The sequence below is a fragment of the Metopolophium dirhodum genome, chromosome 9 (assembly GCF_019925205.1).
Source record: "Metopolophium dirhodum isolate CAU chromosome 9, ASM1992520v1, whole genome shotgun sequence".
NCBI classification, from domain to species: Eukaryota; Metazoa; Arthropoda; class Insecta; order Hemiptera; family Aphididae; genus Metopolophium; species Metopolophium dirhodum.
In genome coordinates, this window is record NC_083568.1 from 25,269,428 (window position 1) to 25,398,653 (window position 129,226).

General features: G+C 30.3%; 12 protein-coding genes and 1 long non-coding RNA gene across 13 annotated transcripts; 5 read left to right on the forward strand and 8 right to left on the reverse strand.

Moving 5' to 3' along the window:
- The first annotated feature begins 7,510 nt into the window (after window positions 1–7,510).
- LOC132953040 (uncharacterized) lies at window positions 7,511–8,887 on the forward strand. Its single transcript, XM_061025589.1, has one exon. It carries the CDS (start codon window positions 7,511–7,513, stop codon window positions 8,885–8,887), a length of 1,377 nt encoding a protein of 458 aa, XP_060881572.1.
- A 3,614-nt stretch (window positions 8,888–12,501) lies between these two features.
- On the reverse strand, window positions 12,502–12,894 carry LOC132953012 (uncharacterized). Its single transcript, XM_061025551.1, has one exon. The coding sequence runs from the start codon at window positions 12,892–12,894 to the stop codon at window positions 12,502–12,504; it is 393 nt and encodes a 130-aa protein (XP_060881534.1).
- Window positions 12,895–18,320: 5,426 nt separating this feature from the next.
- Window positions 18,321–18,713, reverse strand: LOC132951623 (uncharacterized). The gene has a single exon (XM_061023440.1). It carries the CDS (start codon window positions 18,711–18,713, stop codon window positions 18,321–18,323), a length of 393 nt encoding a protein of 130 aa, XP_060879423.1.
- Window positions 18,714–23,531: 4,818 nt separating this feature from the next.
- On the reverse strand, window positions 23,532–24,027 carry LOC132953041 (uncharacterized). The gene has a single exon (XM_061025590.1). The coding sequence runs from the start codon at window positions 23,919–23,921 to the stop codon at window positions 23,532–23,534; it is 390 nt and encodes a 129-aa protein (XP_060881573.1). The 5' UTR covers window positions 23,922–24,027.
- Window positions 24,028–27,544: 3,517 nt separating this feature from the next.
- LOC132953017 (uncharacterized) lies at window positions 27,545–27,962 on the reverse strand. Its single transcript, XM_061025557.1, has 2 exons — window positions 27,913–27,962; window positions 27,545–27,881 (listed from the first exon to the last, which is right to left on the reverse strand). Exons 1-2 carry the CDS (start codon window positions 27,960–27,962, stop codon window positions 27,545–27,547), a joined length of 387 nt encoding a protein of 128 aa, XP_060881540.1.
- Window positions 27,963–31,597: 3,635 nt separating this feature from the next.
- On the forward strand, window positions 31,598–31,984 carry LOC132953042 (uncharacterized). The gene has a single exon (XM_061025591.1). The coding sequence runs from the start codon at window positions 31,598–31,600 to the stop codon at window positions 31,982–31,984; it is 387 nt and encodes a 128-aa protein (XP_060881574.1).
- Window positions 31,985–32,963: 979 nt separating this feature from the next.
- LOC132952928 (uncharacterized) lies at window positions 32,964–33,988 on the reverse strand. Its single transcript, XM_061025447.1, has one exon. The coding sequence runs from the start codon at window positions 33,802–33,804 to the stop codon at window positions 33,412–33,414; it is 393 nt and encodes a 130-aa protein (XP_060881430.1). The 5' UTR covers window positions 33,805–33,988; the 3' UTR covers window positions 32,964–33,411.
- A 3,258-nt stretch (window positions 33,989–37,246) lies between these two features.
- LOC132953043 (protein FAM200A-like) lies at window positions 37,247–37,669 on the forward strand. Its single transcript, XM_061025592.1, has one exon. The coding sequence runs from the start codon at window positions 37,247–37,249 to the stop codon at window positions 37,667–37,669; it is 423 nt and encodes a 140-aa protein (XP_060881575.1).
- Window positions 37,670–50,470: 12,801 nt separating this feature from the next.
- Window positions 50,471–50,863, reverse strand: LOC132951624 (uncharacterized). Its single transcript, XM_061023441.1, has one exon. It carries the CDS (start codon window positions 50,861–50,863, stop codon window positions 50,471–50,473), a length of 393 nt encoding a protein of 130 aa, XP_060879424.1.
- Window positions 50,864–54,296: 3,433 nt separating this feature from the next.
- LOC132953044 (protein FAM200A-like) lies at window positions 54,297–54,719 on the forward strand. Its single transcript, XM_061025593.1, has one exon. The coding sequence runs from the start codon at window positions 54,297–54,299 to the stop codon at window positions 54,717–54,719; it is 423 nt and encodes a 140-aa protein (XP_060881576.1).
- Window positions 54,720–65,222: 10,503 nt separating this feature from the next.
- LOC132952930 (lateral signaling target protein 2 homolog) lies at window positions 65,223–86,840 on the reverse strand. Its single transcript, XM_061025448.1, has 11 exons — window positions 86,303–86,840; window positions 73,314–73,460; window positions 73,020–73,151; window positions 71,895–72,193; window positions 71,036–71,210; window positions 70,623–70,756; window positions 69,518–70,525; window positions 67,695–67,841; window positions 67,477–67,631; window positions 67,189–67,409; window positions 65,223–67,116 (listed from the first exon to the last, which is right to left on the reverse strand). Exons 1-11 carry the CDS (start codon window positions 86,336–86,338, stop codon window positions 66,961–66,963), a joined length of 2,610 nt encoding a protein of 869 aa, XP_060881431.1. The 5' UTR covers window positions 86,339–86,840; the 3' UTR covers window positions 65,223–66,960.
- A 153-nt stretch (window positions 86,841–86,993) lies between these two features.
- Window positions 86,994–106,285, forward strand: LOC132952936 (uncharacterized). The gene is made up of 6 exons (XR_009665537.1): window positions 86,994–87,380; window positions 91,074–91,311; window positions 93,069–93,152; window positions 96,956–97,070; window positions 98,096–98,258; window positions 102,402–106,285. It is a non-coding gene; the product is annotated as an uncharacterized LOC132952936 (long non-coding RNA).
- LOC132952496 (uncharacterized) lies at window positions 99,027–101,457 on the reverse strand. Its single transcript, XM_061024799.1, has 4 exons — window positions 101,288–101,457; window positions 101,090–101,173; window positions 100,896–100,988; window positions 99,027–100,462 (listed from the first exon to the last, which is right to left on the reverse strand). Exons 1-4 carry the CDS (start codon window positions 101,330–101,332, stop codon window positions 99,617–99,619), a joined length of 1,068 nt encoding a protein of 355 aa, XP_060880782.1. The 5' UTR covers window positions 101,333–101,457; the 3' UTR covers window positions 99,027–99,616.
- Window positions 106,286–129,226: the final 22,941 nt, after the last annotated feature.

Genomic DNA, 129,226 nt, shown 5'->3' on the forward strand with positions numbered 1-129,226 from the left:
AATAATCTAAAACATAGTGATATTCATTTACTAAGAAATTCTATGTACGCCGCCAGAAAAAAACAGTTTCCAGCGCTTCCAAAAAATGTAAATGAAGCAATTAATCAGATTAGGGAAATGCAAGAAAATTTGTTATTTAAAGGTGAACAGTTTATTTATTAATTAAGTAATGACAAAAATGTAGTACTTTTAACTTGTCCGAAAAATGTAAGTGTTTTATGTTATGCTCAACACATTTTTGGAGATGGTACATTTGATAACTGTCCAAAAATTGTTTAACCAGTTATACACGATCCATATTTATCAAAATCATTTTTATGTGCCTGTAATTTTTTGTTTTTTGAAGAGTACGTCAATTTCAACGTATAATACAATGTGGATAACAATTCAGGATCTTTGTGTTCATACGCTTAACCAAGAACTAAATATTAAAGAGTTCCATGTGGATTATGAGATTTCCGCACACAATGCTTTACTAAATCTTTATCCCGACTGTAAAATTGTGGCTTGTACTTTTAATTTAGCTCAAAGTTGGTTCCGGCACATTCAAAGTAACAAACAACTATTACTTGAATATAATAACAAAAATTCCAATATTGGGAATTGGCTTAAAAGTTTTTTTGGTTTGCCGTATTTACCCCCAGAAGAAGTAGAAGATGCCTTTACACAATTAATATCAGATTGCCCGACGTCAGATTTCTCATTTTCCGACTACGTTCTTGAAACATATATACTTCCCGATTCAAAATTTAATCCTGTGTTATTGCCCGGACATTCAAAAGACGAACCTCGAACTACAAACGGTGCAGAAGCATTTCATAGACATTTTAACCAACAAACATACACCAAGTAATTGACGTAATTCTTAAAATACAAACGGAATCAGATTTAAAAATAACATCAATCAACAAAAATATAAATAATTATCGCCGTAAGAAGTCAATAGAATCAGTCGAACATCGCATAATCTTATGGACAAAATATAGATCTGGCAAAATAGACCGAATGAAATACTTACAAATAATGGGAAACTGTTATTACGGAAAATAATAGACACGTTTCCCAATCATATCGACTATAGGTCTATATCACTATATTAAAATTAACACATTGTACACAAACATTATATTATATGCATTTTTAACATAATTTATTAACAATTATTATTAATAATAAGCAAGTATTAACATGCATTTTTAACCACACCTATGAATATATTCATAGACAGTCCTAAGTCTGTTAAGTGAGAAGGAAAATGTATGTAGATACTTTAATAATTTACTTATTAAGAGGGTATTAAAAGGTCAGGCCAAAAGGTAACTGTGCACAAACCATGTGCATGTTTACGGCTCAACTGTTCCCAAACGAGTGGTAGTTTTGTGCCCAAAAAAGTTGTCTTTTTGGTATTTGTGCGCAAACCAGTACCGCCCGTCGTCCGTGGATAGTTTGTCGGACCTGAGTAAATTTATGTCGGTGTTTCGTGAAGGTATTTCAGTCCTTACCGCATTACAGGTTCCGGACTTAGGCGATTTAATTTTATTTTCACTGGCGTCACGGTGCTTTTCGTCGTCGTGTCGCACGTTGTTTGAGTCACGAACGACAGGTGACTTTCCCACGGTGGATGACTTGTTCACATTTATTAAAAATCGTAATGCTATTCTCGAGCGCGTACAGGGCGTCGCCGGTACACAGGCCGTGCTCGCGTCCCGTCCTAAGGACCGACCGTCTGCGCCGTCGAAGTGGTCACATAAAGTGGACCGACCATCGCCGACATCCGGCGGTTCCGAGTTGCGTGCGAAAATCGTTTTCTGGGTCGAATTGCGTGCGTGGTTTTTTCATAACAGGGTTGAGTTGCGTGCGCGGTTTTTTTGTGACAGAGCAGAGTTGCGTGCGATATAGAGATTTATTTACACTAAATAATTAAAGAATACATTTACTCTTCGAATACAAATTATTAAAACAATATTAATTCAAGTGATAATACAATGAAAATGTAATTTAAAATTACAGTAAAAATATTATAAAAATAAGAAAAAATAAAAAATAAAAATAAATAGGTTTGTTTACCCAACTGGCAAATTTTTGTATGCCAACTTTTCAATAAATTTCAAACGAGTTAACATTTTATTTTGAAATTGATGCATAATGTCATTAATATAATCTTCTTTTTCTAATACCTCCCGTCGTTTTTTTGTTACATTTGAGCTACGAATTTTGACATAAACATCGGTTTGTACATTTTTCAAGATTTCTACAAATTTAAATATATTTGGATACGCAGAGTAAAACATACTGTTTAGTTTCGAATGGAATGACTCGCATGAATTAGTAGTGCGCTGCAATGAGTTAGAAAATTCAGCCCATAATGACGGTGGAAATTTAGAATTTGGTAAAACATAATTTCTTTCGAAATAATTACAAAAATCATGCAATTGCTGATTATTTGGTTTTATGGCCATGAGGTCTTCAGCAAAACATTTATGAACATCCTCAGGTTTTAAAAAAGATAATCCAAAGAATAATTTTAAAAATTTTCCCACTTCTGATTTATTTTTAAAATTCTTACAAAGACCAAGTGATTGAATTTTTCTCCACATAGACTGGCCAAAGTGAAAACGACAGCCTTTGCGAATTACTTCGGGGAAAATTTCTGAAATTGCTGTGTGTATTGCTTGTTCAAAATCAGCGTAAATTATACCTGGTGTAAAATTTAAATTCAATTCAACCATTTTTTCTATTAACTCGGAAAAAGCATCTTTATATATTTCTTTAGTTTTTCCCGTTAATAAAAAAAAATACTAACGGTGTATAATTTGCATTTTTAGCTCCATGAATTATGAATAATTGGTAAAATGGTCTGGGACAGCAAATGTTTTAAGTTGGATTGTGTTGAAAATTCTACAATATTTTTTTACTGAATTATTTATGAATAAAAATATTTTACCTCGATTTGTTTTAATTTCACCTAAATTTGTAAGAGCCAAATGTAGTTCTTCTAAATTTGTAGGCAACTTTGGAATAATGCTTGACCGCACATAATGAAAATTTTTTCTTATCAGCGTCGTATCTGCAGTAGTCAAACTGGATATGTCTCCTTGGCGTAATTCTTTATGTAAAATTTTTACACGGTTTTTCATACGGATCATCCAGAGCTTTACGTTTTAATTTGTTGCTGACTTTTTGTCGAGTTAAAATATTTATATCATCCTTGTCATGATCGTGATTTAAAACACTAAAAACAATATCACCATTTTCACTTAACTTAAAAAAAGATTTACATAAACGTTTAGTACATGCCCATCTCTGTATGTTGTTATTTCAAAATTTTTGAAAATGAAATTTATACCCGTTAATTATATATAATTTTTTATTTTTTTCGCTTAACATTTGATTCACTTCCATTTTGGTCGCGATTGAGTGTTGACTATCAACTGATATTCAATTCCAATTTCATATAGAATATAGATCGTTTAATATTATTTATCAAATTATCAGCTTATATCTTATTACCGAAAAGTCCCATTCCCTACATAGTACTACTAGTACATACTAGTATTTATAATCAATGATAATACCCATATATAGCTATCATATTAAATACAGATAAATGATTCTCCGGCCGACACATCCAGCTCGGTGAAAACCAGTTGTCTTTAAATAAAATATGCGCACGCAATTCAGCTCTGTCATGAAGAAACCACGCACGCAATTCGGCTGTGTCTCGAAAAAACCACGCACGCAATTCGGTTGTTGTCAAACATAGTTCTTTTTTTCTGCACGCAATTCGGATGCAGCCCCGACATCATTAGTCTCAGCTGTGCAAGTACCGCCGCCGTCGCCGCATACATTGTCGTGTCAATATTGCAATAATTCACACGCGCTCGATGTATGCCGAAAATTTAGTTCGCTTCTCGCGGATGAACGCACGAAATGGGCGTGTGCTCAACGTATTTGTTTTTCGTGCCTCAGTCCCGATCATTGGTCGCCTAGCTGTAAGGCGCCCGCCAAATGTGCAGTTTGTTCACGCCGTCATCATAGTTTGTTACATCCGACAGTTAAGGACGTTGCGCCGTTATCGAAGGCGAAATCAGCTGTTGTCCCTACATCGCTATTATCCGAGATTGGCACGGCGTTGGTACATATACGTGATCGTTCTGGAAGTTTCCAAGTGGCCCGCGCGTTGATTGATTCGGCGTTAGGTCCTTCGGGTGGATTCTTATTGGTTCAGTTTCGCCGTTGGATGTATCGATCCCGCAAACAACCGCCGTGTCTCTACTCACTTCCGTGGAACAATTAATCGACCGTTTTTGGCACATTGAGGAGCCCGACCTAGCCCCGTTGAAGTTACCGACGCCGGCAAATGCGAAGCCGTTTCCGTGATAACGTTGTCCGTGACGAGTCCGGCCGTTTTTTCGGTTCCATTGCCGTTTCGCGTGCTGTTGCATGATGATATTTTATTTCCTGGGTCTAGGGCGGTCGTGACGAAACCGTTCGAGCATCTCGAGCGGAAGCTAAGCTCGAACGATGGAATGCGCACTTAAGTATAACGATTTTATGTCGAAATACTTGTCACTCGGTACATGTCAGTGACGACCACTCCTGGCCGGTATTTTATTCCGCATCATGCCGTGTGTGGCGCCGATGAAAAATTCCGCGTAGTGTTCGACGCATCCGCTTCGGTCACTGATGGCTCGTCATTAAACACATCGTTCTTCCCGGGACCAAAGTTACAACTGGACATCGTAGATGTGCTCACGCGCTTTCGTTTGTTCCGTCACGCATTTACCACCGATATTTGCAAAATGTACCGACAGATTACGGTCCTTCCGCAATATCGTGCGTATCAGCATATTTTATGGCGATCGTCCCCGCACATGGAGCTCGTCGAATACGAGTTAAATACCGTGACTTATGGCATAAATTGTGCGCTGTTTCTCGCGCTACGTGTAACCGCGGCTGTCGCTGAAGTCGACTGCCGTGGTTCCGCCCACACATGCGACGCGTTGCGTCACCAGACGTATGTAGACGACATTTGTTACGGCGCCGACACTGTGGACGACGCGCTCAGTATTCAAGTAGAATTAACGGCTGTCCTTAACGGCACGGGGTTTGAATTGCGAAAATGGGCTAGCAATACCGCAGTTGTTGTGCATGCTGTTCCGGAAGAATTCCGGGTGATCAAATCTACGACGTATGCCGGTGATGAGGGTGGTGACACGAAGGTCCTCGGATTGTCTTGGCATACCGGTGGCGATTATTTCGGATGCGAAGCTCACCTCGACTCAGCCACGGTGTTTACCAAACGTGCAGTGGCGCCGAACACGGGTATGAACTGGGGAAAATTCCCCAGAACTATTTTTGGGTGGGTCAGGTGGGTGGGTGGGTGGGTAATAATAAGTGATCAGTGATCAGTGATATTTATAGGAGCTATTTATATCTGGTGTTGGGCACATCGTTTAAATTTAATTGTTGAACAAGGTGTTAAAAGCTGTCTTGAAGCTGTTGATTTTTTTGGGATTTTGGCCAAAGTATATGATTTTATATGTAGTAGCAAAAATCGTGTATTTGTTTTTGAACAAAATCAAAAAGAACGTAATCCTACATGGCCAGTTCGTAGTTTGAAGCGTGTTACTACTACACGATGGAGAGTCACTCTACAGCATTAAATACAATTTTAATCACATGGGAAGCTTTAATTGATACACTTAAAGATCTTCATAAATCTGAATCTTCATCTGACGCATCAACATTATGTCTGAATATTTTCAGACTGAACGATTTTTGTACACTTGTTTTGTATTTAAAAGAATATTTGGTTTATTAGATCCATTAAGTAAAATACTTCAAGCTATAGATACAGATCTTATCATAGCGTCAGAAATGATTATATCTAAGAAAAATCAGTTGTTGAAACTGCGAGATGAATTTGATTCAATTATTTTTGAGGTAAACAAATTTATTGAGGTTCACAGTGAAGAAAATTTCACTTTTACTCCTTTACCCCAAAAACGTCATAGGAAGAGAAAACGTATGCCGGGGTGAACAAGCATCGGATGAGCCAACAACTGATCCTCTTAATAATTTTAAGTATCACACATTTTATATTGTAATTGACATTATAAGTAATGAGATTGACAAGAAATTTAGTGAATCATCATTATCAGTTTTTAAAGATTTATCACTTATAACAAAAAAAAAGAATTTTAGAAATAAAAACTGATAATCATAAAATGCCAAATGATGCATTTGAAAGTATATCTTTAATTTATCCAAACTTTTTAAATGCTGAATTATTAAAAACTGAATTCATGTGGCTTGTAAATTGTTTTTCTGATTTAGAAAAAACTTATCATTTACCTGAAAGCCTTCATAAGACTTATCTAATATCTGATGATGGCGACAATAATGATGTTGAATCTAGTTCTGAAGATGAAGAAGAATCTATAATATTACCTAGAAACTCCATGAATATTAGCTCACTATTATATATATTTCAGTTGTTTACTGATTCAAGTATAAAAGATGTATTACCAAATATTTATATGTTAATTAAAATTGGAGTCACATTGCCAGTTTCAAGTGCTTCTACAGAACGAAGTTTTTCAAAATTAAAACTAATTAAAACAAGATTACGTTCGACAATGGCAGAGCCAAGATTAGAAGGATTGATGCGCATAGCATGTGAACAAGATATACCAATAGACAAAGAAAATGTAATAAATACATTCGCAAATAACAGTAATCAATTAATGAATTTGTTAATTTAGAATATGAATATATGATATAATATTTAGTAAACCTAATACATATTATATTATTATTACTATTGTTATTTTTATTTATTGATCTATTTTAGTATATTAAGTATACATTTATGTTTGTACATTATATTTTTATTTCGAAAATTATATTATGTAATTCAAGTTGAATTTATTCAGATAGATATTCTAGTATAACATATTATTTTTATAGTTTAAGAAACTAATTATTATAATATAATGTTATCGTTTATTTTTCTGATGCTTGTGTATTATTGATAAAACAGTACTAGTATGTATTAATTACGTTTAAAAAAATATAGTTTGTATATAATTAGAAATAAATAAAGTACTATTTGAGAGTAACTAACTATTTATATTTTAGTAGGTCGTAGGTGGGTGGGTGGGTCTAACACTAGTATTTTTTTCCCCATAACATGAAATATAGATCGGCGCCACTGCAAACGTGGTATATTGTCACTCATTGCACGTTTCTTTGATCCGTTAGGTTTATTTGCGCCGTCAATCTTCCTTGCCAAGCACATCATGCAACGCACCTGGCAGTCCAATTGTACGTGGGATCAGCGTTTGCCTACCGAGAATTATTCAGATTGGTCGCGGTTCGTCGACGAATATCCCGAGCTAGCCTCCGTGCGTGTTCCGCGTTATTTCAATACAACCGCTAGAGCTCAGTGTTCGTGGTGTGGATTTTGCAACGCGGTTATGCCGCGGTAGTATGTTATGACGCGGTTATGCGCGTCCATGATGCCCCTCGAGCGTCGTCAGTCATGTTGGTCGGTTCCAAGACCAAGTTAGCACCGCTTAAACCGTTATCGATTCCGAGGCTCGAGCTGAATGCTGCAGTGTTATTGTCACGCTGGATGAGCCGAATATTTTTATTATTAAATACGCACATCGATATCGTTGACATGTGTGCCTGGACGGATTCGTTGATTGTGTTGTCATGGTTAACAGTGCCCCACGACACGTTCAAGCAATATGTATCAAACCGTGTTCACCAGGTACGGGCATTGTTGCCGAGTTGTCAATGCCACCACGTCAGTTCGGGGATGAACCCAGCTGATTGTAAGTCCCGTGGGCTGATGCCGTCTGAGTTGCCGCACCATCAGTTATATTGGCAGGGCACCGCCTTTCTCCGTGACCCTCCACAGGAATGGGGGAGTGACATCGCGCGTTTGCCCATTGCGGAACTATCAGAAGTTAAATCCATGTCACCTGCAGTTTGTTTAGCTGCCCCCACGGTCGAATGGTTCACGCGTGTCTCGTCTTACGACGCACTTATACGTGTGGTCGCGTGTGTGCGCCGGTTTATCGACATTTTTCGCCGACGTCCTGCCGAGAGATCGAATGCGCTTACTCGAGCAGAGCTCGACGGTGCAACTCGTGTGGTAATCGCTGCGTCTCAACGTGTCACATTTCCGACATTAATCAGCGACCTGCGAAAATTACATCGCTTAGCATCCAAGCCGTTGGCATGGCTGTGCCCTTTTGTCGATTCCGAAGGTATAATCCGCGTCGGTGGACGCTTACGTCATTCAGAGTTACCGTACGATTGTCGTCATCCAATTTTGTTAGCAAAAGGTTCGTATCTCGCGCTGCTGGTGTGTCGTCACTGGCACAAAATCACTGGGCACTCGGGACCACGGGTAATGACCTTCTTGATACATCGGCAGTATTGGATTGTGTCGCTGCGTTCCGTTGTCCATTCCGTCATTAGTCAATGCACACGGTGCGTGCGTCTCCGCGCGTCCATCCCCACGCCCGTCATGGTGGACTTGCCGGAATCGTGGGTGTCGCAATGTCGCCCGTTTTCTTGTGTCGGTGTTGATTACGCCGGGCCTATACCTATACGTGAAAATAAATTACGGAAATCTCGGACGTACAAGGCATATATAGCCGTGTTCGTATGTATGAGCGTCAAAGCCGTCCATTTGGAACTCGTATCAGATTTGTCCACTCCGGCCTTTCTCGCCGCCTTTGACCGGTTCGTCGCTCGGCGTGGCTTGCCTACGACGGTTTATTCCGACTGTGGGACAAATTTTGTTGGTGCCGACAGACAATTGCGTCAGCTGATTAATAGCATTTTAAACCATTTTCTCGTCACTTAAGTAGCTGCTCTGCCAAATGCTAGTGAATAGCCGGCAGCCCAAACACCATCAGTCTTCATTCAACTTTCTACCCAGTAACATTACAACATTTAGAAGAAACGAAGACTTGACCATCCGACGAAACCCGCCACCAGTCGACGACGAGCAGACCATCAGCCAGACGTGAGTCGGCCGTAATTCGCTTCCAGATCGAAGATCTCGAAATCCAGAGTCAACGGACCTCGGATTATATATATATATAATATAGGCTATAGCCTTTATAATGCAATTACTAATTGTTCTTTATCCTTTCTTTTATTGTCTTTCTTGTGCATACTCTACCTATTTATTTTGTTCTATTTTTTGCTTTATTAATTGTCAATAACGATCATAATCAATAATATCTAAATCTGTATCACAACTTCCTCTTTTCAGCACTAGCTCAGCTTTTGAAAAGAGAACCAATATATTTTAATGTAATTTTTTTTTTTTGTTTTGTTTTGTTACTCATAAATTGTTTGTAATTGTTATAATTTGGTGACAATAAATATTATTATTATTAAAAAAAAAAAAAAAAAAAAAAAAAAAAAAAAAAAGATAGTATGGTTGCCCACACGGACTAAGATATACAGGACGGGACACGACAAGGTTGAAGGGTGTGGGGGGTTGACCACGAAATGTTATACAACGAGCAGTGTGCAGGGGGTATTTTCCTTTTAGCATTACTAGCGCTGTCTAAGTGGATACTTATATGGAACTAGAAATTTGTGATGATGTGTTCTAGTTCCATAAGTATCCACAAAGACGGCGCTAGTAATTCTAAAAGGAAAATACCCACTGGCCACTGCTCGTTGTCAACAATGGCACCCACTGGCCCCTCTCTGCGGGCGCCCTTGTCTGTGGAGAGAGAGTCATAACGGTTATAAGTGGGAAAAAGTCCTGGAACTTTTTTGAGGTGGGAATTGTTGGTGTTGTTAGTGACGTAGGTAAAGATCTTTTAAATTGATTGTTTGAGGTCTGAATGTTTTTTCTTATATACTGTTCATTAATAATAGGCGATACGGTTTTATTCGTGTTTAAAGGCGAGGGCTTGTTGCGCGGCATAGTGCTAGCAGATTACTTACTTAATCGCGGAGTCCAAAGGTCACCGAGTACGACCGCGACGGTGCCTTGGAAACGGATAATTAGGTATTCTAGTAATCTAGTATAAATATAAGTAGTTCAGAGCTTCTAAAAATAAATTAGTAAAAGACTGTAACAATTATAAATATAAATATGTTACATGACACATATGTATATAATACGAACTCTACCGTATGTACGATTAACTGCTGACTGATATATTATTAATATTAAAACACACACATAATTGTAAGGCCTATGGCCAATACACACAATGTATTAGTAAGTTAGTTCGGTGTGCACCTTAGACCTCAATACACACTACGATTACCGGACTCCGTATGACTGCAATACAGTTACATAGTATAATAGAACATAGTTGATATATTTGTGAGTATTAATATTTGTAAGTGTTTAGTAGAAAATAAAACATAATTATAACTGAAAAGGAATCCTAGTAATTTAAATATATTTAAGATTCTGATATCTACATATCTGCCCCTGGCTACGGTATTTATATCTATAGGATCCTACGATTCTCCCTGGATATCTTATATTTAACTGGTCGTTCCCCCGACCACGTTACATATTGGTGGAGGCACCGAAGCCTGTAATAATTACAGTTATATTTGGTTCCTAGGATTTTGTTTCAGCTTTAATAAATTTATAATTTAAAGTAGTTTAAAAAATATTTATTTTTTTCTTTAGTAAAAATTTAATTATAAGCAAGATAACGTTTTTGAATAAGGAATTTGTAAGTGATTAATTCGGACTGTAAGGTTTAGAAAAAATTTAAGTTATAAGAGAGATAAACGAATTTGAAAGGATAAAATTATTATAAGTGAAATAAAGTTTTGAATGAAGGAAGTTTAAGTGATTAATACTGACTATAGGTATTCAGTGGAATCGTAAGTTTTAAGAAATACAATTGAATTTAAAGAAAAAATTTAATTTTTAAGTGAGATAAAGTTTTGAACGAAAGAATTTTAAGCGATTAATACTGACTCTAGGTTCTAAGAGAAATTTTAAGTTTTAAGAGAGATAAACGAATTTGAAAGGATAAAATTATTATAAGTGAAATAAAGTTTTGAATGAAGGAAGTGTAAGTTTTGGTGTAAGTTTCATAAGTTTTAATTCATTTTTAAATTAACGACAGCTCGTCCCGTCTACAATTTGGACTATATTTCAGCACCCGTGGCATCCGTCCCGTTTCTGCAATAATTTATATTTTTTTGTAATTCTTTTTAACAAAAGATAGCATATATTATACTCAAATTTTGGTGTACGTTTCATAAGTCTTAAAATATTTTTGAATTCACTACAGCTCGTCCCGTCCACAATTTAGACTATATTTCAACACCCGTGGCGGTGGAATCCCGTCCCGTTTCTGCAATAATTTATATTTTTCCGTAATTTTTTTACCAAAAGATTGGGTATAATAAACTTAAATTTTGGTGTAGTTTCATAAGTCTTAAAATATTTTTGAGTACCTGTGGATGTGGAATCCCGTCCCGTTTCTGCATTATTGAACATTTTTCGCTGATTTTTATATTAGTTGATAGATTTTAATTTACTTTAAATTTTGATATACCTTTTATAAGTTTTAAATCATTTAGGACTTAATTGCAGATCGTCCTGTTCGATATTTTGCCGTAACCTGTAATTCTGTACTTTTTTCACAAGAATATTTTTTGTTAATATATTTTGTTTAATCTATGTATTTAATTTATGTGATATATTTAATAATATAATAGTTTTATATTTAAATATATTAAAAATAATATTAGTCGTAATTAGAAAGTATTTTTTTCGCTGAGCGTGTTCAGGCAACACTGTTTTTGTTATCACATGTGAAATGGAATCGGTCCCGTCCCGGTCTTTAGTATTACCCGGTTCCTACGATTCTCCATGGATATCTAACTGATCGTTCCCCCGACCACGTTACAAGACAAAATATAGGTATACGTTATGAAGTAATTGTTTAATATTGATTAAATAATACATAGAACAATATAGGTACAATATAGGTACACCAATTACATTATAAAATATTACAAGCGTTTAATAATGATACAATAGATATAATTGTAAATAATATGGAATAAAAATAGTATATAGTTTAAAGAATTTTTGTATTTTCATCGTTTCTTTTATTCACAAGTGAACACATTTTCGAGAAACGGATGACAGTCATGCCAATATAAAATTTATAATATTACCAATTGGGAGAGTAGTTTTAAAAATAGTTTACACACCACTGCCATAGTGCCACAGAATAATAATAATATTATGCACGAAGACGGGGCACTAACGGGGACACTTCGTTAGTGCGTTAATAGCTGATTGACTGACATTTCGATCAGTATACAATATACATCACGTCGGTGATCAAAATCGTAATTATATATTATAATATTATATTATATTATATTATTGTGTAATAATTGTTAATATATTATCATAAATTTTAATTATAATCTCAAGGTGGGCTTGTTGGCGTTGCCATATGGAACTTACACGCACGTTGGTTGCTCCTCCTTGTCTGGTACGGCGCAATCCATAAAATTAAACAAGTCGGCGCCCTCTTTTACGACGCACATGTAACACGATCCGTCACAAACGCAGAACTTCGACGGGTCCGTGCAACCGTGCAAGCATTCCAATTTGGAATAGAACTGTGGGTTAAGATTTTCAGGATCACACGTGTAACATGTGAATTTGTATTGAGGGTGGTCTATGGTTAAGCACGGCCTTTTCCTATTGACGTGGCACTCCGACTTCAGACATTCCTCGCACAACTCGTACATAAATCCGTTTGCGGCTGATTCGACGGGCGAGTACAAGTAGAAGATATTCAACAAAATCGCGAAAGTGAACACGGCCACGGCGGCGTACGATAGAAACATATTGTTGTTGTTGTTGTTGTTGTCGTTGTTGGTAGTGTTATTAACCTAGCCTAAATTACACTGTATGCAGTGCGATATATCTGTTATTTTGGAATCTGCTTCTCGGTGGCAACTCGAAATTGATTCGTCAAATGAGTTTATGTATATACGTGTGTGGTGTGTGTGTGGTGTGTGTGTGTATATATATTTCCTCTGCGATTATAGTTTATTATATATAGATTATAGATACAAAGTGTTACACAGCTGATTGACTAACATTTCGAACGGTGTGTATATCGTTTTTATATCCAAACGTCTGCCGGTTACGCAATCGTGGAATCGTGTAATTGGCCGGGTTATGCAATGGGCTGTCGAATGATCTCAACAAGCTGATTTATTATTTAATTTCTGTCGTACAGTGTGTGTCAAAAGTCCGTATCGCTCTAATATCATCTAAATGTCAAATCCCAGAGTAGATAGCCTTTACAACAGATATGATTTTTTCATCAGCAATTTATTTGAAATGAATTACAAAAAATTGCAATTTTCTTATTAATTTCCGATGATAACTTTAAATAAATTGCACTTATCCACTTGTATAATTAGTATCAAACCAACTTTTTATGTTATTTAGCAATAAAGTATATTATATCATAATAAATCTTCTTACAAAAACCGTCCATACTATACTATTCTATATTGTTTTATGAACAACGTATATTTTTTATAAATTAAACATACCTATTTTTATATATTATTTAACCTTACTATTTATTTTTGCACGAAGATTTATTATGACATCAACTGTTACATAGCATATTCTTTTCTAAACATGCACACCTACACAAATATTATGTTTGGTGGCAGGGCCGGCGCAAGGCTAAATAACGCCCCAGCCAAAATGCTAACTGGTGCCTTTTTCATACAAAAACTTATAATGCCATAATACTCAGAAAAAAATTTTGTTCATGGACAATATCTCCGTGATTTTCTAATAAATTTTCGCCTAGTTTATCCCTTTAAGTGCCCTTAAAATATTTGAACAGAATTCATCTTTTGCTTGTCGTATTTCTAAAACCTCTATATTTATATCTTCATTTGTTTTTTTTTCTTTATTTCAGTTAAATTTACAGGAAACCTAGATAGACTGTCTGCTGCTAGATTTACTGAACCTGCTTTATGTTTTATTATAAAATCATATTCAATTAACTTAAATATACTCTTAGTTATTCTAGAAGAGGGATATTTCATAGTTATAAAATATTACAAACTCGAGCGATCACTATACACTATAAACTCCCTTCATAACAGATATTCTCTAAAATAATTTATTACAAAAACTACTGCAGCCATTTCTAATTCTGTGTTTGATGTTATGATGTTTTTTTCCCATTTTTGTCCTCTTTTTCTAATATTTCTCCTAATCCTTCCAATGAAGCATCCGTTGTAATAAAAATTGCTCTACCTTCCTTAAAATGTACTAATACTGGGGCTATACTTATTGCCTGTTTTAAAAATTCAAAAGCTACTTCTTGTTCCTTCTTCCATTTAAATCCGATATCCTTTTTTGTAATTTCTATAAATGGGTTTGCTATTTTTGAAAATTTGTTTATGTATTTCCTATAGTATGAACATAATCCAATAAAGGCTCTAACATCTTTGATTTTTGTTGGCTTAGGAAATTTTTTTAGAGCTTCTATATTTCTTTCTAATGGTTTTAAATCGTATTCTGATATTTTATGACCTAGCAACTCTATTTCTGACATTTATTTCTTTTCAATTTTAACCCCGTTTCGTCTAATAAACTTTTTTTCTAAATTACATAGTGCCTTTTCAAATTTTCTGCGAAATAACATCTGTCGTCTAAATAAGCTACTATTGATCTACATAAATAATCACTAAACATTGTATTGATTGTTCTTTGGAAAATAGGTGCCGAATTTTGTTTATTGTATTTTGTTTAAATTTATTGTTTGTTCATTGAGTTTCCTAAAATCCACTAAGAAACGGTATTCTCCTTTTTGTTTTTTAGGTATAAGAAATACTGGCGCTGCATAACTGCTTTTACTGGGTTCTATAATATCTGCTTTGGTCATTACTTCAATTATATTTTTTAATTTTTCTCTTTGTTTCGGAAAAACTCTATATGGTGCTTGGAAAACCGGGTCTTTTGAGTCTAAATTAACCTCGCAATCCTCCACTTTGGCACAATTTAACTCTAATTGTTCAGAAGTAAACAAATGTTGATATTCACTTATTAAGAGTGTTGCCATTTTTCTCTGTTCATTAGTTAAATCGTTTGAAATTTTAATAACCGTACCCTGTCCGTCGGTGATGTCTTTACTTGTTTTATTAACTATTAATACATTATCTTTTTTATATATTCTATTGTTCCTCATGTGGTGCCTTCATATATTCTTGTATATAAATTTGAAAAATTGTACACCTGAATTTCTTCAGCGTTTTTGTCTAGAAATTTGTTTCCAATTTTAAATATTGGTTTTGGCATAAATGGTCCACTGGGTGTATAGTTAATTGTTCATTTATTGCCCCTATATTAGTTTTAAATTTAATGTTAGCTATTGTTTTCGGTGCTATTATGGTATTCTCTTGCTATTATTTTGTCTATAATGTATTCCCTTGAGATATTTCTTTCAATCGCAGTGTTATATATGGATTTAAGTGTTCCATTATGTTCTGCCTAAATGTTATTTATTTTTTTACAAAATCAATGACTGACCATATTTAAAAAAAAAAGTTGTTACCCAATAAAATTTCACAAGTTAAATGTTTAATTACATAAGCTGTAATTTCATATTCGCAACCTTGAATTTTTATTTTTAATTGTATTGTTCCCAAGTTTTCCAACTCAGAATTATTTGCTCCAGTGATAATCGTTTGTTCTTCTGGAATAATTTTCTCTTTATCTTTAACTAATTTAACTATTCAATACATGATATATTTGCTCTTGTGTCTATTATTGCCTGTTTTTACATACTAACATTTCTTATTACTACATCCTTTAAAAGCTTAATACAACATAACCTATCAATAGGCCAGTTGCGGCTACTAAGTTGCCAGTATAGTAAGTCGATAAGATATAATAAAAATAATAAAATCAAATTCTTTAATACGTATTTATGCAAAATTTAGTTTTTTAAGTAGTAGGTTAGTTTTATAACTCTTGATTAATATTTAAATATTTAATAGTTAATACTGTCAAAGGCTTTTTTGACATAAATCGATTAATCTGATCAGGAAATTTTAGAACCTTACATTCAGATATGACTCAAGACTTAATACAATTTCACTGTTTACTCATTAATAAAAAATTACTTACTTCTTGATTAAATTATAAGCTGATTGTTTCAATAATTAATCGATTAATCTAGTTTTGATTAATCGGTTAATCGCCATTCCGATTAATCAACCGATTAATCATTTTTCAATTAATCAATTTTTTTTAATTAATTGTGCATAATAATAATTGATTCCCCCCAAAAATAATCGAACAGCCCTAGCCGTGATCATACTCTGTGCTGGCATATATTGGAACAATGATGTTAAGCATCTATAAGTTCAATATTATCTTGCTTGTATATAATTCCACTGGAAATCATTGTGTCCTGGAGCCTTGTATATTATAATTAATTTATATGAGATGACAATATCAATCATTACAACTTAAAATACGAATGTATGTTTTGTTTAGTAAACATATGCAGATTGTCTAAATCAAATAAAGTATTTAAAATAAATAAAAAAAACTATTAAATAGCATGTTATTTTTAAAACTTGCACACCTACAAAAATATTATGTTTGGTGGATCAGTTCTGTAGGTCCCATATAATTCACTTTTGGTACTCTGAATATATAATGCATTGAATAATTAATAATTTCAAAATCGCCTGATATATTTTTGTTTAAATACATTTTATTTAAGATCTAAAAGTACGTTATAAGAATACGCAAGTAAGTTGACGTATTGGGTGAGATGACCAATAATTTACATCAAAATAACGATTAAGTCGATAATCAACAGTTTGAGAAAACAAACATCATAGATTCGGAAACATTAAATTCCTCAAAGTTTCAAATTTTATTGATCATTGATAACAAATTTATTTACAAGAAACGATAATTAAGGTTAGCCAATGTAATATTATAAACAGTTTTCATAACCAGATTTATTAACAATAAACAGTAGATTAAATCAAATATTTTAACTCATAAATTGAATGACACTAATTCTTATAATTGCTAGTGATTGCTAGTATATCTATACAAGTTGAACACTCAATATTTCGTTAAATATTGACTTTTTTTTTAAATTTTAGTTTCATGTTTTCAATATTTATATAAATGTCAAATATTTTTTACCTTTATGTTTATAAGGGATACCACTATCAACTATTAATATTCAAATGACAAACTTTACTAAAAGTTTTATAAACGAATAAGAATATTTCTTTTATGAATTTTCACATTCAAAATTTTCTTTTTTTCCGTGAATCCATTGATGTTGGGTGGTTTTGGGAGATGTGTATATGTAAATGTGTAATACCGTAGGTATAGGATCAAAGATATTACAGTTTTCAAATCATTTCAAGTACAGTAAGCTTACATTGCGCCCCTAAATGTGTTGCAAAATGCCCATTTGTCAGGGTGTTGCGCAGTTCGCCCAAGATTAAAACTGCACGCCCAGCACTTCAACCGTCATCAAAAACTAAACTTTCGATGCAGGCGTGATAAAAAATAATTTACAGTATTGAACGTTGAATAGAAAGAGCGAAACATCTCAACAGTTTGAAAATATGGTCTTAAAGTATATTTGACAATGCTTGGTTAATCAAACTGTAAATATTACAAGCAAATAATATCTTTTAATAATCAACTTTTATATAGACCAGATGCAGGTTTAAAACATTCGAATACGACGAAATATTCGTTATTCGAATATAACTTAATTATATGGTATATAAAATATAATAGGTAATAAAAATGATACAGTAGATAAAATCTTAAAGAATATAGAATTTAAGTTTACAGCATTTTTGTATTTTCGTTGTTTTTTATCACACAGGCGAACACATTTTCTTTAAACGTTTAACAGTCATACCTATATAAATTTATAATATTACCAATCGGGAACATAGTTTTAAAAATAGTTTACGAACCACTGCTGCGGCAAAATAATAAGATAATGCAAGACGACGGTTCGCTGCGGTCCAGCGGGAGAGTATTGTACAAAAATATTATGGGAAGTAAAACAGTTAAAACAATATTAAATTCTTCACGGTGGTGACTGGATGCGTCTATTAAAACTATATAATATTATTATATAATGGAGTATTGTTTTTTTAAGAACGATAATCATATTTGAAAATATATTAAGTATTTTAATAGCTAATTTCTCGGCGGACGTGTTGGTGGTACCGTACGGAACTTACTTGCACGTTATGTTCAGTTCCTGCTCGGTTGGCAAATCGCAATCCTCTAAATATCCTCCATTTTCAAGGACTAATTTTCTGATGCACACGAAACACATACTAGTACAAATGCACACCCTTTTCGGGTCCGTGCAACCCGTCTTGCATTCATCTAAGGTGTAGTACTGCTGGTCACCTAATTCGATATCACAAGTGAAACATAAGTAGGAACCGTCGTGTAGGGTCATGCACGGTCTGTTTCTATCATTATGGCACTTGCCAGCCAGACAATCCTGGCACGTAGTGTAGAGTACGCCGATCTCCACCGATTCGATGGGCGAGTTCAAGAAGAAGAAATTCAACAGTATCACGAAAGCGAACACGGGCACGGTGGCGTATGACGGAAACATAATATTGTTGTTATTATCTTAACCTATATATTCGATACGATATATTATTTCGGAATCTGCTCCTTGGTCGATCGCTTCAGTGGCCACTCGAAATTGTTCGGTGAATGAGTGTACCTATCTATAATATTTATGCGTGTATATATCAACTACTGGAGTGATAATTATATTATATTTTAGGTGCAGAGTGTACGGTAAATGATATTATAATGATGATTATAACATTCGTTTGTGCGTTAATATAACTAAATGAATGGCATTTCGATCGGTGTGCATATCGATTTTATATTCTGAAATTGGCTGCCGGTTACGTGGTCGTGACGTCGTGTAATTGGTGGGGTGTATAATAACTTACTACAATATTTATCTTCCGTCGTACAGTATGTGCCAAAGCCTAAAAGTGCCGTATCGCTCTAAACTGCGATATAATAGTTGGGTATGATCAAATATTTAATTAAATTACGAATCTGCTTGCCAGATTTCTGGTATAGTTTCTGGTTTTAATATTATTTATGACTGCAATCTTTGTACATTTCTACAGCATGGCAGTCGACAAGTATCACATTTATACCTACATATTTCGTACAAAATAATTATTATAATAATTGAACAGTTATTAGTAAAATAATGGCAAGGCAAAAATTATTGCATAAAACATTCGAATACGACGGCGAATACAGCGAATACAGCGAATACGACGAATACGAATAATAATAAGCTTTTAAAAATCCACCTTTATATAACATGAAATCGAGGGCGCCCTATGTCTACTTTTCGTACCGCTATAGTAAATATTGGAGGGAAAACGGACGACGATCCAATGGGAAGGTCTCCCGGCGGCGGCGGAGCCGTCGCTGCGTCATCACCACTCCTTATCACTCTTCCCGATTTTTTTCAAAATTCGAGTTTAACTCCTTTAGGGGGCCCCGGGCGGCCCCGTTCGGACCTTATTCGCGTTCCCTGTCAGATTTTGAGGCCGCGCGCGGCCGTACTTTTTTCCCGGCGGCCCGCCACGGCCGAGACGACGCGCTTTACGTCCGCCGCCGTCGCGCGCGTTTCTTGCCGTTTTTTTTCGAAAATTCGTGTTTTAGCCCTTTTTGACACGTCTCGGGCCCCGTTAGCCACTCAATCGCCTTCCCCGCTAAATTTATAGGCGGCGCGCGGCCGCACCCCGTTTGCGGAGAGCGCCTCCGAAGAGAAATCGATTGCGGTGTGAGCGGCGTCGTCACGTTTTTGACGATTTTTCGAAAATTTTCGCCGCGAGTAGCTTCCGACCACCCTTGAGACGTCCGACCTCCGGGCCGAAGACGTATTCGCGTTCCCCGTTAAATTTGTAGGCCACGCGTGGCCGTACTTACTCCGGGACGAGTCCCGGGGCTGCGGGACGACGCCGAGAGCCGAGTGCGGATATCGCCGCCGTCGAGTGGGTATTACTATATACAGGCATAAATACGTGCGTCGGAAGGTTCGATTTTTTTCGCAAATCTCGCCGTTTCAACGTCCGACGACGGCGGAGCAAAAGGACGTCGACACCGCGTTCGTAATTCGCCGAAACGGCTTAAGAGTCATAGATTCGACACCAGTTTTGAACTCGGTAGGTAGGTAGGCAAGGCGTAGGTGTCGTGGTTTCGATGCCGGCCGCCGGGATTGAAGTTAATTTGCGGCGGCCGTGTGATTTCGGATTTTTTTTTTGATATTACTATTTGATATTATTTATATAGGTAGGTTTTATCGTTTGACATGGGCTCGATTATGTGGTTAAATATTAAATATATAATATACTATGTAGTAGGTACTTAAAATATTACAGTTTTTAGGTGGGCCAAATGATGTTTATTAATAGACAAAATATAACTTATTATGTATTTAGTTAAATTCTGGCGGTTAAATTGTATAATGATATGACTATACTATTAAACATTTTAATAATTAATATTTAATTAATACTATTTTATTATTTACACATTTATTGAGCAGCCCACCTATATTATTTAACAAGAGCTGGGTTATATAGTTCATTTATACTTGAATAGACAATAGTACAATATAACTAACCTACATGTATACTATGTAGTACCCACTTAATTCATTACAGTTTTTAGGTGACTTGATTGGTCGAGGAAATTATAAATTATAATGCTGCAGATACCATATAATACAATATTAATAAACAAATAGATCTTCATATATTTCAGTAAAAGCTGGTAGTTAAATTGTATAATGATATGCCTATACTGTTTGATATTGTTTATGTAGGTACGTGTAGTAAATATAGTTTTTAAATAAATAATCGATAAACAACAATAATTAATTTAGAGGCGTCGCGTCGTTATTACTATATACAGGCTTGAATATATACGTTGGAGAGTTAGATTTTTTTCGCGTACCTATTATAGTTTAAGAGCCAAAAATTTGACTCCAGATTTCAACTCGATAGGTAGGTAGGTAGGTTTAGACTTGCGGGTCGTGGTTTCGATGCCGGCCGCCGGGATTGCCGTTAATTTGCGGCGGCCATGAATGAAGATTTTTTATAGTGACTGATGGGGTTATATAGACTACTTCTTTTAAGAAACCCCAAAGAAAAAAAATCTAGGGGAGTGATGTCTGGACTACAAGCTAGCCATGTTACTATTGTATGCTGGGGCTCCATCTTGATGATAGTACATTTTTAGGTGTTGTTCTAGTGATATATTTCCCAAGAGTTTTGGAACTTCGTTTTTTAAAAGTTTCTATATTTATAAGTGTACGATCAAAAAAATAAGGACCTATTATTAAGTGTCTCCCAAAATTCCGCACCATTCATTAACTCGCATTAACTCGTTAACTTGAAAGTTGACATCTTTAGTCCAATGAGGGTTCGAATCGGACAATCAGACCAATCGTCCAATCGGACAATGATTATTATGTTTATTGATCATCCCGTTATTTATAAGCTGTGATTCATCTGTCTATAATAGATATTTGTAAAGAAATTCGGTTCTTCGTTAATTTTTGTTTAGAATTGAATTACCATGTATATCTTCTTTCAAAATCAGTTGGATGTAAATGGTGAATTAATTGAATTTTGAAGTCATGAAATTTGTTTAATTTTGATATTTTTTGACAAGAACAGAATATTATCCCTTTCAGCTCACAAAAAATAAATATAAATAAATTGTCAGTTTCAACTTTCATTTAAGTTATTTTAATTTCAAAGTACATGCATACAATTTTTATTGATTGCTATGAATAACTATGACCTTAGCCATGAAATCATCATAAATAATAATCATAACTAACCAGATATGGTACGTAATGATGTATGTGGATTCTTATATAAATGTGCAAAAACCATAACAGTATTTACTCATTTATTACTCGCTTATATCTTAAACTTTTTATATTTTTTTTAGTATAAGAACCATGTAAAAGTAAATTATTTTGTATCCTTGAAAAATTAAAACGGCTTGGTATTGTAGAGTCACCATGAAGTTCAGTATACAACTTTACTTCTGCTGTAACATTATTATTACACTGTGTGTAACAATTAAGCATATCCATTTTTTCAACATTAGAATAGACTGTGTTATAACAACATAACAAGTTTATAAATTATATTATATTACCTAACCATACGTATATTTTTTATAAATAAATCATACCTATTTTCCTGTACCTATATATTGTTTTACCTTACTATTTATTTTTGCACGAAGATTTATTATGATATATTATGTTATTTTTAAAACACCTACACAAATATTATGTACGGTGGATCTGTTCTGTAGGTCCCATATAAGTAATTAACTTTCAGTACTCTGAATATAACGCATTAAATAATTAATAATTTCAAAATCGTCTGCTTTATTTTTGTTTGAAAACATTTTATTTAAGATCTGAAAGTACGTTGTAGGAACTCGCAGGTTAGTTGACGTGTTGGGTGATATGACTAATTAATGACATCAAAATAACGATTAAGCCGATATTCAAAAGTTTGAAAAAACAAGCATTATAAATTTGGAAACATTAAATTCCTCAAGTTTCAAATTATTTTGATCAGTGATAACAAATTTATTTACAAGAAATGAAATTAAAGTTAGCCAATGTAATATCATAAGCTGTTTTCATAACCAGATTTGTTAACTGAAAACGATCTTATAATTGGCAATTGCTCGTGATCGCTAGTACCTATACAAGTTGATTCTTTTATCGTCGAACGCTCATTATTTTGTAAAATATTGACTTTTTTTTACTTGATGAAATAATACATAGAATGATTTAGGTGAACCAATTACATAATATAATATTACAAACATTTATCACCTTAACTTTATGTCATGTATAATAAAATAGGAAATACAAATGATACATTAGATAAATACCTAACCTCGTAAGGAATATAGAATAACAATAATATACCTAGTTTAGAGTATTCTTGTATTTTTGTATTTTTATTGTATTTTTCTGGTTTTCAAATTTTCTGGAAATGGTTGACAGTCATACCTATATAAATTAGTTAGGAGCAGTTTTACAAATAGTTTACGCACCACTGCTGCGGAAAAATAATTAAATTATGCAAGAAGACGGTTCGCTGTGGCGCTGAGGGGGATTCTATTCCTATGTTGTACGAAAATATTGTAGGAAGTAAAACCGTTAAAACAATATTTAATTCTATACGGTGGCGATGGGATGCGTATATTAAAACTATATAATATTATTATGTAATGGGGTTTTATTTTTCTTATGAACAAAAATCATAACTGAAAAATTATTTAGTATCATAATATAATATTATTTTAATTATTATCTCACGGCGGGCGTGCAGGTGGTGCAGTACGGAACTTACACGCATGTTACGTTCAATTCCTCCTTGGTTAGCAAATTGCATTCCTCTAAATTAGCACTTTTGATGCGCTCATTTGCGATGCACACGAAACACGCGTCGGTACAAACGCAGGTTCTCTTCTGGTCCGTGCAGCCCTTCTTGCATTCGTCTTCGGAATAGAACTGTTGGTCGCCATTTTCGGGATCACACGTGAAACAAAAGTACCCGCCGTCGGACCTGGAAATGCACGGCCTGTTCGAATCTTTGTGGCATGTGTCAGCCAAACACTTCTGGCACGTATCGTAGATCTTGCCGTTTATCGCCGATTCGATGGGCGAATTCAAGAAGAAGAAATTCAAAAGTATCACGAAAGCGAACATGGGCGCGGTGGCGTACGGCTGAAACATAATATTTTTGTTGTTTTTGTTGTTATTATCTTAACGTATATAATGTCGGTACGATATCTGTTATTTTGGAATCTGCTTCTATTGGTCGATCGCTTTCAGTGGCGACTCGAAATTTTTCGGTGAATGAGTATGTATATATAAACTACTGCAGCGATAAGTATATATTATAGGTGCAGAGTGTACGGTAAACGATATTGTAATGAAGATTATGACATTTGTTTGTGCGTTAATGTAATTGAATGACTGGCATATCGATCGGTGTGCATATCGTTTTTATACCCCGCAAACAGCTGCCGGTTAATTGGTCGTGGCGTCGTGTAATTGGTGGGGTCTAATGCATAGACATATTAATAAATGACTACGCTTTCCTCACCCCCCATCTATCCAAATCTGAAATGTAAATTGTGTGAGTGAGAAAGAAACTGTTGGGGGCAATCATGAAAGAAATAATAATTATATTTCATTCATGCCATGAAATTATTGTAATTTATAGATTATAAGACTGATAAGTAGTGATAACCATCATTGATATTTGATAATGTCATAAATAATATCATGGAATAATTTGAGTATTCAAATATTTTCTCCATGCTTGCCCCCAACTGTTTTTTCCTCTCTCATCAATGTCGGTTTCATGATTTCTCTCTATAAGCGCAGTCCATTTATTTTCATGTCTATTGTCTAATGTGGTAGGGTTGCGCAATAGGCGGTCGAATGATCACGACTAACTTACTACAATATTTAACTTCCGTCGTACAGTATGAACCAAAAGTATGCGCTGTAAATATTACGATAGAACACGGCCACGGCGGCGTACAGCAACAACATACTGTTATTGTTGGTGTTATTATTCTAACCGATACTCCTTTTCAAAAGAGAATGTACGGCTTTCGCGCATGTCGAATGATTCGATTTGTGCGCTGAGAACCACGTGTTCACGTTAACAATGGGAAAATGGTGGGGGGGTATATATTTATATGACATTGTACGCGGTATGCGATATCTGTTATTTTGGAATCTGCTTCTCGGTGGATCGCTTGCAGTGTCGACTCGAAGTTGATTCGTCGAATGAGTTTGTATATTATATATATATATGTGTGTGTCTTTGTGTGTATCACTGCTGCGATTAGAGTTTATAATATAAGTACAGAGTGACGAGTGTGTAACATAGCTGATAGACTGATATTTTGATCGGTGTGTATGTCGTTTTTTTTATATCCAAACGTCTGCCGGTTACCGCGATCTTGGAGATGTGTAATTGGCCGGCTCTAAATGGTAATGCAATGAGCTGTAAAATGATCACAGCAACGAGATTTAATATTTAACTTCTGTCGTACGATGTGTACCAAAAGTCCGTATCACTCTAATATCCAGATATTCATCTAGAATCTAGATACATTTATCTAGATAAGTCCAAACACTGCCCAGTAGGAGTATAAGTGTACCATTCCTATAGCAAACCTCTTTAAAACTTCATAACGAGAGTTATACATAAATCAAAAATTTGAAGATAAAGTGAAACTTTTAATGTGTAATGTAGTCTACTAAAAAGGTTATGACCCTTTTTTGAAAATTTTAAATATAAAAACTTACAACATAAAATCTAATACTTATGAACAAGGAACTCTGTTGTTTTAATTTCTTGATAGGAAATTATGATTATTAATAACATTTTAAATAATATAGCAAATTATAACATCACAAGATAAAATATAAAAAGTGGGTAAGTGGATGTCGCTCTGCTGTACAGTAGGTTACAAGTTTGAAGTTGGTCGATGTATAATGGATTGTATTAAACTTGAATTCAATGATATAAAATCATTGTATAAGAAAAATGATTCTGTACTGAGACGGTTTGTCAGTCTGTATTTTATATATTGTTATTATTTATTTTAGCCTGTAATTGAATTAATATTATAATATTATAAAGTACCTATTAAATATAAAACTTAAATTAAAAACCATTTTAACTTTTGAGTGAATTTAATATTACATTTTTTCATTTAAAGTGCATATTTTGTTGCCTTTTTTGACATTTAGAATGCATTTTTAAGGTTTTTTGGTGCATTAAATTCACAGTCCTGATTATTAGGTATAATTAATTTTATATTTTTATGCACCTATGATTCAAAAATGAAATAATATAATCAATTAGGTTTACCAAAAAATATATTAATGGTGGCTTAAATTGTCCATCCTTATTAAAAAAATATAGAATTTATTGGGATTAATTTCAATTTGAATGTCTTATTTTTAATTCTTTGATAAATTGAACCAAACATAGTCTAAATTTTATATTATAGTAATAACTAATAATATAAATCAAATATTAAACACAACATTGTGATACAAAAAAAAAACAATTTTTTTTTTTAAACTATAAAAATAAATGTAGGTTTTTGAGTACCTAATACCAAACACAATAAATATAAGAATATGTGTTTCAATGTATTCGCATTTACCTATTAGGAAAAAACAATTTGTTAATAATTTAAATTTGTATGTAAAAATGTTTATGTTAAAATATATTGTTTTATTTAAATGGTGTTATTTAATAATAATTATCTAATATTGTATCTAAATTTTATACTTGGGATTTTTCTCATTTTGAAATTATGACACATTGTATACAACCTGTATATCAATAAATATTAAAATCAGCTTGAGTTCTTTACTCTTATAAAGGTTTCAGTGGATTTTATTTGATAAAATATGATTCCCTATGCATTTTTTACACATGTACAGTTCTGTAGCCACATTCAGCTCATCTGATGTTACGCATATTTTTAACTGCATTAAACTGTTGAACAAGTTATAATAAAACTCTGCTATATTATACAACATAGAAAACTAGAGATACAGAGCCAATTCATAATTATTATCTATCGTCTAAGGTTACTATAGCTCAAAAATCAATATTATAAATACAAAGTATAAAGATGAGCGTTGTTAATAAGCATTACACCTGAACATTCGAAAAGTTATATAAATTATCAAAGAATTAGCTAGGGATTTTATAATCGTATATACGGTAATTCACTAAGCATGCTCACCCCTATTATTTTCATTTAATAATTAATTCATTCAAATTCGGAATATAAAATAAATTTAATATTAGATCTTATATTTATTACATTATGACTATTTTTACAAATTAAAATAATTGTTGATAGATTAATGTTAATTAGTCAAATCATTGTTTCTTTTGTTCACAAGTGAACACATTTTCGAGAAACAGATGACATCAGTCATGCCTATATATTATTTATAATATTACCAATTGCGAAGGTAGTTATAAAAAAATAGTTTACACATCACTGCCACAGTGCTACAGAATAATAATAATATTATGCACAACGACGGAGCACTGCGGCGGTAACTATACCTGTTGGTTGTTACCTATGCAAGAATATTGCGCGTAGTAAAACCGTAAAAAAATATTCAATACTTCACAGCGATGATAGGAAGCGTATATTTATAATTTATATACTACCTATATGATATAAATCATGTAATGTGTTATTATTATTTTTAAGAGCAAAAATCTTAATTGAAAATATATTATCATAATATTATTTTAATTATAATCTCAAGGTGGGCGTGTTGGCGTTGACATATGGAACTTACACGCACGTTGGTTCCTCCTCCTCGTATGGTACGCTGCAATTCATGTATTTATTCAAATCGACGCCCTGTTTTACGATGCACATGTAACACGATCTGTCACAAACGCACATCTTCAATGGGTCCGTGCAGCACCTCTTGCATTCATCTTTGGAATAGAACTGTAGGTTGCCATTTTCGAGATCACACGTAAAACATGTGAAATTGTACTGAGGGTCGTATCTGGTTATACATGGCCTTTTCCTATTGATGTGGCACTCCGACTTCAGACAATCCTCGCACGACCCGTACAGTAAGCCGGTTGCGGCTGATTCGACAGGCGAGTACAAGTTTATACTTAATATCTTAATATCTTTTAACTTAATACCTTAAAATCGCGAAAGTGAACACGGCCACGGCAGCGTACGATGGAAACATATTTTTGTTGTTATTGTTGTTGGTTGTGTTATTATCCTTACTTAAATGACACTGTATGCAGTGCGGTATCTGTTATTTCGGAAACTGCTTCTCGGTGGATCTCTTGCAGTGATCACTCGAAATTTAGTCGTCGAATGGGGTCGTATATTTATATATATATATGTGTGTGTGTGTGTGTGTGTATAAATTTCTGCCGTGATTATTATTTACAATATATAGGTACAATGTGTAACACAGCTGATCGACTGACATTTGAATCAGTGTGCATATCGTTTTTATATCGTCATGTCTGCTGGTTTTGCGATCGTGGAGTCGTGTAATTGGCCGGGATTAAATTTGTTGGGGTAATGCGATGGGTTGTTGAATGATCACAACAGCAACCTGATTTATTATTTAATTTTTCTTCGTACGGTGTGTGCCAAAAGTCATCCCGTACCGCTATAATATCATTTTATTAAATGTCAAATTTCAGCATTAATAATAGCCTACAAATGTGATTTTTTCAACAGCAATTGATTTGAAATGTATGACAATGCAATTTTACTATTGGTTTCCGATGATAAAAAGACCCCTTTAAATATATTTATGTGCCCTCCTTACAGACAAATACTAAAGGTAATACACAAAACTTTTAAGAAATTACAAATGTCACATTCTATAATGTATGCGGTAGTTATGAGGCAACTACTACAGAATACATATAAATATTAAATTGATATATTCGTATATAATCTATAAAAAATAATAAAGATTTTTTTGTACAATAATAAAAAATGGGTACCTAGATATGTTATGGTATACCTTTTTCAAACTTCACAAAAGAAAATAATGTGTAAAAAGTTCATAAAAAAAATAAAAATTAGCAAAAACAATTTAAAAATTTAAAAATGTTCATTTCTGTAATCAATTACTTATTATTATATAACTACTTCATTCTGAAACAATTAAAAAAAAATGTAAATAAAAATTTTTTGGTGTTTTTTAAAATAATCTTTATAACATTTTGAAAAACAAAAAAATATTGAACTTAAAATCCTATTTAAATTGTTAAAAATGTCTAACCTGCAATCCTAATAATTAATATATATATTTGCATCCACGTAGTGAAATCACTGATTTCATGAACTGTATATCCAGATAGCGAAATTCGGCAAGATCGAATGGACTTCCATTTCATTTTATACTTTATGTAATTAGTATAAAACAAACCTTTTTATGTTATTTAGCAATAAAGTAGGTATATTATAACATAATAAACCTTCTTACAAAAACCATCCATACTATACTTTTCTATATTGTTTTATGAACAACATAACAAGTCAATATTATATTATATTATATTTTAATTTATTTTTAACCTAATATATTATACAGTTTATTGACTTGTTATAAACCATACGTATATTTTTTATAAATGAATCATACCTATTTTCCTGTACCCATTGGTTTACCTTACTATTTATTTTTGCACGAAGATTTATTATGACTTCAACTATTTAATAGTATGTTATTTTTAAAACACCTACACAAATATTATGTTCGGTGGATCTGTTCTGTAGGTCCCATATAGGTAATTAACTTTCGGTACTCTGAATATAACGCATTGAATAATTATTAATTTCAAAATCGTCTGATATATTTTTGTTTAAAAACATTTTATTTAAGATCTAAAAGTACGTTATAGGCATAGGCGCACATAGAGGGGTGCTAGGGGGTGCCTAGCACTCCCAGGCTTCAAATTAGCTCCCCCAGTTTCAAAATAAAATTTATTTCAGTATTTCACAAATCATTTGTAAATTATTGTGGTTTATTGGGTCGGATATTTTTTTTTCCATTACGTATGGACTATAATACACGAATTCACGATTAAAACAGTATTGTATGAATGCACTTTTCAGCGTTTCAGTTTTTGTCTAAACGTTGAAGTATTAAACAATAAACAGCAATCATATTGTAGAAAATGATATTATAATATTATCTAAAGGAACGCGAACGAATGGTACAAAATGCTACCGAACAAATGTGAACGCATATTCGCTTCACATTCGGCTACAGTTGGCTACAGTTGGCTACAAAATGACGTTCAATTTATAATTTGGTTATTATTTGGTTTTTACTTTCTAGTTTTTACTAATATTATTGAACCTGCGGGCTACGCTGAATTAAATGCGGAATAACAAATATATTGAGGACGCTACACAATACACCTGCATGACGTTTTGTCTCCGTCTTACAAATGTATAACATAGCAAAAACGGTTTTGCGCGGGTAAGAATCACTCGGGCCGTAGTACAATTATTTATTAAATAAGCAGCCAAATATATTCACAATAGAAAGAGAAGAACATTGATTGTGCAACGTTGTTTTTGATTTTTCAATATCACTAATACGAAAAAAGTTCTTATTGTTTAAAAATATATTATTTTTGAGTTTTTCAAACTTAAATACTTATTTAATAGTTCTGATACCTTGTACAGTAAATGTTCTCTTCTTTACAGTGTGGAAATTTAGTTACCTAGATTGGACTACAACCTCAGTGGTTCTTACCCATAGCAAAACAGTTTTGGCTACGTTTTACTCTTAAAAAATATAAATTATTCCAGCCCCCCCCCCTAAATTCACACACAATGTGCGCCTATGGAGATGACCAGTTAATGACATCAAAATAACGATTGACAATCAATAGTATGATAAGCCAGACATCATAAATTTGGAAACGTTAAATTCCTCAAGTTTCAAATTATTTTGATTAGTGTTGACAAATTTATTTACAAGAAACGAAATTAAGGTTAGCCAATTTAATATTATAAACTGTTTTCATAACCAGATTAATTAACAAAAAACAGTAGATAAAATCAAATATTTTAACTCATAAATTGAATGACACTTATTCTTATAACTGCTAGTTATTCCTAGTACCTAGGTATACAAGTTAAACACTCAATATTTCGTTAAGTATTGACTTTTTTTTTTAAATTTAAGTTTCGTGTTCTCTATATTTATATAAATGTCTAATATTTTACACCCTTGTGCTTATAAGGTAAACCACTATCACCTATTAATTTTCAAATGACAACCTTAACTAAAAGTTTTATAAACAATTATGGCTATTTTTTTTTATGAAATATCACATTCAAATTTTTCTTTTTTTCGTTAATCCATTGATGATATATAGCTGTTGGGTGGTTTTGGGAGATGTGTGTATGTAAATGTGTAGTACATAGTTAGTAGGAACCGCAGAAATTTGGATTTTTATGCCCAGGGTCAAAGATATTACACATTTCAAATAATTGCAAGTACATAATGTGCCCCTAAATGTGTTGTAAAATGCCCATTTGTCAAGGTGTCGCGCTGTTCACCCAAGACTGAAATTGCGTTCCCGCACGAGCCACACATACTATTTTTTGTCACGTCCCTGCGTTCATCGATCACGGCAAAGGTTTTGCAGAAACCAGTCTATAATTATTCTGATTTCATATTTCATGAAAGAAACAATTTATTTAAAACGGTTTTATTTATTTTAAGTGCCATGCATGTAGGTTGTAATATGAATATAAAATGTAACCAAAAGTTTATGTTTCGTGAGGACCGTGGTATAGATTTCAGCGTCGTGTTGTGCAGGGGTTACGTGTGATATGCCAAACCTGAGAGGGCCAAGACAAAAAAACAGGAAGCTGCTGGCTTGCGTAGTCACGTCAAGGCTGCTGTACGCAGCACCCATTTGGTCCAAATCAATGTTGGTAAAAGGATGGAAGAAACTGGCAGTCGTCCATCGGCAGTCACAACTAAGATCCCTGTGTTGCTACAGCACCGTTTCCTACGAGGCGGCTGCTGTTATATCCGGCATCCCACCAATCCGCTTGCTAGCAAAGGAGAGGATGGACGTCTACAACGGGAAAAATAAAGTAGAGGCGAGGAACGAACTCGTCAAAAATTGGCAGAGAGAGTGGACCGAGTGCTCGAACGGAAATGGTAAATGGACACTCAGGTTCATCCCTCATATTTATGTGTGGCTTTGTTAAGGTATGCATCCACACCACACAGGTTCTCACTGAACACGGGTGTTTTGCATACTACCTTAGTCGGTTTAAAATCCAAGAATCGGACGAGTGTGAACAGTGCGGTCACGCCCCAGACACCACGGAGTACGGGTTCTTCCACTGTGATGCGTGGCACAACTGGAGAAGACAAGCCTGCGCTGAGATGGAGATCGATGATCTGACAACGGAGAACCTCGTGAGCAACATGCAGACGTCACTAACCAGATGGACCACCATAGCAAGACTCATTTCACGGACAATGCGGACGAGGAAAGAAGAGGAGAGGACCAGACAGGGACAACCAAGGATATATAAAATATATAAAATAAACTTTATAAAATGGCTATCTTCAATTGTTTCAAAAATTAAAAATTAAATTAAATTAAAATATAAAATATGTGTAGTCCTTCTCTGTGAATCTAATAAAAAAAAAAACAGATTTATGACATATTTATTATCTCAGGAGATATCGCAATGGGTAAATGCTCGCTAAATATATAGAGTATAGGTACAATAATAGAAAATAGTATGCGTATTCATGTATACTCACCAAATAATCGTGATAAAGTCGTTTGTTTCGATACAAACGAGTATCGAGTAGTAGTATAGCTAATATAAATCTATTCATAAATGCTTAGTGAATCACTCTGTATATATTATAAGCAAATAATATTTTTAATGATTAATTCTTATATTGACCAGATGCAGCTTTAAAAAATTCGAATACGACAGGGCTCAGAGCTTCTAAAAACTTAAATAATAAAGCACAAAATATATACGTGATGGGGTAATAGTTTAATATTGATTAAATAATACGTATAGAACAATATATAGGTGCACCGATTACATAGTATAATATAACAAGCATTTCTCAACTTAACTATAATATATTATTTATAATATTATAATAAAAATATTCATACAATATTAGATAAAATCGTAAAGAATATGGGTAATAATATAATGATATAGTTCACAGAATTTTTGTATTTTCATTGTTTCTTTTGTTCACAAATGAACAAATTTTCAAGAAACGGATGACAGTCATCCTTATATAATATTTATAATATTACCAATCGAGAGGGAAGTTTTAAAAAATAGTTTACACACCACTGCCACAGTGCTACAGAATAATAATAATAATAATATATTATGCACAACGACGAAGCACTGCGGCGGTGACTATACCTGTTATGCGAGAATATTGCGCGAATCAAAATCATGAAAAAATACTAAATACTTCACGGCGATAATGGGAAGCGTATATTTATAATTTATATACTATAATATGATATAATATTATGTAATGTGTTATTATTTTTATTTCAAGAGCAAAAATCTTAATTGAAAATATATTATTTTAATTATAATCTCAAGGTGTGCGTGTTGGCGTTGCCATATTATGGAACTTACACGCAAGTTGGTTCCTCCAGCTCATCTGGTGTGGTGCAATTCGCGTAATGACTCAAATCGGCGCCCTGTATGACGATGCACATGTAACACGATCCGTCACAAATGCACATCATCGACGGGTCCGTGCAGCCCTTCTTGCAATCGTTTCCGGAATAGAACTGTTGGTTGCCATGTTCGGGATCACACGTGTAACATGTGAAATTGTACTGAGGATCAAATCTGGTTAAGCACGGCCTTTTACTTTTGACGTGGCACTCCGACTTCAGACAATCCTCGCACAACTCGTATATTAATCCGTTTGCGGCTGATTCGACGGGCGAGTACAAGTAGAAGATATTCAACAAAATCGCGAAAGTGAACACGGCCACGGCGGCGTAAGATAGAAACATATTTTTGTTGTTATTGTTGTTGGTTGTGTTATTATCCTAACCTAAATGACACTGTATGCAGTGCGATATCTGTTATTTCGGAATCTGCTTCTCGGTGGTCGCTATTGCAGTGGCGACTCGAAGTTGATTCGTCGAATGAGTTTGTGTATTATATAATATATGTGTGTGTGTATATGTGTGTATATGTGAGTGTATATGTGTGTGTGTGTATCACTGCTGCGATTAGAATTTATAATATAAGTACAGAGGGTAACAGCCGATTGACTGACATTTCTATCGGTGTGCATATCGTTTTCATATCCAAACGGCTGCCGGTTACGCGATCGTGGAGTTGTGTAATTTAGGGGCCGGGTCTAAATGGTTACCTATGCAATGGGATGTGGAATGTTGACAACAACCTGATTTAATATTTAATTTCTGTCATATAGTGTGTGCCAAAAGTCCGTATCACTCTAATATAATCTAAATGTCAAATCCAAACATTAATAGCCAACAGATGTGATTTTTTAAACAGCAATTTATTCGAAATCTTTTACAAAAAATTGCAATTTTCTTATTGATTTCCGATGATAAAAAGACCCTTTTAAATATATTTATGGGCCCCCCTTACAAACAAATACTAAAGGTGATATGCAAGACTTTGAAGAAATAACAAATATCACATTCTGTAATATATGCGGTAGCTAGTAGGTAACTACTGCAGAATACATATACATATTAAATTGATATTTTCGTACATAAACTATATAAACTTATAAAGATTTTTTTTGTACAATAATAAAAAATGGGCACCTAGGTATGTAATGGTATGCGTATAGGTACATGTATAATCACCGAATAATCGTGATAAGGCCGGTGTTTTCTATACAAGCGAGTACTCTGTAGTAGTATAAGTAGTGGACCACTCCTATTGCAGACCTCTTTCAAACTTCACAAAAGTTCACAAAAGAAAACAATGTGTAAAACTGTTTAATTTCCAAATGACATTATTAACATAATTACATAAATATCATCGAAGTTATATATAAATCAATAATTATATTTTTTATTATTTTTAATTATTATTTAAATAAATTATGGTTTTTATGTAAATAAATATCTGTTAATTTAGTGATTTTTGAACCTAAAGCTATAAGATCTTTGCTATTCATATTATCATAATAATATTTAGTAGAATTTATGTTATGTGTTGGTTTAATGCAATTAGTTTTATTAAAGCAGGTTGATTTATAATTTATTAATATAATTAAGCTGAACTATAACTACTTCATTTTTGAACAATTTAAAATATAGTGAACTTGAAATTCTATTTAAATTGTACAAAATGTCTAACCTGCAATCCTAATAATTAATATATATATTTGCATCCACGTAGTGAAATCACTGATTTAATGAACTGTATATCCAGATAGCGAAATTCGGCAAGATCGAATGGACTTCCATTTCATTTTATACTTTGTGTAATTAGTATAAAACAAACCTTTTTATGTTATTTAGCAATAAATTATATTATAACATAATAAACCTTCTTACAAAAACCATCCATACTATACTTTTCTATATTGTTTTATGAACAACATAACAAGTCAATAAATTATATTATATTTTAATTTATTTTTAACTAGGTTAATTTTAACCTAATATATTATACAGTTTATTGACTTTTTATAAACCATACGTATATTTTTTAGAAATAAATCATACCTATTTTCCTGTACCTATTGTTTTACCTTACTATTTATTTTTGAACGAAGATTTATTATGACATCAACTATTAAATAGCATGTTATTTTTAAAACATGCACACCTACACAAATATTATTTTTGGTGGATCTGTTCTATAGGTCCCATATAATTAACTTTCGGTACTCTGAATATAACGCATTAAATAATTAATAATTTCAAATTCGTGTGATATATTTTTATTTAAGATCTAAAAGTACGTTATAGGAACTCCCAAGTATGTTGATGTTTTGGGTGAGATGACAAATTAATGACATCAAAATAACGATTAAGCCGATGATCAATAGTTTGATAAAATAAACATCATTAATTTGGAAACATTAAATTTCTGAAATTATTTTGATTAGTGATAATTAAAGACCGGATTTATATTCTCTTAAAAACACCTAAACTATGATGCTAATATTCTCTAAAAAACTTTCAAATATTCTCATTATATTCTCTTAAAAATTTAAAAAACATGCAAAAATAATCAATAAACGCCATTATTTGCCTAAATATGCATTTCAAAAAATTTTTTTTTCATGATTATTTTAATAGTGAAGTATAAATTAGGTATTAAAAGTTGCGTATTCTAATGGAATACTATTGCACTTTAGTGAGAGCTACAAATAAAAAAATAAAAATTGTAAATGTTTAAAACATTTTTCTGGGTACCGTAATATTAAAATTCAAAATAAATACAATTTTTTTCTCACAATTTACGAAATATTCCAAAATATGCTAAATGGGTTAAATATTCTCTAACCCAGCGGTTCTCAAACTGTGGTACGCGTACCACTAGTGGTACGTGAAAGACTACATGGTGGTACGCGGAAGGCCGCATATGGTGGTAGGACGGAAAATTAAAAACAAATATTAGATTCTCAGCGTAGCGATGACATTTACAATGTCGTGTGTTTTTTTTAATACTCAGATAATAAAGGTTAGATTTCACGGAAAATACGTCAATAAATAAGATATCGTATAGGTATAATCGTTGATATTTATCGCGTATGTACGTATATATTCTGATTATTTTATATCAGTACTAAATATTTTCTCTTCGGCAGCGGCCGTTTAGTTTGTTGGTGTTAGTCAACGTAAACAGTTGAGTTTATGTCTTTAAATATTTACGTTCTTACTTGACTTGTGTTTATAATAATTACAATTTACATCGTACATTATTTTATATCAGTACTAAAAAAGTAAAAACATGCATAAGTGGCTAAATAGAGCAACAGACAATAAATCTACGTCTGAAAACGGTTCAGTAAGTTCTGCTTCAAAGTGGGAAAGCGCAAGTCAAAATGTGACTAATCCTATGAAAATAAGAAAATGTGTAAGGAAATATGATCCTGAGTACCTACATTAATATTGGATTCACGGTTATAGACGTAAGCAATGAGCCTCGGCCTCAATGTGTTATCTGTTTTGAAATTCTTTCTAACCAAAGTATGAAACCGCCCTTATTAAAACGTCACCTTTCTACAAAACATTCGACGTTAGAAAACAAACCAAAGGACTATTTCGTTCGAAAATTGTCAGGGATGAAAAGCTCGAAGAAAATTATATCATCTTTTAGCGGTAGTACTGAAAAAGCAGTGGAAGCGTCTTTCTTAGTGAGCTTAAGTCTTTTCCTAATTTGGAACAATTTGTGACAGAACACGAACTTCAAGTGGAAGCTGATCTTATAAAAAACATAAAACACCATTGTAAAATGCTAAAAAAGACGTTTGAAGAATATTTTAATGAAGATTATTCTGAATTTTTTTGGATAAGAAACCCATTCGTTTTGGGTTTGGATGATATTCCTAAGACAATAACAAACAATGAAAAAGAGTCTTTGATAAAATTGTCATGTGATGAAAGTTTTAAAATGGAATTTACTAAACTAGAATTGGGTGAGTTTTGGATAAAGATAAAAAACGAATATTCGTTGCTGTCTAAAAAAGCATTGTTATTTTTATTACCATTCACAACCACTTATCTTTGCGAAACTGGATTCTCCTCAATGATCGAAGTAAAAAACAAGTTTCGAAACAAACTGAATCTCGAACCAAATTTACGCTTAAAATTAAGTAACACTGAACCAGATATTTCATCGCTAATATCAAATCTACAAATCCATGGTTCTCATTGAAAATTTGTTATTTAATTCATATCTTAATTTATCTTAAACACTAACAAATTTAACTATGTAAAGTTTGTATTGTTCTATTTTTAATCATAAGTGGTACCCGACTGATTGATAATATACTTAAGCGGTACGCGAAAAAAAAAGTTTGAGAACCGCTGCTCTAACCTATGAAATATTTTCAAATATGCAAAAAAACTTTGTTTTACGCATTCGGAATCGAACGAATCATCCACATTTTTTACTCTCATAAGACTGCATAATATGTAAAAAACATATAAATCCAGTCTTAAGTGATAACAAATTTATTTACAAGAAACAAAATTAAGGTTAGCCAATGTAATATTATAAACTGTTTTCATAACCAGATTTATTAACAGATAACAGTACCTAGATAAAATCAAATATTTTAACTCAAAAATTGAATGACATTATTCTTGTAATTGCTAGTAATTGCTAGTACTTATACAAGTTGATTCTTTTACTGTTTACCACTCATTATTTCGTAAAGTATTGACTTTTTTTTTTTAATTTAAGTTTCATGTTCTCTATATTTATATAAATGTCTAATATTTTACACCCTTATGCTTATAAGGTAAACCACTATCACCTATTAATTTTCAAATGACAACCTTAACTAAAATTTTTATAAACAATTATGGCTATTTATTTTATGAATTATCACATTCAAATTTTTATTTTTCGTTAATCCTTTGATGAGATATAGCTCCGCAAATTTAGGTGGTTTTGGGAGGTGTGTGTATGTAAATGTGTAGTACATAGTCAGTAATGTACCTAAGAAATTTGGATTTTTATGCCCCAGGGTCAAAGATATTACACTTTTCAAATCATCTCAAGTACAGTAAGCTTATATTGCGCCCCTAAATATTTTGCAAATTGTCCATTTGGCAGGATGTCGCGCAGTTCCCCCAAAACTGAAATTGCATTCTTCACGACCCACGCCTCTGCGTTCTTCGATCACGGCAAAGATATTGCAGACACCAGTCTATAATTCTAATTTCCTATTTCATGAAAGAAATGATTTATTTAAAACAGTTTTATTTTTTGTAAGTGTCATGCATGTAAGTTATAATATGAATATAATATGTAACCAAAAGTTTATTTTTCGTAAGGAATGTGGTATAGATTCCATCGTCGTGTTATGCAGAGGTACAGTATTAAACGTTGAATAGAAAGAGCAAAACATGTCAAGAATTTTGAAATATGGTTTTGAATTATATTTAACAACTCCAAAAAATGCTTGGTGAATCCCACTGTAAAGATTACAAGCAAATAATATTTTTAATAAGCAACTTTTGTATAGACCAGATGCAGGTTTACAACATTTGAATACGACGGGGTCTGAGTTTCTAAAAAATAAATGAATAAAGTACAAAGTATATTCATGATGGAGTAATAGTTTAATATTGATGAAATTGTAGATACCTACATAAAATGATTTGGGTGCACCCATTACATAATATAATATTACAAACATTTATCAACTTAACTATATGTCTATATGTTATGTAATACATAACATACATACTATTATATACTATTATATTATACATAATATGTATAATATATTAATATAATAGGTAATAAAAATGATAGAGTAGATAAAATCTTAAGAATATGGAATAACAATAATATACTTTAGAGTATTTTTATATTTTCGTTGTTTTTTTCACACAGGTAAACACATTTTCTTGAAACGGTTGAAAGTCATACCGTACGGAACTTACTTGCACATTACGTCCATGATTGGCAGATTGCATTTCCCTAAATTAGCATTTTTTATGTCCTCATTTGCGATGCACACGAAACACGCGTCGGCACAAACGCACGTCTTCTTCGGGTCCTTGCACTCGCTTTTGCATTCACCTTCGGAGTAGAACTGTCGGTTGCCATTTTCGATATCACACGTGAAACAAAAGACCTTGTCGTCTCTGGAGATACACGGCCTGTGCAAATTTCTGTAGCAAGTGTCAGCTGTATAACTCTGGCAAGTATCGTAGGTTTTTGTCGCCGATTCAATGGGCGAGTACAAGAAGAAGAAATTCAACAGTATCACGAAAGCGAACATGGGCATGGTGGCGTACGACAGAAACATATTGTTGTTATTATCTTAACCTATATAATATGTGGTACGATATCTGTTATTTCGGAATCTGCACCTTGGTCGATCGCTTGTAGTGGCGACTAGAAATTATTCGACGAATGGGTGTATATATAATATTTATGTGTGTATGTATGTATATATAAACTACTTCAGTAAAAACTATATTATTTTAGATGCAGAGTGTACGATAAACGATATTACAATGAAGATTATAATATTCGTTTGTGCGTTTATATATCCGATTGACTGGCATTTCGATAGGTGTGCATATCGTTTTTATACCCAAACGGCTGCCGGTTACGTAGTCGTGAGGTCGTGTATTTGGTGGGGTCTAAATTTAGTAGTTATCCGGTTATGCAATGATTGTTCACGACAAATTTACTATAGTATTTAACTTTCGTCGTGTAGTGTGTTGCAAAAGTTCCATATTACTTTAATATCTCCTCAGTGGCAAATACACGTAGTGATAGCTTACAGATGCTATTTTTCAACGGCAATTTATTTGAAATTGATTACATAAAATTGCTATTTTCTTATAGATTATCGACGATAAAACCACTCCTTTAAATAGATTTATGTGCTAGTCTCATGGACTAATACTTTAGGCGATACATGAGACTTTTAAGAATAATGAATGTCGCATACAGTTATATATGCCGTAGGTATACTAAACTAACAGTAACTATACTGCAGAATACTTACAAGTAATAATATTAAATCGATATTTGCGTATACAGGTTGTCCCGTGAAGATAAACCTATTATAGTCGTAAAGGGATGAGACTCGCCAACCGGACAAAAACCGGATTTTCACCGTTTTACCTAGAAACTAATAAAAGGCAACATTTTTACAAAAATAAACTCTATAAAATGGCTATCTAAAATTAAAAATATTAAATTAAATTATAAAATATGTGTAGTCCTTCTCTGCGAATCTAATAAAAAAAACAGATTTATGACATATTTATTATCTCAGGAGATAACGCAATGGGTAAATGCTCGGGGGACACCCTGTATATATAGGTACAATAATTGAAAATAGTATACGTGTTAATCGTGAGAATGTCGTTTGTTTCGATACAAACGAGTATCCGGTAGTAGTATAACTTGTATAAGTGAACTATTCCTATAGCACACCTCTTTCAAACTTCACAATAGATCTTAAAAGAAAACAATAATGTGCAAAAATATGTATCGTCCTTTATACGACTCTGGTATCGTATCTTAACATAATATTATGAAATAGATAATCTTTAACTGATTTAATGTTGTATATGTCACAGATACGAGATAAGCCGTAATTACTTATTTGCGTAACAATGATTATACCTAATATTTAATTAAAAATCGACAAAATAACTTTGAACACAGGATAACGGTAATTCTCTTAATTTTTGGCAGGATAAAACGCTGCCCATGAATGTGAGCGCGTATACAATGTTTCCTTGTTTATGTTTATTATGATTTGTTATAACTTATAACACAAGTGGGAGCGCGTAAAATAGCCGACAATATTTAAGTTAAATCTTAGTTAAATTATGTTGTTCAAATAATTATTACGGTGTTTTTCATGAAAATTAAATGTTTTAATGTTTATTCAATAATTAATAATATTCAACAAACAATAAGACCTATAGAACTTATATTATTAAAATACAAGAAATTGACCATCTACATCTTCCAGCTTTAAACTGTTCAGTGTTCTACTTGATACTTCTAGTTCAAATCAGCCAAAAAAATAGCCTAAAAAATAATTTCGTATTCAAGACTGTTTCAAAATTGTAGATTACTTTTTGATAATTTGTCAATCTCAAAAGAATACCAATAAGAAAATAAATACCATCGCGCCGTAGCCGGTGTGGCACCATAGACTTATAAGCTAATGGCAGGGCAGCGCATTCCACTTCGCTCTGCCTTAAAATGCTGGGCGATCATATAACCATATAACTGAGAGAGAAAGAACATAAAGAAGCGAAGGAGCCCGCATAAGGAACTGTAGGTATACATTTTACTATTTTGTTTTTTTTTCTCGCTCACTCTGTATCGTACCCCTGACTTCTCTCTCTAAGCGCTGTCCATTAGTTTATAGGGTCCAACGCTGCGCAACGGGCAACGCGGCCAGGGAGGGAGAGCAGGGGCGTGCATAAATGGGTAGCAATAGGTAGGTATACTCGCAGCCACGATGTAGAGAATATCATCGTCTTTACATCCGCTTGCTCGCCGCTCATACGCGCGGTCGGTCGGCTCCGATTGGTCTCCTCACAAATCAGTTAGACCACATACGCCAACACTTGGATATTAGATATTATTTATTAAAATTAGTATTCCTATTGCTAATTGTTCACCCGTTGTACGCTATAAGTTTGTGGCGGTGCGGTAAAAAAAAATTAACAATATAATAAATATAATATAATCTAGAAATAGCAAAGCATTGCCAAGACATCTAGTATAGTATATTAGTTTATACATAACACGATATGCATACAATGTGTTAATTGAACCTGTAATTTCACTATGGACTTTGGCCCAGGGGCTCCCATATTTGAGCCACTGCTACTTACTGATTATAAAGGGTTACAATTATAAAAATAGAATTAAGGATCAAAGATCAGATACTATCAAACAGTTCGATAAATTAAAAAATGACTGACAATAATTTTAATTATTGTAGTAAGAAAAAAAATACAAAAAACTTTTTATCGACTTACAACACACAATTTTTTTGACATATTCACATAAAAACTATACAAGAACACTGATTTCAACCAGGCGATGTAACACTAAACACTTATTTCAAACACTTATCTTAAAAATAATGAAATAAAAATGTATTGCACGTACAAAATATTTAAATAAAATGTGCTTAACATATTATACTTAAATGCTCAGTGCCAGACATACTCAAACGTTACATACTACTTATTAACCGTACGGAAAATCAATTTCTATTATATTAACAATTTGTCATTAGCACAAACATTAGAACACAACAATCGACAACTTTTTATCAAAATTTGGCTACAACAAAGTTTCTAATTAGAATAATACCTTTAAATAATTATTATTTTAAAATATAATTGTAAGCTGATTAGTATTGTACATAAATTGGCGAACAATGTTTATGGACGAATATAACTTTGTTGACATAATTAATTATTTTCACATTTTTCGATTATATGTATTGTAGCAGTACAACAATCGCAGCACACTACCATTGTATGATATAATAATTTGTAAGCGTAATAATAAATATTTAAATTAATAAATAATTATGAACATAAAATGAACAATCATATTTTTAGGTAATAACTATCACAGAGGTTTAGTTTAACAATAAAAGAATGTTTTTAATGAATCATGATAAATGTTTTTTTTTTAAATATACAAGTTACATCATGCATATATGATGCATATTATATTGTTGGACGTAGATTTTGTACGGAATCTTGAACAGTATAATATAATGAAATTTATCTATTTTTATTATTCTCAATCAGTTTTTCTTTTTACCAATGCACTTAAGTTTAATAATTATCAAAAAAACAAACTAAAAAATGCTTAATGCATGTTACAACTTACAATAGTGTATTGATATTATAGAACAATGATCATTAAGAATAAAATCCACAGCCATTTTTGATCATTAATCCAATATTGATAGATCGAGTGAACAAAGTTTGTTGGTATGATTAAAACATAAAATTTAAATAATGATTGATAGAGGAAACTTAAGTTTATTTTCTATAACCTAATTAAAGATAATGATAATAATAAAAACTGTATTTCTATCAATTAATATGATAATATGTAATAATAATAATTAGATTATAATAACTTTATGATTTTTAAAGGTTTAAAGTGATAAAGTTCAAGACAACAGGACTAAATGTGGGCAAAAAACATTATTGAGCATATCTTTGGTGTGTGCCAAAAGTCATCCCGTAGTACCGTACCGGGACCCGTACCGCTATAATATCATTTAAATGTCAAATCTAAGCATTAATAATAGCCTACAAATGTTATTTTTTCAACAGCAATTGATTTGAAATGTATGACAATGCAATTTTATTATTGGTTTCCGATGATAAAAAGACCCCTTTAAATATATTTATGTGCCCTCCTTACAGACAAATACTAAAGGTAATACACAAAACTTTTAAGAAATTACAAATGTCACATTCTATAATGTATGCGGTAGTTATGAGGCAACTACTACAGAATACATATAAATATTAAATTGATATATTCGTATATAATCTATAAAAAATAATAAAGATTTTTTTGTACAATAATAAAAAATGGGTACCTAGATATGTTATGGTATACCTCTTTCAAACCTCACAAAAGAAAATAATGTGTAAAAAGTTCATAAAAAAAAATAAAAATTAGCAAAAACAATTTAAAAATTTAAAAATGTTCATTTCTGTAATCAATTACTTATTATTATATAACTACTTCATTCTGAAACAATTTAAAAAAAATTTAAATAAAAATTTTTTTGGTGTTTTTTAAAATAATCTTTATAACATTTTGAAAAACAAATAAATATTGAACTTAAAATCCTATTTAAATTGTTAAAAATGTCTAACCTGCAATCCTAATAATTAATATATATATTTGCATCCACGTAGTGAAATCACTGATTTCATGAACTGTATATCCAGATAGCGAAATTCGGCAAGATCGAATGGATTTCCATTTCATTTTATACTTTGTGTAATTAGTATAAAACAAACCTTTTTATGTTATTTAGCAATAAAGTAGGTATTTTATAACATAATAAACCTTCTTACAAAAACCATCCATACTATACTTTTCTATATTGTTTTATGAACAACATAACAAGTCAATAAATTATATTATATTTTAATTTATTTTTAACTAGGTTAATTTTAACCTAATATATTATACAGTTTATTGACTTGTTATAAACCATACGTATATTTTTTATAAATGAATCATACCTATTTTCCTGTACCCATTGGTTTACCTTACTATTTATTTTTGCACGAAGATTTATTATGACTTCAACTATTTAATAGTATGTTATTTTTAAAACACCTACACAAATATTATGTTCGGTGGATCTGTTCTGTAGGTCCCATATAGATAATTAACTTTCGGTACTCTGAATATAACGCATTGAATAATTATTAATTTCAAAATCGTCTGATTTATTTTTGTTTAAAAACATTTTATTTAAGATCTAAAAGTACGTTATAGGCATAGGCGCACATAGAGGGGTGCTAGGGGGTGCCTAGCACTCCCAGGCTTCAAATTAGCTCCCCCAGTTTCAAAATAAAATTTATTTCAGTATTTCACCAATCATTTGTAAATTATTGTGGTTTATTGGGTCGGATATTTTTTTTCCCATTACGTATGGACTATAGTACACGAATTCACGATTAAAACAGTATTGTATGAATGCACTTTTCAGCGTTTCAGTTTTTGTCTAAACGTTGAAGTATTAAACAATAAACAGCAATCATATTGTAGAAAATGATATTATATTATCTAAAGGAACGCGAACGAATGGTACAAAATGCTATCGAACGAATGTGAACGCATATTCGCTTGACATTCGGCTACGGTTGGCTACAGTTGGCTATTCCAGCCCCCCCCCTAAATTCACACACAATGTGCGCCTATGGAGATGACCAGTTAATGACATCAAAATAACGATTGATAATCAATAGTTTGATTAACTAGACATCATAAATTTGGAAACGTTAAATTCCTCAAGTTTCAAATTATTTTGATTAGTGTTGACAAATTTATTTACAAGAAACGAAATTAAGGTTAGCCAATTTAATATTATAAACTGTTTTCATAACCAGATTAATTAACAAAAAACAGTAGATAAAATCAAATATTTTAACTCATAAACTGAATGACACTTATTCTTATAACTGCTAGTTATTCCTAGTACCTAGGTATACAAGTTAAACACTCAATATTTCGTTAAGTATTGACTTTTTTTTAGATTCTGAGCGAAGCGATGAATGTATTGATTCTACAATGATGTGTGTTTTTATTTTTTTATTTTTTATTTTTTTTTTTATTTTTGTGTCTGTCATCACCTTTTAGGACAGTAAAAGTGCTTGGATTTTCTTCAATAGTAACTTTTCTGATAGGAAAGTGAATCTAGTTGGTACTTTGGGGGGTCAAAAGTAAAAATTTCCCAGTAGTTTTCACAAGCGACGTGAAAAACAAAAGAAAAATTAAGGAAAAACGGGAATTTTTACGCAAAATCTGTTTTCGAGAAAATCGATTTTGGTTTTTGGTGTAACACTAAAACAAATGACCGTAGAGACATGAAATTTTGACTGAATGTTTATATTAGCATTTTCTATACACCATAAAATTTACAAAATTATTTGACTCTTTTTGAGCTGTTTACGGCCATTGTCAGTTTTCAATTTTTTTCTAAATATATCAATAAAATTTTATCTGTTGAGTAAAAAAGCTTGAAAATTTAATAGAAGGCTCCTAAGTTATTGTTTCAAAGGCAGATGAAAAAAATTAAAAATCCTTAGTCACAGTTTTTATTTATAAGCATTAAAGTTCAAATTTTGACAAAATACGGAAAAATCACGAAAATTAGCAAATTATTTTGAGTTGAGAATTCATAAAAATTTTTTTTTTTAAATCTAAGATTTGAAAATGTAATATAAGATAACTCATAAGTTTGTCTACCTTTATCAAAAAAAAAATGTCTAGAAGAAACTTAAATTAAATTTTTATGAGCGTCTGAAATTTATATTTTCACAACATTTGATATTAACTCGATTTCTCATGTAACAATTTTCTTATTTTATTGTAATTAAAAAACGAATGACTGTAGATACTTGAAAATTTCACTGAATGTTTATATTAGCATTTTCTATACACCATAAAATGTTGAAAATATTTTGACTCTTTTTGAGCTGTTTACGGACATTGTCAGTTTTCAATTTTTTTAGTTTTTTTTTCTATAAATATCAATAAATTTTTATTTGTTGGGTAAAAATGCGTGAAAATTTAATATAAGGCTTCTGATATATCGTTCTAATATCAGTTGAAAAATATTAAAAATACATAGGCACAATTTTTTTTTTATAAGCATTTAAAGTTCAAATTTTGACAACATTTATCAAATTTATAATTTATTAATTATTTTGTGGTTAAAAATTTATAAATTTTTAACTTTTATGGCTAAGGATTGAAAATTTAAAACAAGGCTCCACGTAAATAGGTTATATATAAATTACTTTATTCACAATAATATCATCAAATATACTTGGTAAAATCATAGGCTGACTGACCGTTTTCGCTCAGAATCGTTTTTCTTATACAATGATATTATATCATTGAATTCAAATTTAACACCATCCATTACAGTGACCCACTTGTAACCTACCGTACAGCAGAGCGACATCCACTTATCCACCTTTTTTAAATTTAAGTTTCATGTTCTCTATATTTATATAAATGTCTAATATTTTACACCCTTGTGCTTATAAGGTAAACCACTATCACCTATTAATTTTCAAATGACAACCTTAACTAAAAGTTTTATAAACAATTATGGCTATTTTTTTTATGAAATATCACATTTAAATTTTTCTTTTTTTCGTTAATCCATTGATGATATATAGCTGTTGGGTGGTTTTGGGAGATGTGTGTATGTAAATGTGTAGTACATAGTTAGTAGGAACCGCAGAAATTTGGATTTTTATGCCCAGGGTCAAAGATATTACACATTTCATATCATTGCAAGTACATAATGTGCCCCTAAATGTGTTGTAAAATGCCCATTTGTCAAGGTGTCGCGCTGTTCACCCAAGACTGAAATTGCGTTCCCGCACGAGCCACACATACTATTTTTTGTCACGTCCCTGCGTTCATCGATCACGGCAAAGGTTTTGCAGAAACCAGTCTATAATTATTCTGATTTCATATTTCATGAAAGAAACAATTTATTTAAAACGGTTTTATTTATTTTAAGTGCCATGCATGTAGGTTGTAATATGAATATAAAATGTAACCAAAAGTTTATGTTTCGTGAGGACCGTGGTATAGATTTCAGCGTCGTGTTGTGCAGGGGTTACGTGTGATATGTCAAACCTGAGAGGGCCAAGACAAAAAAACAGGAAGCTGCTGGCTTGCGTAGTCACGTCAAGGCTGCTGTACGCAGCACCCATTTGGTACAAATCAATGTTGGTAAAAGGATAGAAGAAACTGGCAGTCGTCCATCGGCAGTCACAACTAAGATCCCTGTGTTGCTACAGCACCGTTTCCTACGAGGCGGCTGCTGTTATATCCGGCATCCCACCAATCCGCTTGCTAGCGAAGGAGAGGATGGACGTCTACAACGGGAAAAATAAAGTAGAGGCGAGGAACGAACTCGTCAAAAATTGGCAGAGAGAGTGGACCGAGTGCTCGAACGGAAATGGTAAATGGACACTCAGGTTCATCCCTCATATTTATGTGTGGCTTTGTTAAGGTATGCATCCACACCACACAGGTTCTCACTGAACACGGGTGTTTTGCATACTACCTTAGTCGGTTTAAAATCCAAGAATCGGACGAGTGTGAACAGTGCGGTCACGCCCCAGACACCACGGAGTACGGGTTCTTCCACTGTGATGCGTGGCACAACTGGAGAAGACAAGCCTGCGCTGAGATGGAGATCGATGATCTGACAACGGAGAACCTCGTGAGCAACATGCAGACGTCACTAACCAGATGGACCACCATAGCAAGACTCATTTCACGGACAATGCGGACGAGGAAAGAAGAGGAGAGGACCAGACAGGGACAACCAAGGATATATAAAATATATAAAATAAACTCTATAAAATGGCTATCTTCAATTGTTTAAAAAATTAAAAATTAAATTAAATTAAAATATAAAATATGTGTAGTCCTTCTCTGTGAATCTAATAAAAAAAAAAACAGATTTATGACATATTTATTATCTCAGGAGATATCGCAATGGGTAAATGCTCGCGGGACACTCTGTATATATAGGTACGTATATAGAGTATAGGTACAATAATAGAAAATAGTATGCGTATTCATGTATACTCACCAAATAATCGTGATAAAGTCGTTTGTTTCGATACAAACGAGTATCGAGTAGTAGTATAACTAGTATAAATCTATTCATAAATGCTTAGTGAATCACTCTGTATATATTATAAGCAAATAGTATTTTTAATGATTAATATTTATATTGACCAGATGCAGCTTTAAAAAATTCGAATACGACAGGGCTCAGAGCTTCTAAAAACTTAAATAATAAAGCACAAAATATATACTTGATGGGGTAATAGTTTAATATTGATTAAATAATACGTATAGAACAATATATAGGTGCACCGATTACATAGTATAATATAACAAGCATTTCTCAACTTAACTATACAGGGTGTCGCACTGAGATCTGAAAAATAAAATAACTTTTGTTCTAATTAATATTTTTAAAAAATTTCTTTTAAATATAACTCATAGACTATTGCGCTACATTTTTAGTATACATTTTTTATTTTTTATTTTTTAATACTGAAAATAAAAAACTTAAAAACTGATAAAAAAAATTTCCAAAATATTCAAAATAGCTAATTTGTAAATCTGATTTTCAGAAAAATTTATATCGTAAAAACATTTATTCAAGTCAAGTGGCTGATTTTTTACCATTTTTTTAAATATCAATATTCTTGTTAAGTAATATACGATCTAGTTTATGTTAGAAACATTATAATTTCAAAAAATATAAATCATTTTAAAATTATGTTACAAAATGTTCATATAAAATAATTTCAAAATGATTTATATTTTTTGAAATTATAATGTTTCTAACATAAACTAGATCCTATATTACTTAACAAGAATATTGATATTTAAAAAAATGGTAAAAAATCAGCCACTTGACTTAAATAAATATTTTTACGATATAAATTTTTCTGAAAATCAGATTTACAAATTGGCTATTTTGGATATTTTGGAAATTTTTTTTATCAGTTTTTAAGTTTTTTATTTTCAGTATTAAAAAATAAGAAAATAAAAAATGTATACTAAAAATGTAGCGCAATAGTCTATGAATTATATTTAAAAGAAATTTTTTAAAAATATTAATTAGATCATAAGTTATTTCATTTGTCAGATCTCAGTGGGACACCCTGTATATTATTTTTAATATTATAATAAAAATATTCATACAATATTAGATAAAATCATAAAGAATATGGGTAATAATATAATGATATAGTTAACAGAATTTTTGTATTTTCATTGTTTCTTTTGTTCACAAATGAACAAATTTTCAAGAAACGGATGACAGTCATCCTTATATAATATTTATAATATTACCAATCGAGAGGGAAGTTTTAAAAAATAGTTTACACACCACTGCCACAGTGCTACAGAATAATAATAATAATATATTATGCACAACGACGAAGCACTGCGGCGGTGACTATACCTGTTATGCGAGAATATTGCGCGAATCAAAACAATGAAAAAATACTAAATACTTCACGGCGATGATGGGAAGCGTATATTTATAATTTATATACTATATGATATAATATTATGTAATGTGTTATTATTTTTATTTCAAGAGCAAAAATCCTAATTGAAAATATATTATTTTAATTATAATCTCAAGGTGTGCGTGTTGGCGTTGCCATATTATGGAACTTACACGCAAGTTGGTTCCTCCAGCTGATCTGGTGCGGTGCAATTCATGTAATGACTCAAATCGGCGCCCTGTATGACGATGCACATGTAACACGATCCGTCACAAATGCACATCATTGACGGGTCCGTGCAGCCCTTCTTGCATTCGTCTCCGGAATAGTACTGTTGGTTGCCATGTTCGGGATCACACGTGTAACATGAGAAATTGTACTGAGGGTCGTATCTGGTTATGCACGGCCTTTTACTTTTGGCGTGGCACTCCGACTTCAGACAATCCTCGCACAACTCGAACATTAATCCGTTTGCGGCTGATTCGACGGGCGAGTACAAGTAGAAGATATTCAACAAAATCGCGAAAGTGAACACGGCCACGGCGGCGTAAGATAGAAACATATTTTTGTTGTTATTGTTGTTGGTTGTGTTATTATCCTAACCTAAATGACACTGTATGCAGTGCGATATCTGTTATTTCGGAATCTGCTTCTCGGTGGTCGCTATTGCAGTGGCGACTCGAAGTTGATTCGTCGAATGAGTTTGTGTATTATATAATATATGTGTGTGTGTATATGTGTGTATATGTGAGTGTATATGTGTGTGTGTGTATCACTGCTGCGATTAGAATTTATAATATAAGTACAGAGGGTAACAGCCGATTGACTGACATTTCTATCGGTGTGCATATCGTTTTCATATCCAAACGGCTGCCGGTTACGCGATCGTGGAGTTGTGTAATTTAGGGGCCGGGTCTAAATGGTTACCTATGCAATGGGATGTGGAATGTTGACAACAACCTGATTTAATATTTAATTTCTGTCATATAGTGTGTGCCAAAAGTCCGTATCACTCTAATATAATCTAAATGTCAAATCCAAACATTAATAGCCAACAGATGTGATTTTTTAAACAGCAATTTATTCGAAATCTTTTACAAAAAATTGCAATTTTCTTATTGATTTCCGATGATAAAAAGACCCTTTTAAATATATTTATGGGCCCCCCTTACAAACAAATACTAAAGGTGATATGCAAGACTTTGAAGAAATAACAAATATCACATTCTGTAATATATGCGGTAGCTAGTAGGTAACTACTGCAGAATACATATACATATTAAATTGATATTTTCGTACATAAACTATATAAACTTATAAAGATTTTTTTTGTACAATAATAAAAAATGGGCACCTAGGTATGTAATGGTATGCGTATAGGTACATGTATAATCACCGAATAATCGTGATAAGGTCGGTGTTTTCTATACAAGCGAGTACTCTGTAGTAGTATAAGTAGTGGACCACTCCTATTGCAGACCTCTTTCAAACTTCACAAAAGTTCACAAAAGAAAACAATGTGTAAAACTGTTTAATTTCCAAATGACATTATTAACATAATTACATAAATATCATCGAAGTTATATATAAATCAATAATTATATTTTTTATTATTTTTAATTATTATTTAAATAAATTATGGTTTTTATGTAAATAAATATCTGTTAATTTAGTGATTTTTGAACCTAAAGCTATAAGATCTTTGCTATTCATATTATCATAATAATATTTAGTAGAATTTATGTTATGTGTTGGTTTAATGCAATTAGTTTTATTAAAGCAGGTTGATTTATAATGTATTAATATAATTAAGCTGAACTATTACTACTTCATTTTTGAACAATTTAAAATATAGTGAACTTGAAATTCTATTTAAATTGTACAAAATGTCTAACCTGCAATCCTAATAATTAATATATATATTTGCATCCACGTAGTTAAATCACTGATTTCATGAACTGTATATCCAGATAGCGAAATTCGGCAAGATCGAATGGACTTCCATTTCATTTTATACTTTGTGTAATTAGTATAAAACAAACCTTTTTATGTTATTTAGCAATAAATTATATTATAACATAATAAACCTTCTTACAAAAACCATCCATACTATACTTTTCTATATTGTTTTATGAACAACAACACAACAAGTCAATAAATTATATTTTAATTTATTTTTAACTAGGTTAATTTTAAACTAATATATTATACAGTTTATTGACTTAGGTACGTATATTTTTTAGAAATAAATCATACCTATTTTCCTGTACCTATTGTTTTACCTTACTATTTATTTTTGAACGAAGATTTATTATGACATCAACTATTAAATAGCATGTTATTTTTAAAACATGCACACCTACACAAATATTATTTTTGGTGGATCTGTTCTATAGGTCCCATATAATTAACTTTCGGTACTCTGAATATAACGCATTAAATAATTAATAATTTCAAATTCGTGTGATATATTTTTATTTAAGATCTAAAAGTACGTTATAGGAACTCCCAAGTATGTTGATGTTTTGGGTGAGATGACAAATTAATGACATCAAAATAACGATTAAGCCGATGATCAATAGTTTGATAAAATAAACATCATTAATTTGGAAACATTAAATTTCTCAAGTTTCAAATTATTTTGATTAGTGATAACTAAAGACCGGATTTATATTCTCTTAAAACACCTAAACTATGATGCTAATATTCTCTAAAAAACTTTCAAATATTCTCATTATATTCTCTTAAAAATTTAAAAAACATGCAAAAATAATCAATAAACGCCATTATTTGCCTAAATATGCATTTCAAAAAAATTTTTCATGATTATTTTAATAGTGAAGTATAAATTAGGTATTAAAAGTTGCGTATTCTAATGGAATACTATTGCACTTTAGTGAGAGCTACAAATAAAAAAATAAAAATTGTAAATGTTTAAAACATTTTTCTGGGTACCGTAATATTAAAATTCAAAATAAATACAATTTTTTTCTCACAATTTACGAAATATTCCAAAATATGCTAAATGGGTTAAATATTCTCTAACCCAGCGGTTCTCAAACTGTGGTACGCGTACCACTAGTGGTACGTGAAAGACTACATGGTGGTACGCGGAAGGCCGCATATGGTGGTAGGACGGAAAATTAAAAACAAATATTAGATTCTCAGCGTAGCGATGACATTTACAATGTCGTGTGTTTTTTTTAATACTCAGATAATAAAGGTTAGATTTCACGGAAAATACGTCAATAAATAAGATATCGTATAGGTAATCGTCGATATTTATCGCGTATGTACATACATATTCTGATTATTTTATATCAGTACTAAATATTTTCTCTTCGGCAGCGGCCGTTTAGTTTGTTGGTGTTAGTCAACGTAAACAGTTGAGTTTATGTCTTTAAATATTTACGTTCTTACTTGACCTGTGTTTATAATAATTACAATTTACATCGTACATTATTTTATATCAGTACTAAAAAAGTAAAAACATGCATAAGTGGCTAAATAGAGCAACAGACAATAAATCTACGTCTGAAAACGGTTCAGTAAGTTCTGCTTCAAAGTGGGAAAGCGCGAGTCAAAATGTGACTAATCCTATGAAAATAAGAAAATGTGTAAGGAAATATGATCCTGAGTACCTACATTAATATTGGATTCACGGTTATAGACGTAAGCAATGAGCCTCGGCCTCAATGTGTTATCTGTTTTGAAATTCTTTCTAACCAAAGTATGAAACCGCCCTTATTAAAACGTCACCTTTCTACAAAACATTCGACGTTAGAAAACAAACCAAAGGACTATTTCGTTCGAAAATTGTCAGGGATGAAAAGCTCGAAGAAAATTATATCATCTTTTAGCGGTAGTACTGAAAAAGCAGTGGAAGCGTCTTTCTTAGTGAGCTTAAGTCTTTTCCTAATTTGGAACAATTTGTGACAGAACACGAACTTCAAGTGGAAGCTGATCTTATAAAAAACATAAAACACCATTGTAAAATGCTAAAAAAGACGTTTGAAGAATATTTTAATGAAGATTATTCTGAATTTTTTTGGATAAGAAACCCATTCGTTTTGGGTTTGGATGATATTCCTAAGACAATAACAAACAATGAAAAAGAGTCTTTGATAAAATTGTCATGTGATGAAAGTTTTAAAATGGAATTTACTAAACTAGAATTGGGTGAGTTTTGGATAAAGATAAAAAACGAATATTCGTTGCTGTCTAAAAAAGCATTGTTATTTTTATTACCATTCACAACCACTTATCTTTGCGAAACTGGATTCTCCTCAATGATCGAAGTAAAAAACAAGTTTCGAAACAAACTGAATCTCGAACCAAATTTACGCTTAAAATTAAGTAACACTGAACCAGATATTTCATCGCTAATATCAAATCTACAAATCCATGGTTCTCATTGAAAATTTGTTATTTAATTCATATCTTAATTTATCTTAAACACTAACAAATTTAACTATGTAAAGTTTGTATTGTTCTATTTTTAATCATAAGTGGTACCCGACTGATTGATAATATACTTAAGCGGTACGCGAAAAAAAAAGTTTGAGAACCGCTGCTCTAACCTATGAAATATTTTCAAATATGCAAAAAAACTTTGTTTTACGCATTCGGAATCGAACGAATCATCCACATTTTTTACTCTCATAAGACTGCATAATATGTAAAAAACATATAAATCCAGTCTTAAGTGATAACAAATTTATTTACAAGAAACAAAATTAAGGTTAGCCAATGTAATATTATAAACTGTTTTCATAACCAGATTTATTAACAGATAACAGTACCTAGATAAAATCAAATATTTTAACTCAAAAATTGAATGACATTATTCTTGTAATTGCTAGTAATTGCTAGTACTTATACAAGTTGATTCTTTTACTGTTTACCACTCATTATTTCGTAAAGTATTGACTTTTTTTTTTTAATTTAAGTTTCATGTTCTCTATATTTATATAAATGTCTAATATTTTACACCCTTATGCTTATAAGGTAAACCACTATCACCTATTAATTTTCAAATGACAACCTTAACTAAAATTTTTATAAACAATTATGGCTATTTATTTTATGAATTATCACATTCAAATTTTTATTTTTCGTTAATCCTTTGATGAGATATAGCTCCGCAAATTTAGGTGGTTTTGGGAGGTGTGTGTATGTAAATGTGTAGTACATAGTCAGTAATGTACCTAAGAAATTTGGATTTTTATGCCCCAGGGTCAAAGATATTACACTTTTCAAATCATCTCAAGTACAGTAAGCTTATATTGCGCCCCTAAATATTTTGCAAATTGTCCATTTGGCAGGATGTCGCGCAGTTCCCCCAAAACTGAAATTGCATTCTTCACGACCCACGCCTCTGCGTTCTTCGATCACGGCAAAGATATTGCAGACACCAGTCTATAATTCTAATTTCCTATTTCATGAAAGAAATGATTTATTTAAAACTGTAATAACTTAGAAATAAGATAAAATAAAAATACGAATATAAATACGACTCCAGTCGATAATTATATTAAAATAGTAAAAGTTAGCTATTACCTTCCTCCAGGTGTTTGGAGGGCTCTCGAGATCGTGTATTCGAGAATTAGATTTGTATTTGACACCGTACAATGTAATTTTATGTAAAAAGCACATATAGTGTATTAACGCAATAAATATAAAATATTATATTAAATGTCTTACCTGATTCGCAGTTGTTTGTAGATAATACTGTAGGAGTTTTAGGTTTTAGATGAAACAAAGTAATACTTCAAATACAAAAATTGAATTAAAGAACGCACTGATTATTGCTCGCATAACGAGTCCAGTTGTCGCTCGTTGAAATCGGTTTCTTTGGTACATGAGAGGTTGTTACTTTGGTGGTTGGTGCTCATGCACTGGTTTAAGGGACGACATTGATATGCCGACCAGAGAGAGGTATGCGGTTTTATCAAACGTTTTTGTATTTCCCCGAACTAGATTTCTCTTCGGCGGTAAATCGTCGGTGACAATAGTTTTATTGGGGATGACCGATTTCTACGAACGACAGTCTGGCCGTTATTTATTATTCTGTAAGATTTTAGTTTATTTATTATAATGATGTGTGAGCATATCATTACATTCACCCTGCACTTTTTGTGTTGTGCCCTCACAACACCGCTCGTGGGCGAGAGTGAGAGCAATACATATATTTGAATATAAGAGAGAGAGAAAAACAAATTTTAAAGTTCAGAAATTGAAATTTGAAAGTTTATAAGTAAGAATATAATTCAAATTGGACATATATTGATATATATATATACATGTTAATTTATACAATCCATAAAGGGTAATGGTAATAAAATTAAGGTTTACATATTATATAGGAAAAATTAAGAAGATAGAACTGAAACTGAAAGTTCGTTCTACCTTCATTCCATTGTTGCGTTTCTATTATTGTTAATGATTTTATATATTTTATATTTTATGTTCCCTATCTGGTGTTGTAATGATAGCTATACAATTTCTTTTTTTTTTAAATTAAATTTTTGTGTACAATATATTGTCATGTTGACATATCATGAATTTTCTACATATTTTGTTCTTATTCTATATTTTTTTTTCTTAGTACTAATTTTCTTTTACATACTTTTAAGTTTTAATCAATGACATTTTTGGTATCCTTATCTAATTATAGACATTTTATAGTTAATTTGCTTACAATGTACTTAGTTCATAGAATATATTTTTGGTAATTTAAAAGTTAAACGAGGTTTTTTTTTACATTTTTTTTTTGTTTCCTAGCCTTAAAATTTATTTTCTTACTTAATATATTAGCTTAAATATTTTACATTCTTTTCTTTTTTATTTATTTAAAATTTTTTTTTACATTTGAATTCATGTTGAGTTGAATTAGGTTAGAAAAAAAATTTTACACATTCTTTGTATTTACTTGCTTTAACTTTTTTTTATATCTTATTCTAACTTAACTTAGGTTAATCATCTTACATTTTTTTTTTTACATTTGTTTTCATGCTGACTTAAAATTAGGTTAGAGAAAAAAAAAGGTTTACACATTCCTTGTATTTACTTGCTTTAACATTTTTTTTTTTTATATATTATTCTAACTTAACTTGGGTTAATCATTTTACACATTTTTTTTTTTTTTTTAGCATTCATTTGTTTTAACATTTACTTTTGTGCTTATGTTGACTTAAATTAGGTTAAAACATTTTTTACATTCTTTGTATCAACTTGCTTTAACATTTTTTTTTATATCTTATTCTAACTTAAATTAGGTTAATCATTTTACATTTTTTTTTTTTTTAGCATTCATTTGTTTTAACATTTATTTTTGTGCTTATGTTGGCTTAAATTAGGTTGAATTTATTTTAGTACTTAGGTAAGTAATTTAAAGTAGGTTATTTGTATTTATTATTATTATTCTGTAATTCTTGTACAATAGTTATATAATAGTTCTTATAGTAGTTTATATAGGTAGTCTTAATAGTTCATGATTTTTTTTTTTTTAATGTTATGTTAATAAAACAAAACATTTATTTGGGGTTTTTTTTTTTTTTTTAATCCTGTAAGAGGTTGATAATATGGTTGAGTCTCCTATGAGATTTGGTATTCATATTTTTTTTTGTTTTCATAATATATAGTTTGGATACTTGTCAGAGTAAGTATTTTTATTATTAATTGGTTTATTTTACAAGTGTTGTGTGATTTGTGAATTATAGATTAATGTTTTTGGTACTTTTAAGAATGTTGGTTTGTTTGACCTTTTTATTATTTATTTTTTTTTGTTTTTATACCGATTGGTTTGTTAGGGTATTATGTTAATTTTTTATTTCTTTTTGTATGATTTTCGATCGGAGTGATTTGTATTTTATTTATTTTAATCGTTGTGTTTTTACCATCGTTTATCGTATCTTTAAGTTTTATATTGTGTATCAATGAAGCGAGTGTCGGTACTTCTTGTATGTGAACTATATTGTTGGGAATTGTATTGGAAATTTTTGTTGTAACGGTATACAATTCAAATTCCCATCATTGAGGACGTTTTCTTCTGGTTTGAATATAGGAAATATATTATTGGCTTGATTTTGATTTTTAGGTTGTACCATGTCTTTTATTTTGGTTTCGTTTTTATTATTATTATTATTATTATTATCATTAAAAAATGTATAAATGTTATTTATTATGTTAGCGTGTTCTTTTAATTTCCAATTTTGTGTTATGTTTTGTTCATCTTTATGGTATATATGTATTTCAATGTTAGTATTTTGAAATTCTGAGTATATTAATTGTTTTACTATAGACCAATTTAATTTGTCTATCCCTGAAGCTAAGGTGGGTATTGCAATTTTTGAAATGTTTTGTTTTGTAGCTTCAAGTTTTAGATTATGATTTGAAGATTTTATATTCTATATTTTATATCCTTATATTTGGGTTTGTGGTAGTGTAAATTTTTTGTTATTAAGTGAAATATGGTTTTATAGTTATTGATTATAGGTATTGTGTCCCCTACATTTATTTCTTGTAATGCAAGTTGTGGTTTAGTATCACCGTATACTTTGGATATTAAATTTGTTATCCCCTTATTCATTTTGATGTCTGCAGATATACAATGAGCTATAGCAAAGTTATCTGGGCAATTAAATATGCTACCCGTTAATTCTATAATATTGTTGGTATTATTTATACTATTGAGCGCGTTTATATTGTTGATTTTTAATTGGATATTTATATTATTATTTAAAATAATGTTACTGTCTTTGAAATCGATCAGGGCATTATTTTTGATCAAAAAGTAATTTCCAAGTAAGATTGCGCTGCTTAATTTTTTTACTACGTGAACGTCAATATTGAAATATTTATTGTCGATTTTGATTTTAATTTTGGTTATACCTACCACGCATAGTAGTTTATAATCTGGTCCTGATAGCTGTAGTGTACTCGGCGTTATTGTATAATTACTGGGTAGTAGTTCTTGTCTAATACAACAAATGTTTGCCCCCGTGTCAACTGTTATTGGTAAGGTAATATTATTAAATTGAGCTTCAATATAAATAGCATCGGGTGTACAGTTAATTTTATTTATATTTTGTTTCCATATTTCTGTATTTAAAGATGAGCAATTATCAGAAGAATTTAACCTTGTATTTAATTTTTTTGGCTTGTTGTTAGTTGAACTTGAACGACAAGTGATCGCGGAATGTCCAAATTTATTGCATAATTGACATATTATATTAGTTTTGTTTTTAAAGTAACATTCATATTCAGTGTGGTTATTCTTCGAGCATACCTATCGAGCATTGTTTTGTGTGTGCTAAATTTGTATTATAATTGATATAGGTAATTACTGTTATTTTCGTTATATCTCAAAATTGGGTCGTATTTAGTAAAATTGTTTTGATAATTATCATCATTGTTTATCTGAGATAGTTTTAACTGACCTATAGTTTCTTTTAAATTTTCTATTTCCTCTCGTAATTTACTATTTTCGTTGGTTTTTAGTTTGTAGTTTGTATTTATTTGCTGGATTTTATTTTCAATTATCTCTGTTTCAATTTCATATGGGTTTTTATCTATACTATCAGCTGTCATAAACTCTATAAGTTCGTTTTTGCGAACGTTTTTTATAAGTTCATCAAGTGTTTCATTTCCTAATATTCCTATACATCTCAATATTGTGGGTTTTAAGCCTTTCATTATACTTCGTACCATTTCTCCTTGTGACATATCTTTATCAATTCGCCTACACAATGACTCTACTTCATTAATGTAAGACACACTTTGTTCATCCGGTTTCTGTTGGCGTTTTTCAAGCATTATTCGAAGCATATGAGTTTGGGCAATGGGTTCAAATTCTAGTCTAAATTTTTTTCTAGATCGGACCAATTAATGTTTTCAACGGTATCCATAATATTGTCATAAAATAAGAGAGCAGTGCCTTCTAAAAATACGGGAATATATAGACTTTATTCAGATTCGGACCATCCGTTAATAAGTGCAGCTCTTTGATATTTTTTTAAGAAAGAATCGACGTTTTCAGAATCATTTCCCGTGAATTTTCCGGGTTCAAAGTAAGGTTTTTTATTGTCTCCCATATTTAATTACCTATTTGTATTATTAAAAAAAAATAGTTTTATAATAAATAATATACCATTATTTAATTGTAATGTTTTTGCAACTAATTTGATAGATTTAATTAATATATTTATTAGTTATTACTAAATAAGTAAATTTTTTATTTTAATGAGTATAAATTAATTGGTTTTGTTTTTATAATAAATTATGATACCTATGTTAAATCGTAAATCGTAAATTAGTATGTTTTATTAATAAATAAATCACTTTTTGTTGATATTGTTTTTCTAAGTTTTATTTTTAATATTTTTTTGTATTGATAATTTATTTTTTTATTAATTCTTAAAATTAATATTAAAATATTATAATCTTATATAACGAATATAATTTTGTAAAATGTATTTAATCAATTCTCAGTTTATTTATCTGAATAAACTGAACTTGTGTTGGGCGCCACTTTGTAATAACGTATAATTAGATAAAATAAAAATACGAATATAAATACGACTCCTGTCGATATTTATATTAAAATCAGATGTTAAAATAGTAAAATTAAGCTATTACCTTCATCCAGGTGTTCGGAGGGCTCTCGAGATCGTGTATTCGAGAATTAGATCAAATACACCGTACAATGTAATTTTATGTAAAAAGCACATATAGTGTATTAACGCAATAAATATAAAATATTATATTAAATGTCTTACCTGATTCGCAGTTGTTTGTAGATAATACTGTAGGAGTTTTAGGTTTTAGATGAAACAAAGTAATACTTCAAATACAAAAATTGAATTAAAGAACGCACTGATTATTGCTCGCATAAGGAGTCCAGTTGTCGCTCGTTGAAATCGGTTTCTTTGGTACATGAGAGGTTGTTACTTTGGTGGTTGGTGCTCATGCACTGGTTTAAGGGACGACATTGATATGCCGACCAGAGAGAGGTATGCGGTTTTATCAAACGTTTTTGTATTTCCCCGAACTAGATTTCTCTTCGGCGGCAAATCGTCGGTGACAATAGTTTTATTGGGGATGACCGATTTCTACGAATGACAGTCTGGCCGTTATTTATTATTCTGTAAGATTTTAGTTTATTTATTATAATGATGTGTGAGCATATCATTACAAAACGGTTTTATTTTTTATAAGTGCCATGCATGTAGGTTATAATATGAATATAATATGTAACCAAAAGTTTATGTTTCGTAAGGAATGTGGTATAGATTCCATCGTCGTGTTATGCAGAGGTACAGTATTAAACGTTGAATAGAAAGAGCAAAACATGTCAAGAATTTTGAAATATGGTTTTGAATTATATTTAACAACTCCAAAAAATGCTTGGTGAATCCCACTGTAAAGATTACAAGCAAATAATATTTTTTAATAATCAACTTTTGTATAGACCAGATGCAGGTTTACAACATTCGAATACGACGGGGTCTGAGTTTCTAAAAAATAAATGTTTAAGAATTACAAAGTATATACATGATGGAGTAATAGTTTAATATTGATGAAATTGTAGATACCTACATAAAATTATTTGGGTGCACCCATTACATAATATAATATTACAAACATTTATCAACTTAATACTATATGTCTATATGTTATGTAATACATAACATACATACTATTATATACTATTATATTATACATAATATGTATAATTTAATAATATAATAGGTAATAAAAATGATAGAGTAGATAAAATCTTAAAGAATATGGAATAACAATAATATAGTTTAGAGTACTTTTATATTTTCGCTGTTTTTTTCACACAGGCGAACACATTTTCTTGAAACGGTTGAAAGTCATACCGTACGGAACTTACTTGCACATTACGTCCATGATTGGCAGATTGCATTTCCCTAAATTAGCATTTTTTATGTCCTCATTTGCGATGCACACGAAACACGCGTCGGCACAAACGCACGTCTTCTTCGGGTCCTTGCACTCGCTTTTGCATTCACCTTCGGAGTAGAACTGTTGGTTGCCATTTTCGATATCACACGTGAAACAAAAGACCTTGTCGTCTCTGGAAATACACGGCCTGTGCAAATTTCTGTAGCAAGTGTCAGCTGTACAACTCTGGCAAGTATCGTAGGTTTTTGTCGCCGATTCAATGGGCGAGTACAAGAAGAAGAAATTCAACAGTATCACGAAAGCGAACATGGGCATGGTGGCGTACGACAGAAACATATTGTTGTTATTATCTTAACCTATATAATATGTGGTACGATATCTGTTATTTCGGAATCTGCACCTTGGTCGATCGCTTGCAGTGGCGACTAGAAATTGTTCGACGAATGGGTGTATATATAATATTTATGTGTGTATGTATGTATATATAAACTACTTCAGTAAAAAATATATTATTTTAGATGCAGAGTGTACGATAAACGATATTACAATGAAGATTATAATATTCGTTTGTGCGTTTATATATGCGATTGACTGGCATTTCGATAGGTGTGCATATCGTATTTATACCCAAACGGCTGCCGGTTACGTAGTCGTGTGGTCGTGTATTTGGTGGGGTCTAAATTTAGTAGTTATCCGGTTATGCAATGATTGTTCACGACAAATTTACTATAGTATTTAACTTTCGTCGTGTAGTGTGTTGCAAAAGTTCCATATTACTTTAATATCTCCTCAGTGGCAAATACACGTAGTGATAGCTTACAGATGCTATTTTTCAACGGCAATTTATTTGAAATTGATTACATAAAATTGCTATTTTCTTATAGATTATCGACGATAAAACCACTCCTTTAAATAGATTCATGTGCTAGTCTCATGAACTAATACTTTAGGCGATACATGAGACTTTTAAGAAATAATGAATGTCGCATACAGTTATATATGCCGTAGGTATACTAAACTAACAGTAACTATACTGCAGAATACTTACAAGTAATAATATTAAATCGATATTTTCGTATACAGGTTGTCCCGTGAAGATAAACCTATTAGTCGTAAAGGGACAAGACTCGCCAACCGGACAAAAACCGAATTTTCACCGTTTTACCTAGAAACTAATAAAAGTCAACATTTTTACAAAAATAAACTCTATAAAATGGCTATCTAAAATTAAAAATATTAAATTAAATTATAAAATATGTGTAGTCCTTCTCTGCGAATCTAATAAAAAAAAACAGATTTATGACATATTTATTAGCTCAGGAGATATCGCAATGGGTAAATGCTCGGGGGACACCCTGTATATATAGGTACAATAATTGAAAATAGTATACGTGTTAATCGTGAGAATGTCGTTTGTTTCGATACAAACGAGTATCCGGTAGTAGTATAACTTGTATAAGTGAACTATTCCTATAGCACACCTCTTTCAAACTTCACAATAGATCATAAAAGAAAACAATAATGTGCAAAAATATGTATCGTCCTTTATACGACTCTGGTATCGTATCTTAACATAATATTATGAAATAGATAATCTTTAACTGATTTAATGTTGTATTTGTCACAGATACGAGATAAGCCGTAATTACTTATTTGCGTAACAATGATTATACCTAATATTTAATTAAAAATCGACAAAATAACTTTGAACACAGGATAACGGTAATTCTCTTAATCTTTGGCAGGATAAAACGCTGCCCATGAATGTGAGCGCGTATACAATGTTTCCTTGTTTATGTTTATTATGATTTGTTATAACTTATAACACAAGTGGGAGCGCGTAAAATAGCCGACAATATTTAAGTTAAATCTTAGTTAAATTATGTTGTTCAAATAATTATTACGGTGTTTTTCATGAAAATTAAATGTTTTTATGTTTATTCAATAATTAATAATATTCAACAAACAATAAGACCTATAGAACTTATATTATTAAAATACAAGAAATTGACCATCTACATCTTCCAGCTTTAAACTGTTCAGTGTTCTACTTGATACTTCTAGTTCAAATCAGCCAAAAAAATAGCCTAAAAAATAATTTTGTATTCAAGACTGTTTCAAAATTGTAGATTACTTTTTGATAATTTGTCAATCTCAAAAGAATACCAATAAGAAAATAAATACCATCGCGCCGTAGCCGGTGTGGCACCATAGACTTATAAGCTAATGGCAGGGCAGCGCATTCCACTTCGCTCTGCCTTAAAATGCTGGGCGATCATATAACCATATAACTGAGAGAGAAAGAACATAAAGAAGCGAAGGAGCCCGCATAAGGAACTGTAGGTATACATTTTACTATTTTGTTTTTTTTTCTCGCTCACTCTGAATCGTACCCCAGACTTCTCTCTCTAAGCGCTGTCCATTAGTTTATAGGGTCCAACGCTGCGCAACGGGCAACGCGGCCAGGGAGGGAGAGCAGGGGCGTGCATAAATGGGTAGCAATAGGTAGGTATACTCGCAGCCACGATGTAGAGAATATCATCGTCTTTACATCCGCTTGCTCGCCGCTCATACGCGCGGTCGGTCGGCTCCGATTGGTCTCCGCACAAATCAGTTAGACCACATACGCCAACACTTGGATATTAGATATTATTTATTAAAATTAGTATTCCTATTTTAATTGTTCACCCGTTGCACGCTATAAGTTTGTGGCGGTGCGGTAAAAAAAATTAACAATATAATAAAAATAATAATAATAATAATATAATCTAGAAATAGCAAAGCATTGCCGAGAAATCTAGTATAGTATATTAGTATATACATAACACGATATGCATACAATGTGTTAATTGAACCTGTAATTTCAGTATGGACCTTGGCCCAGGGGCCTCCCATATTTAAGCCACTGCTACTTACTGATTATAAAGGATTACAATTATAAAAATAGAATTAAGGATCAAAGATAAGATACTATCAAACAGTTCGATAAATTAAAAAATGACTGACAATAATTTTAATTATTGTAATAAGAAAAAAAATACAAAAAACTTTTTTATCGACTTACAACACACAATTTTTTTGACATATTCACATAAAAACTATACAAGAACACTGATTTCAACCAGGCGATGTAACACTAAACACTTATTTCAAACACTTATCTTAAAAATAATGAAATAAAAATGTATTGCACGTACAAAATATTTAAATAAAATGTGCTTAACATATTATACTTAAATGCTCAGTGCCAGACATACTCAAACGTTACATACTACTTATTAACCGTACGGAAAATCAATTTCTATTATATTAACAATTTGTCATTAGCACAAACATTAGAACACAACAATCGACAACTTTTTATCAAAATTTGGCTACAACAAAGTTTCTAATTAGAATAATACCTTTAAATAATTATTATTTTAAAATATAATTGTAAGCTGATTAGTATTGTACATAAATTGGCGAACAATGTTTATGGACGAATATAACTTTGTTGACATAATTAATTATTTTCACATTTTTCGATTATATGTATTGTAGCAGTACAACAATCGCAGCACACTACCATTGTATGATATAATAATTTGTAAGCGTAATAATAAATATTTAAATTAATAAATAATTATGAACATAAAATGAATAATCATATTTTTAGGTAATAACTATCACAGAGGTTTAGTTTAACAATAAAATAATGTTTTTAATGAATCATGATAAATGTTTTTTTTTTAAATATACAAGTTACATCATGCATATATGATGCATATTATATTGTTGGACGTAGATTTTGTACGGAATCTTGAACAGTATAATATAATGAAATTTATCTATTCTTATTATTCTCAATCAGTTTTTCTTTTTACCAATGTACTCAAGTTTAATAATTATCAAAAAAACAAACTAAAAAATGCTTAATGCACGTTACAACTTACAATAGTGTATTGATATTATAGAACAATGATCATTAAGAATAAAATCCACAGCCATTTTTGATCATTAATCCAATATTGATAGATCGAGTGAACAAAGTTTGTTGGTATGATTAAAACATAAAATTTAAATAATGATTGACAGAGGAAACTCAAGTTTGTTTTCTATAACCTAATTAAAGATAATGATAATAATAAAAACTGTATTTCTATCAATTAATATGATAATATTATAATAATAATTAGATTATAATAACTTTATGATTTTTAAAGGTTTAAAGTGATAAAGTTCAAGACAACAGGACTAAATGTGGGCAAAAAACATTATTGAGCATATCAAAGCTTAGTATAAAAAAAAATATATATATATGTATTTATAATAGAATTGTTTTAACTGACAACACATTATAATACACACTAATAATAGTAATCAGTATCAATGTTATGATTCTTACCTAAAATAATATTATCATTAAATTAAATTTATAAAATAAAATACAGTAACAAATGCATTCATTAATGTTAAATTGTAGAATCAACAACGAAATGTTGTTCAAGACATCGATTTATTTGCATACAACTAATTAATATTAATCACTGTTAGGAACAGAATATTTATCGAGGGGAAAAAAGTATATAAAGCTAAAGAATAAAAGTGAAGAAACAAACAGTCAATTAGGATAAAATGGTAACATAAAAAATAAAGATGTTTCTTTATTTCTTTGGAATGTTTGGGAGAAGGGGGTTTTGGGTAAGGGGAGAGGAGAACCACACAAACTTGATGGACTATAATTAATTAAGACTGCAAGACAATCGGAACTGGTCCAATTGAATGCTCCAATGTGAACGGTGTAACCTGATAGATAAAACAACGATTGCACACACGCACTGGCTTCAAATGCCCAAATCTGGGTAAAGGGACAGAGTTTGAACTGCACCGAGAACAGAATACCTGCAATGAAAAATCAATTAAGAAATAGGACAAGTTTTTAAGGTTAGTATTAAGAAAAAGTAATGTAAGTACTTTTCCACAATTTCGACAATGATGACGTCTTCGAACTACAGTGAACATGGCTTTGCATGACATACATACAGGAGCCTCATTGTCAGGTATCCACGGTGGTGGCGTCTCTGTTGACGTGGATAACATATCATTCATCATGGTTTCACCTCTCCAAACAAGCGCCTCTTCCCCATTTTCAATGTCGATCACTGGAGGTGGGTTGTTTATCACAGGAATTACTTCTAAAATTTCCAATGAATCATAAAAAAAATAAGTACAAATACTTCAATGGCACATTTTTAAACAAACCCAAGTTCTGTTGACTATCGTTGCCGCAATTGGAATTAGACATGAGAAACACTGCTTTAAGTATATTACGTAAGTCTCCAGCAAAGTTTGTCTGCAGTTGGTCAGCTACTCCGGATATGCATACAAACAGCCGATGTAATAAGTCTTCATCAGATCTAAAAAAACAAGAACCATAATAATTATTATATGCAATAATTAAACATACAGTTATTTCTCACCTGAACTTAGCACGAGCTTTTTGTCGACGTAACGAATAATTACAGGAACTGTCTGTTGATGTGCTGTCAGTCACACTCTCGTCGCTCTCATCTGCCGATGAAGTCGTACAACTAGAACAGCTTGAACACATTTCATGTTTCTTGATCCTAAAGAATGAAATGACACAATTATTATCACAACTATATCTTTGAGGCGAGTTTCATTTAACATCTATATTTATTAGTAAAATTCTATAGTCTGAAATTGTATAATATAAATAATATGTGTTATGTACAAAATAAAAACATTGTTGAATTAAAAACACAGTTGAAACAGTTTTAAATATTTTAAAACACTTAGATTATTTAATGGCATTTATGAACTGTCCTGTAAATTATAGAAATTAATGATACAGACTATTTGTGTTTTTCGAATGCCGTATTAGAAAGTGTTGTCTCTGTTTAAAGTATTAGATGAAAACCTAACTGAAGAATTAATTTTACACTGTCATTTTTAATATAAGAGTTAATCAAATTAAATAAAAATAACAGAGTAAAATAGATTTTTCTGAACATAAATGTGCTATGTTATGTGTTAGTAAGACAAAGTAATACATGCAAGTATAAATCTTCTTAAGAATAAGAATTCAATATTTGAAGATATTATAAATAAGTATTTATTATAAATGATTTAACATGAAACCTATAATAATCAGTAGCAATTAGTCAAGTACTTATTTAGTATTAACAAATTATAAAATACTAAGGCTAACAGTACTTTTAAATCTTGATCAAAATAGAGACAACTTCACTGACTAAATATTAGATCTACTTCAGGTTGTATGTGTTAAGTAGATAATATGTTATTTTATATAAGTTCTTATACTTATTTACATTCAATTAAAATATTCAACAGACTATTATAAAATGTAATAGTCGTCCCACGAAAATTCAGGGGACTGAAATCGATTTATAGAGGTTTTCGATTTACCGAGTGTTAAGTAATTGAAAATATTTTTTCATACCTATGTACATTCTATTCATTATTTATTAAACTTTTATTTTTACATTTATTAATATATATTATTAAAGTAAATAAGTCAATGTAGTAAGATGGTCTTTTTGTTTGAGTATAATTGAATGAGTAGGAGCTGGGATACAAAATCGTGGGCAACATCTTTGTTTTTCACAAGCTTCAACTGCCCCAGTCACTTTTTTTTTTATCTGCGAGCAAAAAACACTTGTACTTTACGGCCTATTGGAACCATTTACAGGCCTACGTTTTATTCGATTTTAACAACTCTTTACCTATTGCTGAGGTTTATTTAGGTAAAATAATACAATTTAAGTCAAAAAACCACCGACAGACATTTCATATTATTGATCATGTATTTCCTTTAATTATAGAGATTTTCTCAGCATTAAGTTCAATTTATAGAGTTTTTTGAATTATCCGAATGATGACTGTAACTCAGAAACTAATAATATTTGAATTTCAATCAAGAATAATTTCAGTTATAATATACAAATGTTCAAAAATTTGTATCACCACAGAGCAGTCGTTAATTGCATTAACTTGGATTAAAAAATCCAAGTATTTGAAAAACCGCATGGTTTAACAATACAATTGGGGTGATCACAGTTAAATGAATTACTCCAGGTGATAATCATAAATATAACTCACATAATGTCACAACATTTTGTATGATCTTAGCACATAAAGTATATACAGGATGTAACAGAAATAGTTAATGAATGTAATTAGCTAACTATGGAATTACTTTTGTCAAATACACTTGTCAGTTTTTTCTGTTAATCAAAGTACTTATACTTGGTAAACTTACATGGGTTTAACGCTGCCACATCTGGCGGTATTGCAACATCTTGTGGTTTGGAGGCGGCAAATCACCACTTCAGCCGACCGTTTGCCATCAGTGCTGGTTGCCTTGCGCAATTCCCGCCAGCTCTTTGAGTACTTGGTCGAAACAGCAGTCACAACAGGGACCTTTTCCCGGGATTTTATCTCACTACTACTACTGCTGCTGCTGCCGCTACCACTCTGGTTGGAAGAGGCGGCGATGGCATTTGTCTTTTTCCTCCTGTGATGGTGATGACAACAACGACGACCACTACCACCTCCACCACTAGACGGCGATAGACATCGAACAGAGGACGACCTGTCTCTCTTATTATCTACTGTAGCCGACTTCCATCGGTTCCAATTGTTGCAACAACACACCCGATACGAACTCGATGGCAATTCTGTTTGAGTTGAACTACTCGACACGTTTGGGGGTGCATGGTGCTGTTTTGTAGGATGAAGCTGCGGCGACAGCACGTTTTCGTTTCCGTTATCGTCTTGGACCACCACTACAACCACAGCTGCGCCACTACTGTTGTTCCTGATGATCTCACGTTCTAAGTTTGTCGACTTCACCAAGATTTCTGTCAGAGCTTCCGTAGCTGTGGCCAGCGACTCAGTGAGATCTGCATCTGGCATCGAACCAGATGACGACTCTAGACCACCACAATCATATTGTTGCAGTTGCTGCCGGTTGACCGCTGGACTTTTCAATTCGTTGTTAGGCTGTTGATCGCTGTCATTTTTCGTTGATATGATTGTCGATCCGAACGACCCACGTTTAGTCGACGGGTTGCATTGGTTGCTGTTGCTGTTGTTGTTGATTAGGTCTTGCGGTGATGACGGTGGCGTCGGCGGAAATCCTTTCGTACCACAGTGTTCTATGGTTGTTACAGGGGTGGCAGTGGTAGTAGTAACGCTGTTGTCCATTACCAATTCTGCAGTGCTGGATGAAAGGCACTCAGAATCCTCGTCACTGGTTTCTTGACACCTGAAACGAAAAAGGATACACAAAATATTATTCCATACCATTTTATGAGCATACAATATTTTATGCAACAGCTGTTACAACATAATAATATACTCACGATGACTGTTGGTTCTTCACTGACAAATTCTCGTCGAACTTAACCTCATCGGACGAACACAGCATCCTCTCCAGCGTTGACAGCTCCTTGTCGGACAGGGTGAGTAGGAGCTCTCTGATTTTCATTAATAACGACTACATAACAAGTATACGCATTAATTTAAATATTACATACATCGATTAGCCCAATTAGGTATTGTCTCTTATGTACATGTATATCGTAGCGTTCTATTATAAAAGACACTGCGAGTAACTTTTTCTACGTTTTGCGCAGTTAAAGGTATTTAAGTTAAAATATGTCGAACGGTAAAAACTGGCATTTTGTGGGTGTAATTGCCATATTTTATCGAACGCTCGCGATATACGAGTATACAGAAATACAGAATACATACGGAATAAGCACTAAACACTCACACGAAATGGACGGAACATATCGGACATGTCGGTGGCGTTTTGGTCGAGGGACAGAGGTGACATGTAGGGGTAAAATAACAGACCAGACACTATGGCCAAACGAGGAATAGTGAACATGAGGGCAGGATCATAGTCGTCAACCATTTCTTGGGTCAGGAGACCTTTGACGAGCGCTCTAAACACACCAATATTATAATAAAAATTAAAACATAAAAGTATTATTTCGATATACAATATAGTTGGAAGTACTAATGTACCATTGTAACATGTATAGGCGTGTCTACGGGTCATGCATGTCATGCACAGGCATGTCCTGCGAAATATGATCCAACTTAGGTAGGTACATTATAAATTGCGGTGCATAATATAAACTTTTTTTCTAAGTTTCTGATTTCATATTAAGTTTTTTGATTTTCATCACGTAAAATTAAACATTTATAAAAAGTATTATAAGTATTAAAATTATATTTTTAAATTACTAAATACAATTTCATATAACCTACCTAGTTATTTATTTATCTGATAAAAGGAATATTGTTTTTTATTCCTAATAAAAAAAGTAAAACTGATTTAACTATTATCAGATGATAAAGCTTATTTCAAAATTTGGGGGTTATATTCGAATTCCCAAACCTTAATCTAATTAAATTTTTTTTTTCATGGTGTGGGGGGTGCAGTAACCCCTCCCCTGGATATACCACTGTTGTGCACGACCTGCGGATGAGGTCTGGACACGCCTATGGTAACATGTATACTAAATAAAAATCGTACTTATATTATTATTTTTATTTATTTTTTTGCACACCATTTTTTACTGCAGTATGGTTTTATTTTTTGTTCTATCGCCCAACGCACTCACCTTTGTAAGGTCTCGGAAAACAAGACAACTACGAGTTGCTGGAGTTCGTATTCGTGTGCGGTCTTGACTGGCACCATTGCGGACACGTAACGCAACTCAAACTCAGCCAACAGATGATCGAACGTACACAACGACGATATTAGGTTACGCAGGCAGGGCGGAGTTTGGTCGCCGCAAAGGCTTGCGTCCCTCAGGAGGCCTCGGACTCTTTCCAACGACTTGGTCAGCGCCCGGGCCAAAGGCCTCATAGCTCCGCTCTCGGCTTCCCGGTTCATTATGCTCGACCCAGCCGATAGACACTATAGGTACACGAAAATACGTAATTAATAATAAAGTACGCGTAGATATCGCTAATAGATATTTTGTTCGTGTCATTCTTATTTATTATCATAATCTTTAAAATAGTTATGTAATTTTTTTTTTATGTATAAATTATAATGTAAAGTTTTTAACGTATACAATTAATTGTTTTTTTTTTTTTTGTACATGACCATTAATATAAAGAATGTATATTGCACCATAAACTGCACAATAAAACTGGCATTTAAAATAAGTTAATTATATCAATTTTTTAAAACATTTTTAAACTATTTTATCTCGCTAATTTAGGTAAGGTTTTTATCGACTTATAGTTTCTAAGGTTATTACCTACGATATTTTAATAATTCATAACACGAAAATTAAATAATTTCGAAATCCCGTTTTGTCGATATTCCTATTATATCACATACGCAGTTATAATATGTTAATGCGTACAATCACCCATGGGTGATTCATGTATTACATTACTATTGTCTATTTTTATATGTATGGAAAAAAATTCATATAGCGGTTATTACATAGATACATGTTATACCTAAATACCTAATTATTATATTGGCACCTATGTATACCTGTGAATACCGACAAACGATTTATGTGCGCAGTTTAAGGTCGCGCACGACACTGAAATATAATAAACATTTTTTTCAGACCGGACAACAATAATAAACTATATATTTTGCGAAATGCGATTGCGTTGTGGGAGACGGTTTTTTTTTGTCCAAAATATACATTGAACGCCGCTCATAAGTCATAATAATACGAAGGGGGTATCGTAATAGTAACATGTAATATCATAATTACCTCAGCGCCAAACCACAGCTGCCCCGCCAAATTATCCTGAATTACGTCGTCTGGAAATTTTACACGAAAATCACGGCTGGCCCGTTCGCCAGGTATCAGCTCGTCCATGATTTTAATACAAATCGTCAAGACCTAAAAACGAAAAATATCGTTTATTAAACACGATGTAGATGTATGTAATTATAAAATAGGGCCGGCGTATTGACGCTTTTCCCTTGTGCTGAAAAATATTGCTCTGTAAGTGGAAAATGTATTAGTTAGTGTGTTGGCAGTGGGATGGAGAGTTTTACTCACTTTGTCCTGACATTGTCGCAAATGGTTCACGAGGGCGGTGCACCGCTGAGGGTCTTTTTTGCCGTCGAAACTGTCCAGTTCCGCCGCGACGGCATTCAATTCGTCGTCGGCGTAAAAGAACTGCGCCAACAGCGAACGGTCTCCCTTCTGAAATCAAAATGTAAGATTAAATATAAAAAACAAATTTCATTCGTGCACACAATTAAAATTGTACGGGGTGTTAATATTTTTATAGATTTAAAAATAAAATAGGTGAGTCGCAGTTGTAGGAACGAAAAGAACGTACAGGCTAATCTTAAAACGACAACGACATTGCGCAATAATAACGTGGTGCGCGACGAGTTTACGTAATATTTTCTCCACGTAATTTAATTATTAATTTAAAAACGTACCATTATTATTACAGTGGTCGACGAGTTAAACATAATTTTAATACCCCACTTTTGAATTTAACCGCGTAACAAAGAAAACGAATTATCTATTATTTTTCGTCTCGGCCAACAACATGACACTATTGCTATAATAAATGATAGGCGACGTATCCGTCTCATTTAAATGTATTTTGTTGCTTTGTCATCGTGTTATTGTTATTATTGTTCTTATTATTTTATCAAACATGCACTTGTATTAAATTCACTTGGCAACAGTGTGATAATAGGGTCGATATGAAACATTAAAATATAAATATACATAATATATCAAAAAATAATAAGATGCAAGAGCCTGGAATAATAAAATGTGACGATTTGTTTTTTCCCCTTTAAAACATTTGAAACAAAAAATATACCGAGCGAGTAGTAAAATGTGTAATCTACTTATGTAGGCCAGTTTTCCATTTAAACAAGGAATTATATTATCATAATTATTAATGTTCAATAATATGGATTAACATAAAATAAAGTACCAATCATATTATAATACGCACAATGCTTTCTCTAAGATCGAAAAAAGTTTATATATTTTATACGTAAACAGTATAATTTATTATACACGAAATACCTCCAACTGAGCGTAGGCACGTCGTCAATGGATTTCTAAACAAATAATATATTTTAGTTATAGCTGAATTAAAGGTATGGTGTATTACCATGGGGTATGCGTGATGTTAAAAAATGATTTCAATAATACGGACCATTACCGAGCAAAAATCTGTACGACGAACGACGGGCGCGATGATAAAACGATTGCTGCTTTGTAGGCGGGCGGTAGGTGTATAATATAATATACCTTTTATATAACGTCTCGACGTTTTCACCGAAATGTTAATACAAGTACGTGCCTCGTTAAAAACCACGAAGAAAGTACTAGTACACCGACGGGGTAATATAAAAAGGTGGAAGAAAAAATCTGACCAATTTGTTTGCACTATTACAGTGGCAGAGGTTCCGCGCCGAAACGCTCGTCGTATACATATTACAAGATTATATTATATGTATATATAAATATATAATATATATATATACATATATACAGTAACGCAATACTTTCACTTAGCACCTGTTATTATATTCATGGCCACTATATATATTTATATACTATATACTTAACGCGTATATGCGTCTCTGCTGACACTCTCTAATATAAAACATATAGATATTAAAGAACATAAATAATATCCCACGTGGTCGTTGTCGTTTCCGCACACGACGCCTATAATATCATAGAATTATATCACCGGCAAAAATTAATTCCAACAGAATAATGTAGATACAATATCTAATAAACAGCTACGCTAATTTTCGGTCATTTTTTATATTTTTTAAGATAAAAATTGTTTACCTACCTATGATATAACACTACATTTTTACAATTTATGTAGTATTTTTATTATCATAATCAGAAGCAGAATAGTTTCCTATTATTTTGTCATTTTGATACAGGTAATAATATAAATATCCAACATTTAACTAACAATGGTTTTTATAAAACAGAGCATTTAAAGTTTAAATTAATGGATTAAAATGGCAAGGGGTATAATAGGTCCTTTATTACACTTTACTTTAAATAGTTATTGTTAAAAATAAACTATATGCCTATATGTTCAATCACTATTTCTAAATCTAAATTTTGGAAAAGTATTTTACATCCAAATATTATGATTTTAAAAAAAAGTTACATAATATTAAGAAAATAAAAACAAAAATATTATGATAAAAATTATTAAAAATAGGTACAAAAACTAATTTGGAAAGTTAGTGTTGGCAGCTAAACGTAACACTAGCTGTGTGTGTATATTACTGTACTATATAAGTATCGATTTACAAGTTTTTTTTGTTTGTTTTCATGGTAAATCCAAGTGACAAGAATTATTATAGCAAGATAACACTACTATGATAATACCCATATGTACAACACGCCACGTGCCTACATCATATTATTATATACTATATAGTGTACCTAATTACAATATCACCAACCGCGAATGTAGGCTAAGGCTAAACAAAACTGCACTATACCTATAGGTTATAGGCACGTTATCACGTCGCGGTACACACTTTCTTGATTCCTATACCAATTACTGTATTATATATGTATGTAATCTGAAATTTTCCGGAAAATCGAAGAAGGCTGCGGCCAACAAGCGCGGCGTATCTAACCGGAATACAATTTATATTATCACTATACAAGTGTTGATTATTATGTCGTTAGGTTAGGTTGTTGCAAAGTGAAATTTTCATTTGAACGTTTTTGTGAAATCAATAAAGTGTATGCTGTAAATGGATTTATCCGCTGACCGTAATAAACGTCATATCGGTTTTATCACCCAGAAATAAACTAATTATAATTTTATAATATAGGTACCTTGATGATGTGTTTGCATGATAATCGATAATAATTAAAATTATTTCATTGTATACACAACTTAATGTGTCTTTTTAATTGATTTATCTGCAATCAATAACCACGTGAACCCAATTATTACATATTATACATTATTTTAATGATCATAGACAACGAAACCCAGTACCAACACGTCATGTTGTATATAATATTATAAACACAATAAACAAACATATTAGTATACTAACGGGTTTTTTTTTTCAATAAACTCTTGAAAAATAAATATTTTTACCATAAAAACAATAACAGCGTCTGTGAATAACAATTTATTGGATAATAAATCGATTATGTTAAGTTACATCAAAATGTTATATAATAAATACTTCAACACTTGATTAAAAAATTTTCAACAATAGATTACAAAGTATAATAATAAAAGCATATTAGTTGGCAGTCGAGAATATTTCCAAACATTTAAGCATTTCCATATGGATTGAGTGACTAATTTTTGTATTTGGAAAAAATTCGAATACTTTAACAGTTTAATCCCACTAAAATCATTTAACTGTCCGTCTGTATTTGTGTTTTTACTATTAAACCCTAATAAAATACAAACGTTTTACAAAAACTTTTATACATAAAAAAAATATAGTCCTTGACGGATAATGTGTTAGGTAAATATTATACAATGTATTCAACTTGTTTAGTTGTTTACTAAACATACCTATATAGACCTACACCACCTTGGCCATTCCAATACTTTAATTCGATTTTATAAGTTACTGCATCGTGTTATATTAAAATCAGATTTGATGTTATTAATATACATTTGAAAAATTATAAAATCGTACGGCTTTCATGATCAAATAAAAAAAAAACTGCTGGTTAGGGTTATTTTTTTCTGTCTAATTTTTCTGAAATTGTGCTCCAAGACCATCGCTAGTTTAATAATACTACATTATAGCGACCGGCGTGAGGATAATATTATTAATTCACGTTTTAATTAAATTATAAATATTTGCATGACGTATGAACCAAATTCGTTATACATACAGAATGGGCCGCCGTTTATATTCATTAATATGGAAAACATTAGGCCCCCACTCTGTACATATTATATTATTATGCGTATTGTGTACCTACTCCTAATCCAATAATATTAAGCACTTAGTGAATTACACTATAAAAAAAATACTGATCACAATAATATTTTACTCCTAGACCATCAATTTAGCAATAAAAACATAATTTTATAACAAATTAACATTATAGCAATGAATATGCTGTAGAAATAAACTTACATTCACCGTGAATACAAATAGCATCGAAGAAATTAAGTTATAAATTTCAAATAACCTATTATCCTGATCTCAAGAGTCAAGAGTATACTCTTAAGTTCTGATACTAAAAAATAAAACCAATAATATAAATCAAAGACACCTACCACGATTCACGTACATGAATATTTTTACACTAAAGTAAACGTAGCAGAACTACATTTACATTATGTTTAATTTGTTAATAATTGAACACATAATATAATAACTAAACATGCATCACCTTTATTATATTACTTATATTATAATATTTAAACGCATAATCTGATGCTCGTTATACAGACGACTAATACCGATACGTAATATTATATTTTGACGATTGTCGTGAAAAAAGAAACTGAAATTATGTAGTTTTTTTTAGTTCTTTGTGTTTGTGTGGTATATAATCAGATATCGAACGACTGTTACAGGATTATCACCAATTACCTATAATAGGAATCCAAGGAATAGTAATCACGCAAGCGCAGTTTTCGCCTGGAATACGACATAATAATAATATATACTATAATCATTAATCAGTAATCAGTACACGTAGTGTTTCTTGTGTGATCAAACTAGTAAAATGGTAGTAAAAAATAAATAAACAAACTTATATAATGATAATATTTAGCAATAATACAAACGCAAGCGTATAATACAGCAGATAGGTTTAACCTATAGAATATAAAGTATAATATTATAATATTGAAACAACGCTTGTATTTATACTTAAACGCGCCTTTATACTTTATAAGAATAACCGCGTTTGTAGGTATAATAGGTAGCTGCCATACCCATGTAAATAAATGCGCATTTACTTTGGAGTATAGTATATTATAGTATAGTATATTTTTATAATAATAAAATGACTAATGCATGATAATATTATTATTTTCCAATGGTTTGCAATGTAACTAACAAAACTTAAGATAACTGTTTTTATTTTTATATAGTGTAGTAAAATACCCTCGAAAATACCCACATAGACAATTTTGTATTTGGTTGGTTGGCTAGAATTTTCCGAGGTCTTTTCTAAATAGACAATTATTCCTAAAAAGATTTACTATTATTTATTTACCATACAAAATATCAGTATGATGAGTGTTTTTCAACTCGCGAAGACTTGAGAGGCTGTGAGGTCAAAATTACCAAATTGCAAAGAACGGACAATTAAAAATGTTCACATTATTCCATATTTGGAAAATTAAGCAACACCATACCTAACCTATGGCAGACACAATAATTACGGTTAGCTTGGTGTTGTCCTATTATGTAGTATTTTCACAATTGTTTCTACTCCAATATTAATGTAATAATAGAACATATACATAAATTATATATTATATAGGTAAATGGGAACATGTGTTTTAAAACAATAGTAGAATCATAATATATAGCTTTGTGTTCTACAACAAAGAGACACCTCAATATACTTAAACAAACATATTTGTCAGTGTATCATAGCGATATGATATGTATGGTTTCCGATAGGTATTGGCCATTTCACGTCAACTATCAGACTACCTACCTAAGAGGCTAGAGCTACTATTTGTATTATAATATGTGTATCCCCCATGAATAGCTATCGTGTTTCGGCCCTCATGGTTTGCATCCGTTTTCAACTACACAAGTACACCACAGCATTTTATTTCATAGCGATTACAATAGGTACCAATTCTATGGAACAAAGATAGTTGTAATAATTATGATAATAATAACCCTTCTGTATGAACTTGAATATTACATGCGGCAGTGCTATAGCTATAACGTAAATCGGAAGTTGGGTCTTTGGTACCTACTAAACCAAATAATAAAAACAAATTGACATTCATTATTAGTCATTACACATATTATGACGTTAATTATTAATTTATAATATAAATAATATAATATATAACAGTTTCTTTGTAGATTATTTTTTTCGTGTAAGAATTGTAGAATAATTGTACTTTTATGAATTGTATATAAAACATAACTGGCATACTTCTATAATATATGATAAGTCATAATTCATAATATATAGCGGGGGGACGAGGTGGCCGAGTGGTCTAACGCGACGGATTCGGCACAGCCGGTCCGAGTTCGATCCTCGACCACTGGGCGGCATTTTTCTCCGTGCAAGTCACGGTGTCCGGAGAACAAGTGCCGCCATCCCCCCACCCCGGGGCACGGCAGAAACCTACGGGTGCCCCATTAGAAATTCTGCCAAACACAACACACACGTGTACCAACCTACCCAATATAAAACCTACCAAACCTTCCAAATATAAAAACCTACAGTGCCCTCCCCACACCCAATGGCCTATGTTGCCGCGGGTTACCCAAAAAAAAAAAAAAAAAAAAAATATATAGCTTTCTCTCGGTTTTTGTAAAAGATAAGAAACACCCATCATATCCTCATCCCACGAGTTATTGGCACATTAAATACCTAATAAAACTATTTTTAAAAATTTTTTTAATAAATGAATTTATTTTATAGTAAGATTAGGTTAGGTGAGATTTTATTGTATTGACTAATGGATATTTTCAAACATTTCATTCATAGATAAGTAGGTTCAAAAAAATACACAAATCAATAAATTTCGTTCAAACTAAAAAATATAATTATTTTGGATTAAATACTGTATAACTAACAATATACTAACTATACATACACGTACTAACGTTATTTCTTTAAATTAAATTATAATTTAATAAGATGTTATAAACCTATTTATATAGGTACTATATAACATTTTTATCTAAGAATAATTAACAGGCGGGATTAGCATGGTTGAAGAAGTCACCAATATTGATTAATAAAATGAATGTTTTTAAACATAAATAAAATATTTAAAAATAAATATTTGAAAGAAAATTCCATAATATTTGCACTACTTAAATATTTTAATTTATATACCCAACTATCTATTTTAAACACAAATTAATTAACTTGTAGATATAAATAATAAAAATAAATTATAGGCATACGTTTTTTTTATTAATTAGCTATTGTGATAATATAAAATCATAGGTTACTATACAAAACGTGTACATTTGGCATAATTTAAAATGTTGGTGTCTATCTGCAATTAAAATGAAGAAAAGGTACCCATAATATTTTTAGATTAACTAATTCATTATATAATTTTTCACTTATCTACGCTCAATCTACTATTAAAGAAAGAATACTGCATAATAAAATAACACTTTATTTTAACAGAGTAGTTAGTCAAACTGTTATCCAAGGTGTTATTAAAGTACCAATACAACCAAATAAATAAAAATAAGCTGCAAAACTAACTAGTGTAGAACACAGTAGTACAATATTTAAAGCAATTAAAAAATATTGAAAATCAAAATTTAACATAGCTAACACTACTTATATATTAGACTATAATACGCTAATTGTTTTACCAAAACAATGGAAATCGTGTCTTGTGTGGTTTTAAAAATTTACCTGTATGCTTAAGGACGTCATCACTCTGTATATTATAGTTTATCAGTATTATTAAGAAAATCCACACATAAAAACAATGAAACAAAATGAATGTATTAAACAAACAACAAAATATGCTTATGTAACACAATAATAATATATTAAATTATTTCAATTTAAGGATAATAACAAGATAATAATATAGGTACTGAATTGTGAATTGTTGTATTGATCAAAACAAATAACATAACGTATCATATATATGAGTAATTCCTATCGCACTTATAAATTTAAATAAAGCGTGACAAATTAAATATTATCTATATTGTTTTAGATGATAATGTGTACATTATACAATTAACATTTCTCATTTTGTAATTTAAATTACAATCACATGCACCAACATCATTACAAGAATTTGAATTTCTTGATAATATGCATAAATACATTTTTTAGTAGTTCGATAATAATAATATAAGAATTATAAAATATGATATAATGTCTATAGCCAATTCACAACTAAGATACACATTATCCCTGAATTCAGCCTTGTTGAACCTGGCTAAACATATTTAACCAAAATATTATATAATATTAAATAACAATTTTTAAAGATTTTTTTTGAGAAAGAGCTGAGTTACCTTCATAACTTCTCAAAGTTTACACCCAATTTTACCTATTTAGTATATATTATTATGATATTATGACGTGTTTCATATTATATTCTCCGATACTCTCTTTGTAACAAGTAAAACGTATAGTGAAAGCAAGACGTAATATATTAAATTTCTGAGACTTGATCCTGCAGTGCATAACATAAAAACAATCTTTTTTTAATAAAACAATCTAAAATAGGTGCAAATTCATAAATTATTTATCAGTTCGTGTAAACATTACAATTTTATGTTTCCTAAGCTTTTGATGAGAAGCCTATTGACCTTTCACCATTCCACAAAACAGCCTTTGTTTCTTTATTTTAGTGCTACTTAAAAACTACTTGTCGTGTTTTATATTTAAAAAATATGTGGGATGAAAGCTACAATGTAAACAAGCATTTCATTTTTATATAAATAATAATAGCTGGTATTAACTCGGTGGGACAAGCGACCAAGAGAACATAGTCATCATATATTATGGTAGAACAGCCTTCGTTTTAATTTTATACAACAATTAATTAAAATGTATTTATTTACTTCAGGTTCATAAATTCATAATATTTATTCCGAACGCGATTTTACTATTGAAACCGCAATAATATGTAGATAATACCTATACGAATTCTGTTTTAATATTAATACACAAAAATTTACTTAAACTCGTAGAACTGACCGAATAACCTTCACTAATTTCCGTCCATCAATAGACACATCATAATATATTATATTGTATAGGATTGTAGGTATTACATTCAACTTCGGGATGACCTTGGTAGTTTGGTACGGTAAGTGTGTATAATGTATATATATAGTATAATATACCTATGTCCTATATGCCTATATGGATGGACTATGGATCTATAACATAATATAAAGAGTTTGTTCACTAAGATATAGAAAACTTAAATAATATAATCTCAAATTGAGTATCGACCAATTTCATTACAGAAAATGTTTTAAAAAAAGTAAATCCATATCCATATTTTAGTTAATAATATATGCTTATAAAGATATAAGTGTGACCTGGAGTGGGGCGGTGTTTGGCTCCAGTCACAAACGTGCTTCGAGAACAAGCACCGGCCAGTGTCACTAGTTCCCGGATGGGTGACCACCCGGGTTTTAGTGACAAATCCTTGCCACACATACACGTGTTCCGAACTAACCGTACCCTCCCTCCCCCCTACTAACACTAATGGCCATAGTTGCCGAGCTTTAAGCTCTATTAAAAAAAAAGAAGATATAAGTAGGTATAAATAATACAGGTTATAATTACTATTGTTTATAGAATAATAAATAGTAACATAAGTAACGTAGTCGTTTTGGGATAAAAGATAAAAAAAAGCATTTAGGTAGGTATTAGGTACCTACTTACAATAATTTCTCGAAAAATATATCATGTTCAGATATCAATATTATTAATTAATGATAGTTGGCAAATGTTTTTTTTGGTTTTAGATGTCGCGATGTTTTGGGTAATTTATCTGTGAACCATTAAGTCATGGTCTAATTAATAAATATGTCAACATTGAAATAAAGTAAAATTATTCTTTTGATTCTTTTATAATTTTGCTTTGTTACAACTAAAAATAGAGCTGTCGCACCTATTAATCTTAAATGACACGAAGAGACAAAAATACAAGGTAATTTCCTTATGAAAAAAAGTTTTACCTAACGGTTTTAATTGAATTTCTGATTCACATACATTGGTTTGATCAAGGATGCTATTATTTCTGTTGTTAGTTGTCCTTGTATAATAGGTTACCTAGGTATAGTAAATATATATGGATTTAAAGAAGTATAAATACAAATAATAATTATTGCCTTAGGATATATTGTAATATTATAAGTCTAGCAAATATACATGGGTACTTAATATGTATTTTGTTTAAAATTTCGGAAGTTAAACTAGGTCTAACGCCCGAGGGAACAAATTACAGGAAGCACATAAAATACCTACAATGAAAATTAAATAAGAAATAAATAATTACGTATATTATTACTACATAATATTAATAAAAAGTAAAAACGATACATAATGATATTACCTATCGATATAATTTACAATTATTGATAATATCAATCAAAAATTATTTTGTGTACGATCTCTCAACCAATTTTCTACATATACCAATAGGTACATACTTAAATTTAAAATCAATAATAGTTTGTAATATTATATAATATGCAATTCCAAAACGACCAATACTATGCTCAAGGTACATTAAAATAAAAATTGTTCGCGGATTTAAAAAATAAATACGTTTTCGAATTTCTTAATAATTTTTGATGAAATGGCAATAAGCGACAAAATAAATTAGAGGAAAAATGTAAAAAAGAAACCAGTTTTTAAAATAGAACCTTGACCATTTTCGGTAAGCCGAGCTAACCAACTAGGCTTTTTATTATATGATAGGTAGGTGACATAATTTGTTTTAAGTCCGATTGTAAGTTTAGTTTTACGTTTACACAAACCTGATGTAAAAATCTGGAAGATTAATAAACAATAATAATATGAAAATATAATATATTTGAAACTATTAACCTAGATAAATAATTAAACTCAATTTATTTCTAAAAACCATGATTCGTATTTACACGATTCTAAAGTTATCATTGATTTTGACAAATGAAAACTAGCATAATAAATTATGTAAAAGACCGCGAGTTGTCCTTGAGTAAACGCTTTTGTTATTTTTTTTTATCTCAGATCAATGATTTAAGATAGCACAAAATTATTAATAATAATATTATAATGTAGGTACCTTCCTATTTTACATAATGTATTGGCGAGAACCTATAATAGGTATACTAAATCCATCTATAATATATAATAAACCCCGTACTAAACCTAAGTTTTATGATAAAAAAAATATTTTATTTTACCTAAAAATTTTACACATACCGAGGTACATATTAAAATCTATATTTTAATAAATTGGATAAAAATACTTACCTATTTGTTTTATATTTGCGAATAAATAACTAGGTAGGTACTCATTACTCGTTTCAATTTACAGTTTTATATTTTGAATACAACATTTTAATTTTTCTTATACAATTACTACCTATAAGACTAGGTATAATATATTTAATAATACCAGGGCCACCACAAGGACATAGGCAGTAAAAATTGGAACTGGGATTGTTTTTTCTACTTTTATGATTCTAAAACCTTCTAAAAAAATACTTGTTGATAATAAATAATCACTAAGAGATCATAAATTAATTAAAATTATTTTATTTACCTCATAAATGCTAGAAAATAGGTATTTAGTTCAAAATAAATGTAAGAACATATATCTATGGTATAATTAAGGTAGGTGGTGGGTAGGTACTTAAGTTAAATAAATTCTAATTTAATCATATTACAAATTCTGTATTACTAGGGGTATTACCTACTTTATATATATGATTTTCAATGGAATCTAATCTTAATCTTGAACCAGACCCAGTGATAACTAAGACAATTTTGTAAGTTTAGCAAGATTCAGTTTTTTCCAAAATTTTTTCATCTACCTAGTAGATACTCGGTAGATATATAGCTATTAATTATTTTAAGTGAAGTACCTACATACTATCCTCTACTATCATACCTTTTTTCAAATTTTTAATACAAAAACCAATGACCAAAACATAAAAACATATTATGCATTATGAAATATGAGATATGGACTACCAATAAGTTATGAGTCATATAATATATCTACAATAATTAGACACCTAAGATATTAACCACATAAATACAATTTTGGGTAGGTACCTACCTATAAATGTTATTTTTTATCCTTTTTATTGGTATAACTCGTACAAAAAAAAAATTAACATACTTATAAAACCAAATTAATACCTAGCTTTAAAGAAAATGGAAAATGATCTGTGTACAGTAATATTAAATTAACTTAGAATATGATCTCATAATTACATATTAAGCTCAATTATAAAATGTGACAATGATGGTCATACTGAGTACCTAGGTAGGTACATCTAACTTAAAGGAGTAGGTAAATTAAAAAAACTTGTATAATTATTAAGTAAAATAGGTGGTTAGAGGTGTAAGCAATAAACATTTTGGAAAACTGTTAAAAATAATGGAAATACCTCGGGAAATACTTTTAAATTAGTTTCAAAAAACCAAGTCAATATTTAACTAGTTAATTTATAAAGGTAGGCATGTATCTTGGTAATTAAATATTAACAAGTAATTAATTACCTATGTAAATAATTGAATGAATAGGTATACCTCGAGAGTTGGGGTATGCATTCAAAATAGCCAATCGGGTAGGTAAAAGGTAGCCTCGGTGGAAGTAACCAAAGCATTGAGAAATTGTATAGGTGGATCGATAGGTAGTAACTACAATCATACTGATCAGTCAGTTACAGACGAACTCTCCTATTTGTTTTAGCATCAAAATATTTAAATATCATTAAGGTACCTATAATACAGTTTGATGTTTAAAAAATAAAAGCTATCATTACATTTATAATGATTACAAAATATCACAATGAATTCACAAGATAAGAAAGGTTACAATCGGACTAGGTAAACTAAATTACAAGAGAGTAAGAGACTCTGTGGACGTAATAGAATGGCTACAACCGTGAAAGATATTCTACTCGCTCCAGACGATTAGAAACCAGGCATAGCAGAATTTAGTGTTTGGAGGGACTCGGTCCATATTATAACGTTATGTACAGTCTGGGTAAGCGTTAACAGGACCAGTAGTAGGATCGATCGGGCTGCAGAAACTTAAGTGGCTGATATATTATACAAAGAAAAATACACGTTTAATTCATAATAACTTCAAGACCAGCACTCACCTTTGGCTTGTAAAACCATTTCCGGATGGACTCCATTTCCCAGGCTGCCGAAGACACGACGCGGGGTCAACTCTTCACCCGACTCTGTCAAATGACCGCTGGCGGCCGCGGCGAACAGTTTCCGGACGACATTTCGGACGCGTATCGCGTACGGACCATGAACGGACGACGATCGCGAAAACAGCGACCCGGCGAGGTTTTCGAACGGCGAACTCGGCTCAGACACAGAGACACGGTCTGCCCACCACGGTTCGGCGGTGATAACAACGAGTCGTACGATGATTTATTTTAATTTGATAATATTAATATAATATGGGCACAGCGTCGTCGTCTACCGCTGACCTGGGCGAACGTTGCCGAGTGTCTTGCGAAAAAAAAAAACGAAACGGTCGACGAACGGCGGAAAAACGATGTGTGCAGCAATCACAATCTCGAGACACCGTACACGACGTGAACGGGCGCGCGGGCCGATACGCTACTGAAGTCGCGCGACACACGATTGCACGACGAGTGGCGACCGCGGTCGTCGGCGGCGGTCAGACTTCGGTCGGGGAGGGCCGCGGGCGCGGAGAGGAAAACGCCGCCCCGAAAAAAAGCACGGTCCCGTGGTCACGTCGTCTGTTGTTGTAGTCTGTAGTAGTAGTAGTAGTAGTAGTAGTAGTAGTAGTAGTAGAAGTTGTTGTTGTTGTAGTTGTAGTATCCGTATCTCTACTAGAAGTCTGACAGTGATGTTGTAGCGACAGCGATAGTCGACTGGCGGCGATAGTGAACGCGACGGCGACGGCGACGTTATCATATTATTATCGCCGCGAGATTTTCGTTTCTCGTGTTGGCACCACCCGTCGCCGGGGTCCGCCAGATGCCGTGAGCTCCGGATGATGGCGGCGGCTAATCCTGCCGTATTCCTATAGTATATTATTATTTTTATAATCAATGGTAGTGGGTACAGGTATTATTAATACCAACTATTCTTTTGTTTTCGATATATTTTGTTATTGTTTTCCATTTTTTGAGCAGTGGCGTAGTTGTACTTGGCACCGAAAAGATTAGTACGCAATTAGATTTTTCTGAAACTAAGGTAAGTATATTATAATATTATATTGAAATTATTGAAATAATCTTGTACAAATCGTAAAACATGAACAATTTGTTAGTACTATATTATTATAAACATAAAAATGTTATCGGTGACCAAAAAATTCTTTTAACACATTTATTTTATGATTTTTGAAGATTTATTGAAATCGATAATCATATGGGTTACATAAGGATGAGACTAACAAAAAAAAAGTACCTATACCTACAGTAGGTAAGTACATACTGACTGAAGATTTATTAGACTTTCGAGAGTTTCTTGCTGGTTGTGGGTATAATTTTTAAAAAAAGTAAAAATAATGAGTTATTACATTTTTAACGTAAATAATTATGCACGTACAGTATGTACTAGCTATATAATGATAATTTGGACCCCCCTCCCCCCGTAAATTTAATTCCATTTATAACCTTGATTATGGGAGGTGGAACTTACCACTTACATAAATAATGCATAATAATACATAATAATAATATACAATATGTTATAATAACAGAATATAGATTATATACCTAACAACTATAGTTCCTAAAATGTAAATTATAACTAAAATAATATGCATTACTATACATTTAAACCAGGGGCTCTCAATCTTTTCTACATTATGGATCACTTTACAACATAAAAATATAATATAGCCACAAACCCTCCCCGCAAAAAAAAAATCATTATTGATATTTTGATTACCTATTATATTTAATATTTTAAGGTGTATTTGAAAAATTGTTATTATAACAACTATACGTCTATACCTAATCATACCCAAGTCGTAGAAATTACCTACTTACACACTTTTTAATGAAATTAAATATGCAGGTACACTGTACACACATCAATAAAATGTATAATAAAATCTACTATGTGGACCACCGATGAATCGATGACCGATATAATATAGTAGAAATAAAAAAAAAATGTATCCATTTACGGACCACCCCCCCCCCCCCCTATAAAGAACACCAGTTAAAAACCCCTGACTTTTACAATTAACTAGGTATTGCAATTATATTTCATATTCAACTAAAAATTATATAGGTAATAAATAATAATATACCAGTAATGTCCCTATTTAAAATGAAATGTATTACATATTTGAGGTTATAACTATATAATGTATTATAACCTATCCATAAAATATTATATTGTTTATCCCATTCGACAAAATATATTATACGAAATAAAATCGTAAATTTGAGTTTCTTTGGCTATATTCTTTGGTCCATCCGGTGTGCCTGTACATGCACCTGTACATTATATTACACAATATAGCATTTAAATGCGAATTGACTTCCGGGCAGCTGCAAATAATAATAATAATAATAATATAATATTTTATATTAGGTATTATGATATAAAATCGGATTTCAAATGGGCGCTGGCAATGAATGATGATTTCTTTATTACTGTATACCTGTAAACTGTAGCTATAGGAAATGTATAGATGTACCTGCAAATTACAATGTACTCGTAGTCATAAAGCTTATACGTATATAATATAAATATATAGTATAATAGCAGCAGAATTTTTTTATTATTAAAAGAATATTTACAATCTGAACCTAAACATATTGTATACAATACAAGCAAATTTGCCGACATTTTTTTTTTTGCAGTGACGATTATTGTTATACTATACAGTATTACAGTAGACAGACTGTACCTACTACCTATATACATTATACACACATAGTCTGCAATAATAGATATACATTAGGTATATATATATTTATACGAATATAAAATACGTCATATTATACACAGATTTTTTTGTACACTTGAGTAGGTATATCGTATACATACTACATGTCTACATATATATATACTCACAATTTGTATTGACTGTTACATATCAGACGCGTATATATATATATAATATTTTATTGTTAATGACACCGTATACAAATTGTATTCCGAAGGACGCTCGCAACTTTCAGCAATCCCGCCGTCTCACCTTCATATCAATCCACTTCTATACACACGCGGAAATTGTACTTATGACAAAACATTATATAATAAAAATGTAGATACATAGTGACTACCTTCTTTAATATATTCATTAAATTGTAACACGTGTACAGCCATCAGCCATAAAGAGTGTCTCATGTATTGTATGTCTCATGCAGCTGTTGGATACATAACATTTCGTTTTTCTAATTAATATAATTTTAAAAATCATCGAGCTGCGCAGGTTCATTTCAATGCCCCCCCCCCCCCCACTTTCGAAATTTTAACTTCTGACTACGCCAAACGTTTGTGCATCGTTTGTGCAGAAATGTGCACCAAGTCCAATCGTTTGTGCACAAAAACTGAAAGCTCTATCCCTAAAACAAAATGAAACGGTATTGAAACGGTAGCCTCCCCACATTGAATATTTGGATTTTTGAATGTGCCAAACGTTTGTGCATCGTTTGTGCAGAAATGTGCACCAGGTCCCGACGTTTGTGCAGAAAAACTCCCAGCGCTATCCAAAAAATAAAGTGGGGGGGGCCATTGAAACGATACAACCCCTTTTTGGATTTGAAAATTTTACTTTTGACCCCCCCTTAGTACCAACTAGATTCACTTTCCTATCAGAAAAGTTACTGTTAAAGAAAATTCAAGCACTTTTACTGTCCTAAAAGGTGATGACAGACACAAAAAAAAAAATAAAAAAAAAAACACATCATTGTAAAATTGATATATACATCGCTCCCCCAGAATCTAAAAAAAAAATTGGAAGTGTCTCTGCTGAACAGTAGGTTACAAGTGGGTGACTGTTATGGATAATGTTAAATTTGAATTCAATGATATAATATCATAGTATACGAAAAACGATTTTAAGTGGAGACGATTTGTCAGCCTAGGATATTGTATACTATATTTATATTGATATTATTAAATATTATTAATACCGTAGCCGGTTAAGTTGAATTATTATTATTTGTTTATTATCGTATTTGTATATGATAATATATTTTAGACGTTTCAATTACCCACGAATAATATTTTGCTCGAACAATTAAAATCAAAAACATCCCTCGACTTGTTATGTAAAACCACCATGGGTGGGTGTCAGAATTATTTTTGCATCATCAATTTTAAAACGTTGATTTACCAAGATTAAAAAAAAAATTAATTTGTAATACTTAAGCTCGGTAAACTTTAAGCGTTGTACGGGTGCGTAAAACACCGAAAATCGTGAACTTCGTAAGGCTATACCATAAAACCAATGATTTGCAGGTAGTCGAATTTTGGACAAGTACCTACATAGGTAACTTATAATAATTCATATTGTAAATTAATTAGGTACCAAAAAAATATAACTTCTCAAACACTTTGTCTATTGGCACTGGCGGGAGAATGTATTCGAATATCTATTCTATAAACTTGCGGACCAGTTATTGTATAGTTAAATTTGGCATGTGAACTATAATTGAAATAGAAAACCAGAATAGGTGCATTGCAGATCACAAAGATTTCTGTAAAAAAACATACGATTTATAAATATACCGTATAGGTATACTGAGTACTTATATAATAATATATAAATTCTTTGGATTTATCATAGTAAATAATATATTTTATGATATCTATGGCAATCGTCAATTGTCGAAATTCGTCGGCGACGGTTAACAATTCTAATAATTTCAGCAATACTATTGTATTATGAATATAATATATTGTATATTTTGATTTCAGTGAACAAAAAAATAATAGGCCACAAATAGGTATAAACGGACAGTTCGTTAAACCGGATAAGTTGTAACACAAACTCGCAAATTTCGTTTGATCAGGTTATTTTCATAAAATATTTCGATACTTTCAAGTTTCAAGCTCATCGGAGTGAGATGATTAGATAAAGATGGATGAAGATAGCTGTTTCTTCGGCGATGGCGGCACTCTAGCTACGTTTCACCGGAAGAGTAGATGTTTACGGGTAAGTTTGTTTTCATATTATTACCTACTATTTTACATTTACGTTTTAGACTTATATTAAATATTTATTGCCACGGACAATCTGTTAACTACGTGACGTAGAAGCATTTATAAGTATTAATCCCAATAGCGCAATGTATAAAATACGCGAGACCGTCTTCGTTTCACCACGCCAAGTTTAATACGCACCTTTTTGCATGTTATACTATACGCCGGGTATCACCTTAGGTTTGCGTGAAGTATTTAAAACAATATAATGTTATTAATCTTTATATTTTATATTTTTATATACATAAATATATTATATACCTCATATATTTTATTAGCATACTTACACCTTTTTTAGTGTAGTTTATACCCTAGAATCTAGATGGCTATGTATATAGGTATTAAATGTCTTACAATTATATATTTTACTATAATTATTAATTTCATTATAATATAATATAACAATACACTCTAAATTAAATTAGTTGTTATCAAGACAGACAGTCTTAAAACAAACTCTTTTCTGGACGTTTTCAAAACGTATTATGCTTAAAAAAATTGCACAGTTGTCGTAGCAGTCAGTTGCTAGATCAACCCGTGTGACATCAAATAGGAATTATTCTTGTTTTATTAAATAGTTTTTTCGAAAAATATATGTAACATGTATAGCTCATACAATTATGAATTTATAGTTAATGGAAATGCGAATGTTTATACTTCATAGATATTTTTTTAGTTAATAATCGAGTAAATAATTTGATTAAACAATAAGGTACTTACCTATCACTTTGGGATAAATGTAAATTAAATTAAAAATAATTAAAAAAAATTTTGTGAAAGGAACAAGATTACTGCTAATATTTATAAGTCTTAATTATTATTAACAAATAAATACAAATAATAGATATTTTAATAGCTTTTTACTATTAACATTCAGTGTAAATATAGTTTCTGATCGACTTACCAATATGTAGTAAACCTATATGTAATAAAATAATTATTCATATCAAATAATCCTAACAATTTAATGCAAGGATTCTCATAAATTGATCTTACAGCAGCCTTTAAACACCAAAAATACATTTGTACATCATTTACAAAATTGTAGTTCCCTATTAGGGTGTAGGTATTAAAACAAACAATAAATTGTTATTCGAAAACACAATTTCGTATACCTATTATTATTTACTAAATACCTACAATTAAATTAAACTAAAAATAAACATATGATAACATACTGAGTGCCTATAATATAATATTATATATGAAAATTGAATCTTTATTACGAATACTTATCGTTTACACAGACCACAAGTAAAAATAAATAAAAATATTAAAAAAAGAAACACACATCATTGTAAAAATATAGTTGGTATTATAGTATTTGATGAATTTACTATTACGTTTAATTAAATTGATAAACGAAAATAATAATTTAAATAATACCTATATCATATTATTATAATTCAAATTCAAAATTATAAACTATTTTGGTTTATTGTCATATCAAATTTCAATGAACAAATTGGACCTTAACATAGAACTCTTTGATATAAAAAGTTGCATTATATTATATCCATGGATTCATCATATTGACGTACCTAGTATAATATCTATCATTTATTTATTTAATCTATGGCAAATCTCAAAGTCATTGCAGAAGACACAGTCGATTAAAAATTCTAAAATTTCAATAAGCAAAGAAGATATGAGCAAAAAACTTACTGCGTTTCGTATAATTTTATTTTTCATAAATCACAATATTCTAAGTTCTGGCTGTATTCTGGAGCGTTTCCTCATGGGCGTCGCAGTTCACACACGTCACGGATTCCGCCGAAGGAGTCGATAATTAAAGTAAGTTTGTTTTTATATTCTTTTGGGGCTTAAATTTACTTTTAAGACTTATAACAAATATTTAATGTCACGAAAAATGTGCTATCCAAGTGTTTTAGGCGCATATTTTAGTTCCGGACTAGAAATGTATAAAAATACGCGAGATATAGACGCCGTCGTCGTTTTTCTAGTCCCTGTATGTAGAATAATTATAATTAATAGGTGCATACACTTAATATAAATATATAAATATTTTGGTTTAATTTATAGAAATATATGTTATGACTTATAACTGATAATAGTCATAAGATACAATTTTAATTAATAACTGGTAATTTTTTTTACAAATACAACGTTATAAGTTATAGGTAACTATTAATTTAGTGTCACATACTTAACTTCTATTGTTCACCTAATATCTATATTCTATATCATAGGGATTAGGGATGTACACATAAAAGTATATTCACGGAATGGTCAACTGCCTATCCTGACGTGTGCGCACTTATGAATAATATACCTACTCATATACTCGTATAGGTATATAAATATACCTATATAAATAGTGTAATACTACATACACGAATGTGTTACCTATTATGTCCCTAAAAGTTCAACAGTTATTATCATATTTATTTATTTTTTAAATATAGGTAGGTACATTACAAGACTCTAATTAAAATCACATTTTATTTTTATTTTTTTGAACACAATGTTTTAAAAATTATTAATTAATATATAATTTATAGATATAGTAGGTACTCAATAAATTAATGAAATAAAACAAACACAACTACTATAATTATTAGTAATAATAATATATCCACGTATAAATTATTAAAATACAAAACGAACAAACGAAAAACGATTCTGAGCAAAGATATCGTTAACTAATAAATAATATTGAGATTAAAGTAATTTATTTTTTTCGGTAGAAAATCGGTATAAATATGAATTATAAATATTTTTTTTATTTTCATACCATGACGCGTGTGTGAAAAATTGTTTATATTAAGTGTTCAATGCATCAGAAATTATTATTTATAATATTTAAATATAAACTGCATTTTCTGAATTTTCTAAAACATTGCTTTCCAAGCAAAGAATTCGTTTCATATATTATCAACGAATTGAAAAATGAAATTAGAACATTTATATGGGATAAAGTCAATTTATAAAAAACTTATTAGAAAAAAATTAAATACAATTAAATAAAGGTAATTTTTTTTCTTATATTTCTATTTTTTTAAGTACCCATTATGTTCGATACTATAACTTCAGTCTTCAGTTATAGAAAACAACACTTGCCAATATGGAATTACCGTCGAATTTTTTTATTTTAAAATATTAAATAGCATCTGATCGACTGATGTGCTATAATGAAACTCAAAATATAACGAATACACTACCTATACACTTATCTAAATTCTATTTTATATTCGTTTAAATTGGACTTTTAATTTTTCTGGCCATTTTATTAAGCTTTGTAATATAAGTGCATTAAATCGTATTTTTAAGGCATTTTTCTTATTTTTAATGCATTTAAATCCACGTCCTATTTATAACTTAACGTTATTTTGTATATACCAATCGATTAGTGTACACAAAAAAAAAAAAGGTGGATAAGTGGATGTCGCTCTGCTGTACAGTAGGTTACAAGTGGGTCACTGTAATGGATGGTGTTAAATTTGAATTCAATGATATAATATCATTGTATAAGAAAAACGATTCTGAGCGAAAACGGTCAGTCACCCTATGATATTACCAAGTATATTTGATGATATTATTGTGAATAAAGTAATTTATATATAACCTATTAACGTGGAGCCTTGTTTTAAATTTTCAATCCTTAGCCATAAAAGTTAAACATTTTATAAATTTTTAACCACAAAATAATTAATAAATTATAAATTTGATAAACGTTGTCAAAATTTGAACTTTAAATGCTTATAAAAAAAAATTGTGCAAATGTATTTTTAATATTTTTCAACTGCTATTAAAACGATATATCAGGAGTCTAATATTAAATTTTCACGCTTTTTTACCCAACAAATAAAAATTTATTGATATTTATAGAAAAAAAAAACTAAAAAAATTGAAAACTGACAATGTCCGTAAACAGCTCAAAAAGAGTCAAAATATTTTCAACATTTTATGGTGTATAGAAAATGCTAATATAAACATTCAGTGAAATTTTCAAGTATCTACAGTCATTCGTTTTTTAATTACAATAAAATAAAAAAATTGTTACATGAGAAATCGAGTAAATATCAAATGTTGTAAAAATATAAATTTCAGACGCTCATAAAAATTTAATTTAAGTTTCTTCTAGACATTTTTTTTTTGATAAAGGTAGACAAACTTATGAGTAATCTTATATTACATTTTCAAATCTTAGATTTAAAAAGAAAAATTTTTATGAATTCTCATCAAAATAATTTGCTATTTTTCGTGATTTTTCCGTATTTTTTCAAAATTTGAACTTTAAATGCTTATAATTAAAAACTGTGACTAAGGATTTTTAATTTTTTTCATCTGCCTTTGAAACAATAAACTAGGAGCCTTCTATTAAATTTTCAAGCTTTTTTACTCAATAGATAAAATTTTATTGATAATTAAAGAAAAAAAAACTAAAAAAATTGAAAACTGACAATGGCTGTAAACAGCTCAAAAAGAGTCAAAATATTTGGAAAATTTTATGGTGTATAGAAAATGCTAATATAAACATTCAGTCAAAATTTCATGTCCCTACGGTCATTTGTTTTAGAGTTACACCAAAAACCAAAATCGATTTTCTCAAAAACAGATTTTGCGTAAAAATTCCCGTTTTTCCTTAATTTTTCTTTTGTTTTTCACGTCGCTTGTGAAAACTACTGGGAAATTTTTACTTTTGACCCCCCAAAGTACCAACTAGATTCACTTTCCTATCAGAAAAGTTACTATTGAAGAAAATCCAAGCACTTTTACTGTCCTAAAAAGGTGATGACAGACACAAAAATAAAAAAAAAAATAAAAAAAAATAAAAAAAAAAAAATAAAAAATAAAAAAAAAAACACACATCATTGTAGAATCAATACATTCATCGCTTCGCTCAGAATCTAATATAATATTATTGATGGGTTAATAGGTTGATAACTATTATGTAGGTAGGTACAGTTTTGTACGTTCAATGTATCGTTCTTAATTCGTAAAGTAGATAAATGAGTCAAATGATTTTGTCAAGGGGAGGGGGGGGAGGATATGGCTGATTTTTTAACATGCACTATTTCAAGGGCTCTTAATCTAAGGGGCGCACCACTCTAAGGAGGAGTGACACAATTTCGTAAGGGGGGGGGGGACGTTAAAAAAAACACGAATTTATTTAGTTATTTTGTTATTTAGGTAATACATATTAATTAATAGGTATTTCTTAAAATTTTTTTATTATTTTTAAATATTGGGATCAATAAAACTATTTTTATATAATTACTATTTTATATCAATTAGAATTTGTTTATAACCCAAACAATAAATAAATGGTTACCAAGTAAAAAAACCGTTATCTATATTATAAATTTGAATTCAATTTACCGCATTTGCGTCTAGTAGAAACAAATAAATATTTTTTTGAAGATAATGTAAAAATATCCATCATCCATCGGTTAGGACCATATATATATTTTCTATGATTAGGACGGTGAGGTTATAATTATAAATAATCTATGGCAAATGACAATCGTCTGAGACGAACAGCGATTCCAATACGTACTCACATATTTCGTTCCATTCTGGTTATTAAACTAGGTGCCTATTTTTATAAATGTCATTAATCCCAATACTTCCAGACTGAACTTTTGGATTGGAGATATGAAGACGCGCCCTGCATTTTCCACAGCTCTGACACTAGACAATATTATACACTCGAAGGGAACGCGTTTCGCCGGAAGAATAAATAATTACGTAAGTCTTGTCCTTCTACTCTTTCTACTAATCCAGTTGTTATAGGTGTACAAAAATTAGGATATTATGAAAAATACCTTAAATTATAATACTTTGCCTACAACTGTTAATTTATTGTTACAGTAGAATAATTTTTTATATTTTAAATCAATGATTAGGTAATGCTTTTATAAGTAGGAAGGTAGGTTTTTATACCTACCTAACAAAATAAGAAAATACATAATGATTAATGTTATTTAATATGATTTGTAAGTACATAGCAGATTATACCTATCACTTGGTGACGATTATTTTTGTTTTATACGTTCTTCGTAATTCAGTTCCGTCACGATAGTTTTAGTTTTCGTTAAATGTGAAACATACATTTTCTATGCATACGGGATACGGGCATTAAATATTTGGGTTTTAAGAGAACACCTCAAACGTACGTTTTATTTTGGGGGTTTTACGGGATATACCTATAGGAAATTTTCTTCAAATTTTCACATTTCACTATCTGATATTGTGATATTATTTGTACCTAGGTTAAGTTCTGTTTTAGAATCAATCGATATGTTACCTAGGTATATCACATTCTTTAATTTAAATTCTGGTAGTCGAGTATTAGACAAGTACCTACGTAACTTATAATTCGTATCGTAATTTAATTACTAAAGAAATATAATTTCCCCAACAGTGTCTAGGGACACCGGCAGCAGAATGCATTATAGAATGTCTATAAACTTGTGGTCTAGTATATGGTTAAAATTGGCATGCGACCAACAACTGGGGGCTTGTTTTGGAAAATTTAAATGATCTAATAAGGTTCGTCTCATTATTTGAATTAAATTAATTTTTAAGCGATTGTTGTGTTGATCAATTTTTTAATTTATTTCATTCAACACACTCGTCTCAGTTTTTTAGTACCTCTAGATTTCTCACAAAATTCATATCGATCATCTCACAGGTTTCATATTCAAAACCAAAAAAATATGTATTTTTATCTTATTTCAATCTTTTTCATCGAACACCATTATATATTACAGATCATAAAGATACTAATATTGTATACTAGATAAGTTTCAATTAGCGAGATGTAGAGATAGATGGAGATGGAGCGAGATGTAGACGGATGAAGATAGCTGTTTCTTCGACGACAGCGTGTGCTGCAGTACAGCTAGGTTTCACTGGAAGAGTCGATGTTTATGCGTAAGTTTGTTTTTATATTATTTTGGTCTTACATTTACTTTTTAGACTTGAATTAAATATTTATTGTGGCGGGAAATCTGTTAACTAAGTAACGTAGAAGCATATAATTGAGGGGCCTCAATGCAAAACGTACTTTTTCCATTTTTATAATTTTTCAGTAGAGCAGGTTTTCTGTTTAGAGTATTTTTAATTGTCGTAGACCATCCCGGAGTATTTTAAAAACTTCTAAAAAATATTCTTATTTTGTTTATAAATTCATTTCTTGTCTGTTTAATTTATTTATTGCCTTTTCTTAATATATAAAAATATCGTTTTCTCCAAAATGGATTTTTTCCGGAATAAGTATGTTTTGCATTAATTATGGAAAAAGTACGTATTGGAAAAAATATAAACAATTTTAAACAAAACGTACTATTTCCGGAAAACGAACATTTTGTAAAAAATCTATTAATTTAGTCCATTTTGCAAAAAAACTAATTATTTTTGATAAAATGGACTTTTACCGGAAAAAGTACATTTTGGAATAAATTTTAATTGATTTTTTATTTGAAAAAAATTAAAGAATTAAATTATAAATAATATTAAAGAGTTGGTAATAATATAATACAACATTTTTTAACTTCATTTACCCTTTTATTTTATTTACCGGCCTTTGGTAAAAATATCATATAATAAAATAATAACAAATAATAACATTTTATAACAATACATAAAATATAAGAAGTAGTATAATGATACATTAATACATTAATATTTAGTAACATTTTTTAGTATCAAAAATTTTATTTATATAATCATTTATTTACCTACCTTGGTAAAATATCAAACAACTAAATTAGAATAATAATAATAAATAACATATTATAACTACAAAATATTATAGTATAACAATACATTTTATTAACATTTTAGAGTGTCAAATAAAATAACTTTTATAGACTAGAAATGAGTTATTATATAATAATTTATTTACCTACCTTGGTTAAATATCAAACAACATAATAATAATAATAAATAACATATTATAACAGAATATATAATATGTAGTATAACAATACATTTTAGTTATATTTTTGAGTATCAAAATATAAAATAATAAATTATCAACTAGAAATTAGTTATTTAAACATAGGTAGTAATTTATTAAAGTGTATCTTCTTCATATTCTTGGCAATCTTCTTCAGCTGATGTTTCAGTGACTTCATAATTTAAAATATCACTATAAAAATCTTTAGCATCGGGTGGTATATTGAAATACTTTAACAGTCTTTTTACATCATCCCTTTTCTGTGGTTTTACATGACTAGTTTTAGGTAGTTTTTCAACTAATCCTATATTTTCCAAATTTCCATTTTTTTTTAATACAGGAACTCTAATTGGTTCTCCTTCATATGTCTGAGAAATACCAACAGTCTTTTTTCCTTGGATATAGGAAAAACATTTTTCTTAGCTTTGAATAGTGTAATATGTTCAATTATAGACTCTGTTACTTTTTGATCTATTGGATTCTCATGTTTACCTCCACGTTTCTCTTTTGGGCTACATAAGTCAAGTTGGAAATTTTTAGCAATTATATTCAAACGTTTACGGGATATAGAGGTTATTGAACTGAATACTGCAGCACACACAGGAATTTTCCCTTCTTTGGTTGGAATAAAATATTTTATTGTGTTTCGGTCTGTTAAATTATTTTTGGTTTCATTTATTTTTCTTCTATCTGTTTTTAAAGGTTTTTGTACAGTCATCATTGCTATTATGAATTTATCCTGATCTATTTTAGATTTTAAAGACCGTAGGTTTTCTTTAAAAATGTTTAAACATTGAGGATCAATCTCAGATACTTTACAAAATGGTTTATCTTTATGAATACAATTAATCACTAACCCAGGTTTAATTATATTTCTGTTGTATTGATCAATTTTTCTTTTGTTTATTTTTTGCCTTTTTCTTCCCCCATTTACAACTTCAATATTTTCTGAATATTCAGGATCTAAAATTAATTCTTCCATGTTATCTGTTGATGCATTAGCAACTTCAAGTTGTGGAACAACAATTATTATTGGTGGTTGAATTATGTTTGATTCTGTATGATTAACTATCTCAGATGGAATCTCTGTATTTAAAATTGCATTTGAATCATTGATGTTATCATCATCAATCAAGAATTCAATAGTATTGGGATCAAAATAGTTATCTGAATCATTCTAAAAATACAAATTTATATAAAAAAGTTGTTTTATTTATAATATTATGTAAACAAAAAAACTATAAAATAATATTATATGATGAGAAAAAAACTACTAGTACCTACCAAAAAATGCTTCAAATAGAGAAACATACCATTATATCTTATTAAAAAAAAAGAAAACAAATTACCTTGTTTTCCTAAATTAATCTAGATTATTCATTTAAAAGTAGGTGCATTATTAGTTATAATAATTACAACTAGGTATTATTAAGTAGGTATTCTGTAGGTTATTTTTAAATTTTTCATCTTACATGTTTATTTATTAAGTACCTACTATCTGTGGTACCTAATATATTGTTTTGGTATTTTAATGATATGTTGAAATTAAAATTTCAAAAGTACATAGGTTCTATAACAATAATTAGTTTAAATGATTAACATCAACTTACATAAATCTGACAGTCTAATTGTTCCATATTTTCCAAGGTATTGTCCACAGTAATACAATTATTATTAGTTTCAAGCCAAGTTTGTACTTTATCCTGATTTTATAACACATTATAACAATATTATACATAATATCATATCATATTATAACATGCCTATAAATATTAAAATATAATATGAACAATATTATTATTACTTGCAGATAATCATTATTTGCTATAGACATAGTATTTGAATTTTCCATGTTACCACCATATGTTAAACGTTTAGGTTCAAATGCCTGAAATAATAATAAATTAAACAGCATTAAGTAAATCATACATTTTTTAAGTATTATGTAGAATACTTACTTAATAAATTTAAATTATAAAAAAATATAAAATTGTTTACTTACTGCTGTTGCTGCTTTAAGCATTTTGTTTATTCGTAATCTTTTCATTGTATGACTAATACAGGTAATGAGGTAAATATAATAAAATATAACAAAGCAATTATTTTAAATATTAAAAAGAGAATTATAAACTAACTATTAACTAGTAACTTCTAACTATAGTAACTATAATGATTAATGAGGAATGACACAAGTCGATCAAATTTCTAATCAGTAATACAATTTTGGAGGGAAATGGTAACATATCTCACATTGTAATGAAGTTAGTAACGTGATTGATATATTTTATGAAAATTTGAAATACACAGAATTTTAAATAAACGCATGGCATAAATATAATTATTAGCAATTAAATTAAATTAACTTAAATTAAAATTAATTTTCTTAAAATTATAATTAAAAATCAAAAAACCGTTTTGGGAAAAAAACATTTAATGACTCAATACAAATGCGTAGGAAAAGGAACGTTTTGTTTCATTATGGAAATAGACCTTTTTGACAAAATATGAAGGAAATAGTCAGTTGTGCAGTGAAATTCTATGTATAGTACACTATTAACATTGGAAAAGGTATATTTTGAAGTAAAATGGAAAAAAATTGTTTTGTATTGAAGGATATCTTTGAAAAGGAACGTTTTGCAGAAAACGCAGTTTTTCTATCATCGTTTACTAAAGGAAAAAGTTCGTTTTGGCTTATAATAATGTGACCATTCGAATCCCCATATAATTTATCATAAGAATCGATGTATAACTCAATTTTCTTAAAAATGGAAAAAGTACGTTTTGCATTGAGGTCCCTCATATACGTTTACTACTGCCTACCAAAGGCGCAATGTATAATAATAATAAATTATACGCCAGTCCGAACAATCCAAACGCTGTCTTACTCGTAGTCGAGTTCTAGTTGATAACTGACTTGTGAATAAATGTAATTTTTGTTAGGTATAAAAATAAAACTAATAAATCCTTGAATACAACATTTAAAAATACAAACTCTGTGTAATAAAAATTAATATTAGGTATTTATTGGTAGGTTTATATAATATCTGTAGACTGTAACGCATAGGTCATTAGAATATTGTAGAACATTTTACTGCATAAGATGTGTGTTATTTCAGAAATGGTTTTCGTCAGTGAACATTTTCAAACTGGGAATAATATATCATAAGCAGATTGAAATGTGTGAACGTTTCAGTGTTTCAAAGACTAAGTTTCGTAGCAGATTTTGATTCCGTCACGGGGTATGTATTTTCTTATTTCTCAGTAGGTTTTTTTTATTATAGTTAATTGATCAGGGGATGTATTGCCCGAAAATTTTCAATATTTGTATTGTAACTATACTGGTATAACCTTATTCGGGCTATCAATAAAGTCGTGTTCAAAATTAGAAAATTGGTGAGGTATGATATTTTTTTAAGCAATTCTTTCGAGTAGGGAATTCGCTCAATGTTTTTTAAATATTTTCACCGATAATCAAGTACGATGACTTGTAGGTAACTATAGACTGAGTGAATAGGAATTAGGAGGTGTGTGATATGGTGAAGATAAGGAAATGGGTCAACAGGATTTCAGAATGTTTGGTGTATGAAAGGGAAAGTTGAAAAAGAAATGTAAAGTTAGGGTAGGTAAGTGGAATGAGAGTAGCAGATATGAGAATAATAAGTAAGGTGTTAAGGTACAAAGGAGATAGAATAAGAAATTAATTAATTAAGGGTAGTGTAGGGTAGTGTACATATTGTAGTGAGAACAAGAGAGAATAGGTTTAGGTGGTTCGGTCACTGTATGATAAGAGATAGTGAGAGTGGCTATAGAAGTTAATTTAACGGAGAAATGATGGGCGAGAAGACTGAAGAAGAGATGGATAGACAGAATACCGATCATATGGAGGTGTGGAATGAGAGTGGCTGAACCTGTATATAGCTGTGAGAGACGGGGGAAGAAAAAGTGTAAAGGTAGAATAGTTATGTTAACAATGCCGAATACGTAGGAAAAGATCTTGAATTGCAAAGGCCCTATTGACTCTATGGCTTCAACTAACCATAGGTTTACCTAACTAACCTTCTTATGACTCATTAGGACACTTTGAATAAAAAGATCCTGAGTTGCAACCTGCAAACTTAAGTGTTTGATTATCAAGTTGATCCTTTGATTTGCTGACACCTTAATCCTTGTTATGGATGAAGCCCATAGATAATAAAGATATGGATAGTCCACAGGGGAAAGCAATTGAGGCTCCTTTATATTGATAGTCGATGGTCGGTACTCGATATAAGTATACTTTATTTGGCCTCAATTTATTGTTCCCCTCGAAGACCGCTGATAAGACCACGATATGATGGAGCCATACCCAGCTCACTCGTGTAAACTGGTTGCCGGTTGGGATGTCAGCGCACTATTTGTTTTCCATCTTTGACCCACGTGTAGCATACCAAATGTACGATTAAGAAAACACTAAAATGATTGGGTCAGAGAGAGAAATAAATAGTGCGCTAAAAATCTGACATCCTCTTAGTGCTATCAAGTTGAAGAAGCAGTTGATTGTTGACAGTTTGACATTTGAAGAGCGAATGTGTCAAACGTTCTATGTGCCAAAAACCAAAATGTTCAGGAAACACAAAAAACAATACAACATTCAATATAATATATTATAATATTGTGTAAAAATATATGTTATATATTAACATAACATTTATAGCCTAGTTAAGTTCAATTATTATAATTATCATTTAATATTAGTTAAAATTAAACATTTGCTAATGACAGTTCCAAGTGCCAAATCATATAATATTAAAACTCTAAGTGCCAAATGGTGTGATTATTGTTCCAAGTAACAATATTTTATTGGAAATAACAGAGAATTATTCTTTATTATATTAATATAACAAAATTACGACTTTAACGTAAAATAAACATATTTTCTTCATTAGGTCATTGAAAATTTAAGAAACATTATCTTTTTAAGTATTACATATTGATAAATAAAATAACAAACTGAATAAAAATTTAAAAAAAACTCTTGATTAAACTTTATATCGACTTGATACATTTTAGAACGTAAAATAAACATATTTCCTTCACTTCAGAATATAACAAATAATAGACATAATAAATTAACAAATCTAATTGAAATTTATGGGCACATAGAACATATTATGGCACAAGGCACATAGAACGCACATGTGACAATAGGCATACCACATGGAACGGACGCCATCTATGAACGCAATTTTAAACTAGTAATAAATCGAATTGGCACTTGGAACCCATACAGGATTATTGCCTTTGGCACATAGAACATAAATCAGACATAAAACAATTTTTCATTTTTTTGGCACATAGAACGTTGGACACATTTGCTCTTGTTAAATTTTAACATTAACTGTGGTAGGTATTATGATTGGAAGTAAAAGTAATTAGCAGGGCTGTGAATTTAATGCAATGAAAAAGTGTTAAATATTTGCCTGCATGTATGCACTAAAAACAGGCAAATATATGCACTGAAATATTAAAAAATATGCACTTAAAATTCAAAAAAATACGTTTTTATTAAAATTTTTTTAAATTAATAAATTATAATACAAATTGGTTTACAAAAAAAATTCTTTATTTACACACTTGGTAGGTAGGTATGTAGGTAGGTAACGGATGAACCGAAAATATAAAAACATTTTAAGAAAATAAGCTTAAATACGAAGAAATCATGAAAACATGCAATTATATTAACTAACCCAAAAAAAAAACGCATATTGGTAACGGTGTTGTAATAATAGGGATCTTCCAAAAAAAATACGTACTAATAGTTCAAACAAATCATAAAAGCCAACTGTAATAAATATTAATTCATGAAAAAGTATATTAAAAAGCATTATTATTATTATAAATGAAACAAAACTATGAACTATGGACCGCGACATAATATAGGTATTTCTATATTTTTAGCTCCATAATTTCTGTTAAAATATTAGGAAAATGTATTAAGTACCGTATAAGTGCTAAATTTGAGCTATTACTTAAAATATTATATTCATAACAAATTATCATAGAAGGTTAGGTACTGTTATTCCACATACGTATTAGAGTTTAATATAACTACAACATTCTAGTAGAGTCGGATAAAATTTGGTTCCACGACTTTGATCATACAAACTTTAAATACTAAACTATGGGTCTGAAATTTAGTTTATATAGATCTAAATAATCCACAACATATATTGCTTCAAAATATAAAAATAAAATGTCTTGTATTGTAGTAGGTAGGTAACTTTCAAAAAAAAAACTAAAAAAAATCATACTTGAAATCTATGTAGGTATAATATACGTATATTGCAATAAATGTTCAAATGTTTACTATAGTACATTATAAAAAATTAACTTAAGTTCAATATAATACATTATAACAGGTGTTCAAATAAACATTTCATACCAACAATTTTGTTAATTCACACAGTCTCTCTTCAATTTTAAATTTTTCTTCAAATTATCTACAAAATATAAATGTTTAGTAAATTGGAAGACTTGATTAAGTAATTAATCATTTATCTAAAAGAGATGTGCCGGGTCGCCACATTACTATATCGAGGGGCCATGGTGCAAGTGTCGTCCATAAATATCATAACATATATTGTATTAGTTACAAACTCTTGAATCAAGAGTTATGTTTGAGGATTTGATTAATTTCCTAAAAGGAAATGCCTCAAGGTTGCCTCAGTAAGTTTAGGAAATAGAGAAGGTTCTTATATCATATAGTTTTATCAAAGTATGATTGGGTTAGCCACAGTCTTGTGTAAATTATATTGTCTTATGTTTTCCCAATCTAATAATACAAAATACCGAAAATTAATGAAATCACAAATATTAGTACAATAGAGAGACTGTGCATTGATTTACAAATTTGTCTTAAATTTACTTTTTGCATAGAGAATAATATGAAGGTGGGCTGGGCTTAGATGCTGATAAATCATCAATAGAGACTCGTTGATCGCTTTTATGTGCTTCAAATTGTTTACACGTAGGGTTCTAAAAATTCATGAAATTTATTTTTGTGAAATATTTCATTTTAATGAAAAATTAAATAAAATATTTTTTTTTTTAATTGTAGTAAGAAATACAGTTAATTTTTACTTAGTAAGGTAGATATTTATTGCCTTTGTGTATAAGTATAATATACCTATATGGCTATACAATATGAATCTTAATGTATACATATGAGTATATAACATATAAGATATAAAATATTAAAATATATATACATTTATTATAATGTAATGTATATGAAATATGAATATATTGATATAATGATTATGATATATCAATATCAGTATATCACTTAAAGTATGGTTTTTTGAGTTCAAATAAAAAACAAATTCATGAAATATAATAATTGGTATTATATTTATAAATAATAAATAATAATTATAAAACTTTAAAAATATTAACAAAAATAAACCTCTCTTTGGCAACTGTGTATGATTTAAAAATTAAAATAATAAATATAAAATTAAAATAAAACCTATAGTATATTAGATATAAATCAAAATATATAATAAAATAGGTATAAAACTAAAAGTTAATATTTTTGAGATTTAAAATTTTATTTTTAATTCGGATGATACCTCATTAAAAAAACTATCTATACCAGATCTTGATCCTTCATCGTTTGAATCAATTGAATCTGTTTCTATTTCCAAATCACTAATTGAGTTTTTTTCTTGTATTTCTGTTAATTCATGATCAAAATTTTCTACATCTGGAGTTGGATCATTTACAAGTAAATCATTTATGACATTAAACCTATGACATTAATTTTTAATCCTTAAAATCACAAAATTAAATTCTATTTATCCATCATTTAGTACACTAATATTTTGTAATTTGTATTAAAATATTATTAATTATGGTATAGACTGTAGGCAGTAATTTTTTCCATAGTAATCAGAGGTAGGTTAGAAGGTACCTATGGATGTATGATGTGAATAATGGATATCATATAATTATTTTAATTGATAATATAATAAATTATATTCATAGTTCAAAATATGCATTAAATAATAATTTAATATTTAAGTATATAAATATGTAACTTACCATGAGAAGATTTTTTCATTTGTAAAATGTTGCTTTTTACAGCCATAGGACACTTAACACAACTTCTAATGTGCTTTTTTTGACGAGTTGCATTAAAACAGTTCCCCAATTGCAATAATTGCAAATGTTTTTTGTAACTTTTTTTGTTTCCTTCATTCATTGTCACTTGACGAGAACATTTGTGAATTAAACTTTTAACTTTGCCCGATTACCCATATTAAGTTATAAATTATAATATATTATATAACTATTAACTCATAAATTATAATAGATAATTTATTAACACGTTAATCGTAATAACTTTATATATTTATACCTTATACGTTTTGTAACGCTAACGTCGCTACTAGCTAGCACAAACACACATAAGTCACAAATACTGAAATACCCAATGGCCAATGGTGTTATTGAATATGCGGTAGCGGTATTACTATTTACGTTTTTTTTTTTTTTTATTGGGTAACCCGTGGAAACAGTCCAATGGGTGTGGGGAGGGCACTGTAGGTTTTTTTTTTATATTGGGTAGGTTGATACACGTGTGTTGTGTTTGGCAGAATTTCTAATGGGCACCCGTAGGTTTCTGCCGTGCCCCGTGGTGGGGGGATGGCGGCACTTGTTCTCCGGACACCATGACTTGCACGGAGAAAAATGCCGCCCAGTGGTCGAGGATCGAACTCGGACCGGCTGTGCCGAATCCGTCGCGTTAGACCGCTCGGCCACCTCGTCACTCCTTCTATTTCCGTTATTGGCGAAGAAAATGTAGATATTATCATGATTTTATTTATACAATATTCTATGTTTATACTTCATTAGCTGATATTGTCATATGGATGATAAATATGATATCAGTGTGACCATATAATTATGACTTTATTATGGACATACCAAAAAAGACAACATTTTGAAAAAAAAATATTTTTCAATATTTCATTGAAATATTTCAAGGAGGGTGAAAGTTTCAATTTTGAAATATTTCAAAGTGAAAATTTCATGTGAAATATTTCATACTCATACCCCTATAATTACACGAGTGAGCTGGGTATGGCTCCATCATAGATAATAAAGATATAACATAATGGTCTTATCAGTGGTCATCGAGGGGAACAATTGAGGCCAAATAAAGTATACCTATATCAAGTATCGACTATCAATATAAAGGAGCCTCAATTGCCTTCTGCGGGAACGCGGCCTCAAATTTAACATAGGCGTGGACTATCCACATCTTTATTATCTATGGGCTTCATCCATAGCATGGAATAAGGTGTCAACAATCTAAGGATCAACTTAATAATCAAACACTTAAGTTCAGCAACCTGCAAAACAGGATATTTTTATTCAAAGTGTCCTAATAAGTCATAAGAAGGTTAGTTAGGTAAACCTATGGTTAGTTGAAGCTATGGTAATGATAGACGACTATCATCACCGGTCGTGAGCTTTGCGATGATCTTTTCCTACTAACTATCAAGGTATTCGATATTGTAAACATAACAATGAAAAAAAATATTTAAATATTATTAATTTGGTTAGGTTAGGTTAGGTTAGGATAGGGCAGGAAATTAGATGTTAACTAATTATCATAGTTTTTAACACGGTCTTAAAAATTGTCAGCAAGAGTTCTACCAGTATAGTTATTAAAAACTTAAATACAGCCAACTTTAAATAATGATTTTTTTACCACAACAAATTATAAAATGTATTTTAAAATATAACAAAATATTATTTTATTAGGGTTTTATAAGGTTTTCAATACTTATGAGTTTTTGTAAATAGAAAATGTATAAAATCAATAGTTTTAATTTAATATATGGTTTTGTGTTTTAATATCCTATTGTCAAAGAATTCTCAGGGTTTCCTTAGGTTAGTTTAGGCACATTTTTTTACATTGTACTAAATCTAACTTTTTTCCGCACATATTTACAAAGACTAAAACAGATATCTGACTATGTTTTTATTTGCATTTAGACTTTATAGTTTGTAATTTAATATTGACTGTAGACCCATCAAACACAATATTATTTTAAATTAAACATGTTATGTCCTTTATAAATTACAATCACATAGTAGAGTCCAGGCAGGACCTTTTATCATTTAATTTCTTTGCATCCTTTATAATTTACATTCATTTTTATACATTTTCTAATACATATATTACCATGATACACCTCTGATCATAATAACTGTTCGCATTATTATAATGTAAACAACACCTAGTTTTTGGATTGTAGTTAATGTGTATTGTAGTATTTAGCTTCCAGCGTATTCTTTTGTTTAGTTTTATTTCACCCAGATTTCTCAAACAATTTTTTTTTCACATCATTGAACTCTAGTAGATTTTTTTGTCTAAAAATTTTTCAAGATTGACCGGCTATACCTGGGAGTACGCTGAGTACCTGTGTACATAATATATAATTTGAAAAGAGACTGGCTAGGTTCTCTCACGTTCCCCATAATTTATTTTTTTGTTTTCTAAAATGCATTTGCCTGCGGGCGCCAATACCCTCCTTCAATTTTTTTTTTATGATTTCAACTCTAGCCAATTTTTTTAAAAATTGACTATCTGGTACCCTTGAATAATCCTTATCATTAATGAACTAAATATTTTAAATGGTTTTTTTCTGTTTAAGATTCTGGGCATTTTAGTTTGTACTTTGTAATGTGTATTCCTACATTTAATATTTTTCAAAATTTTTTTTTGGTTTCCTAAAATGCATTTGCCTGCGGGCGCCAACACCCTCCTTCAATTTTTTTTTTAGTCATGTAACTCTAGTTTAATATTTTGTACCTATTGACTTGAAAATTGATAAATTGGTGCCCTATGAATAATCATTCTTTAATGAACTAAATATTTTGAATAGTTTTTTTTGTTTAAGATTCTGGGCATTTTAGTTTGTACTTTGTAATGTGTAATCCTACATTTAATATTTTTCGAAATTTTTTTTTGGTTTCCTAAAATGCATTTGCCTGCGGGCGCCAACACCCTCCTTCAATTTTTTTTTTAGTCATGTAACTGTAGTTTAATATTTTGTATTGACTTGAAAATTGATAACATGGTGCCCTATGAATAATCATTCTTTAATGAACTAAATATTTTGAATAGTTTTTTCTGTTTAAGATTCTGGGCATTTTAGTTTGTACTTTGTAATGTGTATTCCTACATTTAATATTTTTCAAAAATTTTTTTTGGTTTCCTAAAATGCATTTGCCTGAGGGCGCCAATACCCTCCTTCAATTTTTTTTTTAGGATTTAACCTCTAGCCAAACTTTTTAAACATTGACAATCGGGTACCCTTGAATAATCCTTATCTTTAATTAACTAAATATTTTAAATGGTTTTTTTTGTTTAATATTCTGGGCATTTTAGTTTGAACTTTGAAATGTATTTTTCTTCTGTAAAATTTTTTCCAAATTTTTTTTTGTTTTCTAAAATGCATTTGCCTGCGGGCGCCAACACCCTCCTTCAATTTTTTTTTTTTAGTAATGATACTAGTTGAATATATTGTATTGACTTGAAAATTGATAACTTGGTGCCCTATGAATAATCATTCTTTAATGAACTAAATATTTTGAATAGTTTTTTCTGTTTAAGATTCTGGGCATTTTAGTTTGTACTTTGTAATGTGTAATCCTACATTTAATATTTTTCAAAATTTTTTTTTGGTTTCCTAAAATGCATTTGCCTGCGGGCGCCAATACCCTCCTTCAATTTTTTTTTTATGATTTCAACTCTAGCCAAATTTTTTAAAAATTGACTATCTGGTACCCTTGAATAATCCTTATCATTAATGAACTAAATATTTTAAATGGTTTTTTTCTGTTTAAGATTCTGGGCATTTTAGTTTGTACTTTGTAATGTGTATTCCTACATTTAATATTTTTCAAAATTTTTTTTTGGTTTCCTAAAATGCATTTGCCTGCGGGCGCCAACACCCTCCTTCAATTTTTTTTTTAGGATTTAACCTCTAGCCAAACTTTTTAAATATTGACATTCGGGTACCCTTGAATAATCCTTATCTTTAATTAACTAAATATTTTAAATGGTTTTTTTTGTTTAATATTCTGGGCATTTTAGTTTGAACTTTGAAATGTATTTTTCTTCTGTAAAATTTTTTCCAAATTTTTTTTGTTTTCTAAAATACATTTGCCTGCGGGCGCCAACACCCTCCTTCAATTTTTTTTTTAGTCATGTAACTCTAGTTTAATATTTTGTACCTATTGACTTGAAAATTGATAACTTGGTGCCCTATGAATAATCATTCTTTAATGAACTAAATATTTTGAATGGTTTTTTTTGTTTAAGATTCTGGGCATTTTAGTTTGTACTTTGTAATGTGTAATCCTACATTTAATATTTTTCGATATTTTTTTTTGGTTTCCTAAAATGCATTTGCCTGCGGGCGCCAACACCCTCCTTCAATTTTTTTTTTTAGTCATGTAACTGTAGTTTAATATTTTGTATTGACTTGAAAATTGATAACATGGTGCCCTATGAATAATCATTCTTTAATGAACTAAATATTTTGAATAGTTTTTTCTGTTTAAGATTCTGGGCATTTTAGTTTGTACTTTGTAATGTGTATTCCTACATTTAATATTTTTCAAAAATTTTTTTTGGTTTCCTAAAATGCATTTGCCTGAGGGCGCCAATACCCTTCTTCAATTTTTTATTTATGATTTTACCTTTTGCCAATTTTTTTAAACATTGACAATCGGGTACCCTTGAATAATCCTTTTCTATAATGAACTAAATATTTAAAATGGTTTTTTCTTTTTAAGATTCTGGGCATTTTAGTTTGTACTTTGTAATGTGTAATTATGCATTTGAATTTTTTCAAAATTTTATTTTGGTTTCCTAAAATGCATTTGCCTGCGGGCGCCAACACCTTCCTTCAATTTTTTATTTATGATTTTACCTTTTGCCAATTTTTTTAAACATTGACAATCGGGTACCCTTGAATAATCCTTTTCTATAATGAACTAAATATTTAAAATGGTTTTTTCTTTTTAAGATTCTGGGCATTTTAGTTTGTACTTTGTAATGTGTAATTATGCATTTGAATTTTTTCAAAATTTTATTTTGGTTTCCTAAAATGCATTTGCCTGCGGGCGCCAACACCTTCCTTCAATTTTTTTTTTAGTCATGTAACGCTAGTTTAATATTTTGTATTGACTTGAAAATTGATAACTTGGTGCCATATGAATAATCATTCTTTAATGAACTAAATATTTTGAATAGTTTTTTTTGTTTAAGATTCTGGGCATTTTAGTTTGTACTTTGTAATGTGTATTCCTACATTTAATATTTTTCAAAATTTTTTTTTGGTTTCCTAAAATGCATTTGCCTGCGGACACCAACATCCTCCTTAAATTTTTTTTGTATGATTTAACCTTCAGCCTAATTTTTTAAACATTGACTATCGGGTACCCTTGAATAATCCTTATCTTTAATGAACTAAATATTTTAAATGGTTTTATTCTGTTTAAGATTCAGGGCATTTTAGTTTGTACTTTGTAATGTGTATTCCTACATTTAATATTTTTCAAAATTTTTTTTTGGTTTACTAAAATGCATTTGCCTGCGGGCGCCAACACCCTCCTTCAATTTTTTTTTTAGGATTTAATCTCTAGCCAAACTTTTTAAACATTGACAATCGGGTACCCTTGAATAATCCTTATCTTTAATGAACTAAATATTTTAAATGGTTTTTTTTGTTTAATATTCTGGGCATTTTAGTTCGAACTTTGAAATGCATTTTTCTTCTGTAAAATTTTTTCCAAATTTTTTTTTGTTTTCTAAAATGCATTTGCCTGCGGGCGCCAACACCCTCCTTCAATTTTTTTTTTTAGTTATGATACTAGTTGAATATATTGTATTGACTTGAAAATTGATAACTTGGTGCCCTATGAATAATCATTCTTTAATGAACTAAATATTTTGAATAGTTTTTTCTGTTTAAGATTCTGGGCATTTTAGTTTGTACTTTGTAATATGTCTTCCTATAGTTAAATTAATTCATAATTTTTTTTTTGGTTTCCTAAAATACATTTGCCTGCGGGCGCCAACAGCCTCCTTCAATTTTTTTTTTAGGATTTTACCTTTAGCCAAATTTTTTAAACATTGACATACTGGTACCTCTTGAATAAACCTTGTTTTATGAAATAAATATTTTAAACAGTTTTTTCTGTTTATGATTCTAGACATTTTAGTTTGAACTTTGAAATGTGTTTTTCTTCTGTAAAATTTTTTCCAAATTTTTTTTTTTGTTTTCTAAAATGCATTTGCCTGCGGACACCAACATCCTCCTTCAATTTTTTTTGTATGATTAAACCTTCAGCCTAATTTTTTAAACATTGACTATCGGGTACCCTTGAATAATCCTTATCTTTAATGAACTAAATATTTTAAATGGTTTTTTTTGTTTAATATTCTGGGCATTTTAGTTTGAACTTTGAAATGTATTTTTCTTCTGTAAAATTTATTCCAAATTTTTTTTTGTTTTCTAAAATGCATTTGCCTGCAGGCGCCAACACCCTCCTTCAATTTTTTTTTTTAGTTATGATACTAGTTGAATATATTGTATTGACTTGAAAATTGATAACTTGGTGCCCTATGAATAATCATTCTTTAATGAACTAAATATTTTGAATAGTTTTTTTTGTTTAAGATTCTGGGCATTTTAGTTTGTACTTTGTAATGTGTATTCCTACATTTAATATTTTTCGAAATTTTTTTTTGGTTTCCTAAAATGCATTTGCCTGCGGGCGCCAACACCCTCCTTCAATTTTTTTTTTAGTCATGTAACTGTAGTTTAATATTTTGTATTGACTTGAAAATTGATAAATTGGTGCCCTATGAATAATCATTCTTTAATGAACTAAATATTTTGAATAGTTTTTTCTGTTTAAGATTCTGGGCATTTTAGTTTGTACTTTGTAATGTGTATTCCTACATTTAATATTTTTCAAAAATTTTTTTTGGTTTCCTAAAATGCATTTGCCTGAGGGCGCCAATACCCTCCTTCAATTTTTTTTTTAGGATTTAACCTCTAGCCAAACTTTTTAAACATTGACAATCGGGTACCCTTGAATAATCCTTATCTTTAATGAACTAAATATTTTAAATGGTTTTTTTTGTTTAATATTCTGGGCATTTTAGTTTGAACTTTGAAATGTATTTTTCTTCTGTAAAATTTTTTCCAAATTTTTTTTTGTTTTCTAAAATGCATTTGCCTGCGGGCGCCAACACCCTCCTTCAATTTTTTTTTTAGGATTTAATCTCTAGCCAAACTTTTTAAACATTGACAATCGGGTACCCTTGAATAATCCTTATCTTTAATGAACTAAATATTTTAAATGGTTTTATTCTGTTTAAGATTCTGGGCATTTTAGTTTGTACTTTGTAATTTGTATTCCTACAATTAATATTTTTCAAAATTTTTTTTTGGTTTCCTAAAATGCATTTGCCTGAGGGCGCCAATACCCTCCTTCAATTTTTTTTTTAGGATTTAACCTCTAGCTAAACTTTTTAAACATTGACAATCGGGTACCCTTGAATAATCCTTATCTTTAATGAACTAAATATTTTAAATGGTTTTTTTTGTTTAATATTCTGGGCATTTTAGTTTGAACTTTGAAATGTATTTTTCTTCTGTAAAATTTTTTCCAAATTTTTTTTTGTTTTCTAAAATGCATTTGCCTGCAGGCGCCAACACCCTCCTTCAATTTTTTTTTTTAGTTATGATACTAGTTGAATATATTGTATTGACTTGAAAATTGATAACTTGGTGCCCTATGAATAATCATTCTTTAATGAACTAAATATTTTGAATAGTTTTTTCTGTTTAAGATTCTGGGCATTTTAGTTTGTACTTTGTAATATGTCTTCCTATAGTTAAATTAATTCATAATTTTTTTTTTGGTTTCCTAAAATACATTTGCCTGCGGGCGCCAACAGCCTCCTTCAATTTTTTTTTTAGGATTTTACCTTTAGCCAAATTTTTTAAACATTGACATACTGGTACCTCTTGAATAAACCTTGTTTTATGAAATAAATATTTTAAACAGTTTTTTCTGTTTATGATTCTAGACATTTTAGTTTGAACTTTGAAATGTGTTTTTCTTCTGTAAAATTTTTTCCAAATTTTTTTTTTTGTTTTCTAAAATGCATTTGCCTGCGGACACCAACATCCTCCTTCAATTTTTTTTGTATGATTAAACCTTCAGCCTAATTTTTTAAACATTGACTATCGGGTACCCTTGAATAATCCTTATCTTTAATGAACTAAATATTTTAAATGGTTTTTTTTGTTTAATATTCTGGGCATTTTAGTTTGAACTTTGAAATGTATTTTTCTTCTGTAAAATTTATTCCAAATTTTTTTTTGTTTTCTAAAATGCATTTGCCTGCAGGCGCCAACACCCTCCTTCAATTTTTTTTTTTAGTTATGATACTAGTTGAATATATTGTATTGACTTGAAAATTGATAACTTGGTGCCCTATGAATAATCATTCTTTAATGAACTAAATATTTTGAATAGTTTTTTTTGTTTAAGATTCTGGGCATTTTAGTTTGTACTTTGTAATGTGTATTCCTACATTTAATATTTTTCGAAATTTTTTTTTGGTTTCCTAAAATGCATTTGCCTGCGGGCGCCAACACCCTCCTTCAATTTTTTTTTTAGTCATGTAACTGTAGTTTAATATTTTGTATTGACTTGAAAATTGATAAATTGGTGCCCTATGAATAATCATTCTTTAATGAACTAAATATTTTGAATAGTTTTTTCTGTTTAAGATTCTGGGCATTTTAGTTTGTACTTTGTAATGTGTATTCCTACATTTAATATTTTTCAAAAATTTTTTTTGGTTTCCTAAAATGCATTTGCCTGAGGGCGCCAATACCCTCCTTCAATTTTTTTTTTAGGATTTAACCTCTAGCCAAACTTTTTAAACATTGACAATCGGGTACCCTTGAATAATCCTTATCTTTAATGAACTAAATATTTTAAATGGTTTTTTTTGTTTAATATTCTGGGCATTTTAGTTTGAACTTTGAAATGTATTTTTCTTCTGTAAAATTTTTTCCAAATTTTTTTTTGTTTTCTAAAATGCATTTGCCTGCGGGCGCCAACACCCTCCTTCAATTTTTTTTTTTAGTTATGATACTAGTTGAATATATTGTATTGACTTGAAAATTGATAACTTGGTGCCCTATGAACAATCATTCTTTAATGAACTAAATATTTTGAATAGTTTTTTCTGTTTAAGATTCTGGGCATTTTAGTTTGTACTTTGTAATATGTCTTCCTATAGTTAAATTAATTCATAATTTTTTTTTTGGTTTCCTAAAATACATTTGCCTGCGGGCGCCAACAGCCTCCTTCAATTTTTTTTTTAGGATTTTACCTTTAGCCAAATTTTTTAAACATTGACATACTGGTACCTCTTGAATAAACCTTGTTTTATGAAATAAATATTTTAAACAGTTTTTTCTGTTTATGATTCTAGACATTTTAGTTTGAACTTTGAAATGTGTTTTTCTTCTGTAAAATTTTTTCCAAATTTTTTTTTTTGTTTTCTAAAATGCATTTGCCTGCGGACACCAACATCCTCCTTCAATTTTTTTTGTATGATTTAACCTTCAGCCTAATTTTTTAAACATTGACTATCGGGTACCCTTGAATAATCCTTATCTTTAATGAACTAAATATTTTAAATGGTTTTATTCTGTTTAAGATTCAGGGCATTTTAGTTTGTACTTTGTAATGTGTATTCCTACATTTAATATTTTTCAAAATTTTTTTTTGGTTTACTAAAATGCATTTGCCTGCGGGTGCCAACACCCTCCTTCAATTTTTTTTTTAGGATTTAATCTCTAGCCAAACTTTTTAAACATTGACAATCGGGTACCCTTGAATAATCCTTATCTTTAATGAACTAAATATTTTAAATGGTTTTTTTTGTTTAATATTCTGGGCATTTTAGTTTGTACTTTGTAATATGTCTTCCTATAGTTAAATTAATTCATAATTTTTTTTTTGGTTTCCTAAAATGCATTTGCCTGAGGGCGCCAATACCCTCCTTCAATTTTTTTTTTAGGATTTAACCTCTAGCCAAACTTTTTAAACATTGACAATCGGGTACCCTTGAATAATCCTTATCTTTAATGAACTAAATATTTTAAATGGTTTTTTTTGTTTAATATTCTGGGCATTTTAGTTTGAACTTCGAAACGTATTTTTCTTCTGTAAAATTTTTTCCAAATTTTTTTTGTTTTCTAAAATGCATTTGCCTGCAGGCGCCAACACCCTTTTTCAATTTTTTTTTTAGTCATGTAACTCTAGTTTAATATTTTGTACCTATTGACTTGAAAATTGATAACTTGGTGCCCTATGAATAATCATTCTTTAATGAACTAAATATTTTGAATAGTTTTTTTTGTTTAAGATTCTGGGCATTTTAGTTTGTACTTTGTAATGTGTATTCCTACATTTAATATTTTTCGAAATTTTTTTTTGGTTTCCTAAAATGCATTTGCCTGCGGGCGCCAACACCCTCCTTCAATTTTTTTTTTAGTCATGTAACTGTAGTTTAATATTTTGTATTGACTTGAAAATTGATAAATTGGTGCCCTATGAATAATCATTCTTTAATGAACTAAATATTTTGAATAGTTTTTTCTGTTTAAGATTCTGGGCATTTTAGTTTGTACTTTGTAATGTGTATTCCTACATTTAATATTTTTCAAAAATTTTTTTTGGTTTCCTAAAATGCATTTGCCTGAGGGCACCAATACCCTCCTTCAATTTTTTTTTTAGGATTTAACCTCTAGCCAAACTTTTTAAACATTGACAATCGAGTACCCTTGAATAATCCTTATCTTTAATGAACTAAATATTTTAAATGGTTTTTTTTGTTTAATATTCTGGGCATTTTAGTTTGAACTTTGAAATGTATTTTTCTTCTGTAAAATTTTTTCCAAATTTTTTTTTGTTTTCTAAAATGCATTTGCCTGCGGGCGCCAACACCCTCCTTCAATTTTTTTTTTTAGTTATGATACTAGTTGAATATATTGTATTGACTTGAAAATTGATAACTTGGTGCCCTATGAATAATCATTCTTTAATGAACTAAATATTTTGAATAGTTTTTTCTGTTTAAGATTCTGGGCATTTTAGTTTGTACTTTGTAATATGTCTTCCTATAGTTAAATTAATTCATAATTTTTTTTTTGGTTTCCTAAAATACATTTGCCTGCGGGCGCCAACAGCCTCCTTCAATTTTTTTTTTAGGATTTTACCTTTAGCCAAATTTTTTAAACATTGACATACTGGTACCTCTTGAATAAACCTTGTTTTATGAAATAAATATTTTAAACAGTTTTTTCTGTTTATGATTCTAGACATTTTAGTTTGAACTTTGAAATGTGTTTTTCTTCTGTAAAATTTTTTCCAAATTTTTTTTTTTGTTTTCTAAAATGCATTTGCCTGCGGACACCAACATCCTCCTTCAATTTTTTTTGTATGATTTAACCTTCAGCCTAATTTTTTAAACATTGACTATCGGGTACCCTTGAATAATCCTTATCTTTAATGAACTAAATATTTTAAATGGTTTTATTCTGTTTAAGATTCTGGGCATTTTAGTTTGTACTTTGTAATGTGTATTCCTACATTTAATATTTTTCAAAATTTTTTTTTGGTTTCCTAAAATGCATTTGCCTGCGGGCGCCAACACCCTCCTTCAATTTTTTTTTTAGGATTTAATCTCTAGCCAAACTTTTTAAACATTGACAATCGGGTACCCTTGAATAATCCTTATCTTTAATGAACTAAATATTTTAAATGGTTTTATTCTGTTTAAGATTCTGGGCATTTTAGTTTGTACTTTGTAATGTGTATTCCTACATTTAATATTTTTCAAAATTTTTTTTTGGTTTCCTAAAATGCATTTGCCTGAGGGCGCCAATACCCTCCTTCAATTTTTTTTTTAGGATTTAACCTCTAGCCAAACTTTTTAAACATTGACAATCGGGTACCCTTGAATAATCCTTATCTTTAATGAACTAAATATTTTAAATGGTTTTTTTTGTTTAAGATTCTGGGCATTTTAGTTTGTACTTTGTAATGTGTATTCCTACATTTAATATTTTTCGAAATTTTTTTTTGGTTTCCTAAAATGCATTTGCCTGCGGGCGCCAACACCCTCCTTCAATTTTTTTTTTTAGTCATGTAACTGTAGTTTAATATTTTGTATTGACTTGAAAATTGATAAATTGGTGCCCTATGAATAATCATTCTTTAATGAACTAAATATTTTGAATAGTTTTTTCTGTTTAAGATTCTGGGCATTTTAGTTTGTACTTTGTAATGTGTATTCCTACATTTAATATTTTTCAAAAATTTTTTTTGGTTTCCTAAAATGCATTTGCCTGAGGGCGCCAATACCCTCCTTCAATTTTTTTTTTAGGATTTTACCTCTAGCCAATTTTTTAAAACATTAATTATCGGGTACCCTTGAATAATCCTTATCTTTAATGAACTAAATATTTTGAATGGTTTTTTCTGTTTAAGATTCTCGGTATTTTCTGTTTGTACTTTGTAATGTGTCTTCCTATAGTTAAATAAATTCATAATTTTTTTTTTGGTTTCCTTAAATGCATTTGCCTGTGGGCGCCAACACCTTCCTTCAATTTTTTTTGTATGATTAAACCTTCAGCCTAATTTTTTAAACATTGACTATCGGGTACCCTTGAATAATCCTTATCTTTAATGAACTAAATATTTTAAATGGTTTTATTCTGTTTAAGATTCTGGGCATTTTAGTTTGTACTTTGTAATGTGTATTCCTACATTTAATATTTTTCAAAATTTTTTTTTGGTTTCCTAAAATGCATTTGCCTGCGGGCGCCAACACCCTCCTTCAATTTTTTTTTTAGGATTTAATCTCTAGCCAAACTTTTTAAACATTGACAATCGGGTACCCTTGAATAATCCTTATCTTTAATGAACTAAATATTTTAAATGGTTTTTTTTGTTTAATATTCTGGGCATTTTAGTTTGAACTTCGAAACGTATTTTTCTTCTGTAAAATTTTTTCCAAATTTTTTTTGTTTTCTAAAATGCATTTGCCTGCGGGCGCCAACACCCTTTTTCAATTTTTTTTTTAGTCATGTAACTCTAGTTTAATATTTTGTACCTATTGACTTGAAAATTGATAACTTGGTGCCCTATGAATAATCATTCTTTAATGAACTAAATATTTTGAATAGTTTTTTTTGTTTAAGATTCTGGGCATTTTAGTTTGTACTTTGTAATGTGTATTCCTACATTTAATATTTTTCGAAATTTTTTTTTGGTTTCCTAAAATGCATTTGCCTGCGGGCGCCAACACCCTCCTTCAATTTTTTTTTTAGTCATGTAACTGTAGTTTAATATTTTGTATTGACTTGAAAATTGATAAATTGGTGCCCTATGAATAATCATTCTTTAATGAACTAAATATTTTGAATAGTTTTTTCTGTTTAAGATTCTGGGCATTTTAGTTTGTACTTTGTAATGTGTATTCCTACATTTAATATTTTTCGAAATTTTTTTTTGGTTTCCTAAAATGCATTTGCCTGCGGGCGCCAACACCCTCCTTCAATTTTTTTTTTAGGATTTAATCTCTAGCCAAACTTTTTAAACATTGACAATCGGGTACCCTTGAATAATCCTTATCTTTAATGAACTAAATATTTTAAATGGTTTTATTCTGTTTAAGATTCTGGGCATTTTAGTTTGTACTTTGTAATGTGTATTCCTACATTTAATATTTTTCAAAATTTTTTTTTGGTTTCCTAAAATGCATTTGCCTGAGGGCGCCAATACCCTCCTTCAATTTTTTTTTTAGGATTTAACCTCTAGCCAAACTTTTTAAACATTGACAATCGGGTACCCTTGAATAATCCTTATCTTTAATGAACTAAATATTTTAAATGGTTTTTTTTGTTTAATATTCTGGGCATTTTAGTTCAAACTTTGAAATGTATTTTTCTTCTGTAAAATTTTTTCCAAATTTTTTTTTGTTTTCTAAAATGCATTTGCCTGCGGGCGCCAACACCCTCCTTCAATTTTTTTTTTTAGTTATGATACTAGTTGAATATATTGTATTGACTTGAAAATTGATAACTTGGTGCCCTATGAATAATCATTCTTTAATGAACTAAATATTTTGAATAGTTTTTTCTGTTTAAGATTCTGGGCATTTTAGTTTGTACTTTGTAATATGTCTTCCTATAGATAAATTAATTCATAATTTTTTTTTTGGTTTCCTAAAATACATTTGCCTGCGGGCGCCAACAGCCTCCTTCAATTTTTTTTTTAGGATTTTACCTTTAGCCAAATTTTTTAAACATTGACATACTGGTACCTCTTGAATAAACCTTGTTTTATGAAATAAATATTTTAAACAGTTTTTTCTGTTTATGATTCTAGACATTTTAGTTTGAACTTTGAAATGTGTTTTTCTTCTGTAAAATTTTTTCCAAATTTTTTTTTTTGTTTTCTAAAATGCATTTGCCTGCGGACACCAACATCCTCCTTCAATTTTTTTTGTATGATTAAACCTTCAGCCTAATTTTTTAAACATTGACTATCGGGTACCCTTGAATAATCCTTATCTTTAATGAACTAAATATTTTAAATGGTTTTATTCTGTTTAAGATTCTGGGCATTTTAGTTTGTACTTTGTAATGTGTATTCCTACATTTAATATTTTTCAAAATTTTTTTTTGGTTTCCTAAAATGCATTTGCCTGCGGGCGCCAACACCCTCCTTCAATTTTTTTTTTAGGATTTAATCTCTAGCCAAACTTTTTAAACATTGACAATCGGGTACCCTTGAATAATCCTTATCTTTAATGAACTAAATATTTTAAATGGTTTTTTTTGTTTAATATTCTGGGCATTTTAGTTTGTACTTTGTAATGTGTATTCCTACATTTAATATTTTTCCAAATTTTTTTTGTTTTCTAAAATGCATTTGCCTGCGGGCGCCAACACCCTTTTTCAATTTTTTTTTTAGTCATGTAACTCTAGTTTAATATTTTGTACCTATTGACTTGAAAATTGATAACTTGGTGCCCTATGAATAATCATTCTTTAATGAACTAAATATTTTGAATAGTTTTTTTTGTTTAAGATTCTGGGCATTTTAGTTTGTACTTTGTAATGTGTATTCCTACATTTAATATTTTTCGAAATTTTTTTTTGGTTTCCTAAAATGCATTTGCCTGCGGGCGCCAACACCCTCCTTCAATTTTTTTTTTAGTCATGTAACTGTAGTTTAATATTTTGTATTGACTTGAAAATTGATAAATTGGTGCCCTATGAATAATCATTCTTTAATGAACTAAATATTTTGAATAGTTTTTTCTGTTTAAGATTCTGGGCATTTTAGTTTGTACTTTGTAATGTGTATTCCTACATTTAATATTTTTCAAAAATTTTTTTTGGTTTCCTAAAATGCATTTGCCTGAGGGCGCCAATACCCTCCTTCAATTTTTTTTTTAGGATTTAACCTCTAGCCAAACTTTTTAAACATTGACAATCGAGTACCCTTGAATAATCCTTATCTTTAATGAACTAAATATTTTAAATGGTTTTTTTTGTTTAATATTCTGGGCATTTTAGTTTGAACTTTGAAATGTATTTTTCTTCTGTAAAATTTTTTCCAAATTTTTTTTTGTTTTCTAAAATGCATTTGCCTGCGGGCGCCAACACCCTCCTTCAATTTTTTTTTTTAGTTATGATACTAGTTGAATATATTGTATTGACTTGAAAATTGATAACTTGGTGCCCTATGAATAATCATTCTTTAATGAACTAAATATTTTGAATAGTTTTTTCTGTTTAAGATTCTGGGCATTTTAGTTTGTACTTTGTAATATGTCTTCCTATAGTTAAATTAATTCATAATTTTTTTTTTGGTTTCCTAAAATACATTTGCCTGCGGGCGCCAACAGCCTCCTTCAATTTTTTTTTTAGGATTTTACCTTTAGCCAAATTTTTTAAACATTGACATACTGGTACCTCTTGAATAAACCTTGTTTTATGAAATAAATATTTTAAACAGTTTTTTCTGTTTATGATTCTAGACATTTTAGTTTGAACTTTGAAATGTGTTTTTCTTCTGTAAAATTTTTTCCAAATTTATTTTTTTGTTTTCTAAAATGCATTTGCCTGCGGACACCAACATCCTCCTTCAATTTTTTTTGTATGATTTAACCTTCAGCCTAATTTTTTAAACATTGACTATCGGGTACCCTTGAATAATCCTTATCTTTAATGAACTAAATATTTTAAATGGTTTTATTCTGTTTAAGATTCTGGGCATTTTAGTTTGTACTTTGTAATGTGTATTCCTACATTTAATATTTTTCAAAATTTTTTTTTGGTTTCCTAAAATGCATTTGCCTGCGGGCGCCAACACCCTCCTTCAATTTTTTTTTTAGGATTTAATCTCTAGCCAAACTTTTTAAACATTGACAATCGGGTACCCTTGAATAATCCTTATCTTTAATGAACTAAATATTTTAAATGGTTTTATTCTGTTTAAGATTCTGGGCATTTTAGTTTGTACTTTGTAATGTGTATTCCTACATTTAATATTTTTCAAAATTTTTTTTTGGTTTCCTAAAATGCATTTGCCTGAGGGCGCCAATACCCTCCTTCAATTTTTTTTTTAGGATTTAACCTCTAGCCAAACTTTTTAAACATTGACAATCGGGTACCCTTGAATAATCCTTATCTTTAATGAACTAAATATTTTAAATGGTTTTTTTTGTTTAATATTCTGGGCATTTTAGTTTGAACTTTGAAATGTATTTTTCTTCTGTAAAATTTTTTCCAAATTTTTTTTTGTTTTCTAAAATGCATTTGCCTGCAGGCGCCAACACCCTCCTTCAATTTTTTTTTTTAGTTATGATACTAGTTGAATATATTGTATTGACTTGAAAATTGATAACTTGGTGCCCTATGAATAATCATTCTTTAATGAACTAAATATTTTGAATAGTTTTTTCTGTTTAAGATTCTGGGCATTTTAGTTTGTACTTTGTAATATGTCTTCCTATAGTTAAATTAATTCATAATTTTTTTTTTGGTTTCCTAAAATACATTTGCCTGCGGGCGCCAACAGCCTCCTTCAATTTTTTTTTTAGGATTTTACCTTTAGCCAAATTTTTTAAACATTGACATACTGGTACCTCTTGAATAAACCTTGTTTTATGAAATAAATATTTTAAACAGTTTTTTCTGTTTATGATTCTAGACATTTTAGTTTGAACTTTGAAATGTGTTTTTCTTCTGTAAAATTTTTTCCAAATTTTTTTTTTTGTTTTCTAAAATGCATTTGCCTGCGGACACCAACATCCTCCTTCAATTTTTTTTGTATGATTTAACCTTCAGCCTAATTTTTTAAACATTGACTATCGGGTACCCTTGAATAATCCTTATCTTTAATGAACTAAATATTTTAAATGGTTTTATTCTGTTTAAGATTCTGGGCATTTTAGTTTGTACTTTGTAATGTGTATTCCTACATTTAATATTTTTCAAAATTTTTTTTTGGTTTCCTAAAATGCATTTGCCTGCGGGCGCCAACACCCTCCTTCAATTTTTTTTTTAGGATTTAATCTCTAGCCAAACTTTTTAAACATTGACAATCGGGTACCCTTGAATAATCCTTATCTTTAATGAACTAAATATTTTAAATGGTTTTATTCTGTTTAAGATTCTGGGCATTTTAGTTTGTACTTTGTAATGTGTATTCCTACATTTAATATTTTTCAAAATTTTTTTTTGGTTTCCTAAAATGCATTTGCCTGAGGGCGCCAATACCCTCCTTCAATTTTTTTTTTAGGATTTAACCTCTAGCCAAACTTTTTAAACATTGACAATCGGGTACCCTTGAATAATCCTTATCTTTAATGAACTAAATATTTTAAATGGTTTTTTTTGTTTAAGATTCTGGGCATTTTAGTTTGTACTTTGTAATGTGTATTCCTACATTTAATATTTTTCGAAATTTTTTTTTGGTTTCCTAAAATGCATTTGCCTGCGGGCGCCAACACCCTCCTTCAATTTTTTTTTTTAGTCATGTAACTGTAGTTTAATATTTTGTATTGACTTGAAAATTGATAAATTGGTGCCCTATGAATAATCATTCTTTAATGAACTAAATATTTTGAATAGTTTTTTCTGTTTAAGATTCTGGGCATTTTAGTTTGTACTTTGTAATGTGTATTCCTACATTTAATATTTTTCAAAAATTTTTTTTGGTTTCCTAAAATGCATTTGCCTGAGGGCGCCAATACCCTCCTTCAATTTTTTTTTTAGGATTTTACCTCTAGCCAATTTTTTAAAACATTAATTATCGGGTACCCTTGAATAATCCTTATCTTTAATGAACTAAATATTTTGAATGGTTTTTTTCTGTTTAAGATTCTCGGTATTTTCTGTTTGTACTTTGTAATGTGTCTTCCTATAGTTAAATAAATTCATAATTTTTTTTTTGGTTTCCTTAAATGCATTTGCCTGTGGGCGCCAACACCTTCCTTCAATTTTTTTTTTATGATTTTACCTCTAGCCAATTTTTTAAAACATTAATTATCGGGTACCCTTGAATAATCCCTATCTTTAATGAACTAAATATTTTGAATAGTTTTTTCTGTTTAAGATTCTGGGTATTTTCTGTTTGTACTTTGTAATGTGTCTTCCTATAGTTAAATAAATTCATAATTTTTTTTTTGGTTTCCTAAAAAACATTTGCCTGCGTCCGCCAACACCCTCCTTCAATTTTTTTTTTAGGATTTAACCTCAAGCCAAATTTTTTAAACATTGACATACTGGTACCTCTTGAATAAACCTTGTTTTATGAAATAAATACTTTAAACAGTTTTTTCTGTTTATGATTCTAGACATTTTAGTTTGAACTTTGAAATGTGTTTTTCTTCTGTAAAATTTTTTCCGAATTTTTTTTTTTGTTTTCTAAAATGCATTTGCCTGCGGACACCAACATCCTCCTTCAATTTTTTTTGTATGATTTAACCTTCAGCCTAATTTTTTAAACATTGACTATCGGGTACCCTTGAATAATCCTTATCTTTAATGAACTAAATATTTTAAATGGTTTTATTCTGTTTAAGATTCTGGGCATTTTAGTTTGTACTTTGTAATGTGTATTCCTACATTTAATATTTTTCAAAATTTTTTTTTGGTTTCCTAAAATGCATTTGCCTGCGGGCGCCAACACCCTCCTTCAATTTTTTTTTTAGGATTTAATCTCTAGCCAAACTTTTTAAACATTGACAATCGGGTACCCTTGAATAATCCTTATCTTTAATGAACTAAATATTTTAAATGGTTTTATTCTGTTTAAGATTCTGGGCATTTTAGTTTGTACTTTGTAATGTGTATTCCTACATTTAATATTTTTCAAAATTTTTTTTTGGTTTCCTAAAATGCATTTGCCTGAGGGCGCCAATACCCTCCTTCAATTTTTTTTTTAGGATTTAACCTCTAGCCAAACTTTTTAAACATTGACAATCGGGTACCCTTGAATAATCCTTATCTTTAATGAACTAAATATTTTAAATGGTTTTTTTTGTTTAAGATTCTGGGCATTTTAGTTTGTACTTTGTAATGTGTATTCCTACATTTAATATTTTTCGAAATTTTTTTTTGGTTTCCTAAAATGCATTTGCCTGCGGGCGCCAACACCCTCCTTCAATTTTTTTTTTTAGTCATGTAACTGTAGTTTAATATTTTGTATTGACTTGAAAATTGATAAATTGGTGCCCTATGAATAATCATTCTTTAATGAACTAAATATTTTGAATAGTTTTTTCTGTTTAAGATTCTGGGCATTTTAGTTTGTACTTTGTAATGTGTATTCCTACATTTAATATTTTTCAAAAATTTTTTTTGGTTTCCTAAAATGCATTTGCCTGAGGGCGCCAATACCCTCCTTCAATTTTTTTTTTAGGATTTTACCTCTAGCCAATTTTTTAAAACATTAATTATCGGGTACCCTTGAATAATCCTTATCTTTAATGAACTAAATATTTTGAATGGTTTTTTCTGTTTAAGATTCTCGGTATTTTCTGTTTGTACTTTGTAATGTGTCTTCCTATAGTTAAATAAATTCATAATTTTTTTTTTGGTTTCCTTAAATGCATTTGCCTGTGGGCGCCAACACCTTCCTTCAATTTTTTTTGTATGATTAAACCTTCAGCCTAATTTTTTAAACATTGACTATCGGGTACCCTTGAATAATCCTTATCTTTAATGAACTAAATATTTTAAATGGTTTTATTCTGTTTAAGATTCTGGGCATTTTAGTTTGTACTTTGTAATGTGTATTCCTACATTTAATATTTTTCAAAATTTTTTTTTGGTTTCCTAAAATGCATTTGCCTGCGGGCGCCAACACCCTCCTTCAATTTTTTTTTTAGGATTTAATCTCTAGCCAAACTTTTTAAACATTGACAATCGGGTACCCTTGAATAATCCTTATCTTTAATGAACTAAATATTTTAAATGGTTTTATTCTGTTTAAGATTCTGGGCATTTTAGTTTGTACTTTGTAATGTGTATTCCTACATTTAATATTTTTCAAAATTTTTTTTTGGTTTCCTAAAATGCATTTGCCTGAGGGCGCCAATACCCTCCTTCAATTTTTTTTTTAGGATTTAACCTCTAGCCAAACTTTTTAAACATTGACAATCGGGTACCCTTGAATAATCCTTATCTTTAATGAACTAAATATTTTAAATGGTTTTTTTTGTTTAAGATTCTGGGCATTTTAGTTTGTACTTTGTAATGTGTATTCCTACATTTAATATTTTTCGAAATTTTTTTTTGGTTTCCTAAAATGCATTTGCCTGCGGGCGCCAACACCCTCCTTCAATTTTTTTTTTTAGTCATGTAACTGTAGTTTAATATTTTGTATTGACTTGAAAATTGATAAATTGGTGCCCTATGAATAATCATTCTTTAATGAACTAAATATTTTGAATAGTTTTTTCTGTTTAAGATTCTGGGCATTTTAGTTTGTACTTTGTAATGTGTATTCCTACATTTAATATTTTTCAAAAATTTTTTTTGGTTTCCTAAAATGCATTTGCCTGAGGGCGCCAATACCCTCCTTCAATTTTTTTTTTAGGATTTTACCTCTAGCCAATTTTTTAAAACATTAATTATCGGGTACCCTTGAATAATCCTTATCTTTAATGAACTAAATATTTTGAATGGTTTTTTCTGTTTAAGATTCTCGGTATTTTCTGTTTGTACTTTGTAATGTGTCTTCCTATAGTTAAATAAATTCATAATTTTTTTTTTGGTTTCCTTAAATGCATTTGCCTGTGGGCGCCAACACCTTCCTTCAATTTTTTTTGTATGATTAAACCTTCAGCCTAATTTTTTAAACATTGACTATCGGGTACCCTTGAATAATCCTTATCTTTAATGAACTAAATATTTTAAATGGTTTTATTCTGTTTAAGATTCTGGGCATTTTAGTTTGTACTTTGTAATGTGTATTCCTACATTTAATATTTTTCAAAATTTTTTTTTGGTTTCCTAAAATGCATTTGCCTGCGGGCGCCAACACCCTCCTTCAATTTTTTTTTTAGGATTTAATCTCTAGCCAAACTTTTTAAACATTGACAATCGGGTACCCTTGAATAATCCTTATCTTTAATGAACTAAATATTTTAAATGGTTTTATTCTGTTTAAGATTCTGGGCATTTTAGTTTGTACTTTGTAATGTGTATTCCTACATTTAATATTTTTCAAAATTTTTTTTTGGTTTCCTAAAATG

What these genes read in the sequence shown, in the direction of transcription:
- LOC132953044 (XM_061025593.1), top strand. Translation starts at nt 54,297, where the DNA reads ATGCTAAAAAAGACGTTTGAAGAATATTTTAATGAAGATTATTCTGAA.
- LOC132953041 (XM_061025590.1), bottom strand. Translation starts at nt 23,921, where the DNA reads ATGTTTCAGCCGTACGCCACCGCGCCCATGTTCGCTTTCGTGATACTT.
- LOC132952496 (XM_061024799.1), bottom strand. Translation starts at nt 101,332, where the DNA reads ATGAAAAGATTACGAATAAACAAAATGCTTAAAGCAGCAACAGCA. An exon ending in TGCTTAAAGCAGCAACAGCA is followed by an intron (nt 101,174 to 101,287) that starts GTAAGTAAACAA and finishes TTATTATTTCAG; the next exon opens with GCATTTGAACCTAAACGTTT. An exon ending in CAAATAATGATTATCTGCAA is followed by an intron (nt 100,989 to 101,089) that starts GTAATAATAATA and finishes TTATAAAATCAG; the next exon opens with GATAAAGTACAAACTTGGCT.
- LOC132951624 (XM_061023441.1), bottom strand. Translation starts at nt 50,863, where the DNA reads ATGTTTCTATCTTACGCCGCCGTGGCCGTGTTCACTTTCGCGATTTTG.
- LOC132953040 (XM_061025589.1), top strand. Translation starts at nt 7,511, where the DNA reads ATGCGCGTCCATGATGCCCCTCGAGCGTCGTCAGTCATGTTGGTCGGT.
- LOC132953043 (XM_061025592.1), top strand. Translation starts at nt 37,247, where the DNA reads ATGCTAAAAAAGACGTTTGAAGAATATTTTAATGAAGATTATTCTGAA.
- LOC132951623 (XM_061023440.1), bottom strand. Translation starts at nt 18,713, where the DNA reads ATGTTTCCGTCATACGCCACCGTGCCCGTGTTCGCTTTCGTGATACTG.
- LOC132952928 (XM_061025447.1), bottom strand. Translation starts at nt 33,804, where the DNA reads ATGTTTCTATCTTACGCCGCCGTGGCCGTGTTCACTTTCGCGATTTTG.
- LOC132953042 (XM_061025591.1), top strand. Translation starts at nt 31,598, where the DNA reads ATGCCAAACCTGAGAGGGCCAAGACAAAAAAACAGGAAGCTGCTGGCT.
- LOC132953017 (XM_061025557.1), bottom strand. Translation starts at nt 27,962, where the DNA reads ATGTTTCCATCGTACGCTGCCGTGGCCGTGTTCACTTTCGCGATTTTA. An exon ending in TTCACTTTCGCGATTTTAAG is followed by an intron (nt 27,882 to 27,912) that starts GTATTAAGTTAA and finishes TAAGATATTAAG; the next exon opens with TATAAACTTGTACTCGCCTG.
- LOC132953012 (XM_061025551.1), bottom strand. Translation starts at nt 12,894, where the DNA reads ATGTTTCTATCGTACGCCGCCGTGGCCGTGTTCACTTTCGCGATTTTG.
- LOC132952930 (XM_061025448.1), bottom strand. Translation starts at nt 86,338, where the DNA reads ATGGAGTCCATCCGGAAATGGTTTTACAAGCCAAAG. An exon ending in TTTTCCGAGACCTTACAAAG is followed by an intron (nt 71,211 to 71,894) that starts GTGAGTGCGTTG and finishes TGGTGTGTTTAG; the next exon opens with AGCGCTCGTCAAAGGTCTCC. An exon ending in AAAGCTCGTGCTAAGTTCAG is followed by an intron (nt 67,632 to 67,694) that starts GTGAGAAATAAC and finishes TTGTTTTTTTAG; the next exon opens with ATCTGATGAAGACTTATTAC.